Below are 144,179 nucleotides of genomic sequence, written 5' to 3'. Positions count from 1 at the left end.
TAGCGCTCTGAAGGACAGGAATGAAAATCACGGCCTCCCAATCTCCAGCGCTGGAGGAGCCAAGAGCTCTGGGTCACACTCCTTAGCATGACCTCAGAGAAAAGCAGTCAATCCCTCCTGTCTCCCTGGTCTCTGGTTGTGCTCCGAGCTCGCCTGGCCTGTGACCAAGCATTTCCATCTCTGGTGCATGGCCCTGTTTGGAGTCTCCAAACCCAGCAGATTCCTGCAGTGTGCTCCCATGTTGCCTCTCCTGGGGGAGGAAGGGGAGTCTCCCCAGATCTGCTACTTGTGGGGTCCCTGCTCGAAGTCCAGTGGCCCAACTGTGACTCGGATCATGGTTTAAGGGAATCCTGAAAAGAGAATCCACTCTTTGGCTCTGTCTCTGCAGCTGGCTTCCCCACTCTGATACCTGGGAGCTCTGCCACACTCAGACACCCCTAATCCTTCTGTGACCCCGTGAGACCTGAGACCACACTGTCCCTGTGAGGGCTCTGCCGCCACTTAGCCTCTGGAACAATGTCCCTCAGTGGATCAGACTTCTAGAAGTTCTGATTTTGTGCTCCGTTGCTCCACTGCTTGCCAGGAGCCAGCCCCTCCCCCCATGGTCTATCTTCCCATTGCTTTGGATTCACTTCTCTGCACGTCCTACCTTCCAGAAGTGGTCACTTTCTGTTCCTAGAATTGCTGCTCTTCTTCTCTTCTATTTCCTCTTGAGTCTGTAGGTGTTTGGGATTGTTTGATAACTATCTAGCTAAACTCCTGGGACCTGATAATATTTAGGTCTCCTACTCCTCTGCCATTTTTCTCCTCCCCTCCTGTCCAATCTTTCAATCCAGGAACTCTCTATGCCTCTCATTTTCTTTGATTTCTTTCATCATCATTTTGTAATTTTTAGCATACCAGTCTTCTACATGTTTTGTTAGATTTACACTGAGTTATTAGCTTTTTGAGTAATTGTAAGTGGTATTTTATTTTTAATTTGTTAGTTTATACAAATATAATTGATTTTAGTATGATTATCTCGTATCTTACAATCTTTCTGAACTTAGTTATTCTAGGAGTTAAAGTTTTTTTTTTTTGAGGACTTTGGGGATTTTCTGCATAGCCAATTATATCATCTGAGAATAGAAATAGTTTTACTTCTTCTGTCTATATCCCTTTTATTTCCTTGTCTAGTCTTATTATTGGACAGGCTAAAAGGTCCAGGAAGATGTTGAGTAAGAATGGTTAGAACTTACATCTTTGCTTTGATTCTGATTTCATGTATAATGTTAACAGTCTGTTTTTGGTAGATGATCTTTGGCAAGTTGAGAAATCTACTTCTATTTTTATTTTTTTCTCAAAGTTTTATCATGAATGAGTGTTGAATTGTATCAAAAGATTTTGCCCCATTGTTTGATATGGTCATGTGATTTTTCTTCTTTATCCCAACACAATAGACTTTTGAATATTGGACCATTCTTGCATCCCTGGAATAAATTGTACTTGGTCATGGTATATAATTTCTTTTTATATGTACTGAATTATATTTGCTATTTTGTTAAGGATTTTACATCTATATTCATAAGCGATTTTGACCTGTAGTTTTCTTTCTTTCTTTTTTTTTTTTTTTTTTGGTAGTGGCTTTGTTTGGTTTTGGTATCAGGGTAATATTATCTTCATAAAATGAACCGAGAGGTATGCCCTCCTTGTCTATTTTCTGGAAGAGATTATGAAAAGCTGTTGTTAATTCTTCCTTAAGCATTTGGCAGAATTGTCCAATAAAAACATCTGGGGCTAGATATTTGCTTTTGAAGAGTTTCAATGAATTCAGTCTCATTAATAGAATTATAAAGGAAGTAAAAAAATTGGTGGTTGTCAGAGATGTGAGGGAGAGAAAGGGAGGGAAGAATAAGGAGGAGTATGTGGGATTTTAGTGCAGTGAAACTATTCCATAGGAAATCATGGAATAGTTCGTGGGTATATGCCATTATACCCTTACAAAATTCATAGAATGTACAACACAAAAAGTGACCTCTAATGTAAACCACTGACCTTGGGTGATCCTCATGTGTCTGTGTAGGTGCAGCATCAAAACAAATGTACCACTCTGGTGGGAGATGTTGAGGAGAGTGGTGGGGGAGGCTGTGTGTGGCAGGAGCATGTGAGAGTTCTGTACATTCTGCTCAGTCTTGCTGTAAATGTAACCTTGTTCTAAAAAGCAGACTAGTAATTAAAACCCCCCTGCATCTGTGTGGTTGCAAAATGGGTGCTCTATACACCATTGTCCCCATTGCTGTTGTTCCGCTGGGGACTCCCAATGTGTCTGTATTTGGCTGCCCACATGTAGACTCTTCAGAACTTCATTCTGTAAGCAGCTGGTCATTTCCCCTAAGCTTGAGACTGCCCTCCACTCACCCATTTGATCTGCTATCCCTGCCACCCGAGCTTAGTTGGTCTTGTACCCAGGCATCCTTCAGGTTTGAGTGACATCCTCGCTAAGTCCCATGATGTCCTCCGTGTGAAATGGGGAACACCTGAGATTAGATGTAAGGTGCCTAAGCGCTGCTTGGTGCGAGGTAGGATTTCTTCCCTTTCCTTCTTCCTTTCTCCATCCCTTTGCTCACGGCAGTGGCTCACTTTGGAAAGGCAGCCCTTGCAGAGTAAGGAGGAAGAAGCCTGGGTGAAAGAGAGGGAGGAATGGCGACCCTTTGGGACCCGCACAGGGAGGCCGGCCAGCCAGCACCCTTTCCCACGATGGACACACATCTCAAGATTGGTTTGTTTCCTAGGTCTCCCAAGGGTGGGGGTGGGAGCAGGGAGCACATGGGGTTATGGGGGAAGGATGTTTTTCAACAGACAAGAGTGACTCCATTTCCGATTCTCACAGGCGACCTGAATGCCCATCACATCAGGCAGGGAGAGCTGCCCAGATCTGACACTACCCCCTTGTAGAAGTGGCTGGCAGGCCCTGAGGGGCGAGAGGGGATGCCTGCGGGTTGGTGGAGGCTGAATGAATTTAGTGCCTGTGAATGAGGCGGGATTGGCAGCCCTTGAGACAAACTCCCTCCTTGTTCCTGAGCTGTACCTCCCAGACGAGGGCAGTGCCAACTTTCTTCGCTCCATCCTGCCCACATTCTTTGGCCCAAATCAGCTGTGAGGAGAGGCACAGAGGCTCCCATGTTTAAGGCCCTAAAAAGAATCCGTTAATTTGTGCCTCAGAGACCCACAAGCAGCCGGCTGCCTGCATGGCCGGAGTCACTGAGCGGACAGTGGCCAAGACAGCCGTCCCCAAACATTTCTGACTGGAGCCTCCAGGGCGAAATCCATTTTGCATCACAGTCCACAGACACACACACGGATGTTCATGGACCTTCCCACCCAGACTTTAGACATATGAAAAAGGAAATATAAGAGTGCAGTAAAGATGAATATTGTTCTGTGAAACTTGTCCCTGTGTGCGCACGTGTATATGTGTGGTTGTGACATAAATCGTATTTCTGATTGCAGATTATGTTAAGAAAAGATCAAGAGACACTTGTTTAGTTCACTGTTTCCCCAACTATAAGTTACATCATCAGCTGGGAGAGTGACAAAGCACGTTAGCATCTTAGAGACCCTGAAAATTCCTGTGGTAAAGAAATTTGCTGGACTTGACTGATCAAGTGTGTGACCTTGTCTCCTTGTCTCCCTCCTTTCCCCAAAGGCTTATACTACTATCTCCCGGAACAAACATTTCATAGAACATAGGCCTGGAAGGGATTTGAAAAGCCCTCTAAGATTTCCTTAGTGACAGGGTAAGAGGGGTTCTGCCCTAACAAACAGAGCTGCTAAGTCTGTCAAATGGGTGGTTGCCAAATAAGGTTTTGTTGGGGAAAAAAAAAAATCCTTTGGCTAAAAATGCTTAATAGCTACAAGTCTAGTCCAACTCTCTCATGTTAGGATTGGGGAAACAGGCCCAAAGAAGGGAGGTGACTGGCTCAAGCTTACCTGGTGAGGCCATGTTAGACCTAGGACTCACTCTGTTTCGCTGAGTTTTTTTTTTTTTTTTTTTTTTTTGGAGAGAGAGAGGGAGTGTGCAAGTGAGTGGGGGTGGGGAAGGCAGAGGGAAAGCGAGGGCAGAGGGAAAGGGAGAATCTTTTTTTTTTTTTTTTTGAAGATTTTATCTATTTATTTGACAGAGATCACAAGTAGGGGGGAGGGGGCGAAGCAGGCTCCCTGCCGAGCAGAGAGCCCGATATGGGGCTCAATCCCAGGATCCTGAGATCATGACCTGAGCCGAAGGCAGAGGCTTTTAACCCGCTGAGCCACCCAGGCACCCCGAAAGGGAGAATTTTAAACAGGCTTCACACTCAGTACAGAGCCTGGTGTGAGGCTTGATCTCAAGACCCTGAGATCATGACCTGAGCTGAAATCAAGAGCAGGACGCTTAACTGACTGAGCCACTGTTTTGCTGAGTTCTTACCTATAACCCCCTGACTCCACCTCTGGGGCAGGGGTCGGGGGGCAGGAGTTCTGGGGTCAGGGGTGGGGGCGGGCATCAGCGGGCCTGGCGTTCTTCCCCTGCTCTTTTGCTGACCTTTCGAGAATGCTTCCACTTCTCTGTATTTGAGCTGTCTCATTGTTCCATGAGATAACATGTGGGACTTCTTTGAAAAGACAGATACTGTATAATAAATATAAGGAACTTACTTTTTCTAAGCCTCAGAAAGGAGATTCTATAGTTCTAACCAGGAAGTTTGCAACCCTAGGGTACTGTACTTAATGACAACCTTTTCCTATTGTCCAATTCTAAGAAAAGTTGCTCATTACTATGTTAAAAGAAAAAAGACAAGGGTGTTTAGAAATTCTTCTTCTGCCCAACTAAAACTCTATACTGTTTTCCCAGAGGTGACTGCCTAGATTGTATTCAACTTGGCAGAGAATGTCTATTCCTTCCCCATAGCGGTTTAAGGTGAAGTTGTTTTTCATCTGATAGGGTTCTCCATACAGCACTGCATATTCAGTTTCTGTCGGGCAGACACGTGTTGGAATGGTGTGTGATTGCGTATACTTGCTGATCCTCTGTCCCTTGCCACCCTGCTCCTTGTCCCTGGCAACTGACCTTGAGACACTCTCTCAATGGCTTCCCTGCCTTTGGCTGCTGGTTGAAGTCAGCCCAGCAGAAGACGGTGGGAGCTCAGGGGGCAGAGGAAAGTGGGTCTGGGGTATTTTTTCCCTGGGCTGTCTCCTTGTACTGCTACTTTGTGGGGCACATTACCACTTCCTTCTCTGGCTTTGGCTCATGGTAAATGTCCCATAGGCTGCTCCGCTGTTCCTTGTGGCTTCTCAACGTCCTGATTATACTTCTGTAATTCCTTTATTAACTCTCTCCAAGTTACCCAGTTTGAGTGAGCTGGTTTCTGCTGGGACCCCAACTTACACACTGTTTCATATATACTTCTCATTATATTTCCTATTTTCTTGACTTATTCCGTGTAGCGTCACAAAGCCTGGGAAAGTCTAGGAGACTCAAATGTTTCTGTCTTTTGTATCTTGTGTGGTGAGAGGCAGCAGTGAGCGGGACTTCTCACGCTGGGGTGCTGGAAAAATCACTGATGCCTAAGTCTTACCCAGAGATTCTGATCACTGCATGTGCAGGGGAACTGAGGGTTTTATTACCAGAAAACATGCGGGACCCACTGGCATAGGGAAGAAGTCTGGATCTGCAATTTGTCTGTGTTTGTGCACGTGTGTGTGTGTGTGTGTGTGTGTGTGTGTGTGTGTGTTGGCCCTCGGCTCTTGGACTCTGGAACTTTTATACTGCTTTCCCTAATGCTGGTCTGATGGCAGGGTGATGGCAGGGTGAGACCTTTTGTTCAGACCACACTCACCACTGCCCTCTTGTGGACATGGGCACAGCTGTGTTGGTGGCTGAAGTGTCCCTTCCCGGCCCTTGTGGCACGTTCTTGCCACCTACTGTTGGGACGGAATAGAGCTTCAAGAGGCAGTCCAGCCAAGAGTAGGAAAAGGCCGCCCTTAACCTTTCTCAGAAGACAGCCTTTTCCTTCTCTCTTTACAGCTTTTAGTAAAGAAAGAGCTCCTCCTAGTTCGTGTGTTCTTATTTTAAGAGTTTGTTAGTTTGTTTAGAATTAGCTCTGCCTGAGGAGGGGTGGGGGGTTAACTGCTTTGCAGAAAGGCCGAGCATTTAAGAAAAAGTGAAAAGGACTTGGGAGGCAGAGCCAGCAGGGCAGAGTGATGGAGGCTGAGGGACAAGGGAGCACTTCATTGTGTCCAGCCGAGCTGCTGAGAAGGTCCAACCTGCTCCCCTCCCCGGAGCCCTAAGCCGGGGTCCCAAACCTCATCTAACTTGCCACCATCTGGAAATCCCCTCCTCTGGCTTCAGCCTCCTCTTGCCCTATCTCCTGAGCTTTTCAGTTCGTACCTCTGCACACACTCCTGGCCCATTTTCTGCCGCTGAGTCTGTTCCTCTGTCCCCTTCCACCCCACAGACGTCCCTTCACAAGAGAGCTGGCAGCAATCTGGAGCTGTTTTTCATCAAATGATGCATGCAATATATTGTGCATTCATTACTAGAATATTTTATATCATCGTGGTTAGGGGTGATGTAAGAGGAAATGTTCTGTGCATTAATGATGAGTTTTTTGGTATTAAACAATTTTTAGTCATTTCTCTAGGGAAGATCTAAGAAAAAAAAATGATACTTGGGTTCCTAAAAAGACCATTTAAGCTCACGTTCAACAGATTGTTGTGCTGTATTTGGAGGACTTTCAGCAGTGATTTGGGGTGACCCTTGCTCCCCGTGTGCTGTCACGGTGTGGGTTAATGGGAGTCCCGCTCACTCATTCAGGTGTGGTTTTTTGAGTACCTACTCTGTGCCAGGCCCTGTTCCAGGTTCCAGGGAGGCAGAAAGGAACAAAACCATCTCTTTTCTCAGTTTCTGATGGCAGATGAATGTATATATATTTGCTTCAACCGTCCCTTCTCAGCGTTGGGACCTGGGAAGAATCCCTCAAGTTCCTTTCTCCCCCACCATCTCCAACATGTGATCTTTTGGGGGAACATTTTGCTCTTGAATCGGCAACTTCCGGTGACAGAATTCAAAGAACCGTTCACAAGCTAGTAATTTTTCTAGAAGCTGAAATCTCAAAAGGAAGAGAGGAAGGGGTTGGTAGAGCATGGTGACCCACAGCTCATGCCCTGCTGCTACAGAGCGGTTCAAGTTCTGGTTTTGCCACATATCTGCATGGTTTTGGGGAGTTCAAACCTTTCTGAGACCCATTCTCTGCCAGCTCCCAGCCCTACCAACCACAGAGTAAGAAAAGTGATAATAATCACCTAAGTGGCCTGGAGTCATCATTAGGTGAGATCATGTATAAGTGTGTGTGTGTATACATATGTAGCGTTTAGTATAGTGAGTGTCTGGACCGAAACTCGGTATGGTAGCTGCTATTACTAAGTATAATTTAATATTTCTTCCTCCTGACTAGACTTATTGAAGGATGATCGACAATAAAAATTACATATATTTAAGGTATGCGACATGATGTTTTGGTATATGTATATATGGCAAAATGATTACTACCATTAAGCTAATAAACACATCCATAACCTCACATAGTTCCCATTGTGTGTGTGTGTGTGTGTGTGTGTGTGTTAAGAACACTTGGGATCTACTCTCTTGGCAGATTCCAAGTACAGAATTCAGACTTGTTAGCTGTGGTCACTGTGCACGAGGTCTCCAGAATTTATTCATCTTATAACTAGAAGTTTGTACTCTCTGGTCTGCATCTCCCTGTTTTTCCCAGCCCTCAGCCCCTGGTAACTACCATCCTACTCTTTGCTGCTATGAGTCTGACTATTTTAGATTCCACATGTAAGTGAGATGCAGTATTTGTTAGTGTTTCTTAATTTTCACATATTATGGGGACTACTAGATTAATGGTCCTGGAGTCAGAGAACATGTTGCACATAGGTTGACAAGTGCTGAGATCAGGGAAATACGGGTTGTTCCTGGTGGATATAGCAGGGACACCTGCCAGTCTAGGAGGAGGAGTGACTTATAAGCATAAAATTGAAGGATGAGTAGGATACTGGTAGAAAGATGTGTAAGTACGCATATGTGTGTGCTGGGAATGATGGCAGAAGGACCTCAGTCTTACGGGGGAGACCCTTACCTAGACAGGAATAGGTTCAATGTAATGTAGTACCGGTCATGACAGAGGGAAGTCTTGAAGCTTTGGGATCATGGCAAAGTTTCATGGTTCTGTTCGTGAAGTTATGGATATGCAAACCCAAATATGATCAAGCTCATTGTTATCAGCCCTGGGTTTGAATACTCTTGCCTCTGAATAATTTTATTTCCAGCTAGATACTAAAATTCTTGAAGCCTCAGTTCCCTCGTCTGTATAATGGGGATAAAGAAGTCCCTGCCTGGCACGAAGCTACCTGAGATGCAGCAGATACAATCAAGCAATTAGCAAAAGGCAGGCGTCAGGGCTCTGGGGGTGGGAGTAGTTTTAATCTCTGGGTGTGTGTTCCTACAATGTCCCCTGGGGTGTCTGGCCCTCAGAGAAACTCTGAGGTCATGCTGTCACTGCAGAATACCCAGGAGGCCGTGGTGGAGAAGACAGCAATAGCTAGGAACCCGGACCAGAAGGAGCAGGGAACCTAGCACGTCGTGGCAGAGACAGAGCCAGCAAGCTGGTGCAAGCCAAAAAGCCGCGTGCACAGAGCACCTGGCCGGGAAGATGTGGCCCTTCCTCCCAGTTCTGCATAGGCTCATCCAGAGAGCTTGGCCTTCCTGGGTCTCAGTTCCCTTCAATGAAAACGGCAGAGGAAGTTTGCCTTTCAGATTGGATCCCCGTGCTTCCCCCCCTGTGGAAACCTGATTGAGAAGAATACGGAAGCTTGTCTGGATTCAGATCCTTCAGGGATGTCTGCCACAGGGGGCAGGGCACTGTGGCATGTGGGTCATGTATTTTCTATCCCTGGAATGTGCTAGGAACCTCCAGAACTTGCTGTATGTTGATTTTGTTCTGGACACCATACTAAATGTTTTCTGTGGGTTCTATCATGTATCGCTCTTCATACTCTATAAGGCAGGGACTTGGAATAGAACTGCGGAGTCTGGCACAGAGAGGTTAAGTAACTTGCCTTACAGCACACAGTTATTAGTTGTGGAGGGTCTCTCCCAGGTCTCAGAGTCTATCTAGACTGGAAGCTCTTTGAGAGGAAGACCTTTACTGTATTGATTTTTGACCCTCCAGGGCCTCGCCGGCTTTCAGATGGTATTCACTGCTACACTGAACTCAGTGGTTCTAGCTGAACACACAATCACTTGGAGATGTTTACAACTTTTCTCCCATCTGAGCCCAACCTTGTATCACTTGCTTCTGATCTCTGAGGCTGGGGCTGGGCATCGTGCCTGGCAGCTTTGGGGAGCAACCAAGCTGAGAACCGTTAGGCTAAATAAAATTCTTCGTCAAGGAATTTGTCCAAGGAAGCCCTTCTTGTTTCTTCCTGCCTCTTGGCACTTGGGGGTGCTGTTGGATAGCCTAAAAAATAATATTTTCTTCCACCCAGGAAGGGCATTTTTTTTTTTTTTTTTGGTTTCCAAATTTGTTTCGTGTATCTCTTCCCCCCGGGCTGGGTGGAAAGCTTGCCAAGATGGACAGTGGCCTGAACCAGCCTCTCTGTCGTTCTCTTGAAGGTTGACCACTGATGTTTAAGCGGGCAGACGTATAAAGTTTCTGAAGTCTGCAGTTCATCTTGTTTTCAGCCTTCCTTCAGGAACAGTTAGTCTGTGTTCAGGGAGAAGCGGTTTGCAAGGAATCAAGTGAGGTATGGCAAACCAGATGATGCCTCCCCCATCTCGAACTCGTCATGTCCTAAGTCCCAATCCCCAGAACCCGGGGCTGTGTTACCCTACATTGCAAAGTGAGATTTGCAAATGTGATTAAGTTAACGATCTTGAAATGGGGAGGTTATCCTGGTGGACCCCACGTACTCACAAGCGACCTTAAAAGCCAGAAGAGGGAGCAGAAGTTTAGATCAGAAAGAGAGAGGTGAGGTTGGAAGCAAAGGCCAGAGGCAGGGGGAGACTTGAAAACGCTGGGCTGCTGACTCTGGAGATGGAGGAGGGGCCACAAGTCGAGGGCCAAGGGCAGCCTGTAGAGGCTGGAAGTGGGTTTTCCTCTAGAGCTCCCAAAAGGAATTCAGCCCTGCTGACACCTTGACTTTGGTCTCCTAAAACCCATTTTGGACTTCAGACCTCCAGATCTGTGAGATAATAAATTCCTGGTGTTAACCACGAAGTTTGTAGCAATTTGTTACAGTAGCACTTTGAAACTAACACGTGAAGAATACCTGAAATGCTCCCAATGGGAGATACCATTACTTGTCTACCCAATGGCCATTTCTAACGACCCTTTATTCCTTGCCTTCTTCCCAGGTACTAATAATACTCTCAACCTCCTTTGTACACAGGGATGATCATGAGACCCAATGAGTTATAAGGTAAAGATTCTCTCTTTCTAATAAAAGGAGATAAGTACTCAACAAGAACTGTGTCTTACTGGTTTGGCCACCCCCTCAATTGTTTACTCTGGAAACACAGTGTGAGAGTGTGATGTCTAGAGCTGCAGCAGTCACCTTGGGACCATGAGGTGAGAGTCCACGGATCACACCCTGAACTGTCCTCAGGATTTGAAACCACTGTCATGTCAGTCCCACAGTTATACTTAACCTTCCCAAGTATGTCTTTAATTAGTCTCTCAGCAGCCAACAATTTCTTGCAGAGAATCATATAAGAATCAATAGATATTTACTGAATGCCCTAGGCTCTGGACTGGGACAAAAGCATGGAAGAAGCAGGCCTGTTCTGGAGGACTTCACAGATTTCCTTCAGTTTCACATGCCAGAAACCCAGCTTCACAGTGGTGAGGATGGCAAAATGAGGCAGGAGATAAACCTGAGGACCTAGCACGGTGCTTAAGAAATGTCAGTGCGCTACTCTTATTGAGGACTTCAGTTCAGGAAGCTCTTTTACACGTTTGTCATCTCCATTTTCACCTTCACAAAGACCTAAAGGTAAATATAAAATTCTTACTCTCAATGTGAAGATGAGGAAACAGAGCCAGATTTTGTGTGTCTTCCTCTGCGGCACTGAAAGCTCTTGGCAACGAGGTGCCTTGGTCCCACATTTCCTGATTTCCACTTTGGTGTCTTGTTTTTTTTCCCCCCTTATAGATCACACAATGTCAAGATTGGTAAAAATCCTGAGAAATTATCTAGCTTAGGGATGGCAAGCAGGTTTTACTTTCTCATGTGCTGGCTTTGGCCTCCTGGTAACCATGACCTGAGCCCTGGATTGTGTTCTACCTACTGGGGAAGGGTGCTGTGATCGATTAGTAATGTCTGCATGGGCTTTGGTGAGTAAGCATGTGGGGTACTTGCTATTCTTCATCTAATCCAACCTCTCATTTAAACAACAAACGAACAAACCTCAGAGATGGGAACTGACTTACTCAAGGTTACCCAGTGAGCTAGGGGCAGAACTGGGTCTAGTGATTTTTCTCATTGACGGTCCAGTTGCCAAGCCTTGCCAATAAGACTTAACTATTTTCTTCCCGCAACAGGATTTTCATTTTGTAGATAGCTTAGACTATTAGAGGCCATAGGCTCTAACCCCAGCTGTGATGCTGTGTGGAATTCAACAAGTTGACTCATCTTTTTGTGCTTACAGATAAATCTGCTTCCTCTCAACATCTTCCCCTATCTTGAAGAAACTGCAAAGTTTGTGCATTACCAAAGTTTGTGCATTAGACATTGCCTAAGAAATGTCAGCCAAGAAGATTAAAATGAAAGAAACACGACTTAGAATACACAGAGAACTTGACAAACAACTGGAGTTGGTAAATGGGGCTCTCAGTGTGTTTTTCAGGGTTGTAAGCTTAAGAGGAAGGACAAAGGCTAGATTTGCTCTTTGTAAGAAATAAAACCAAAGAAGCAGTTCTTTTCTTTATAGGGTTACAGAACCCTGGCTTAATTGTTTTACACGTGACTGGGGATTCCAAAGAATCCCATTTCCCACGGGCATACGGGCATGTGGCCCTTCGTAGGTGAGGAGGGTTGCCCCCTGGTTTTCACCTAATCATAAGCCCTGGGCCCTTGGGGTTTGGAGGGAGAGCAGTGGCTCCGGCTGATGTGGGGAGCTCTGGCTGGCTCTTCAGGTCCACTGTAGGGTCCTTCGGTGCTGGGATGTATGAGTGGCTGGTAAACCGTGAAGCATCTTCAGAGGAGAAGTAGAACCTTCATTGTCTGAACAACAACATACATTGAACATAAACTATTTCTTCACTTTTCAGAGAGAGGCCTGGGGAAGAACAGGGAGTCCATGGAAATCCTGCTTGTCAGTGACAGTGAACTGGTATGGCTTGGACATTTGAATCGGCACACCGGGGTTTCCAGCAGAAACATGATAGACCATAAATGCACAACTAGGTCACAAAAAATAAGTTTTTGTGGTTAATATTAGTATTGCCCTACAAGTTAATTTTTTTTTTAACACTCTGTGGCAATTCAGAATTACGTAGTCCATCCATCCACATATATCATCGTGCTGGCTTTCCACGGCAAGTGGAAGGGGTCGGTCTCCCTATTTTAGAGAAGAGGGATGGAGTCCAGAGAGGCTGAGTGACTGGGGGAGGTCAGGTGGCAAATCATCGGAGAGGCTGGGATTTGAACTTGGCTTTTTAGGGGCTGAACCTAGCAGTATTTCTTGTGTCACGGTGGTGACATTTCCAAGCTGACTAGTTCCCTGGAGTCCTCATGGAGGAGTGGAGGTCAAGGGGAGAGGGGAGGTCAAAGCCAGGGGAGAGGTCTGTGTGTTTAGAGCAGCTGGAGATGTTGAACTTGGGGTGGGCTTGTATCGATGGAGGCCTGGGCAGGCAGGATTCTGGAAGCAAAGGACATGGCACAGCCAGGAGATTGGTTTGCTATCAACAGCTATTTACGGAGTTTTGTTTGTTTGTTTTCGGGGTGGTGGTCAAGCAATATGTTAAGGGCTTTACATGCATAACCTCATTGAATTTGTGGCAAACACTATTTATCTGGGTGGCGAAACCTGAGTCAGGGAGGCTGAACACCTTGGCCAAAGACATGTGGCTCAGGGAGGGATGGAGCCTGGGTGAGAAGGCTCTGAATGAGGCCTGTGCATCTGACCACCCCATGAGGCCAGGATTGTGAGCCTGCGAGCAAAGCCTAGAGTGGGGAAATGCATGTGTAGAAATTGGCTGGGACCAGTTGGGGAGGTCCTGAGATGCCGGCTGAAAGAGCTCTGGACATTGTCTTCGGGGCCACAGGAAAAGAAGAGCAGAAGTCTGCCCCTCCTTTCCGAGTAAAATGGGCCTGCACACGGGAACGACCTCCGTGCCTGCTTCCACGGGCTCTCCTGCTGCCTCACCCCATCCGAAGAGGATATCACTGTTCCCGCTACCCTCTTCCAATTTCTTTTAAAAATAAAATAAAAATTATTTAAGAGCCTCTTTTGGCCTCGTAAATTCTGTAGCCATTTTTGCCGAGAGTCTGGCAAGGGCCCTTTGAGGAGGAAGAGGGACAGCGTTTGGCTGGGCCGGCCCTCCACTCCCCCTGGCCAGCAGCCTCTGTGAGGCTCCTCCCTGGGGAGCTGCGCTCTCTGGCACCCTCGACTGACTTCCTATGCCCCTAAATAAACCTTGTGGATTTAAACGCTCCCATGGGCCTCTCTGGAGAGAAGCATGTTCCTCTAACAAAAACTCAGATGACGTTCACGTATCTCCAGCTCATCGGTCACGCTGCCGAGGGACTGACTTCCCCACGCCCTCCGAGGCTGTCATCCCTGACGCCGTGGGCCCGGCTGGACTCCTCGCTGGCGGCACACGTCAGACCAGAAGTGGCCATGGGGGATCTGAGAGCTTTCCTTGACCTTTAGTTGAGGAGTGACATGCGTGCTGTGACGGGGCCAGTGGAACTGGCCAAGACTGTCTTTCCCTGGGGTTGTGGCTTTGTATCCATGGCCTTCCTCCCCTGTCCCATAGGGTAGAGCATATCTGTAAAGAGCTTTATATTTTATAAGGACCAAGTGCATTCATGAGCTGGAGCAACTCCAGCTCGTGAATGCAGCTCCATGAACACGGCAACTCCAGGAAATCCATGTTCTTATAAATTTATAGATCAGAGCGCTGAGCTGTAGAGGGGGTCTTCTGGACCATCTCTGGGTACTAGCCTTCTTCTTCCCTGCAAATGTGGGATTGGGTGAAACTGGATTTTACAGACTGTCAAGTTAGGCAGGACAGGGAGCGATCTTTAGGAACGGCCTGGGGTGGGCTGTTGAGCAGAGGGGCCGTATGCTGTGTCCTCTGCCATTTGTCCTCCCAGCCCCGTCCTCTTCTCTCCTTCGCCCTGGGCTCTGGGAAGTAGACCTCAAAGATGGCGTCTTTGGGTTCCATGCCTTTTGGCTTCTGGTTGGATTCAGTCAATGGTTGGCACCGCCCGGAGATGAGGGTGGGTGGAAGGGACATGACAGGGTTTTCTCCCAGCCAGGAGACCATGGCTAAGTTCCAGGGAGCCAGGCTGCTCTGGACCCCAGGGCTCGGCACGACTCCTGGTCAGTCTCCTTGCTCTCGGCTCACATCTTTAAGAAGAGCCCCTTTATTCTCTCCCGACCTCTGCCCTAGATGGGGCCTACTACCCGTGTCTGTTGGCAGCTCATACAATTCACCGTGCGACTGACTCGAAAAGGTTGTCACACACATTCAAGAGAGGATTGAGGGTAAATGCTCTTGATCAGCAGGCTGAGTAAGGATGGGCTGTGGCTCTCCTGGCCCTAACTGGTGGATTTGAATCATCTCCCCTGATAGCCCCTCTCTCTTCCAGTTCCTGCCCTGTCAAGGAATTTTCCACGTGGTAAAATTTCCAGATAGTGAAAGGTCCACTTTAAGTGCTCCGAATCTGGAGAGAGCAGCTTAGGGGGCAAGTTGAATTTCTTCCAGGGCCAATGGTGCCTGCTTTGTGCCTTGTAGCCTGTGGGGCCCTGGAGGTGCCGGTGATGGTTTCTGGGGTCCCGCAGGGGCAGCTGCTGTCCCCTCATCGTGTTGTCCCTGCCGCCACAAAGTCCTGGTTGGCAAGAAGACTTAAGTTAGAGCCCATTCTATTCTGTACGAGTGGTAATGTTTGTGGAAAACTTTGTGAAGTTCATGTGGTGATTATCACGGCAAACCCAAGCCGGGAATGAGAAAATCCATGAGAAGTTCTGGGTCTGATGCAGCTCTGATTTCCTGATGTGCTCCGATTTCCAGATCAGATTGGCATTTTCTCCATTTCTTTAGGAGGGCAGACAATTCCAGAGCTCTGTGCTCTGATCAGAATCCATCACTTGTATCTGCTAGATTGCTAAAAAAAAAAAAAAAAGGTCCCCATTGGATGATTTCTCCTAGGTCCACATCCCTTCTCAATGTGACCTTACTGCTCTTCCCAACAGAGACTGGGGTCCATTTTTCTACCCTCTAGGGTAGAATCTAGATTGGACCATGACTTGCTTTGGCCTATAAAATGCAGCAGAACTAACATTCTGAAATTTAAGAAGCCTTTTAAGAACGCTGCCTTTTAAGAACGCTTTTGCTTTCACTTGGAAGGAAACATACTTCTTGTGTAAAGAAGCCCAGAATATCCATATAGGGAGGCCACGAGGAAGGGGGAAAAAAAAGATACTATGTGGAGCAGAAGGGAGAGGTCCCCAGGGAGCCCTGCCAGAGTTTCTGATCCTCAGGATCGGGAGCAGGTAAAATGATTGCTGTTTCATGCTGCTAAGGGTTGAGGCAGTTTATTATGCAGCAATAGAAAATTGATACGCTCTCATCTTCACTCGCATTTGACACACAGGTGGTGGTGTTGGAACCCATGAATTCACAAGTACTAAACAAATGTTTCAATAAATGTTTGGTGCATTGTCATGCATTGGAAAGAGTCCAGTCTTGGATCTGGGTTTGGATCCTGGCCCTGTGGGTGATCATTCCAACCCGAGTTTCCAAACGGGTGAAACAAGTGTGGAGCATCATGAGTATTCTAGGAGATAATAAATGTGAAGCATATAGGGCATAATGAGCACCCAACCAATGATGGCTATTAGTTTCCTTTTTTTTTTTTTTAAAGATTTAATTTATTTATTTACTTGAGAGAGAGAGAGAGAGAGAAAGCAGAGGGAGAGGGAGAAGCAGACTCCACGCTGAGCAAGGAGCCTGATGTGGGGCTCGATCCCAGGACCCTGGGATCATGACCTGAGCCAAAGGCAGAGGCTTAACCCACTGAGCCACCCAGGCATGCTCCGCCTTTTAAAAAGATTTTTTAGAAATTTTTTATTAGTTTACTTTTATTACTGCAAAGAAGACATGGTTCTTGCTTTCAGTAGGGTTGTAATTTAGTGAAGAGGTATGATCGGTCTCGGAGACGAGGACAATAAATCTAAAGTAACCAGGCAACAGGGTACAGGCAGGGAGAGAGGGGTTCCTTCCAGCGAGCAGCTTCTTCAAGAAGGTGCTGTTTAAACCAGGACTAGCAAAAGAGACAAGAGTTTAGCTAGCCTAGATGACAGGCGGTCTCTTTAACGATAGCAATTCTTGTCACTTGGGGTTTATGTATTGTTGAATTTTATCCTTGTTTGTCTTTATAGCTTTATCCTCTTAAAGTACTGGGCTCGGGACTGAGGCAGCAGAAGAGGGAGGCAGCAAGGGGAAGGCCAAGTGTTTCTGTATGGCCTCCCCAGAGACTGGGCCTGGGGCAAGAAAAGGGCCAGGATGTGTCTGGCCTTTTCCCCAAAGCTCCCCTCCCCAAATACCGTTGCTCTGAGGAGTGTTTCCAGGGATACAGCATCTTGGGCTCCAGAGATGCTGATGAGGGCCGGGCTCTCACCAGATGCACTCGCCATTTTGTTCTTATGGATCCTTCTGGATCAGCAGCCAGGGTCTTGGGTTTTATATGATGTGGCCAAGAGTGGCAGGGGGCGTGGCCTCGGCAGTGGGCCCTTCAGCTGGACTCCTGCCAGGTAGACTGAGTTTCAATCTCGGCTCTGCTATCATAGTTTGCAAATTTGGCTCAACTACTTCGCTTCTCTGTGCCCAGTTTCCTGCTCTGTGAAATGGAGATAATTACACTTCTTAGATGGGCTTTTGTGAGGATTAGATAAAATGAAACGTGGAGGAGTGCTAAACACCGGAACCTTTGCTAAGGCTCTTTCCTCGTGCCCTCCCCTCCTGTTGTCACACATTGGTTTTCCCTTCAGCAGTGCCCAAGCCTTTTGTCTTTCTCAGTAGTGCAGACCCCTCGGCTGGGGCTCCCTACTCGCTCCTTCTGGTGGTGGGAGGAGGCCAGCATCGTGGTATGAGAGAAGACAGCAGGTTCGAAGAAGGATCTGAGTTCAAATCTCAATGCAACCGTTCTCTAGCTGGATGACTTTGGGAAAATTACTTGCGTTTGCTGAACTTCTGTGATTTTATTTGCAAGATGGGCATCAAAATATCACCTTTATACTATCCTTATGAGATTAAATGACTTAATGAACGAAACCTACCCCATCTGGGGGTTACTAAGTGTCTTCTCTTCATGCAGGATTAGGTCATTCCCACCCATGTTCCAATTTGTATTTTGGCCAACAACTCTGGTTTTTACACACCCTTAGCGGGCAATAACCAAGGGGACTGGATTTAGGAACACATCCAGAGTTGTGTCCTCTGGTGACTCATCTGGAAAATAGAGCCAGGTATGGAATGAGTGTTCCATTGGCCTGTCCTTGGGGTCTGGTCATCCTAGCTAACCGGACCCAGTTTTCCCAGAGCAGGTTCTGGAAGGGTGTGGTTCGGAGAAGAGCTAGATTCATGGCCCTTCCGTGCCAGATTCGAGACATTCTGCCTCTGAGTAGCCCAGAGTTAAGGAAAAAAGAGCAACGGATCTAAGTAAAGGGTCTGACCTTATAGCTTGGGCTGCTGACATGGTTCTCCCAGTGGTGTCCTGGAATGTAATTTTCTAACTCCCTCCTGCTCTTCTTTCAAAGAGCTTATACGCTCTCCTCCAGGAACCCAGTGGGACTCCCGGAATACTTAGCAGTGGGTATGTGAGGAGGACGGGTTCTGCTGTGTCTCAGGTCATCACAAGGAACCAGGAGTCAGACCATGCTCTCTAAGGCAGGAGGTCCCACCTCCCATAGGAGATGCTGGTGTTGGGGTGGCAGGGGGCTGCTGGAGGCTTGGAGGGGGCAGTAGGTGTAGTTGCAGCAGCAGTGAAGGGAGTCTGAAGGGGCCTTTCCCGTTTACTTTCCTTGCTGCTACTGATAAGGTTTCTTCTTCCCAAGGTTAAACTAATCAAATGGACAAAATCTGGCTTGGTAAACATTGCCAGGTAAGCAGGAAATGCTAATGTTCACCAACATTCATGTTCTTTCTCTTTCTTTCTTTCTTTCTTTCTTTCTTTCTTTCTTTCTTTCTTTCTTTCTTTCTTTCTTTCTTTTCTTTCTTTTTTCTTTCTTTTCTTCTTTCTGAGCGTGGAGCTCAACTCCACATCCAGACTCCCTTGAAGTTAGGTGTGGCCCGATGACTGGGCTCTGGCCGGGAAAATGCGATCCTTGTTCTCTCTCCCTTCACCCATCTGCTGTATGGAGAGGTCTCCGGGCACCCGTGTGGAAGGGGTCCGGGTTCCTGTGCGACACATAGAGCAGGTCGTCCCCTGCCTCTCCTGCACTGGGCTATGGCACAAGAGAGAAATAAACGTTAGTGTGTTAACCCCGATTTCTCTGGGTTTAGGCACTCAGGAGATTCTCTCTCAAATGACTTGCTGGTTCCCTTTCTAAATAGAATAGAACATGCCTTTTAAATGACCCTTCCCAAGGAGCCAGCTATACAAATGACTAGGGGGACGAATGTGGTGACAGGCACATATAGAGGGCTGTGGGAGCTCAGAGAGGGCTCCTAACTCAAGACTTGGAGGCTCATTTGGGATAGACTCTGCAGAGCAACTCAGAATGGGACGGGGGCAGGGGGAGGCTGAGGATGAGGAGTAAGAAGTAAGCAGGTACTTAAGGGACCTGGGGCAGAGTAAGTAGAAGGCAGTGGAGGTTCCCGGCCAAGGCCCCATTAGGCATCCCAGAAAAAAAGAACAGAAGCTGAAGAGAAACAAGGAGCCCTATGGGACCATGAGTCAAGATCTTGAGTCCCGTGAGAGCCAGCATGGTTGGTGTGGCTTTAGGAAGCACGACTGGGGAAGGGCATCTGCCATTCAACAGGTGAAGCCATCCCATCTCTGAACTACTGTAGATTGGCTGGACCTAGGCCAGTTCTCAGGGAAGCACCACCATGCGTCTGGGGGTACCCTGGGGAGGGGCTGGTGGGGGATGATGGGTTTGGGATCCATTTATGAGACATGGATTTGGTGACTCACGGGATGTGGGGAGCTGAGGGCAACACCCAGGTTTTCAGCTCTGGTGTCTGGGTAGATGGTTGTGCCCGTTGCTCACCGAGGGGATTCTGGGGAAGAGCAGGGTAGCCAGTAGGCAGAAAAGTCAGTCTGGTTGGGGAATCTTGAGTTCAAAAGACTTCTGAGACACCCAGTTAGAGAATTCAAGTGGGCAGTGCGCAGTTTGAGTCTGGGACTCGTGAGCAAGGTTGGAGCTGGGGAGCAGTAACCGAGGAGAGGAGCACGCCGAGATGGACATGTAGGGGACTGATGGATGAAGGAGGGCTGGGGAAGGTCCTGCAGGTGCTCTGGGCTCCAAATTCTTCCTGCCTGCTTAGGACACAACCATGTGAGGCCTGGGTGGTTTCTTTATCATTGTCCATGGACTGACTATTGGCCAAGGCCCAAACATACCTCCTGAGCCAGCCTGAGCTAGGCTGACCCCATCCACCAAGGCAAGCCCCATTCTATACTGGGATCCTGCTCTCCTAAGGCTCCATATCCAAGCTTTGGTTTTCTACCTTCCCTGCCTCAGCCCTGGTGCTGGAATTGGAATCGATGGTGAGACCTCTGGCTGGCTGCAGGATTCATCATTGGCCCCACTCTCCTCCCCGCTGACAGTCTGACTCAGGCGTGAGTTCACACTTTGGGAATTTTAATGAATGCTGAGTGTCTCAGCCAGCCCCGATTTCTCTGTTTCTGTGCCAATAGCTTCCTTAAGGTGATCTCTTCCCATCTGCTGCCCTCCGTACCAGACCTCTTCTGGCCGTTTAATTAAAGTCCCCCCCGCCGCCCAAAAGAAGAAACCATTTGGAAGGTGTGGTGTATGTTTCATTAAGCTAATTGACCAAAATGTCTGAACATTCATGTGTTTCTGTTTACAGAGTCTGACCTGGGTCAGATATCTGCCTTTGCTTCAAGGGGCTCATTTTTTTTTTTCTCCTTCTTGAAACTTCTATGGAAGTTTCTTTCTTTCCTTCCTTCCTTCTCTCTCTCTCTTTCTTTTCTCTCTCTCTCTCTCCTTCCTTCTTCCCTTTCTTTCTTTCTTTTCTCTCCCCTTCTTTCCTTCTTTCTTTCCTCATTCTCTCTCCTTCCTTCCCTCCTTCCCAGATTGATCTGAACCCAAATACTTCCCTAACTTGCTAAGTTGTCACAGATGATTTTCTGGCAACAAAATACTGTAGACCTATCTGATTCAGTGTTACAGGCTGCAGAACGATCAGATTCGGTAAAAACCACTCTAAGTTTCTCACAACCCTCACGAAAGAATTTCTTGGGCACTTCTCTTGATGTTACCAGTTTGGAGAAGCCACAGTGGTCCCTGATGGGCCCTTTATCCACTGGGACTGCCTCCCTCTCTCTGAGTCTGCTTTTCCAGAAGTGAGCAGGTGGACAGTGGTGTCATTTGTTAAGAGGATCTTCCAACCACCCTGGACTCCCTCTTCTTCCTCAAGCTCCACGCTCAGCCAGCGAGAGACCTGGCTGCTTTGTTCAATACTTGTTTACTGAGAGCCTACCACACAACAGGCAGGACGTTCTAGCAGTGGGGGGTACGGGGGTGAGCAAGATAGAAGCAATTCCCCCACATGTCTGGAGACCCTACAAGGAAGACAATTAAGGCAGCAACTCCAGTAGAGGGGCGAAGCCTTCTGTTTGGACTACATCACGATAGGCTTCCGTTCATCTTGGCCTAAACAAAGCTATCCCTGTGAAGTTAGTTTTAGATGGCAGAGGGCTAATACAAACGTTGGTCGTTTGTTCTTAATCTCTGTGGGTTCCGAGAACCGGCTCCCAGAGGACACAAAGGGGAGGGGAGGACAGGCACAGGCCGTGGGTGAATGAGAGACCCAGGAGTCAGTCAAAAGCCAGCAGGAGGAAGCATGGCGCAGGATAACCCATGTTAAGAATGAAGAAGGTTCATTTTTCCAAACTGCAAAGTAACTGGTCTTTGTGGTGAAAGGGAATTTCTGCACTGTTGGATGGGAAGGAGGCCACCGAGGCTGCTTGACCCACTTGCCTTTCCTCTCCTGCTCTGTCTGCTTCCCACCCAGGAGTCTACAGTCGAGGGGACCCGGGTCCAGAGAGGAGAGGGGACCAGCCAAAGTCCCACAGTGAGCCAGTGCCAGGCCTGGGCTGGAGCCTGGGCCTCCTGAGTCTGCTGCAGGCAGTTTTCTCCCTCTGCGTTTTTCTTTGTCTTGGTCAGGGGACATGCTTAATTCAATAAAAACAAAACCCACAATTCCCTTTCTAACCAAAGACATCCCGCTCTGTTTTTGGCTGTAGCATCCCAATTATAAACGGCCCTGCAGCCCAGTGGTGAGTTTGCGCGGGTGGGGTGCGGGCCGGGCCCTGGGCTGGTGCCTGCCTCTCCCGGGCCACATGTGGTCAGGGAAAGGGTCATGACCACAGTTGGGTGGTGGGCACGCAGGGGTCAAGGAGGGGCCTCCCAGCAGGCCCTGCCATGGCCACCAGATCTGGGCATGCCCTGGGCAGCCCATGGATGCCCAGAGCTTGCCCTCCTGGAAGCCTGCATTGTCCTCAGCCGGCGGGAGCTTGTCCATGCTGAGGTCTCTCCTACAGGCTCCACCTCAGAGTCACTGAGGCATTCTGAGCAGGGGCAGGTCTGGCTGCCTGGCCTCAGATATCTCTTCTTAGTGGGTGTGAAGGGGTCTTGCAGCCTGGCATGAGCCTGGGGTTGCCTGCACGGCTTAGCAGGATGGCAGGACCTAATGCTGACTGAGCTTAGGATCTGCCAGACATTACTATAAGTGTTTCACATGTCATGGACTATTCAATCCTCCCGGGAGCCCTAAGAGAAAGGTGCTGTTCTGGATATCTGTATCTCTTACAGATGAGGAAACTGAGACACGAGCCCTCCTTACCCGCCCGCCCCCCACAGCCAAACAATAGCAAACCAGGATTCGAACGCAGTAGGGTTCTCAGTGGTAGGATTGCAGAAGCCACATGCCTCACTGTGAGACATGCTGGGAATTGCTGTCCTTTCCATTGGGTTCCATGTATCCGGCCCCCTTGGATGGAGAGTGGCTGAAGGTGGAGGGGAGGATGGGATGGGATGGGAGGGGAGGACACAGCGGGGACAAGGAGGAGACAAGACTGTCAGGTGGATGAAACTGCCAGGTGCTCCTGACACCCACTCTGGGGACACAACTCCAATGCCCGTGTCCTGAAACCCTAACAACTGTGGGCCCCTTTGGCATCAGAGCCATGTGGCCCAGAGCCCCAAACTGTCAGGGGCCGTCCACCCATTCGCAGAAGGCCCCCATCCCCCAGACTTTGGTTGGGCCACCTTTCCGATAATCCTGCCACGGCCCACGGATCCAAGGGCAAGTTGCAGGGAAAGAGCCTTACCAAGCAGAGCTTGATCTCCATTCCTTTGGACCCTCCTTTCTGGTCTGTCAGATGGGGTGATGCCACATTGCTTTCAGGATTGCTGTAAGGATGAGAGACCCGCATGCCCCACCCAACTTGGGTACCTGGGAACTCCCTCTGGCCATGTCTGCGCAAACTGTCAGGGATTAAGGCTAGTGGCTCTGGAGACTGGGCTTGGGCTTTAGAGTCATCTGTAATGATGGTCCCAAAGTAGCTGGTGGAACCTGGAGGTTGCTGGTGAGCATGATGATAGCTGCTGTGTGTTGGTCTCTGCTCCCCTGGGCTAGGGCGGAGCCCACCATCCAGAAGATGAAGAAACAGCCTGTGCATCATTTAGGAAACAGATGACACATTCAGGTTGGGATCCATCAAGAAGATAATACAGGAGCCCGTCATGGCACCATGATAGGGCATAGGGAGGTGACAAGGGATGTTGAGGGACCCTGGAACAAAGAACACAGAGGCTTCTTTGCCATCCACAGCCCTAAGAGAGCAGAGGAAGGGAAGACTATGTGAAAGTCTCCCCCACCCCGCTAACAGCTGGACCTGCAGGTGAGGCATTCAGTCAGGGGTGACCAGAAAGAGAGGGAACTAGGGGGAATAAATATGCCAGCCTCTAGTTTCTCTTTCTCTAGTCTCCTGGTCATCCTTCCCATTGTCCCCATTGGCCAGAGGGCAAGGATGCCCAGTGATGTGATCCATATAAGTTAGACAGCAAGGACAGAAAGGTGGGGAGTGGTGGAAGGGAAGAGGGGCTCAGTGGACATATTGGCATGTGACCTTGTTGTTTCTGCCTTGAGGTGGTTGGGGATGTGAGCATTATTATTCAGTGTAGACCACTGGTTGTTTCAGACTGAGGGAGGTCTGTGGGTGGGAGAAGAGAGATGAAGCCAAGAAAGACCACATTTTAAAAAGCGAGGCCCACATTAGTGACCAGATTGTGACTTCTGGAGGAGGGTGGTGGCACCCAGAAGTGGGGCATTCATCCAAAAGTGGGGAGTTTTGAGTGGTCTTTAAACATGCAGGTTGCCAGAGTTCAGATTCTAACTGTGCCAGCTGTGCAAGCTGGGGAGAGTTACTTAAACTCTCTATGCCTCAGTTTCTTCATCTGGAAAATGGGCATCAGGCCATTACCAGTTTGATGGGGTAGTGGTGCAGATTAAGTAGGTGAAAACATTCAGAGCACTAGGACAATAATAGTAGCTAACAAGGACTGAGCACTTACTATAGACTAGACTTTGTCTAGTCTATAGCACTAAACATGGAGTCTTCAGACTTCTATACCAGTATTGGCTCTTCTATGACTTGCTTTGTGACCTTGGGCAAGTCACTTTCTCTCTTTGGATCTGGTTTTCTCTTCTCTAAAGTTCAAGTTTCTGAAGACACATTTGAGCTAAAAAGTTCTAGAATCTGCAAGTCCCAAGTCCATCACAGATTTTGCAAAGTTCCCCGCCCCCCAAAGGGGAAATGTATTTCCAAGGCCCCTCTGGCTCCTGCCAAAAGAGAGCTCAGGTTTCTTCCCCTAGCATCAGCTGGAGGAGTTCCCAGTAAGAGGGTCAGTAAGGCTCCTCCCTGCAGGTGTCTCAGGGCAGCGTGCTAATCTGTTTTTGATGGCCTCCACCTGCAGTAGATCTGGAAGCGGCCAGGGGGCGGGACAAGCCCTCAGCTGCTGGTCCTTGGGGCAAATCACTCACTGCTGAAGGTCTGCCCCGAGAGGCCTGAGCCCTGGCTTGGGGAGGGCTGTCACTCTGTCCTTGGCTGGGTAGGATGGCTCTGAAATTCCATCCTGGGGTTTCCAACTGCTAATACGATCTCAAATGGCTTGAACTCAGGAAATTTGCCTTCCAGGTCTCTCTCTCTCCCTGCGTCCTTTTTGTGTTTCTTCTATTTCTTTCTCTCAGTAAAACATGGTCGAGGGTGTTGGCCGAGAGGTTCTCCCAGCTCCCCTCGACGTCGCTGTGCTCTTGCTCTCTGAGCTCCAGCTCCTCTGGGGGCCTTTGTTCCTTGACGACCCATGGATTCTGCACTGCAGGGACTTGGCACCTGGTGCTCCCACACCTGGAACACCTCTCTATCCCTCATTAGCTCGCTCCTACTCATCCTTCGGATCTCAGCCTGAAGCTCACTTCCTCCTTGGAGCCTGTCCTGTCCACGGTTCCCAGTCATTACAGGTTTAGAGCATGCAGACAACGTCTCTATTCCCGACGGGATGGCAAGGGCGGGGCGGATTCTGTGTGGCTCACGCAGGACCCCCTGCTCCTAGGACGGAGTCTGGCTCCCAGTCACTCTTTTTAATTAATGTCTTTCTCCACTCATTGCTTCTCTTTTCTCCCTCTTTTTTTTTTTTCTCTCTTTTCCTTCCCATTTCCTCCTCTAAAATATAAAGCTGGTGGTCAGACCCCTACTAGAGACCGTCTGACTTTCCTACCTTCTTGGATAAAGGTTTGGAGTATAAGGCTCAGCAGGATTGTGCTTCTAGCCATCTTCCCGGCCCTGCGTCCATAAGCCCTTCCCGCTCCAAGTGTACCCACCATGTAGTCCCTCGCCTGCGTCCTGCCCTTCACCATCGCCAGACTTCGCACAGGCCGTTTACTCTGCTGGACCATCCTCACCAGCGGTTCCCTGGTTATCTCCAGTTCTTCTGCTTCACAACTCAAGGCTCCCTTCTCCTGAAGCTCTGCCCATTACCTTCTGGACCAGGATCCTCTTGTCCTGCAATCCCCTGAGCCTCCCTTCCTCGGGTTCCGGCCCTGCTGGGTTGGACCTGTGTCTTTGCTTGTCTGCATTCCTCACTAAAATGGGAAGGGCCTTAAAGGACTGTGTCTTTCATTTCAAAATCCCTGGTACCTTGCATAGATTGCCTTGCACGTAGTAGCTACTCAGCAAAGCTTTACTAAAAAATGTTTTTTTTTTTTGTTTTAATGTTCTCAGTGAGGTCCCTCCTACTTGTATTGAGATGACATATCATTTCCTACCTGGACACAGACATTATTGGGTGGGTATATAATAGTTATTCTACCCTTGCCAGTGACATTCAGCTTTGGAGTATCATGTGCTTAGGGGAGATGGCTCTATCCTCAGCCCCAGGAGGGTGAATCATGAGTGGGTGAAGCCATTCTTGGTGATCTCAAACTCGTTGTTAGTGATTGGTTTGAGCACGGACTATGAATCAGTCATCTGAGAGATGGATCTGAGAGCAACTCACTTGGTTGCTTCGGGAAAAGGATTTCATTGCCGATAAGAGAAAAATGTCCTCTTTTTTGGGATAATGTGTCCTTAAGTGACCCTTGTTGCCACCATCTTGTGGCCATGAGGAGAGAAGACAGCAACTTTGCTGAGAAGGCAAAGCATAAGGCTTGGCCAGTTCCTGTGGCTTCGACAACGTCTTCCTGCCCCTGAACTAATTAAACGGAGAACAGCCCTTCCTTTCTGGTTAATAAGCCCTTCATTGCTTAGGCTGTTTTAAATCAAGTCATCTGTTTACTTTCAGCTGAAAACATTTTAAGTGATTTACTGCCTATGTGTTCCCGAGCCAGTCACTTATTCTTGCTAAGCTTTCGTTTCTTCATCTGTAAAAAAGAGACGCCAGTCTTTCTGCACATCCATATGTTGGTAATCTCATGAAAGAAGTGATTTTACCTGGAATGAGGGTTGATCTACACAAATGGAAGAAGGGGTTGGAATTGGCCCCCATCAGAGGCTGGATGAGATAAAAACATTGAAGATAGCTTGCTCTTTTTCTTCCTCTTCCTCCTTTATTTTTTGACCAGATTTTCACATCAAAAACCATGGAATTAAGCTCCACAAAGCAGGAGGCTGGGTCTTACTAACCTATTCTGTTACACGCTGCAAAATCCAGGAACAGCACGAACCTTAAGCTCTGCCCCATGTCATAATGTCTTTACTGTATTGATCTGGGCACCTACATTATTTTTTTTAATTCTTCAGAAATAAACTTTTTTAAAAAAGATTTTTTAACTTATTTATTTGAGAGAGAGTGAGAGCACACAGAGGAAGAGGGAGAAGCAGGCTCCCCCACTGAGCAGAGAACTGGATCCAGGGCTCAATCCCAGGACCCTGAGATCATGATCTGAGCTGAAGGCAGTTGCTTAACCGATTGAGCCACTCAGGCACCCTCATCAGAAATAAACTCTTAAGGGAATAGAAAAAAAAGTGTAGAATGACATGAGGTGAAAATTTCCCCTCACCTCGTTCTCCCACCTGCTAATTCGTACTGCCCACCAGCACTCCCAACAAGCAACCACTATTACCACTATTGCTCGTGTCTCGTTTTTCCACCTAGAGATAGTTATGTTCATACAAGTATAGAGTACGCAAACATATAGTGCGATTCCCATGTGCCCCCCCTTTTAAAAGATTTTATTTATTTATTTGACAGACAGAGACCAAAAGCAGGCCGAGAGGCAGGCAGAGAGAGAGGGGGAGGCAGGCTCCCTGCTGAGCAGAGAGCCCGATGCGGAGCTCGATCCCAGGACCCTGGGATCATGACCTGAACCAAAGGCAGAGGCTTTAAGCCACTGAACCACCCAGATCCCCCCCCCCTTTCTTTAACTTAAAAAGCACAGTTTACCATGTTCCACACTTTAGTTTTTCATTCGGCAGTATATCTGGAGATTTTTCATTAACAGCTCACAGTAAACTTCTTCGTTTTCTGTTATTTTCTGTTATAGTATTTCCTTGCAGCATTTCATTCATATACTCAGTTCCCCACCGACTGTCCTTTGGTTTGTTTCCAATCTTTTGTAACTATAAACACTGTTGTAATGAATAACTTCACGATTATATCTGGTTTGACTATAGGAAAAAATTTAGGCATGTAACTGCTAGGACAAAGGATAAGTATATTTATAGCATCCTCGAAGGGAGCCCACTTGAATCTTAATTATCAACTCAGGCTCAGAGGAAGACGACTTCAAATGCCCTCTTTTCTCCTCCCTCATGCCACACCTATTCCAAATATCGTTCGGGGCCAATCTGATCCCCTTTCTTTGCCCCACAAACACTCATTGTGGACATGGGACTGGGCATTCTCGAGAGGGGCTCTTTCCTGAATGAAGGAGCTAGGTGAAACCCTGGAGATGATGTAGCAACGAGGACTCGAAGTCCAGAGAGGGAAAGTGGTTTCTGCAAGACCTCACGGCGTGGCTCGAGCTGGGACCCAGGCTTCCAGAGTGCCAGTCCAGGACTCTCTCTTCTGTGCAGTCTGTCCGCTCTGGATTGCATTGCTCTTCTGGAAACCTTCTCAGGAAGACTCCACTGTAAGAGAGTTTACAGCCTGGACAGCATTCCCCATGGACCCCTCGTCGTCAGGTACACACGAGGGTCCTGTCCCACGGAACCACCTACCGTTCACTCAGGCGTCACTCAGGTTCACAGAAAGGGAACATAGCCTCTGGGGTGTCACCAGAGGGGGAGGGGCTGGGTGCAGGCTGGCTATTCCGCCTTGCCCTGGCCCATCCTCACCAGAAGTAGGGAGGCCTGTCTGGTCAGGTCAACTTCTGGAGGATAAGGACAAGCTGGATATCCAGGGGAGGGAACCAGATGGAATACGGTGGAGGGGGTTAAAAATAGGTCTTGTAAAGGCAGGAGGGGGGAGGGAGAAGCGATTGTTTTGCAGAAGAGTTTGGGGAGCTTGAGGTCTGTGTTCAGACAGCAGTCTTTCCTGAGTAGAGGAGCTGAGGGGGGTTTCTGTGCTGCCTCTGAGAGGAGAGACAGAAGCCTTGGGGGTTGTCTAAAGGTAGACATGAACACCGGCCAAGGTCAGACCCCAGGCTGGGCAGCTTTGAGGAGTGAGCCATGTCATTCCTGCCAAAGACCCTTTGGTAGCTTCTGTGACTTTTAGGCTAAAGGCCAAACTCCTTAGCACATCCTACAAGAGCCTGCATGGTTTAGCCCCTTTCCCACACAGTGCTCCTCTCGCCTCTTCTACCCTCCCCCCACTCCTGACCTCCCTTCCTCCACACTCTTCTCTGTTTCAGTGCTCTTGGCCTGTGCTGTTCCCTTGAGGATGGGGCCAGTGACAGTTCCTTCCTCAGTGGTCTTACATGAAATAATGGCAATGATAGGATAATAGTAGCAAACACTCAGGGAGCGTATTGCCAGCAATCTAAGCATTTTACATCATGTAAACTCATTTAATGTGCACAAAAGCCCTACCACGCAGGTGGTGCCTGGTTTGTGGGTGGGAGACTAGCAGGCCGGGTGCTCAGGAAGCCGCCCTGAGATGGAGATGTGTGTGCAGGCTGTTTAGGGCAGGGTGCTCTAGGGGCCAGCATCTGCGGAAGGAGAGACAGGGCAGGAGGGCCTCAGGGGGCAGATGAGCTGGGACAGGGTCTTAACCAAGACCTCCGCTGACCCCTCGGGGCACTCTGGAACATGGGTGATCCACATTGGGGTGAGGGGATGGGGCTTTGTACCCCGGTGTTGATCAGACATTTATCGTGAGCCAGAACTGGGCTGAGGCAGTTTTCTTCCGCTGGGCTGTCCCCAGAGAGGGCTGCCAGCTATGGGTTGTCTGGAGGAGGGAAGCCCCAGCCCCCGGGGGCACTAAGCTCCCCATTCCTTGAAGCGGCGCCTGGGAGCACAGCGCCCGAGTCGACCACCGAGCAGAGCGCAGGTGTAGAGGTCAACAGCAATCAGGGTGTAGTGGAACTCACACTACACCGCCTTCCGGGGAATCCTTGTAAGTGTTTGGAAGCGGACATAGGAAGTGAAGTGCTCCGTGCCCATTACTGCTCTTACTACCTTACAGGCCGGAAAAGTCGATGTTGGTGAGGTTAACTTGCTTTTAGCGAGTAGAGGGGGGGTTTAACATCACTTCATTACCTGGAGAGTTCATTCATATAAGCTTCCCTAGAGCAGGGCATGTTGATCACTGCTACCTGCAGGGCCTAGAATGTCCGGCACCTGGCAGGTCTCAGTGGAGTGGATTACTTAGTTCGCATATTGATGGAGTTTGAGTCCGACTTCCCAGGCCGCTCTGTTCCCTCCACCTGCTATAGAACCTCAGAGACCGTCTGGTCTAAAGATCCTCAGTGTCCAAATGGGGAAACCGAGGATCAAGGGACTTGCCCGGGGTCTAGGAGCCTCTCCGACTTGTGGGCCAGTGCTTTTCCCACTGTGTCAACGTCTCTGCCAGGCACCTGGTGGACTGTTCAAATGTGGATTCTGATTCGGAACGTCCCGTGGGGCCCGAGGTTCTGCGTTTCTAAGGGGCTCCTCTGTGTGCCGAGCCTGCTGATCTAGGGACCACCCTTTGAGGAGCACAGCTGTCAGGAACCACAGACTCTTGAAAGTAGGAGGTCCCTGAGAACCAAGGAGGTTGGTGTCACAATTCGGTGTGGAAAGCCTGGGGCCTGTTCCTCTTCCTGCCACACGTAATCCAGGTGCTGTCAACAGGCCCCGGGAACACCTGGTTGCGGGGTCACAAATTCACTCAGGCGCCGGCTGTTCCTGACGAGGCGCCCCACTAAATCAGTCATCTGACATGACTGGCTTGGACTGCCTGAGTGGGGGCCGTGGAGCAGTTGGACCCCAACGAGGCCGTCTGCAAGCCTGGCTGCTCGGGTGGGCAGGAGGCAGGCCGAGGTTTGTGGCTGAGATCTGCTGCTTTACTCACCAGGAGGCCTGGGGGGGAGCCGTTTGTCCACACTGGGCCTCAGTTTCCTCACTGGTGAAACAAGATAGTATTTGCCTCCTCACAGGCTGTGGGGAAGCTTGTGACAGGATGAGCAGGAAGTCCTTAGGTGGCATGAAGCAAATGCCTGACAGATGTTCGCTTCCTTATTTCCATTTTTGTGGGTATCCCGTCTTCTAGAGAATTTCTTGGCAATGAGGGAAGGAAGAGGGAAGAGTGGAGTCTTTCTCAACTTCCTACATGTGGGCCTGACAGGCTGGGGTATCTGGGGAAGGGTTCCTATGCCTGACATCACTTGTGCGCTGGTGCAGATATCTGGGTGTCGTCTTGGCATCTGTTCTTTGTCTTAACCCCCATATCCAATCAATCACCAATTTCTCTTCTTCCTAATTTCCGAGTGTCTTCCAGGGCGGTCCGCATCTCTGTATCTCAGGAAATGGTCGTGCTTGGTGATTTACCCGTAATTTACTTAACGTTCCCGAGATTCACAAGAGAGATGTCTTACAGATGGAAAGATCTGGGCTCACCATGGTCAAGTGGCTTCCCCAGCTTTGTTAGGGGCAAAGCTGGGATGAAGAACCCCAGCCTACTGGATATGGGAGACTGTGACTTAGCTGTGAAATGAGGGATTTTGCTAAGCATTCTTTACAGTTCTGTGCATCTTTCCCTTGCTCTTGCCTCTGCTGGATGCTGCTCGCCCATCAATGGGCCACTTCCCTTCCCTCCCAGTTCCAAGCCTCCAGCATCACAGCTCAGGGGCAAGGCCTAGCCACTTGCCCAGGGTCTCCTTAGTCAAGCACATCTTTGCATCCAAAGTGACAGAGATTCATCCTGAGGTCCTGAGTTTCCTCTGGAGAAATGATAGATGATGAACCTTTCACCATAGATGACTGCTGAGCTCTTTGAAATCCTTTGTACAGGTCCCCTCCCCCATCCCCATTGTCCCTGATCCACCATCATCTCTTGGATTTCTTTTTTTGTTGTTGTTAAGATTATTATTTATTTATTTGACAGACAGAGATCACAAGTAGGCAGAGAGGCAGGCAGAGAGAGAGGGGGAAGCAGACTCCCTGCAGAGCAGAGAGCCCGATGTGGGGCTCGATCCCAGGACCCTGACATCAAGACCTGAGCCGAAGGCAGAGGCTGTAAACCACTGAACCACCCAGGCATCCCTCTTGGATTTCTTCGTAAGCTCTAGAATTGGTGCCTCACTTTTCTATCTCCGCTCCATACTACAACCAGACTCTTTTTAAATAAATGCAAATCTGGTTATTATTCCCCTAGATGAAACCCAGCAAAGGTTCTCTTTTCTCCTTGGAATAAAGTCCAGAATCCTCCCCTTGACCTACGCAGGCCCTGTGATCCCGTTCCTTCTGCCACCCACTTCTCACATCCACTTCTCTTGTGCCGCAGCTGTGCTGGAGGTCTCTCTGTTTGCACACCGGGTTTCTGTCTGAAGGCTTCCCTATGGCTTCCCTGCAAGCCTTCTCGGGCTGTCTCAGCCCACACAGCTGGGCTTTGATCCTCTGCTCTGTCCTTCCCTAGAACCCTGTGCCTCTCCTATTAGAAATGGGCCTGTGCTTTTATAATTAGAGCCTTGAACAGGTAGATCTCGGTGGGCTACAAGCACGAGACAGTTGTTTTCCTCTACTCATTGCCTTTAGACAGGTTTGATGCAGTGTCCCTTTATGGCAGATCTGAGTGTTTTCTGGCCAGTTAGTCCTTTTCAACCTCAATGTCATTTCCAATTTAGAATTCATTTTCTCCCTGGTTTAGGCCAGCCTTTGGCCTGAGGGCCCTGCAGTGGGGAAGGGATGTGCCTGCCTTTTAACCCCTCCTTTACTTCTCGGGTTCCTGCTTCTGGATCTTCTAGGGTTAGGATGTCTCGAGGCAGGATGCGGTAGCAGCACTTAGTAAGCCCTGGGTGCTGTGTTTGAAAGGAATGAATAAATGAAGGGCACGGACTTGGGAATTAGTCTCAGCTTTGGGATTAGTGTTCATTCTTACTCAGCACCTCATTTTCTTTATCTCTAATACGGGGTTGATAATCTCTACTTGGCTGGTTGGGGTGAAGAATAAGTGGGAGGGGAGATGATAATTAATTATAAGTGTGTTAGTGTAGCACCCAGTGCATAACTGCTTCTCGGTAAACGCTAATTCCCCTTCCTTATCTGGGCCTGGGGCCGGGCTGGTAATCCAGCCTACGGGGCTGCACTCACAACCATATCTGACAACTTGGGCATGAGGGTCTGAACAATCATCATTTCATTCCATAAGTATCCCCAAATGGTCTTCACTAATGCCTCTCGCTTTACGAGGTGACCTCGAAATCTCTAAGAGACACAGACCGAGAGGACTTTTGGTCTCCACCACATTCGAGGCTCTGTCCACAGGAGGCACGCATATCAGAGGGACTCCATCCCTGACCATGGGGAGCTCAGAGTCTCACCAAGAACAAAGATGCTCCCAATTTAATTTTTGGATAGCGTAATGTGTACTTCTCCAGGATATGAAAGAGAAGTGGGAGCAATTTTTCTCTTGCCTGAAATCTATGCCAAAGCTGCCATAGGCTTTTAGAGCTTGAAGAAAGTTTAATAGGACCCAAGCTACCCCTATATTGTATGAGTGGAAAAGCAGAGGCTCAGACTGGGAAGGAAGTACCTGAGGTCACAGGACTATATATCTGTTGAGACAGAAGCACAGTGCACATCTCAGATACCCCTCTCCTTTGGCTCATTCTTACTCCTACTCTCCTTTAAATGACATTTCCTTAGAAATGTTTTTCCTCTGGGGCGCCTGGCGGACTCGATTGGAAGAACATGTGACTCTTGATCTCAGTGTCATGAGTTCAAGCCTCATGCTGGGTGCAGAGATTACAAATAAACTTAAAAAAAGAGAAATGTCTTTTCTATCCCCTCCCCTTCGTGCCACCCATACACACCCACACACATCCCCACACACACCCACACACACATGCACACACACGGACACACGGGTAAGCCCTCGCTTATCAAGGTGCTTGCTCTCTAAACCTCCTGTTTGGTACTACTCATCACATCCGCAGTCACTGACTGCATCTCTTTCTCTCTCACATTAGATTGAAAGCCCCATGAGGGCAGGAGCCTGGTCGAGGTTGTTCACGGCCTCTTCTCCAGCACAGAAGGTGCTCAGTAGCTATTTGTCAAAGGACGAAATGGTGCATGACCCTGCCTCTTGTCCTCTGAGTGCACGAGAACTTCCTGCCTCCTCAGCATTACCAGAAAGAACCCCGTGGGAAACGAGGAACAAGGGTGTAGGAAGTGGTGCCATTCAGAGTCTGCTTTGTGCCTGGCACTAAGTGAGTTGATTGTCACAGAGGACCTCTCTGGACTTTCTAGCAGCCCCAGTGCCTGACGGGGCTGTGGAAGGAGACAGAGTGGGAAACAGGTTTTTAAGTTTAATTTTTGATTATTATTATTAATTTTTTTCCCTTAGTAGCCAGGAGGCAGGATAATGGGTGATCATGACACTTAGAGGGACCCAGAACTTTCCAGGAGGAGCAAGGAATTCCGAGTTCCATAGGTCTCATGTCACCAAGACCCAGTGTGGGGAGGGCATAGTTGGGTAGTGGTGGCAGTGAGGTCCATCCACTGGTTGCATGGCAAGGCTTCACGGAACCAGCCCAGGAGGCAGTGGCTGTTACTGGGGTCTCCTGCACATTCATTTACTTCCCAGTATACCCAACCCTACTGGAGCCTGGGCTGTGCCCTTCCTCTCCTGTCAGCTGCATGATCTTGGCTAAGGACAGCCCCAGTCCGGGCTTCACACACTTCCCCTGTAATATGGGGATAAAAGAATACTTTATGGGCATTCTGTGCATTCTGTGAGGGTGAAGTGCCTCAAAATACGCAAGTGCTTAGATAATGACGTCAATAACTAACGTTGATGGAGGACCACGTGCCAGTCCCCGAACAGCGCCTGGCTTTGAGTGGCCAACAGTGTGTACCTGCTGGGGCTGCTGTCACCCCGTGCCACAGATGGGTGGGCTTCCTCAAGAGGAAGTTGTCCTTCCCACAGTCCTGGTGGCTGGAAGCCCAAGGTCAGGATGTTGGTCCCTTCCAAGGCCTATCTCCTTGGCTCCTAGATGGCCCTCTTCTCCCTGTGTCTTCACGTGGTCTTCCCTTTGTACGTGCCTGGGTCTAAATTTCCTCTTCTGAGAAAGACACCAGTCATGTTAATTAGGGCGCACCCTAATGGTCTTGTTGTAATGTAATTATCCCCACAAAGAGCCCATCTCCAAATACAGTCACATTCTGTGGGATAGGGGTTAGGATTTCAGTACATGAATTTTGGGGTGGGGGATGCAGTTCTGCCCATAACAGTAATGAAGAGAGGGTTCCTGAATAACTGAATAATGGGGTGTGGGAAGGCAAGGTAATTCAAAGTGCAAGCTCTGGAGTTAGGTTTGGGCAGGAGGCATGGTTTTGCCCTTTCGAACTATGGGAGCTTTCCCAAATCACTCAGACCAGGGGTTGACACTTTTTTTTTTGAAGACCCAGATAGTAAATGTTTGAGGCATTTTGGATTCTGTATTCCCTGTTATAACTGCTCATCTCTGCTGTTATGGCGCAAAACTAGCCGTGCACACCATGTAATGCGATGAGCATGGCTGTGTTCCAATAAAACTTTATTTACAAAGGCAGGCTGTGGGCCAGGTCACTGACCCCTGAACCTCAGGTTCCTCATTCAGAAACAAAGATACAAATACTTTCCTCTCTGGGTTGTTGTAGGAGTACATATCATAGTTAACAGCCCTCAAAGTTTCTTATTCTTATTTTGTTGTAGCCATATAAGAGAAGCTTTCTGGTATGATAGCCCTGAATTAGGAATCAGGAGATTTAAGCCTATGGAAGCATTTCTCAACATTGACATGGTTGGGGCAAGTGTTTTCCCTTCTCTAAATGTAGTAGCTCTGTCCGTAAGACAGGGAACAGATACCTGGCTCCAAGGCGAGAGTGTGGAAGGGAACCTGCATTGCCTGCTCTCAATGGCCCCAGAACCACAGGGAAGGGAAAGGAAGCTGCCCACCCTGCTGAAGTTTGGTGAGCGTGGGAAGGCCTGCACTCCGGCTGCCAATGGTTCCTGGCTGATTGGCCTGCTGACGCCCCCTTTTATCGGACACCTTGAACCCTCTTCCTGACTCCCTTCCCTACTTGGTCTCTCACTGAGCACAAGGGCTGTGGAACCCAGCCTCTCCCACAGATTAGAAAGGAAACTTGCCTAGGAAGTGCTTTAACTGGCCAAAGTGGAAACCTTTCACAGGGTTGTCCAACCTGGACAGGGTCCAGGGCCGTGAGGAAGAGTTTCCTTTCTGGGGGCTGGGATGGCGACTGGATGGGGGAAGAGGGGACAATGTGAAGATACCACATAGCAAAGCTGCCCATAGCCCTGGATGTGAGATAGAAGGCAGAGCTGCTTTGGTTTTAGACAAGTATTCTTTCTAGAGCCATAATTCATCTATTGCCTTGCAGAACCAAGACTGTTTCAGACCTGACCCTCTGTTCTGTGCGTGCGTGCGTGCGTGTGTGTGCGTGTGCATACACAGAGGTGGGGGGTGCTGCTGGAGGGATTCCCCTGTGGCTGGGAGGCCAGAGCTTGCCAGGAGAGTGTGAAGGGGGCAGCTAACACACCTGCCATCCAACACATCTGTGCGCCATGCACTGCCCTGGGAGGTTTGTATACATTATTTATTTAATTTAAAAAAAAAAAAGAGATTATTTATTTATTTGAGAGAGAGTGCACATGGGTGAATGGGGGGTGGGGCAAAGGGCAAAAGGAGAGAGAGAATCTTAGACTCCGCACTGAATGCAGAACCCGACCCGGGGCTCCATCTCACAACCCTGATATCAGGACCTGAAACGGAACCAAGAGTTGGATGCTCAATGGACTGGACTACCCAGATGCCCCCATTATTTCTTTTAATAATGAGATAGCATTAGGTCTTCACAATTTGAAGACAGGGAAACTAAAGCTCAGAGAAGCCGGGTTCCTCCCCAAGGCCACAGAGCTGGGTACGGGGTGGAGGGGGACATGACCCCAGAGTGCCTGAGTGAGAGAGAGAGTAGAGAAACTTGGCTATGTCCTTCCTACTGGTCAGCTTCAGGTCCTGGTTAGGCTTAGGCTCCTGGAGTCCCCTCTTCCCAGCTGGAAAGGTGGGAGCTAGAAAGAGCCATAGTTAACTTCCATCTCAGGTGTTTGTACCCTCTGCCACCCTCAGATGAGGGCCTCCATACTGCTCAAACTCCAGCAGTGTGGGAATGACCACCCCTGGCTCTGCCACTGGGTCCTGCCCGTCTGTCCAATGTGCTCCCTCTGCACATGCTCTGTTTCAGTGCTACCATGGTTGTTCCCACCTACAGGGCTAGACACTACTCTACACCAGGCACCGGGCTAAGTGACTTTCACCCTGGTTTAACCCTCCCCTACGTTTATGAGGTAGGACTCGCCATCTCCTTGTCACGGATGACAAACTTCAGATGTAGAACACTGAAATAACAAGCTGTACCACTAGGAGGCTACAGATCTGTGCACTAACACTCCAGGCTCATCCATGTTCAAAGTCTTTTCTCAGAACTGCTCTGCTTTCTTGCCCCCCTGATCTCCCCCCCATGGCCCCCCCCCCCCCGGTATCACTTGGTATGATGTGTGTTCATTTACAGATCTAGTCCTCGCTGGGGCATGAGATCTCCAAGGGCAGGACCCTTGGAGTGGTGGGGAGACACTGGATTGGCAGCCACAGAAAAGTGGTTTGAACCACAGCGTCGATGTTTCCTAGCTGTGTGTACTTGGCACTTCATTTTTCTCAAGCTTAGTTTTCTCATTTGAAAAATGGACATAACCATGCCCTGGGTATATGATTGCAGCCCTAGGATGATGATATCAAAATGCCCGCCACCTGTGTGATCAACGTTCGAGGAGTGGATGAATTCAGTTCGAGCCCTCCCGGGAGCCCGGATGCTGGCATTCTGAATGTCTCCCTCTACCCTGAACTTCTAGGTGGGTGAGCAGAGATTTGGCGTTCACATTCTTACACCAGCAAAAGCTTCTGGGGGAGACGCTTGCCTGGTACTGTAGTGGGTGGCAAGTGTCCAAAATATTCTTCCCCACAAAGAAATACAACGCTATTAGGTTTCATAGGACACTCTCACACTTCCCTCTTCCTTTTCCTCTCCTTGACGAAAATAAACCTTGCACATCAAAACTCACACAGCATCAAATTCCTCCTTTGGGACCCTTGGACTCTTGAAATCCAAAGGCTTCCTCTCTCCCTAGGGAGAGGGGCTATTTTGAATTTCTTAAGATACCCATTCCAGAAACGTGCCCCCCTCCCTTGGCACACTTCCCATAGCCACAGGGATATTTTCCTACGAAAATTAGGACATCAGAGAGCTGGAAGCCTGTGCTATCCCGGACTGGCCTGAGGTTTCCTGCTCCCCCCTCCCACCTCCCATCCCTGCTCCTGAAAATTGAATGGGGGCAAGAGGAGACACTCTCAGATAGAGACCTCAGGATGGCTGGGAGATGTGAGCTGGGATGTACACGGGGCTTTGAGGGGTGCTCTTGGTTGGCAACCAGGCTTGCAAGTCAACCTCACCTTCAGACCACATGGCCGTGGGGTCTTCCCAAAATCTCTCTGTGCCTGTTTTGCATCTGTTGGTTGGGAATAGTGTTACGTGACTTGCAGGTGGGGGTTAAATGACACGTTATCTGTCAGCTATCTAGCCCATGTCTGGCGCTTCAAAATGACAGCCATTATCAGACACTTATTGCTGTACATGGATCTAGCTGAGCCCAGTGGAACCTTCCAGGGTGCACAGGCCAGCTGAACTGCTCGCCACTGCTATCCTGGCTGTGAGTGTGGGGAACGGCAGCTGCTGAGGAGGAAGTATTGTTCACAGATCTCTGGAGTCCGAGATGAGCCAGGAGAGAAAAAAGGTGTGAGAGGGAGAAGGTGACCAAACCACACCACTATTCCCATTTCCTCATCCAAATCCAAGGTCTGGGTCCTAGTCTTCCGAACAGAGGGGTCCAGCCTCTAAGGGCTTGTTTTTTCCAAAGCTCTTTGTGAGATTTGGGTTCCAGTCAGGTCTGCTTTGGGTCCCAGAGAATATTTCTAGGGCGACTGGTGGTTCAGGTGGTTAAGCATCTGCCTCTGGCTCAGGTCATGATCCCAGGGTCCTGGGATTGAGTCCTGCATCAGGGTCCCTGCTTGGTGGAGAGTCTGCTCCCCTCTCTCCCTCTGCCCCTCCCCTCTGCTGGTGCTCTTTCTCTTTCTCTCTCAAATCAATAAATAAAATCTTTAAAAAAATAAAGAATATTTCTAATTGAGAAAGGAATATATGCATATTATAAACATTCAAACAGTATAAAAGATAGAGAGTGAAAACCACATCTCCATCTGACCCCAGAAACTTCTCCAGTCCTTCTCCCTCAGGAGATTGTTTCCTGAAGTAGTTTGTGCACCTGCAGTGTATGAATATATGTGTTCATGTGTGTGTGTGTGTGCCCAATATACATATTATTATGTACTCCAAATAAATTCTACTGAGCCAATATCTACTGAGTTCTTATGCTTTACCAGGAACAGTGCGGGTCCCTTCACATGAGCGATATCTCACTTAGTCCTGGGACAACCTGGTGTGGTGTCCCTCACTTTGACAGTGATGCAGAGGAGGGAAAGGGGGCTTGGTGACAGAAGCGATGCCATTTGCCCCACAGACATGGACCTGAAGACTGGAGGAGCTAGGAATTGAAATCGGGTCTGACTGACACCAAGGGGGTACAGTACCACAATTTCTTGCTGCCTCCTTACTGCATACTGGGAAAATGCTTTCTGTGGATCTCCTAATCGACTTCAGAAGGTCTAAAGTAGTCTTTCAATGTTAAAAGTCATGATTAGAGACTCCAGAGCAAATCTAGGGCAGATTTTTCTTCCTTGGGGCTCATGGCTCATTCAAGTGTCTGGTGTTCACTTACGGATTTTCACCTGCAGATGTTACGCTGGTCCCCACGGTATGAGGCTGGGGCTTGCGCTTAGGTCCAACCAAACTAGGTTTCACGTATGTGTGCATGTGTGTGACATGTGAGCCAGAGACATAAGAAGCATTGTTGTTGTAGGTTTGTCCTTGGTAAAGACCGAAGGGGACAATGGAATAAACCTTTGCCTGACCCCTCACCCCTGCGCCAGAGACAGGAGTCACCTCTGATTTTGGAAGAGCTTTAATGCAGGATGATCGTGTTTACTTCGCTCTGTCATTGCAAAGACTGGAGATAAGAGTACGGGTTTGTGCTTTTCCAAAGGAATGACTGTGTCTCTGATGACACAGTCACACATGTCCGGGCCTGGAGGAGGCACAGCGCGGCTATGATGGTCTCAACGAGCGGTGCACAGGAAAACAGAAGATGTAATTGATTCTTTAATTTAAAGAGAGCGTGAAGACATTCATGGTGGAAGGTTAAGGGCACGGTCTCCGGTTCCAGAGCGTCCGGCTCTGGCGCCACCTCAGGCAACTGACTTAACTTCTTTGTCCCTCAGTTTTCTCACCTACAGAACCGAGGTAACTGTAGCTCCAGCTTCCGAGGAACGCCATAAAGATCGAAGAATTAATACATGTAAAAAGCTTAAAACAACACCTCTTTTAAGTGCTCTGGACATGTTAGCTTACGACTATGTGGCACAGAGGATAAAAATCACATTTCTTTAAAAGTTAAAAAACCAGGGGACGTCATTGAATTTTAGCACTTTTGGCCTCGGGCTGTGATTTTGCAACTGGCGGGGTTCTCATATTCGTTCTGTGCATGTAGGGGTGCTTTTCTGGAGAATTTTGCGAGGCACTGTGTCTGTATGGTTGGTACAAAACACATGATAGCTGTCAAAATATTGTCCAAAAGGGGTTCTTTGTCTGCTGACTTTGAGAAGTGGGTCACTAATTTTAACGAGCTGATTTTGTTGCAAGGAGGTACTTGGGGCATCTTCTGGTTGAGCAAGGTCTTCAGAGGTTATTTGTAGGAACTAGGAGAACACTGGGCCTAGTTCTTTTTTAAGATTTGGGGGTTAAAAATGAGGTTTGACCATTCTCTCTGTTCATCACCAGCTTATTCACGAGGTGGCTATGAGCAGCATTGGGTGGCTTCTTAAAAATCAAATCTATTTTGAAAAGTCTATCACACACAGAAATAAATTATGTCTGGGAAAAGTTCTCCCTGTACGCATCACTCAGCTTCAAAAGCCATCGGCGTTTTGCCGTATTTGATCCCTCTATCACCTAACCTCCCACCTTTACTTTTGCTACAGTATTTTATTTATTTGCCCATTCATTCATTCATTCATTCATTCATTCATTATTTTAGGTCAGAATTCATGTGATCTATGGGCTGCAGATGCCCCCTGCTGTAGCATTTTTTTTTTTTAAAGATTTTATTTATTTCTCTGACAAAGGTCACAAGTAGACAGAGAGGCAGGCAGAGAGAGAGAGAGAGAGAGGGGGAAGCAGGCTCCCCGCTGAGCAGAGAACCTGATGCGATGCGGGGCTTGATCCGAGGACCCTGAGACCATGACCTGAGCTGAGGGCAGAGGCTTAACCCACTGAGCCACCCAGGCACCCCCTGCTGTAGCATTTTAATCAGAGACATCCCGTTACTATGCCCCAGAGATTTAAGTCTACACTGACAAGGGAAGATTTTTTTTTTTTAAATATTTTATTTATTTGACAGAGAGAAATCACAACTAGGCAGAGAGGCAGGCAGAGAGAGAGAGGAGGAAGCAGGCTCCCCACGGAGCAGAGAGCCTGATGCGGGGCTCTATCCCAGGACCCCGAGATCACGAACCGAGCCCAAGGCAGAGGCTTCAACTCACTGAGCCACCCAGGCGCCCCCAAGGGAAGATTTTTTTGACGTAACCATAATGACATTATCATACCAACAAAATGAACAACAACAACAAATGAACAATAAATAACAAAATGAACAACAAAATGGTATATCACCGAATACCAGGGTTTACTTTATTTTCCTATAAAGTACCTTTGTATAGTCACTTTGTTTGAATCGGAATTCCAACAGAGCCCTCACATTCACACCAATTCTCAGGCATAATAGAGAGTTGAGAACCTCTAAGCCAAATCCGAGAAAGAAAGGAAAGGATACTTATAATTACCTCTAATCATAATGGCTGGATGGAAGTAATGTTTTGAGGACTATTAATGTGCTTTTCTATTTCGCTTCCTTCCTTTCACTCTGGCTTGAAGCATCCATCCTCCTGGGGAAGACCATGATTTATAACAGAAGAGAGGGGAAAAGAAGGAACAAGTTGTTGTTCCTCCTCTGATGCGTGAAACAATTATTCAGCAAGAGAGTCTCTCTGCGAGCCAGGTGTTAGTTTGAAAGAGGATTTCTAAGTTCCTTTAATCTCTCCTTTAGCTTTCAACAGCGCAGCCTGATTGATCTGGCTTATGGAGTTCCCCCAGTGTGTACCCAAAATACCCCTGTGCTCCACTAAAGCCTCTCTAGGAGGTGGGAGTGAGAGGTGGAGGGCACAATGTCTGCATCGGACATTATCGGAATTCTCGCCTTTGGGGGTCCCATAAGCTGATGAGAAAGACATAGAAGGAGAAAGGAGGCATGAGGAAGCGAGAGACTGATTTAGATCGTGTTCTCCCAGCTTTGGCCCAGAGAGTGGAAGGCACATAGGACAAGTGGGACAGTCACCAAGGACAGAGGTGGTGCTTGTCCTTGAACTTGAAACTCTGCTGAATGGAGTGTCACCTTGGGGCATGACAGCATCCACATGGCAGGATGGTGGGGCCAGGCAAAGGGAGGCCTCAAGGCTTAGTCTTTGTGAGCCATCCTTGTTTCCACTGCGGCAGAGACAGAGCCAGAACGTGGTGGGCATTTGGCTAGGGAGCCCTGGCGATGGGAACCATTGTGACTGGGCAGGTTCAGGGTGTCCCAGAGGGAGGGTTTCAGGGTAGATCACCTGGGTCAGGCCAAATTGGAGGCATAGCAAATGGGAGGGAGTCCAAAGCCAACAGGGGAGTCTAAATTGTTAGGGAGAGCTGGTGTGGGGCGGAGCCAGCCAGGTGGAGCCCTGGGCTCTGACCAGCTGAGGAAAGCCTGGGTTCTAAGTTACTGTACTACAAACACAAACTTCGGCTGTCCAGCAGGTAGATCAGGGGCACCTACCCAGCTCTGGCCAGAGGAGCCAGAGCTGAGCCAGATGAATATGACTCTTCACCTTCCATGACATCATTTAAACCTCACCTCTCCCCACTTACACCCAGATGTCATCTTGGAGAGAAGCCAAAAGACTAATAAGTCTGAGAGACTAAACCTTTATTTCCCCTTGGGGAGTAAACATTCTTTGAAGGGACTATTTAAATTATTGTGTTTTACTAAGGTTCAAATCCGATTAGACATGGGAGTAATCAGGTCATCCTTTTAAATGGCTTTTGGGTGTTTCCAATAATCAGATCCACTCTCCGAGGACAAAGATTAGCCATCATGGAAAGGCTTCTAAAAATATTCTAACTGATAAAGATATAAGACAAAAAAGTTAACCTCACTAATTATCTGCCCAAATGTAAACTAAGACAACCATTCCTTACTTTTTTTTTTCCTTAAAGATTTTATTTATTTATTTGACAGAGAGAGAGATCACAAGCAGGCAGAGAGGCAGGCAGAGAGAGAGGAGGAAGCAGGCTCCCTGTGGAGCAGAGAGCCCGATGCGGGGCTCCATCCCAGGACCCTGAGATCATGACCCGAACCGAAGGCAGCAGCTCAATCCACTGAGCCACCCAGGCGCCCCACCTTACTTTTTTCTTTGAAATTAGTGAACATTGGAAAACGTACAAAAGAAATCTATTACTCCAAAGGAAAAAAAGTGATAGACAAAACAAAGGAGTCACATGTTCTTGGTCAATCTGAGTTTTGACAGAGTTCACTGTTGTCCCCCAGTGCAACACTAATATTTACCAAACACTTTCTCTGTGCCTGGTGCCATTTTAAGAAATTTAGGGGTGTCATTTCACTAAGACTTCACAATAACCCTAAAAAATATTTGTATTCCTATTGTTCCATTTTGTGGATGGGGAAACTGAGCCACAGATAGGTTCCATACCTTGCTACGGTTGCAGGCAGAAAACAGCAGACCCTGGATTGAATCCAGAAAGTCAGACGTGAGGTCCCTTTACCCGAACCTCTGCCTACACAGTTTTGGGCACTCAGGCCTTTCTGCCTGTGTGATGACTGGGAGATCTTTAGCACTGACTAGGGCCAGGTGGAGAATTCCAAAGCATTTCTTCTCCTTTCTGGACTGTTTTAGCCTCGAGCCACTATCACTTTAATGTGTGTGGCTAGATTTGTTTGTTGCAAGGATTGGTATGATATGTTCCTGAGAACATCTAGCATGGCCTTAGCCTGCATGAATACCCAATCCCTGTTGCTTCTGGAATCCACGTCTTGTTTAATGAACTCATTCACACACACTGTTTCTTGTAAATGTCTGGAGAAGAACTTGACCACTTGCTTTCTATCATTCTACCTTTGCAAGGTGGAATTCTTTTTTTTTTTTAATTTTAATTTTATTTTTTAATTTTTTAAGATTATTTATTTATTTGACAGAGATCACAAGTAGGCAGAGAGGCAGGCAGAGAGAAAGGAAGAAGCAGGCTCCCCGATGAGCAGAGAGCCCGATGAGGGGCTCGATCCCAGGACCCTGGGATCATGACCTGAGCCGAAGGCAGAGGCTTAACCCATTGATCCACCCAGGAGCCCCGCAAGGTGGAATTCTTGTTGCGACTTCCCTGAATAGTATCATTCTCATGCCCTGGATTGTTCATCTCACTTTATGAACTCTCCTGAATAACCACTGCCCTTTTAGCCTGGGTTCTAGAAAAAATACACGTGGAGCTGACCTGACCCAACTGCAGTCTGGCCAACCTCAGCTGCCTGGTTAGGCTGAAATAGAGCTTCCCAGCCCCGGCCAGCCTCGATCGGCTGAACCAGAGTTTGTAATGGTGAGAATAGATGTTTGCTGTTGAAAGTTATTGAGTTTCAAGATCATTGTTATGGGGCATATAAGGGCGGTATTTTCTATAGTCCACATGCACATTAAATATGTGGATGATGTGACCTACTCCCTGTTGCTTCTGAGAAGGGAAATGAGTATAACTTTAGGAAAACCATATGGACCTATATCTGTAGCTATAAAAGAGCTTTATTTTCTACCTTAGGAAATAACCAGGAATATGGACAAAATTTCATTACGGTATCATTCCTAGTGATGAAGATTGGAAACAGTTTTAAAGAACAACATTGGAATCATAATCAGATAAATTGTGGGTTAGCCATAGGATGGATTATGATACAGTTGTTTGGGACTAGGTTCTATTAAGAAACACATAAAATAGTAAATTAAGTCAGATTGAGCCTGATTCTTTCAATAAATGAAGACCAGAAGAAGGCAGTCCAAAAATTGGTTTGATGGCCCAATAAGCACAGCTGCTGTCCAGCTTCTTGCTTCACCACTATTCGAATAAGACCCCATCTTCACAGTCCAAGATCAGTGCTGCTGCACCAGCCATCACATCCACATTCTAAGAAACAAGAGAGAAGACATAGCAAGACATGTATACATGCTTACTTTAAGGAGTCTTCTTGACTTCCTCATACCACACTTTGTCTACATCTCAACAGTAAGAATTTAACCCCAACAATGTGTCCAGCTAAAAATTTGGACATTGTAATGGTGGAAGAAAAGGAGAATAAATATTGAGAGAGACACATAGTTATTAAATCATTAAAATTATGAACATGAAGACTAGTAGTGTGTCCTGTCCTAAAATTTACTTTGGTGTCTGCAATCTACTGACTTCATGCTTCAGAGAAAAGATACCTATGTTCCTAAAGTGTGCCAGGGCAAATGATCTAAGAGCTTTTCCTGTGGACCATGGTGAAGCAACTGGTGGGTGACTGCCCAGAGTGGGAAACAGAATCAGTGGTAAAAGGCAAGTGGGGAATTTCTGGATTCCTGGGTGCTGCAGAAGCTGGAAATGACAAGCAGGATGAGGGTGCCCTGTTATTGTCAAGGGAGCTTTGGGAATCTGAGAAGCTGTTCCAAGAATGACTTCCAAATGCTGTGGCTGCAGGAGGAGAGATAAAGCGACCCTATGACAGGATCAGTCCATGAAGAACTTCCCTGCCATTCTTATCTTGCCTTCCTTCCCTCTCTCTTCCACTGGGCAGGGACCAGGAAGCAAGGTCGTCCAGAAGAGGGAGGCGATGTGGGAGCATGACATGGAGGAGGGCAGAAGCTGGACCCTGTCTTTCCTCCCCCTTTCCCCACCACTCAAGCTGGCTTCTTGTTCACAGTAAGCCTGCCACCATGGGGACCGGGGAGGAATGGACCCTTTGAATCAAGTCTGGAGCTTTGATTATTCCCTGAAACTTTTAATGATCAAATTGAGATGAAATCTGTTATTTACAAAGATTTTAGGGCATTAGAACAATCACATACAGGTGTGAACGGAAGATTCACGAGAACTCTTGTGTATTTCATTCAGAGGCTGGAGAGGCATTTTCCCCAGTGAGTAAGTTTAGGGCTTAGAGGAGACAAAAAAAAGGCACTACCCCCTCTAATTTCTCTCTGTTTATCATACCAGTTACACATAGGACAATTCCTATGTAATCACATTAACTGAAAAGGCAATATTCAGATTTATATATACTATGACCCAACCATGTGAAAACCCATACAAAGAGAGACAGAGAGGATAAGAAATAGAAAATGTTCCAAGTTCTTTCCTCTGCTTCAGTGTCTGTGTTCCTCTTTCCCTCTGAGCTCCGCAGTCATCCTTCCTCCATACCTGTCCATGCTTTCTTGGCGTCCAACTCATATCACTACATATATTGTGATCCTGTGTCTCTAGACTGTAAATGACCACGTCTTTATGTAGCCACCTCCCCCAGGACCCAAGACAGAGCCTGGACCACAATCGGCATAGAATAAAAGTAAACATGTATTAGAGAACAGAGGCATGCCTGGGTGACTCAGTCGGTTGAGCGTCTGGCTTCCGCTCAGGTCCTGGGAGCCTGCAAGGGGCTCCCTGCTCATCGGGAAGTCTGCTTCTCTCTGCCCTCCCCCCACCATTGGTGCTCTCTTTCTCAAATGAATAAATAAAATCTTAAAAAAAAAAAAAGGGAGAAAGGAATCCCAAGCTTAATGCTTCGTCTCAGTGCCCCAACCTGTGGCAATCCCTCTCTCCTCTCTTCTCCACAATGGATTCTTGCCTCCTCAAAATGGCCCAGCCTTATGTTAGTAACCTGTGTGCTTGTATTAGGTATTTGTGAACAATCTGAGGATTGGACCCATACACTCATAACAATAATATCGACTATTTATTGAGCCTGGAAGCCAGGTGGGGCCCAGAGCAGTGTGGTACACCCCCCCCCCCCCCCACTGCCGGGGATCCCGTTAACAAGCAGATTCTGCTTCTACAGGTCTCGGGTGGGTCCCAGTCATTGTATTTCTAAGAGGTGATGTGATGCCTGTGCTGCTGGTCTAAGGACATGTTTGGACTCATTGTATTCTTACATTCATTCTTTGAGCAGGTACTATTATTATTCACTTCGTTTTGCAATTAAACAAACAAGGTGGGGGGTGCCTGGGTGGCTTGGTGGGTTAAAGCCTCTGCCTTTGGCTCAGGTCATGATCTCAGGGTCCTGGAATCGAGCCCCACATCCGGCTCTCTGCTCGGCAGGGAGCCTGCTTCCCTCTCTCTCTGCCTGTCTCTCTGCCTACTTGTGATCTCTGTCAAATAAATAAATAAAATCTTTTTTTTTTTTTAAACAAGGTCAGACAGGGGGGTGAGGAGCAGGCAGTCATTAGTGGTGACAGCATTTAGACTCAGCACTTTTTTCCTTTAAGGTATGCGATCTTTCCAAAGTGTCCCATGCTCAGCTTGCCATGTGGGCTCCGTGGCCTGCGATGGGAGGGAGTCAGCTCCAGATGGTGGACGGGGGTTGGGGGGAGGCCCGACCATTCCTGTCTGCTCAGCTGGATAGCCTGGAATGGGAGCATTGGCCCTACTGGGAAAGGGGGAAATGAGACCATCCCTGCGAGTTCATCTGCTCATCTTGACAACCGTCCTGGGAGGTAGGAGCTGTCATTGCCCCTCTTTGAAGGGGGCCAAATTGGGAAGAAACAGACCTGCTGGGTTCCCTTAGGTCCAGATCTTGCCATGGAAGTGCTGTGTGGCTGTGAGAGACTCGCTGGACCTCTCCGAGACCCTGAGTCCTTCTCTCTAGAGCGGGGTAATAATTATCTGTGTCGAGTCGATCCTCATTGTTCACGGATTCCGTATTTGTAAATTTGCCCACTCACTAAAATTTATGTGTGAGCCCCCAAATCAACACTCAACGGGGCTTCTGCCGTCATCTGTAGACACTACCGAGTGTGAAGCAGGTGCTCAGGGTCTCATAGGAAGAGCCCACAATCGTGCAGGTAAGTATGCTGCCTACTCTTCCCCGCTGCCTCTGACCATGGCTTCACCCTCTTGTTCCCACGTCTATAAAGGGGTGTCTGTAGAAGGTAACGATGTGCTTCCTACATTATGACTTATTGTGAGGATGAAATGAGTTGAAATATACAGGGTTTAGAATGGAGCCAGGCGCCAGGACTGGGGGGAGGGTCTTGGGAGCAAAATTTAGGGAAGCACTCACTCTGTGCTTGCTTGCCTCTTTAAATTTCATACCCTCGGTGTCTTTCTCATTTCAGCCTTGTCCCAGCCCTGCCGACAAATGAATATTGGGGACAGTTATTAACATAAGGTCCCTGTTCCTGCTGTCCTGTCTGTCCCCTGGAGAGGCCACCCAGGTTCCTTCAAAACCTGGCCACCTGTTGGCCTGGGTCTCACCATGGGCATGGCGTGCTCCCTCCTGGGCATCATTCTTTCATCTGTCACTTGGAGATGACATCACCCTGGATATCCTTGACCTCATCACCCACCTCTGAGGGTGGCTGTGAGCCTCAAACAGAGAATGCATGGGCAAGTTGCTGCCAAAATTGTGGGACAAACGGGAGGCATTATTGCTCATTCCAAAGCCCCCTTCTGGCTCTGTCATCCTTCAAGAGATCTCAACTGAGTTTGGACCGGCTCATGGCTTCAGTCTGCACCCCCTGGGAGAAATGAGTTTCATATGACTAAACCTTAGGGTAGGAAGGAACACATTATTTTTTATTTTTCCTAAAAACTACATCCGAAAAAGCCTCACTCCTGGCCTTCTCCATATCTAGGCTTGGGCTGTTACCTCATGGGTTCATTTTTGGTCTTTGAAGAACCTACCATAATTTTACAGGAAAGAAGAGATGAGACAGTACAGAACATCTTCCCCGGGCTAGGGGCTTTGTGCTAAGTGTTTTAGATAAACCCCTTGTAATCCTTACAACTCTGTAAAACAGATCCCTCTTGACACCCTCATAGCACCGGTGTGGAACGGAGGCCAGGAGAGATGAAGAAGCCTGCCTGGCATCACACAGCCAATGGAGGGGCTAAGGTTCATACCTGGCTCTAGGCAAGTCCCAAAGTGAGGGAGGGGGAGGTGGTGGAGCCTGGGGGTTAATCTCATGGGCTTGGGAATGTCGCACAGCTTGTACACCAGCTCCTTCCTGACTTATTGGGTGACTGTGGGGAAGTTACTTTAAACTCTTAGTTAATTAAAAAAAATAATCTCTAATTAAATTAATTAATCTTATTTTATCCTCCGTTTTTCTCTTCAGAAAAAAAGTGGTGATAATGCTATTTACTTTGTGAGATTCCCAGGCTTCTCATAGCCCCTAGCTCAGAGTAAGGACTCAGCACTGTTGGTTACTAGGTTAGGAAGAAGGTGGCTAAGTAAATACTCCCTTACTGTAGGGGATAAGTAGATTTTGTGAGGGGTACAGAGATGATTCCCTGATAACTGTCCCTAGCCTCTCCACTGTGCGGGAGGAAGAGAAGGCTGCTTCTGCTGACTTGGCTTCTCCCACACCTTCCTCCCTCAGAGCATTTCGTCAGCTGCTCAAGCCCAAGGCCTGGCCAGCATTCTTCTCATATTCTGTCACCTGAGAACATCATTCAGTGCTTAGAAAACACTGTTGTCTTCGTTCATTGGACTGTAGTACACCTGAGGCCTTGGTACTAGAGGGAGAGCCCAGGGGGCTGGTTTTGTGTGTGTGTGTGTGTGCGTGTGTGAGAAAGAGAGAGAGAGAGAGAGAGAGAGAGAGAGCGTGTGCATGAATGTGAGCCAGAGGACTGAGGGTTGTGTCAGGACTTGTGTGTGTCAGAAGACAGGAAGTGACTGGATGTGAGGCAGTGAGTTTGAGTGTGTGTGAGAGAGTGTGTGTCTGGAGAGAACAAGCAGCTGTGTAGCCCACGTGTCGCTGCCAGTTCGTGTCGCATCTGAGTAGGGACGCCTGTGCAGGATGTCTTTCATCTCCTGTGGATCTGGTGGGGAGTGTCTCAGCTGCTGGGACAGAGAACAGAGCAGTGGGGGAAGGAGGAAGTCCTCTTTATATCGGGACAGGAAGTCTCTTTACAGATAGACTGGGTAGCTATGGGCACCAGGACATGGGTGATGGCCTGACCTCATGGCCCCTTTCCCATTGTGAGAACAAGGAAGGGAAAACAGATGCAGTGTTTGCACGAGAGATACTGGGATCCAAGCGGCTCTGGGATTATAGAGCAAAGTGGCTCTGGGGATTATGGAACCAAGTGGCTACGGAATTCCCAAACCGGGAAGGTCCTGAGCAATGATCTAGAGAGGACCTTCTTCATCCATGTAGGAGGCAGATCTGAAGTCCAGACAGGGAAAGTCATTCACCTCTGATCACATAGCTTTGACCTTGAGCCCTACAGGGTTCTCAGGGGCTTAGACTAGGTAAAAGAGAGAAAGCCACAGCTGGTAAGGATTGAGTGGCTGAGTGAGTGGAACGGATTGAGGGGAGCGGTAAGGCAATGGGTCAGTGCATAGATGTGGACGCCCGTCCCGCATCTGCCGTGCTGGGCTTAGGGGTGGTATGTGGTCTGGGAGGAGCAGACCGGCACTTACCCATTAGTGGCTGGGGTTGTGCATCAGTGTCCAGCCTTCTGCAGCATCTGGGAGGAGTTGGGGAGATGCTTGTGGCAAGGAACAGAGGCAGACAGGAAATCAGAGTGGCAGCCCAGGAGAGCAAATTAGGCCGATGTGGCAGAAGAAGTTCCATCTAGGGCTTCACCCAAGGGGCACTGGGCAGTAAACTGCCCTCCAGAGCAACCTGGGAGCTGAAGCTTGAGCGGTGGGGTGCAGTGACTGATCACCAACCCAGCTCCCCTCTATGTCAGGCTGACCTCATCCCTGTGACAGTCCCCAGACCCCACAGTGGTCCTGTGTACGCCTGAAACAATCTTTTGGAAACCCATGCTCTTGCATTTGAGCTCAGCCTGCTTGTTCCAGATCCTGAGTTCCCGATTCCTTGCCTCAGTTGGGACATACCTCTGCCACTCCTGGATTGGGTGCTTGTTCAGATCTGCGGATTTCTCCCACCCTGATCTCTGTCGTTGTTTAGGGTAGGGATTTCTGTGAAGGAGCCTCAGATGGGGTCTTAGTGGGCGCATTCTGGCACCAAAGGAAGGAAGCTCAATGGATCCTGTGTTATGGATGTCTGGTCCTGCCCAAAGTGGGGGATACAGGCTTGGGGGAGCTGTCTTTGAGCAGCTCACTTGTGGGAGAGACTCTAGGATTAAGTCTCAGGGGCCATGCCCAGCCTGTTTCAGGTACTAAGGGAGGAGGATTTCAGTGGCAGGAAGTGGAGTGGGCTGGAGGCTGGGAGGGAGATGGTGGCGTACGCATGCATGTGTCAGATTAGGGGTGGGGTGTGGTAAGCACGAGAGAAGCAGAGAGAACGGGGTGAGGTCTGAGAGGGTAGAACAGTAGCTGAGGCTCCAGGATACAAACGCTGGTCCTCCCATGTAGCTCCTTTGCAGCAGGAAGTGAAGAACAGGAGTCTTACTTGCTCATCTGTGAACTCATCTCCAGCTAAGAAGAAGTGTTAGTTCAGATCCTTTGAGAAGCAGATGCCAAGTGCAAAAGATTTATCAGAGAAAAGTTTGTGAAGGATACAGGGGAGAGGGCAGAGTAGGCACCATGAGCCTGCAGACCTGGCTCAGTCTGTCACGTGGGAAATCAGGACGAAGAAGGAGTGGGCAAAGGTTCAGACCACAAGTCACTTCTAAGAAAGTTTTGGCACAAGTCCCCCCGTGGGAGGAGCCTTACGTCTGTGGTGGGCGGGCACTAGCACCCTGCAACGTCCACTCATTGGTTGCAGCTGCTAGAGGTGGGCAGGCACCAGCACCCTGCAACACCCACTCATTGGCTGCAGCTGGTAGGGGTGGGCGGGCTCTAGCATGCTGCAATGCCCACTCATTGGCTGCATATGGTAAAAGTGGGAGGGTGCTGGCACCTCTGCTGTGCCCCCTTGGACAATTTATTCAAGCCTTGGATAAATTAATTAAAAAACAAAAACAAACAAACCATTGGTCACTTGTACTAACACCTTCTAACTTGTGTGTATTACACCAGCTCTAATTTTTCCTGATGACAAGTTAGTAAGAGAGGTATTATTGTTGTTTTTATTTCCATTTTACGTAAGACAGAATTGAAACTCAGAGAGGCTGAGTAACTTTCTTGAAGCATATCAGCCAGAACCCAGTCAGAAGATAGAAGCCACACAGTACTTTGAATAGGGGAAAGTCTTACATGAAGAATTGCAAAGTGACAGGAAATATTCACTACTAAGGGGGAAAAGCTAACACTAAAGAATGTGGAAACAGAGGATTTATGGAGGAGTCTTGACCTCTACGCTTGAGGCAGGGTACCTGTGAAATAATGAGAACTATATACACTGCTCTCTGCCCCTGGATCCTGACTCCCAGCTCCTAAAACCCTTGTAATTTCCTGAGGAATGGGGGTGATGGGAGCCGCTGACATACAAGCACTAAATCCCTTGGAATTTTCTGGGCGATAGGAGTGTGTTTTGTTCTAATGATGCAGTTCTTGGTGGGCTCCTGCCTGGGACCTGGTCACCAGAAAGAGCAAGCATGATAAGAAACTTGGAATTTTCAGCCCCATCCCCTGTCCTCCCAGGAGGGTGGAAAGGGTTGGAGATTGGATAATGGTTAATCATGCCTATGTGATGAAGCCTCCCTAAAAATCCCTCAACTATAGGGTTTGGCGAACTTCTGGTTGGTGAACTCATCCACATGCAAGAGGGTGGCTTGTCCCCAACTCCACGGGGACAAAAGATCTTGTACTTGGGACCCTTCCAGATCTCCCCTTATGTAACTCTTCATCTGGCTATTCATCCCATAATAAACCAGAAGATATAAATAAGGGTTCCCTGAGCTATGTGAGTCCTTATAGCACATGATCAAATCTGCAGAAGGGGTGGTGGGAGTCCCCAGTTTATAGCCAGTTAGAAGTATGGGTGACAACTTGGGACTTATGATTGTCATCTGAAGTCACAGGCAGTCTTGTTGAATGGTTGGTGTGGGAAAGACCCCACACGCTTGGTGTCACAAGTGTGAGTAGGTGAAAAAAAGGGGTTTATCTTTCAGTATGCAAGGAAGGAACAGATTTGGGACAGGACCCCGGTCCCCAGGGCTGACATTCAGACCTCTCTGGAGAGGGCGTGGCTGGAGAGGTTTGCTGCGGCACCTCAAATGAAACCAGCCCCTGGGGTGTGGACAGCACTGTCCCGGGATCTGTCTCTTAGGGAGTGCCTAAGATCCCTGGGAGCTGCTCACAGGAGTGTTACTCTTTGCTGAGGAGCTGCCTTTTGGGGTGCCAGAGAAACTCGCTGAGGTGTGAGCACTGTTGGGACTGGGTGTTCCTTCCATGCTGTTTGCTCTTCACCACAGGAGCAAGAAGAAAGCAAGGGGATGGAACCAGGAAGACAAGACCCTTCCCCCCCGGGTGTACCTCTAGCGCCCTCTACTGACAAGGCCTAACACTCCCCCAGGGGGCTGAGCAGAAATGTTCACAGGGTCCAGCCAGCTCTGTCTTCATGAAGCCAGGCAATGAGGGGAGAGTACACTGATCACTGGAGCAGCAAGTATTAAAATCCATTAAAACCCAGGTTTATTTGATACCGAAGCCCAAATTCTTTCCGCTAAAACATTGGCCTTTTTTGGCCTGAACTCTTCCATCTCTGAACGGACACCAAGAATGCTTGTCTCTAAGGGATGTTGTGTGTCTCATTTAATATGAGACAAGGGACAAATGGGTCTGGGACATCAGAGACATTCACTGAGACTTAGTTGCCTACTAGCCTGCCTGCTTATAGAATTGCACGATCTTAACATGGTTCAGAGACTTTAGACATAACTGGACCCTTCCCCCCCCTAATTTTGCAGATGACAAACCTGAGGTCTTGAGGGAAATAACTTATCTCCTGTCTCAACACCTGTCAATGGCAGAGCAATAATTAGGTCTCCTAATTGGGCCTCCTGGTGCCTATTTTATTTCTCTTCTTACTCGACTCTGTCACCTTACATTTGATGTATTATTTTAGTGCCCAAGTGGGGGGTGGTGGTTCCGTGTGATTGTTTATCATTGGCTGGCCGTGTATTCAGTTGCATAATCGGAGAACTTTCCTCTGTTTACAATGGAGAAAAGGTTATTTTGACCAATTCAAGTTTTTCCTTAAAGATCAAGTTTTACTGAGTTGGCAACAGGTAACAAGCCAAGCTGATGAATAACATTAACCTTCCGACATGGAGAGGGCACAGACATAATATTCCATTGCTGTAACAGTGTCCCCTTGGACTTCTCACTTCCATCGGCGGTCTCCTCCCTTCTTTGCTTGGAGATCTGGTAACAATATGCTGGCTGAGTCATTTGGGTAGGCTGCAGCCTTTCTCAGCTCCTCTAGGAGTTTCCGCTTGTGGGTTTCTCTTCTCATTTACGTGTTCTCTTTGGGGGGTTGTCCACGTAAACATGGTTTCAGCCGTAACCTCCAAATGAATAGTTCTCGAGTCCTTGTCTTCAGGTCATACTTGAATGTCATACCTCTCGTCCCACTTTCGGACCTCTCTATCTAATGCCTTTTGGGCATGTCCCCATGCCAGGCTCCAGGTAGCTAAACTGTCCCTCTCACAGCGATCTCACCACCTCCTTCCAGATCTCCTGCTCCTGCTGCCCCATCCCCTGGAGGGGTGCCATGATCCGCCAACCCCTCCAGGCAGAATATCTACTTGATACTCTTTTTGTCACTTCCCAGGACCCTTTGGATTTTTATTCTAACTCCCTAACATGGACAACAGGCCCTGACTGAGCTGGCCCCTGCTGACCCCTGTCACTCGTATTGTCCCATTCTTCCTTTTACTCATTTCCTCCCCCTTTCCAGTGCATCGAAGTCTTTCCTGCCCCCAGGCCTTAGTACAAGCTGTTTCCTCTGTCTCATGTACTCATCCCCAGAGCGTTGGAGCCCGGAGCCCAGCAAGGACTGGATTCAGTGTAGAGTTGGTTATTGTTTGTCTGACTATATAAAAGAAATCCTCATGTTTAAAATCAGTCACATAAAATGAGTAAACTTAAACATAAGGACTATGGGTTCATAGTGAATAGTAAAAAAAGGCAAAGGTTTTGTTGGAAGTTATTTTGAAAAATGAACAAAAATTATCACGTCTATTTTGCTTTACATTTAACAAGATTTAGATTGCATTGCAATTACATGCAAGTGGCTTACGGTGAATCAAGAATGAATCAAATGTTGGTTTCTTTGGTACAGCTTTCCTGATAACATTGTACGCTAGCACAAAATACATTGTTTACTTTTGACCTTTGCAATATGATCAAAAGGGTGATTTGTGTAAATGTAATAAAAGACTCATTTTTTTTCCTTGAGCTTCACTTATGTTGAAAACACTCTCCTTTGAGACACTGGTTTATATTTATTCTTTCCTTGTCTTCGATGGCTGACTTACCTAACCAGCAGGTTATTATTTATCATTGACCCTGCTTGAGATTCATGGAGCTCCTTCGTGCTACTTTTCCTGGTTTCATGCTGTCTGACCTCTTTTGTAAATTTCAGTATTAGTTTGAGGGCCGTTTGTATCACATATTCCTTGCATTATTAGATGTGGCCCCTTTGACCATAAAGAAGAATCATTCTGCCCATTCCAGCCATTGCATTGTGGGTCATAGTTCTTAGTGTCAAAGAGTGTGTGAGTGTGTGTGTGATGCTCTATGAATGTATGAAAATGAGAGTCCTTTCATAGGTGGTGAGTACATTAGTGAATGTTTTCCTTTTTTAAAGATTTCTTCTTCTCTTCCTCCTCCTCCTCCTTCTTCTCCTGAGAGAGAGAGAGAGAGAGAGAGAGAGAGGAGTGGAGTGGGAAGGGAGAGAAAGAGAGAGAGAGAGAAAGAGAGAAAGAGAGAGAGAATCTTAAGCAGATTCTGCAATGAGCTTGGAGTCCGATACAGGGCTCATTCCTGTAATCCTGAGATCATGACCTGAGCTAAAGCCAAGAGTCAGACGCTTAGCCGACTGACCCACCCAGGTACCCCTAATGAATGTGTTCATGTCCAATCTTTGCTTCCCTACCGACCTCATAACTGTAGGAATTCTGGTAATTGATACCCAGACACTGCAGATGTCCAGTAGAAGGCTGTTTCTCAGAACTCTGACCTTCCCCATGTTTACTGCCCAACATTCCTAATACCAGAACCCAGGGACCCTTATGGACCCTCTTTGTCTCTGGGATCTAATAAATGTCCTTTGTGCCAAAGGTTGGCCAAGGGCCTTTTGACATTTCACAAGGGAACCCTGGCCTCTTGGGATAGCCCTCGCCATCCCATCTGGGGAGTGGTTTTGTGGGACAAAGAATACATCTCTTTTGTTCCTTTGCATCTATGGGCCACACTTTGCATAGCACTCTAGAATGTGACAACTGGGATAGACAATGTATCGTGCTCCAACCAACATTTATTAAGCATCTACCCTGTGCCAGGAATTTTTTCACATGTTCTGATATTTGACCTTCACAGCTTTCCTGTGAAGTTGCTCTGAATTTCATTCATTTCATTTCAGAGATGGGGCTCACAGAAAGTAAGCCACTTGTTTCTGGTCTCACGGCTGAAGAATGGAGCCAGGGTAGGGGCTGTTGCATTCTACACTGGCTCCAGGCTCTTTCTCCCAAATTACAAATGAGGAAACTAAGGCTCAGGGGTGGGAAAGGACTTCAGTAGAGAGGCACGTCACTGGGCTATGGTGAGACCCACCCAGGCATTCCAGTGCCCTGTCCATCTTCTTCTACTTTATGGTGCTGCTCGTGCTGTTATTGTCCAGCTTTTGTTTTCAGAAAGGAAAATCAATTTCATATGAAATTACTTAAAAACTTCCAGGCTCTTCCTTCATTGCACAACCAAATGTTCCATTTTATTTACAAGCGTATTTTTATAGCCTTTTTAGACTCCCAGTGATACATTTATTTCATTACGAATTGGCAACATGTGATAACTCAAAATTCATATGATTTATCAAACTTTCAACACCTTTTGACATGGGGACTCTGTTGTACTGAGATTTCATGTCCTAAAATAGCCACAAACATCGATATGTGATCAGAGAGAAGTGTCTCTCTAGAAGCCAGGTTTTCTGGTTCCAAATCCAGGACCTAGACGCATACTCTTTATTTATTTATTTAAAGATTTTATTTATTTATTTCACACACACACACACACACACACACACACACACACACAGAGGGAACACAAGCAAGGGGAATGTGAGAGGGAGAAGCAGGCTTCCTGCTGAGCAAGGAACCCGATGTGGGGCTCGATCCCAGGACCCCGGGATCATGACTTGAGCTGAAGGCAGATGCTTAACAGCTGAGCCACCCAACACCCCAACTCACACTCTTTATTAAAGAAAGTTACACTTTTTCCTGATTACGACCATAGCTATTATTAGTACTTGCTATGTGCCTGGCACTTTTCACTTTGCTCTATGTGTATTAACATGTTTAGTCCTTAGCACAAACCCATGTCAGACATTACTACTCCTGTTCTAGAACAGGCATTCACAAGGGGCTGTATTGGTAATATTAAACATTCACTTATCTATTGCCAGTTTCTCTAAAGGTTTGTTTTCTATGTTTAACCCCTGACTCACCTTCTCCCCTTGTGGTTCTCTCAATGTCCCATGACACTGTTCTGTTGTGGGTTAGTAATGCACGAGGCACTGGTTAAGATACGCTGAGTGCAAGTCATGGAACACCAGACTAACAGTGGTTTGAGAACTAGGTGGTTCAGGGCTGGTTCAGTGGCAAACAACCAGCCCAAACCACAAAACAAAGCAAAACAAAACAAGACAAAACACCCCCCCCCCGCCAAAGCCAAAAACTAGAACCAGCCTCTTTGTACCCTTCTGTTTCTCTTTCTCAGGACACTGGCTTTTGTCCTGAGGCTTGTTGCCTCATGATTTAAATAGGGCCCCCACACCATTAGTCCTCAGATAGCTATTTTCAAAGACAGGGTGTCAAGGGGTAGCCAGAGAGGATAGAGCAGCCCCACTCTACCAGGAGAGAAACATCATTCCCCAGAAACCCTCCAGCAAATTTCTCCATATATTTCATTTTGCTGTACTAAGTCACATGGCCATTCCTAGTTGCATGGAAGGCTGGGAAAACAGGAGCCTCTGTGTGTGTGTGTGTGTGTGTATAGATGTCACCAAGAAAAAGATGGGAAGAAGTGGCACGTGGGGGGTTCCATCGGTTGAGTATCCAACTCTTGGTTTCAGCTCAGGTCATGGTCTTGGGGTCATGGGATCGAGCCCTGTGCTGGACTCAGTGTGGAGTCTGCTTGGGATTCTCCCTCTTCCTCTGCATCACCACCCCCCCTAAAATAAATAAATAAAACCTTAAAAAAAAAGCTGGGAAGGAAATTTCAAATGATAGTTTCTATCATACATGATAGTGGATGACTATCTTTTAGGGTGGTCTCCAGTTGGTAATATGAGATCTTTCAGTTTTTTAATTATTGTAACAAACTTAGGCAGGGGTTGAGTTATGTGGTAGAAGTTCAAGATCGAAATATGGCTACTTTGAACTTTGAGATGTCATAATTCTAAGGTCTGAAAATGCATGGTAGATGAGGGTGTTTCCTGCTATATGCAACAACCACCCACCCAGTGAGTGATTTCAAGTGGGTAGAAGCACCACTTCTTGCCCTGTCCTTGTCCTACAGTTGATTTCCATGAAAGAGTGTAGGTAGAATAAATGGGCCACTGTGATACTCCCAAGAATCCTGAGGCTGAAATGGATACAATGTTATTTTATAACATTAGATCAGTGATGAGATGAACCACCTCCGAGACAGGACTTGTCCCAGACCCAAAGAAGGAAAAGCAGGTGTGTTAAGAGGATCTTAATATTATCTTTGAGGCGAGGGTGCCTGGGAGACATCTCTGGGAACTTGGCCCTCCCTTCATGGGAGAATGCATCACACATTGTTGGCTTCTCCTGGGAGCCCTTGTAGAGGGAGCTCTCTCTCCTCTCTCTCCGTGGGCTCATCCTCAGACACTGCCAAGCAGATGTGTGCTTCGGGGAGGTAGACGGTTTCCCTTTGGTCTTATTTTCAAAGATTAGTAGAAAGAACTGTATGATCTTGCCTGCCGGATTCATAGAGGCCCATTAGCTGGTAGGGCCCCATGGCCACAGGCTCATGGTTACCCCATCTGCTTCTCTGATGGGAAAAGGTGTTTCTTTTGGGGAGATCTTGCGGAGGGGGGAGGGTCACTGCTGCCCTTCTAGAGTTTAGCTCTCCCTCTACGTGGCAGAGATAGCAAAATGTGGCCCAGTTGCCAGTAACAACCACCTTCTCATGCCTGGAAAGAAAGCCAAGTGTAGCAATTGGAACAGAATTGTGTGGGACAGGGAGTTGGGCTTCTAACGTTGACCCATCTGGCAGGCATACTTGTCCTGAGTGCCTGCTCAGTGCCAAGTACAGGGCTAGTGGTCAGCCTAGAAGTCAGGCTTCCCACCTCCACGTTTAGTGCCCTTTGCTCCATTCATGGGGAAACAAGAGAGCTGATTAAGAAGGAGTGCCACATGCCAGGCATTGTGGTAGTGATCTATTTTATTGGTGAAGAAAAGGAAGATCAAAAATATAAGGTCCATTGCATGGCTATGCTGGTGGCGTTAGAGAAATCCAAAGGAGGCAGTGGATTTAGGACAAAAGTGGTAAGGGGGAGATGGGATCATAAGACAGAGGACATGGAAATCACAGGACTCTGGGGACTGATTGGACATGGCAGTGTGAGAGGGAGGAAGGTGCCAGGTGTCAACCAATGATTAGTGTTTTGAATAATAGCCCTTATAATCAACCCAGCTCTTTATTCAGATTATACTTCCTGCAGATTGCATTGGCTTTTGCCAGACACTGAATGTTTATGTCTCCCTGCCATTCAGACACTGAAATCTAAACCCCAAGGAGATGGTGTGTGGAGGTGGGGCCTTTGGGAGGGGATTAGGTCATGAAGGCAGGGTCTTCATAAATGGGATTGGTGCCCTTATAAAAGAGACTCCTTGGGTTATTGGGTTATTGGGTTATTGGGTTATCCTTGGGGATATTGGGGAGGGTATGTGCTATGGTGAGTGCTGTGAAGTGTGCAAGTCTGACGATTCACAGACTTGTACCCTGGGGCTAATAATACATTATATGTTAATAAAAAATTAAAAGAGACCCCAGAGAGATTATCTCCTCCTGCCTACCATGGGAGAACACAGTGAAGAACCACGTATGAACCAAGGAATGGGCTCTCACCAGACACCAAATCTGTCAGTGCCTTGATCTTGGACTTCCCAGCCTCTGGAACTCTAAGAGATGAATTTCTGTTATTTATAAACAATTCCATGTACGGCATTTTGTTACAGCAAGAGTGCTTCTGCACATGTGAGCTTGGTCTGGCATCCTGACTGGGGACACTTGTGTTGTGTGGACCTTGTTGAGGCTGGCCCCTGTTAGCTCTACATCATTGTCACCTTCAGGGCCCTGGATGGCCACTCTCACCACCTGCTCCCAGCTTCACTCTATTGGTTAGGATGATACATTCTTCTGTGATGACAACCATAGCAGCCCCCCCCCCCCCCACAAACTTCAGCAGCTTAAGGTAATCTGTTTCCTTCTCCCTCACCTAAGAGTTTAATGCAGGTGTGCTTCGTTGGTAGGTGGCTTTCCACCAGGTGGTGAATCGGGGCTGAGTTCCCTTCCATCTTGTGCACCTGCCAATCTCTGGGACCACGGAGTCCTGTTTATTCAGCCAGCAGATGGGCAAGGAGGGGACGGAGAAGACACAGCTCACTCTTACCTGCCTTCGCTTGGCAGTGACATGCATCGCTTGTGCTCACACTGCATAGCGGACACCGCTCCCCTCCTCCCCACCCCCGATGCCCCCTGGATGTACAGGGACTGTCAAGGTCTCTAGTTAGGCAGCTGCTTCACATGGTGACTCCATAGTATGGAAGGACAGGCACACATTTTGGTAGAGAGTAGCCCTGTGTTGCTGCTCTACACCGGGACTACTTCCAGCTCTAATAGCGAGCACATGAGAGTACATCAAGTACGCTTCAAGGAGTTCAGGGTCTATTAGCCATATCACATTATGAAATCGGAAAAAGGAATCACAAAACACTTGAAAAAAAACCCTATTGTATATATTAGATTAAGCCATATGGAAATGCTGTCTTGTAGATAAAAAACAGCCGTATGTTGGCAATTTCATATGATTCAACCAAATATATTGGGGAAGTGTTTCCAAAACAATTTTTCTTAGAACTCTAGCTCATAATTTTGGGAAAATACTGCATACTTTATACTCTGCTGGGAGACTCCGGTACACTTTAGTGAGTTAAACACTTTTGAAAAACCCCTGTACTTAAGAAAATCCTGCATTGTTCCGTTTCTTTAATCAGTGATTTCCTAAGTGAGTGTTGTCTAATCAGTGATTTCCAGGCTAATTTATGTGTAGAATTTCCCAAATGCCTACGAAGCCCTCACAGAATTCGTCTCTTAAACATCGTGCACTTGGGGAAACTCTGCATAGAACCTGCCGGAGACTCCATTAGTGAATCCTTTTATAAAGCATACAAGGAAGGGTTTTCCTGACAAAGCCCCACCCTGACTGAGCACGTTGGTGGACATGATACGCATTTGTGGAGGGAATGAGAGCCTTTGAACTCTTCTCATCTCTCTGAGCCTTCGGATTTCCATCTGCGAAGTGAAGATGACAAAAGAAACGAGAAGAGCCATTTGAAGAGCACGGGAAGGGGTGCAGATGTGTTCACTTCTTCCTGCCGTTCCCATCCACGAGACTGAGGAAGGCAGCCGCTTGCCACGTAGAGGACACCCCGTTTCAGCAGCCACATGTGGGATGCAAACACGTTTAAGCCCAGCTTCTGGAGAGCTCACGTGGACAGCTGGGTCTGGCAGAGCCCTTTTTATGGGTTCAAGAGAGAAGAAAAGAAAGAGCAACACCCTCGTGTTGACACGCAATGACCTCCCTGTGATTTGGGGCAGGAGGTGGGGGCTGGGGGAGGGGGCTGAGGAAGCGACCATGCTGCGGAGTCCACATGGAACCACTTTTCCATGGTCTAATCTGGGAACCGGAACGCTCTGAGCTTGGAATAGAGTTATGGCTCTGGTTAGAGAATTGATTCACTGGGGCCAGCGTGGCCTCTGGCAGGGCCTTGGACACATCTGTCCTTCCCCTGTCCTGACCTCCCTCTGGCAGCCTCATCTCCAGGCCTGGCAGAACCCCCAGAACAGATCTTTCTCCTGGCCCCCAGCAAGGCTCTTCATGGACTTCCAAACACATGTGACTGGTTTGGCCATCATAGTCTGAGGCCCCTCTGCAAGGGGGGGCTCCCCGGGATGGGTGTTTATACCCCCTGCAAACTGACAATGGCTTCCAGCGGAGTCCATGTGCCTGTTCCTCTTTCAGGACCTCCGTCCCCAAGGCTCTTTCAAACAGGAAGAGGATGAAACTAAGGATCCTTTTGCTGTGCCTGCTTCTCAGGATGCTGTGGGGCTGGTGCGTTGTAGACATCCTCCTGCCTGCAGCCATGTGTGGCCCCCAGAGCCAGAAAGAGCAGCTGTGAATCTCGGCATGGCCGCTAGTGAGCCACATAACCTTGGACAGGTCCTCTAATCTCCGCATCTCAGTTTCTTGATCTGTGTAATGTGGATGGTTACGGTTGCTTCATTTGTCCTTCAATGATCACACACTCACTGAGGGGCATCGCCCTGCATTCCAGGCACTGGACATGCGAAGATGGAATACAGTTGGTCTCTGCCTCAAGCAGGTGGTGTTCTCCAGATAAAAAAGGACGTGAAAGTAAATGCCAAGCCTTTGGGTGGCAGCCACAACATGGCGAAGTGGAAGTAACTGGGGCTTTAATGCGGACATCCATTGGCTCGAGTTCCAGTTCTGATGTCAGGTTGCTCTGTGACCTTGGGGACAATGTGCTTTCTGGTCCTCAGCTTCCTCAGCTGTACAATGAGGAGGTTTCGCTAGATGGTCTTTTATACCTGATGCTCTCTGGATGCATATATTCACCAACCTAGAACTCAAAAGGAAAACTAAATTAGTTGAGTTGATGCCATGTATCTAAGCCTAGTACGTGCTGTGGCACTTAGCATTCTATCCTAGACATCCTGAAGCCACTTCAGGGAGTCCTGTGTGTTCTTGGGGAAGAGCCTGAGCTCCAGCAGCCAACAGACTTAGAATCTAATCTTACTCCTGCCACTTATTGTCTAAGGGACTTTTTAAAAAAGACTCTTTCTTTCTAGAGAGGGTGTGTGAGCCAGGGGAGGGGCAGATGGAGAGGGAGAGAATCTCAAGCACACTCTGCATTGAGCGGGTTGGGGGGGAGGTCCAATCCCACGACCCTGAGATTATGACCTGAGCCAAAACCAAGAGCCAGACCCTCAACTTACTGAGCCACCTGGGCGCCCCTGGCGGAGGGACCTTGAATGAATTCATCAGTGTCTCCAAGCCTCCATTGCCCATCATAAAATTTGCGGCAGACTTAGACTTTGCAGTGCTCTTGTTGTAAGAATTAGAGATTGCTTAGGTGAAGTGCCTGGCACAGTAAAGCCTCACTCCACAGCCCTGTGATTTAGCACACAGAGTCCCTGGACAGCAGACCCTGCCCCTGGCCCTCCGGTCTCTGAAGGGCTCCACACAGGACGGGGTCGGAGAAGATTCTCAGTCAATGTTTACTGAATGAAGGAGTATGTTTTATGCACTATGATTTTTTAAAAGATAGATAGATTAATTAATTTACTTTATTTAAGAGAGGGAGAGAGCATGCGTGCACCTGTGTGTGCGAGCAAGGTGGGGAGGGGTAGAGGGAGAGGAAGAGAAGCTGACTTAGTGCTGAGCATGGAGTCTGACATGGGGCTACCTCACGACACTGAGATCATGACTTGAGCCGACACTGAGAGTTGGATGCTTAACAGACTGAGCCACGCAGGCACCCTGTGCTGTGCTTTTGCAACCTGGGCCTCAAGCAAACCTAGTTTCCTCTGTAGCAGGTGGTGAGTAACGGGGAAGCAGAAAGAACTTTAGACCCAGATGCAGGCCTGAGATATAGCATATCTAGCACAGACTTTTCCCATTTTAAATGGAAGTCCCTGGGCAAGTTGCGGCATGTCCTGCTACCTGGGCACCGGAGTTACCTCATACCTCATATGCAAGTTATCTTGCCCACCTTGCTGGGTGCCAAGGTGCTCCATAGAATTTGCAGCTGGGAAAATACTCTGTAAACTCTGAATGCCACATGTAACGATCCACATTTGTTGCCAGCTGCGCGCCTACAGAGGGCCCCGAAGTGTTGACAGGTGCCATCTGGCCTTGGAGGGTCAGCTGGTCCAGCACTTAGGCATGTGAACTTCCAGGATTTCACACACAGGGACCATCATCAGGCAACAGCAGTTGGCACCCCCTGTTCCGGGGAAGCAAACGTGCTTGGCTCACTGTCCCTATGGATATTAATGGAACATTTATACAACACAAGCAAGTCTTCTGGAACATCCTAAGGCGATGTTAATTTTTGTCCCATGCTAGAGATTTCCATAGCATCTTTACACCTGTTATCTCCTTCTTGAAATCTCCCTAGTGACTCTGGGAAATTGACACTGTTCCTATTTTATAGGTAAGGAAACTAAAGCCCACAGAAGTGTAGAATAGTGCAAAAAGACAAAGGGTGGTTAGGGGCAGAACAGCCCAGGCTTTCTGACTCTAGGCCTGACAACCTTCCCATCCCTCTACTTTCCATGAGAGAAAAGATCTTGAAATTGCCCGGCAAACAGGAAGTCTATTCCTGATTTATCTTGCTATTGTCCAAGAACTTAGCCTTAGCTGGGAGGATAACAGATTTTCAGTATTAGAATTGTGGCATCAAAGAACATGGCTTCTTGAATCAGGCAGAACTATATTCAAATCCTGTAGAGCCACTGATTAGTTATTTGAACTTGGACAGGTAGTTCAATTCCACGGTCTTCACATTTGACGGTGGTGAGAGTGGGCATCCTGGCTGCGGCTGCTGCGTCAGGGAGCAAGCGTACCGAAGGCACTGACTACCGACCCTGACACCTATTAGGTATCTAAGGAATGCAGGGCTTCCTAATTAACAAGAGTTTAAGAAAGCGGCCTTTAAACTCTTTCATTTCAGTGGAACGCATGGAGGATGATCTTGGGAACTCACTTCTCTTTAACTGTTCCCCTCTCTCTGGCATGCATTTATTTTAAAATCCATGCATGCCAATAAGGTGATGGGACCCATGTGCCTCTGATTCCTTCACCCGGGACTGTGGTTGGAGGTCTTCGCCCGGCTTCCTCCTCCATGGCCTCAGAGATAGAGGTCTCTTTCGCATCTAATCCAGATGAGCTCCCACACAGAGTCCAAAACAGGGAACCTGTGTCCTGAACTTGCCCGGACACAGGAAGGTTAAACCTCTCTCCTCATTAGTAGAGCAAAGCACACTGTACCTTGGGTCTCTCTCATCTGGTTTCACAAAGGAATGATGAAGACACCCATTTTACAGATGGGAAAACAGGCCCAGAGAGCATTTCTCGAGCTTAGGTCACATGCCAGATACCGTGCGAGCTGTTCTGTTTGCCTTCTCTTTAATTTTTATGAGGGATTTGGGAATGTAGAAATGGAGACTCAGGGATGTCTGGTGATTTGGTCGAGGTGACTAAGAGTTAAATGCCACCGCTGAAACCAGGGTGCCCCAGAGGTGTGCAGATGGAGTGGGGCGGCACGCCGCTCTGGTCGGGAGGTAGCTCCGACACCAGAGCACCTTCTCATTTTGCTGATGGAGTGTCGCCTTATTCCCTCTGTTGAAGCTGTTTCACCTCCCTGTATGTGCTCTGGTCCACGGGAAGGGAGAAAAAGAGGCAGTGGAAGGTGAGTGATTTCCAATTGCAATTATTGGTGAGAACATAGCCACCCTGGTTGCAAGAGAGTGTGGGAAATGTAGGCACTAGCCAGGTGACCATTTGTCCATCCCAAACTCAGAGTGGGCCATCTCGATCCACCGAGTCAGACACCTCTCAACATTAGTATAGTAACCGGGCATTTACTGTGGGCCAATACATGGTGTTTTCACACATTTTAGATTAGTCTTTAGACTGAAAGCCTGTGTGTAGAGATTTGGATAAAGGGTCAGTTGAACTGAAAAGCTCAGTACCCTGGGTGTGAGGATGTGGCATTTCAACTTCCCACTTTTTTCCTGTACAGTTCGGTGCTTAAGAGATTGGGGTCCAGGGCGCCTGGGTGGCTCAGTGAGTTAAGCCTCTGCCTTCGGCTCAGGTCATGATCTCAGGGTCCTGGGATCGAGTCCCCGCATCAGGCTCTCTGCTTGGCAGGGAGGCTGCTTCCTCCTCTCTCTCTCTCTGCCTGCCTCTCTGCCTACTTGTGATCTCTCTCTGTCAAATAAATAAAATCTTTTAAAAAATTAAAAAAAAGAGATTAAGGTCCATATATGTCCTTTGAGATAAATGTTGGTATTTTCCAATGATGAACAATTGTCCAGCCATTACAAAGAACAAGGCAGATATTTATATACTGACCTAGAAGGACTGCCTAGCGATATTAGTAGAGTGGAAATCAAAAGGGCTAGAACACTGTCTACAGTGTGCTACAGATGGGGAAGCCTAACCCATTTGCCTCTGATAGAGGAAAAGAACTTTTGAAAACTTGAAACAAATGATAACAGAACACGATGCAGAAAGACAAGAACAAGAGAAACATATCTATTCTGTACATACTTTTGTACCTGCTGAATTAGGTGTCATGTGAAAGGAGTTCCTATTTTTTTTTTATCAAAGTAAAAATAAAAATGAAAATCAGACCTTGGGGTGTAGAGATAGCTGATGACCCTGGGGACATCCCTCAACCTCTTGGAGCTCCCATTTCCTGATTGGTGACTTGGGGAATAAGAATCACAGTGCAGGGGCGCCTGGGTGGCTCAGTGGTTTAAGCTGCTGCCTTCGGCTCAGGTCATGATCTCAGGGTCCTGGGATCGAGTCCCACATTGGGCTCTCTGCTCGGCGGGGAGCCTGCTTCCCTCTCACTCTCTCTGCCTGCCTCTCTGCCTACTTGTGATCTCTCTGTGTCACATAAATAAATAAAATCTTTAAAAAAAAAAAAAAAAGAATCACAGTGCAGATTGGCCTCACACCAGAATCAAAGGTGGTAATGGCCGTAAAGGGCCCACACAAAGCAGGACAAATAATTTGTGCACAGTTAAGTGTGCCCTATCACTATTAGAGTTCCTTCTTGGAAGGACAGAGAGTAGAGGTTCTGTTTGTCTCAAGGACCCTCAATCAGGCTTGGAATTCTCTTTGGCCTTAGGAGGGCTTTCAGTGAGGTTGAAGGAACCTCCCAAGGAGAGCATGCAGGCCTTCATTCCAGCTGTTTTTGGGAAATTCTCTCTCAGACGCAAACATAAGGAAGTTGGCGAGGCACCCAAATGCTGATCTTCCTGGTTCAGGAAAACTAGGACCTGGGAAAGGATGGTCTATCCCTGGATGGCACAAACTCTGCAGCATCTGGATGCCTGGTAGCCTGTGACTCCTTGTGACCTTTGGAGATACCAAATGATGGGAGTAGAAGATCTCTCGAGGTCATTAATTACAGTGCCATCTTAGATGTGCTGGGTGAGAGGGCCCAGAGGAGCCCACGTTTGCACAGCAGATTAGTGACAGTGTTGGGCCTGGAGCCCTGGTTTTTCTCTAAACTTCCTAGGGATGCTGTCAGGTCAAGTCTACTGCTCTAATCAATATTGAGCCATGTGCTTTATAGGAATTTGTACTTATTAATGCACTCTACAGACAGATCCTGAGCATGGCCAGGGCAGGAAGCCAGGGGTAGGGACAGGAAGATGGTTAGACTCATCCCCTCTCTGAGAGACAAGCCAGAGGGTGAGGGTTCGAGGGGGAGTGGTAACAAGTTCCACTCGAGAGAGAAGAACAAAGACCTGGAGCTCACAGTGGGGAGAGTTCACATGAGGACAGGAGGATCTGGGGGCGTTGTATGTTCATCCATTGTCCTTCATTCTTTCATTCATTCCAGAAACCTTCTCTGGAGGAAGAACGATATAAACGCATATCGGTTACTCTTTGCTAGACATAATGTCTCCAGCTTTCACGTATTATCGGATATAAAATAATGAAGACATAACGTAGTAGAAAGATCATAAACTAGATTGTCAGACAAATCTGGGTTGAAATCCTGGTACCACCACCTCTTCAGCTGTGGAACTTGAGAAAAAAATCAGTTAACTGCTCTTAGCCTGCTTCCTTATCTGTCACATGGGGTTAATAATCAGAGAAGTGTCATGAAGGTTGAAAGAAATGATGTTTGTAAATTATTCCACATATGGCTTGGCACAGAGGAGATGCTAAATAAAAATACTGGCTCTCTTCCCTTCCTGTATCTTAGAGAACTTTTTTTAGAAATGAATTATTACCATTCATGGCTTCTAGAATTAGGCTGTATTCTCTGAAAAGTGAGCATTAATCTAGCATAACACTCTTGACTCTTTGTTTACCTAATCTTTCAGGATGGGATGGCCGCTTTCCCTTCCATTTTATCAAAGACTTCACACCGTGGCTGGACTCATTTCATAAGGCTGCTTTAAAGAAAAGTCTCCACCTGCACACCTCCAGAGCTGGTTTCAGCGGCGGCATTTAACTCTTAGTCACCTCGACCAAATCACCAGACATCCCTGAGTCTCCATTTCTACATTCCCAAATCCCTCATAAAAATTAAAGAGAAGGCAAACAGAACAGCTCCCATGGTATCTGGCATGTGACCTAAGCTCGAGAAATGCTCTCTGGGCCTGTTTTCCCATCTGTAAAATGGGTGTCTTCATCATTCCTTTGTGAAACCAGATGAGAGAGACCCAAGGTACAGTGTGCTTTGCTCTACTAATGAGGAGAGAGGTTTAACCTTCCTGTGTCCGGGCAAGTTCAGGACACAGGTTCCCTGTTTTGGACTCTGTGTGGGAGCTCATCTGGATTAGATGCGAAAGAGACCTCTATCTCTGAGGCCATGGAGGAGGAAGCCGGGCGAAGGCCTCCAACCGCACAGGGCAGGCTGCCCTGGGAAAAGAAAAAAAAAGTGGCTGCCCTCTCTGGGGATCTGGATTTTGTTTTCTCTGGAGTTGGAAGGCCAAAGCTCCAGGGCCAGGGAAGACCATGCCGGATTGGTCTTGGGTCCCACAGGACTGCCTTTCTTAGAGTTCCCATCTGGGGGTATTGCTGTGGGTTGAATTGCGCCCCTCAGGAGGATGACTTGAAGTCCTAACCCTGAGTACCTCAGAATGTGATCTTATTTAGAAACAGGGTCAGTGCAGATGTCGTTAGTTAAGAGCAGGCCATACTGGAGTAGGGTGGGCTTTTCATATAATGTGACTGGTGTCCTCATAAGAAGACGATGTGAAGAGGACACCACAGGACAAGAGAGGCAGAGATGGGAGTGCTATGATTGCAAGTCTAGGAAGACCGTGGAGGGACAGCCACCACCAGAAGCTAGGAAGAGGCACGGAAGGATTCTACAGGTTTTGGAGGGAGAGTGGAGCTGTAGGTGTCTAATCGTGGACTTCTAACCCACAGAACTGTGAGACAATACATTCCTGTGTTCCAAGTGACCCAGTGTGTGCTTCATCATGGTGGCCCATGGGAAACTAATAAGGTACAAAATGAGTAAATACTTAACCCGTATCTTCAAAGTTCAGAAATTGAACCCCCAGACTTCCTCATGTCTCCGGAACCAACAATTTAGCACAGGACGGGCTGAGGCAGTGAGTCTATCTCGGGAGTGGGAGGATGGATGGTTGTGGCTGGGAGCAGGACCCCGCAGCTGCTCGAGGCTGTCTGCCCTTGACCCTGGGTCTGGATGCCCTGCCCACTGCTCGCTCCATCAGGACAGTGACGACAGGTACGAGTGAGCTCCCTGGTTGTGAGCCTGGGCTTTGGGGTCTCCCCGCCTCCATTTCCTTGCTTGTGGTTTTTTGCCTAGTGTAGTAAATAGGCACTCACTTAACGTCAGCTGTGACCGTCACGATTATTGTTGTCCTATTCTGATGTTCCATGGTAAGACGTTCTCATGCGTTACTTCATTTAACTCTCAGGCTAGGCCTTCAGGTAAACATTATTATTCCAGTTTGCCAATGAGGAGGTTTCCCCAAATTACACTTGGAGGAAAATGGCGGCACTGGCCCACAAACCAGCCATGCGGCCTCCTGTTGCCACCTTGGTTCCTCTCCAGCTACTTCCATTCAGAGTCAGCTTTCTGGGCCTCAGAATTAGCCGCTCACTCCAGCATAGGCTCAGGTCTTCCATTTTCCAACTCCGTTGTACTGTCTGGCTCTGCTTGGAAATGTCAGCTTTCCTGATTGATTTTTTTCCAAGATTTTATTTATTTATTTGACAGAGAGAGAGATCACAAGTAGGCAGAGAGACAGGCAGAGAGAGAGAGAGGGAGAAGCAGGCTCCCTACTGAGCAGAGAGCTGGATGCAGGGCTCAATCCCAGGACCCCGGGATCATGACGTGAACTAAAGGTAGAAGCTTTAACCCACTGAGCCACCCAGGCACCACTTGATTAATTTTTTATTCTTTGAAAATATCTCTCTTGCTAAAAGATAATTTTCATCATGATGAAATCACCACTTCCCTACAAGTATAACAGGAATATGTGTGAAAGATATTATTTTAACTTACTGATTAAGGATGAAATGAATGAGAGATTAAATGAGAATTTGGCTTCTGGAAATTTATATTCCCTCTCAGACAAAATCCATTTTGATTGCTAGGACCAGAGATGATTTGCATCGCCAGGGACAGGAAACATTGACACTACTATTAGTTTTCTAGAAGTCAAGTTTTATCCCCCAGATAAAAGTTGTAAAGTTGCTAAGTCAATCAAAAGTTATCAAAGATGTATAGAATCTAATAGTTCTTGGATCATTAGACAATGCTCAAATTCCACTGAAAGAACAGCTTCTTCCCATTGCTGGTCTTGGACAAAATTTCCCGATGTTCTTTTTACTGCATGTAGTGCAAAAGGGTCTTTATCCATGCATTATATAGAACTCCTATAAATTACTAAAAGACAATGGATCCCAAAGAAGAATGGGCAATTTGCAAAAGAGCCAATAAAAATGAAAACATGCTCAACCTCATTTGTAATCAAAGAAATGCAAACTAAAACTATAATGAGATACCATTTCACACCCACCCAGATAAAATTGGTAAAAATGTCGAAGTCAAGCATTAGTAAGAATAGAGTCCCAGAAATTCTCACACACCGGTGGTAGCATTTTCCCTTGGTAAAATCATCTTGGGAAAAGAATTTGGCACTATAGCTAGTAAAACTGAAGGTGTGTCTGCCCTATGAGAAGAGAAGACTCATAGTACATTTCCCAGAGAAACTTACAAACTCTTGCATGCATGCATAGACAGACACGCACATAGACAGACTTGTGCATAGACAAACGCAGGCATAGAGAGACATGTGCACAGACAGAATTTGCAAGAATGGTCATGGCAGCCTTATGTCTAATAGCAAGTCATTGGAAATAACCTAAATGTCCATCTTCAGGAGAAGGGATAAAATAACTTGTGGTGTGTTTCTGTATTCATACCATGAAATACTACACAGCATTAAAATGAATAAAGTTGAATTATAGGCAACCCTAAAGATAAATCTTGAAAACTATGTCAAGTGCAAGAGGCAGGTTGTAGAAAAACCAGTATAACTTGTGAAAGCTTTGAAACATACAAAACCAATATTCATGTTTTGCAAGTACCTGTGTGATACACTGGAGTTTCAGGACAGTGGTTTCCTCTGGGATGCAGGGAAAGGAATGAGATTAGGAAGGGTGATACCAGCTGCAACTATAATACTCTCATTCTTTTTTTTTTCTCTTTGAATTGGTGTTTTTTTAAATTCTTTTTTTAAAATTTTTTATTTCTTTTCAGCATAACAGTGTTCATTGTTTTGCACCACACCCAGTGCTCCATGCAACATGTGCCCTCCCTATTACCCACCACCCCCAATCTCCCACCCCCCACCCCTTCTAGACCCTCAGGTTGTTTTTCAGAGTCCATAGTCTCTCATGGTTCACCTCCCCTTCCAATTTCCCTCAACTCCCTTCTCCTCTCCATCTCCCCATGTCCTCCATGTTATTTGTTATGCTCCACAAATAAGGGAAACCATATGATACTTGACTCGCTCTGCTTGGCTTATTTCACTCAGCATAATCTCTTCCAGTCCCGTCCACGTTGCTACAAAAGTTGGGTATTCATCTTTTCTGATAGAGGCATAATACTCCATAGTGTATATGGACCACATCTTCCTTATCCATTCATCCATTGAAGGGCATCTTGGTTCTTTCCACAGTTTGGTGACCGTGGCCACTGCTGTTATAAACATTGGGGTACAGATGGCCCTTCTTTTCACTACATCTGTATCTTTGGGGTAAATACCCAGTAGCTCAATTGCAGGATCATAGAGAAGTTCTATTTTTAATTTCTTGAGGAATCCCCACATTGTTCTCCAAAGTGGCTGCACCAACTTGCATTCCCACCAACAGTGTAAGAGGGTTCCCCTTTCTCTACATCCTCTCCAACACATGTTGTTTCCTGTCTTGCTAATTTTGGCCATTCTAACTGATGTCAGGTGGTATCTCAATGTGGTTTTAATTTGAATCTCCCTGATGGCTAGTGATGATGAACATTTTTTCATGTGTCTGATAGCCATTTGTATGTCTTCATTGGAAAAGTGTTTGTTCATATCTTCTGCCCATTTTTTGATATGACTATCTGTTTTGTGTGTGTTGAGTTTGAGGAGTTCTTTATAGATCCTGGATATCAACCTTTTGTCTGTGCTGTCATTTGCAAATATCTTCTCTCATTCTGTGGGCTGCCTCTTTGTTTTATTGACTGTTTCCTTTGCTGTGCAGAAGCTCTTGATCTTGATGAAGTCCCAAAAGTTTATTTTCGCTTTTGTTTCCTTTGCTTTTGGAGACATACCTTGGAAGAAGTTGCTGTGGCTGATATCGAAGAGGTTACTGCCTATGTTCTCCTCTAGTATTCTGATGGATTCCTGCCTCAAGTTGAGGTCTTTTATCCATTTCATGTTTATCTTTTTGTATGGTGTAAGAGAATGGTCGAGTTTCATTCTTCTACATATCACTGTCCAGTTTCCCCAGCACCATTTATTGAAGAGACTGTCTTTTTTCCATTGTATATTTTTTCCTGTTTTGTCGAAGATTATTTGACCATAGAGTTGAGGGTCCATATCTGGGCTTATACTCTGTTCCACTGGTCTATGTGTCTATTTTTATGCCAGTACCACGGGGTCTTGGTGATCACAGCTTTGTAGTAAAGCTTGAAATCAGGTAACGTGATGCCGCCAGTTTTATTTTTGTTTTTCAACATTTCCTTAGCAATTCGAGGTTTCTTCTGATTCCATACAAATTTTAGTATTATTTGCTCCAGCTCTTTGAAAAATACCGGTGGAATTTTGATCGGAATGGCATTAAAAGTATAGATTGCCCTAGGCAGTATAGACATTTTAACAATGTTTATTCTCCCGATCCAAGAGCATGGAATGGTCTTCCATCTTTTTGTGTCTTCTTCAATTTCTTTCATGAGTGTTCTGTAGTTCATTGAGTACAGATCCTTTACCTCTTTGGTTAGGTTTATTCCCAGGTATCTTATGGTTCTTGGTGCTATAGTAAACGGAATCGATTCTCTAATTTCCCTTTCTGTATTTTTATTGTTAGTGTATAAGAAAGCCACTGGTTTCTGTACATTGACTTTGTATCCTGCCACATTACTGAATTGCTGTATGAGTTCTAGTAGTTTGGGGTGGAGTCTTTGGGGTTTTTGATATAAAGAATCATGTCATCTGCGAGGAGAGAGAGTTTGACTTCTTCATTGCCAATTTGGATACCTTTTATTTCTCTTTGTTGTCTGATTGCCATTGCTAGGACTTCTAATACTATGTTGAACAAGAGTGGTGAGAGTGGGCATCCCTGTCGTGTTCCTGATCTCAAAGGGAAGGCTGCAAGCTTTTTCCCTTTGAGGATGATATTTGCTGTGGGTCTTTCATAGATAGATTTTATGAAGTTCAGGAATGTTCCCTCTATCCCTATACTTTGAAGGGTTTTAATCAGGAATGGATGCTGGATTTTGTCAAATGCTTTTTCTGCATCAATTGAGAGGACCATGTGGTTTTTCTCTCTTCTCTTATTGATTTGTTCTATCACATTGATTGATTTGGGAATGTTGAACAATCCTTGTAACCCAGGGATGAATCCCACCTGGTCATGGTGGATAATCTTTTTAATGTACTGTTGGATCCTGTTTGCTAGGATCTTGTTGAGAATCTTAGCATCCATATTCATCAGTGATATTGGTCTGAAATTCTCCTTTTTGGTAGGGTCTTCACCTGGTTTGGGGATCAGGGTAATGCTGGCTTCATAAAAAGAGTCTGGAAATTTTCCTTCTGCTTCAATTTTTTGAAACAGCTTCAGGAGAATAGGTGTTAATTCTTCTTTGAAAGTTTGATAGAATTCCCCAGGGAATCTGTCAGGTCCTGGGCTCTTGTTTTTTGGGAGGTGTTTGATCAGTGCTTCAATCTTGTTACTAGATATTGGTCTATTCAGGCCGTCAATTTCTTTCTAGTTTAATTTTGGGAGTTTATAGTTTTCCAGGAATGCATCCATTTCATCTAGGTTGCTTAGCTTATTGGCATATAACTGTTGATAATAACTTCTGATGATTGTTTCTACTTCCTTGGTGTTCGTTGTGATCTCTCCCTTTTCATTCATAATTTTATTAATTTGGGCTTTCTCTCTTTTCTTTTGGATTAGTGTGGCCAATGGCTTATTGATCTTATTGATTCTTTCAAAAAAGCAGCTTCTAGTTTCATTGATATGTTCTACTGTATCTCTGGTTTCTACCTCATTGATCTCTGCTCTAATCTTAATTATTTCCCTTCTTATGTGTGGAGTTGGTTTGATTTGTTTTTGGTTCTCCAGTTCTTTAAGGTGTAGAGACAGCTGGTGTATTCTGGATTTTTTTTTTTTTTTTGAGGGCAGCTTGGATGGCTATGTATTTCCCCCTTAGTACCACCTTTGCTGTATCCCATAGGTTTTGGACTGAAGTGTCTTCATTTCGTTGGTTTCCATGAATTGCTTAAGTTCTTCTTTGATCTCCTGGTTGATCCAAGCATTCTTAAGCAAGGTGGTCTTTAGCCTCCAGGTGTTTGAGTTCCTTCCGAACTTTTCCTTGTGATTGAGCTCCAGCTTCAAAGCATTGTGATCTGAGAATATGCAGGGAATAATATCAGTCTTTTGGTAATACTCTCATTGTTAATACAAGTGAGGGATATGCACATGTTTGTTACACTGTATTTGATACTTTTTATAGACCTGAAATAACAATGATTAATAGTAATAAACTAGTATTTAATTTCCCTATGGTATGAAAGTCCAGAAAATACAGCTTCCCATCCCACCCCTTCCCACCAGCAGAAAAAGTTGTACTTCTTTAAAGAACCTCTGAAAACCTGATTAAAAAAACCAGATGCAATGTGTTGGCCCTTTTGGAGAGTTGGTTATGTGTATGCCTTAGTCACTGGAAACTGGATGCTAATTTAGATACAGAGGAAGCCATCGAAAGTCTGTGAGCTGTGGATTACTCCCATTCTTGACCAGCAAGGACTTGGGGCACTTGTCCCCTGCCGCCTTTCCCATCCTCATCTGCCTGTCCCAGCTTCAGCTTTCTTCTAAAAACTTCACTCTTCTGGTAGGTTCCCAGTGACAGCAGGCTACATCACCCTGAGTGCAACTGCTCATGGTTTTCTATGCCGGGACTACTTTCGCCCATTTTCTTTCTGGCTGACCCATGTACTTCCTCCCAGAGCCCGCTAAGGCAATGCTCTCAAAAACTTTTCCTTGTTCTGTAGGGATGAGTTAGGTTTGTCTCAGAACTCCCCGATTCCTTTGATATTTGTGTCATAATCATATTTAATCCTTGTCTTTCCAGCCCCCAGCAGAGTGTCCATGAGCTGGTGTTCAGGGAAGGGCCATGCTGTTTGAGCGAGAGGGTATAAACTGGGTGTTTGCTCAAGCCCCTCCCAGCACTACTGGTGTCCAATAATAGCTCACAAGGTCATACAGCACTGTTTCAGTGGGAATTAGAGCCACTGGAAGACTTGGCTGGGAACTCAGGAAAAGGGTAGGATGGGGGGGGGGAGGAGCTAGCTAGGAAGGAGACAGTGGCAATGGGTGCAGTCTGAGAACCTTCCCCATCAGCACTCAGCAAGTCAGAGGCTGGGTGGATGAGAACCCATCTCTTCATTCTAGGCCAGCACTCTCGCCTTTGTTCCACTTTCTGTGGCTTGAGAAAACAGCTGCTCCAGATCATCTTATTAAAAACCCACTATGCGAAGCAGGAAATGACTCTCTGATGCTGGGGTAGTGAAACTAGGTCAGCTCCAGCAGGTGGCTTGGAAGAATCCAAGATTAGAGGCCCCGGAGAAGGGACAGGCCTCGGGAAAGCGACATTAAACTTGAACAGGGTCTAAGAAAGGATTTTGTAGTTGAATCAAGCTAAAGCAAGTTTGGTTCCAAAGGTCTGGTGACCCTTCTCAGTGTCCTCAGACATCTGGATATTGGACGGCAGCCTGGTGGGGCCATCCTGGGGCTCACTTGTGCACAAAAGAAGGGAATGATGAATTATCACATAGATGCTGCTGGCCAGGTGTTCATCTTTGAAGATGGAGTAAGACAGAGACTATAAACAAAATGCAGATTCCCTGGCTTCCAGAGAGATGTGTATGGTTTTGTTTAATTATCTTTGAATCTCAAGGTCGGCCCAAGACCTGGAACATGGCAGGTTTTCACCAAGATTCGCTGAATGATTGGATGAGCTCAGGAGAAATCCCAGGCCTGGAAAAAGCCTCACCAGTCATAGCTCATGTATCTGGCTTGAAAGAATGTTGGTGGCTAAGTAAAAAATAAGATTTCCTGCAAGAGGTTTTGACATCAAGCTGACCAGAAACATGCCCGATCCACATCACCAGCTGGTTCAAAACCAAGGAAAGTCTCGGCAGCATTATTAATGGTTAAGAATTAGGGGTTTGGGGGTTTTGATGGTGGCTTTCCAATACCGCCTGATCTAACCACCTCCCTTCCCATGGAAATACTCCCAAATACACAATAAGACACGATGTTGCCACAGTCTGGAAGGAATGACTTCCGTGAATAAAGCACAGGTCTCTGGGAGAGATTTTTCTCTGACCGCAGCCTTGGTGGGATGAGATTGAGAAATCACTCACTTTGACCTCAAAAACAGAACCACAGAGCTAGGCCGGGATGTCCACCTGTGGTCTAGAATGTCTGGCTTCCCATTGCTTGGAAACAACCTTATAAATAAAGCAGGCAGGCTCCCTTCCCACTGTTCCCACCATCCATTTGTGGTTCCATTTCTCCAGTCATTTGATAATGATTATTCCCAATCACGCGCCATCCCGAGAAGCCAAGTTGGCAGTGGGAAGGGCACAGGAGGAAGGGCTTTAGGAGCACAACGCTCTGGGGAGAAATGTTTAATTGAGGTTAGACATTTGAATTTTTACAGATTTTCCTCTTTGCATTATTTTCATTTACTCCTGAAAGAGCTAATAGTATTTAACCTTTGTATCTAACTGCAGAAGAGAGGGAGATGGGTATCTGCGGATCATATTGATAACTAATATTTTTACAGCCTCTAGAGCTGGAAAAAGAGTGCCTCTGACTATTTCAACCCCCACCCTACCTTTGCCACTACCATTTCCACATCAACAAACCCACATTTACAGAGGAGATCGCATTCCCTCCTCTCCCAACCCTGTGGCACCCGCAGGCTCTTAATCACCCTGTGGGAGAAGGGACTCTGCAGATCCCTGCTTTGCAAGTGAGGGAAGTGGGACTTAGGGGTTGTTATGGGCTTAGTGGTGTCCCCCTGCCCCAATTCATACCCTGGAGCCTTAACCACACCCTCCCTCCCCCTCACTCCTCTATCCCTGCTGCGTACTGGAGGAAGGGCCTTTGGAAGGTAATTAGATTTCTATAAAGTCCTAAGGGTGGGGCCCTGGGATGGGAATAGCATCTTTCTAGGAAGAGACATCAGGGATCTCTCTTGCTCTCCACCTCACGAGGACACAGAGAACAGCCATCGTCAGCAAGCCAGGAAGAACACCTTCGTGAGACCCAAAGTGCCGGCACTTTGATCTCAGACTTAGCCTGCAGAGGGGCGAGAAAGAAGGGTTTGCTATTTAAGCCACTCAGACTATGGTTTTTTGTTAGAGCAGCCTGAACTAAGACAATGCTCAAATCACAAAGCCATGCGAGTGGAAAGAACTAGGCTGTGGAAACTCTTGCATGTAAAGCCTTTAGGTAACAGGAGCTTCAGAAGCAAAGGAGAGATGTGGCCCCCTTTCATGTTCTGAGGTTTGCAGGCTATGAAAAGTGAAGAAATACCAAAGCAGGGAGACCAAAAGGACTTCTGTTCTGAGGGCTTCTGTTTAAAAGGTTAACGCCGTTAACACCCCACCTACATTTCGTTCATTTTTGTTTCTCAGCCTGCAGGAAGTATAACAATCGAAATATTTTTGGCCTGTGTGAAATCTTAGGTATCATGGTGCAAAATAATGCCATTTAAAATTTTGAAGGAGACAGTGTTATGCCAGATAAAACAGAATTATATGAATGGATTGTGAGGGATGCGTAGCTATGGTTCTGCAATGGGGCATTTTGAAGACATTTAGCAGATTTATAGAAAGAATACTATCTCATGATATGCTACAGGGGATATGGACTGACAGGGAGACACAAATTTAAGAAGCGTGGAAAGCAACGTCAGCCATGCTATCAATGTGTCTCTGTTGCTGATGCCAGGACTGGGGCAAAGGGCTCTCCAGATTGGCCCTAACTGGCTTTGTGGCTTTCTGACCACGTAATGACCTCTCTGACCCTGTTCTTCATCAGTCACATGGAAGGCTGAGTGTTGGCCACCTGCATCCATCATGTCATTGCTCACCGGAGGTATTTCCCGACTTTGGCCATCTGGGCTAGTGACGACGTACGTCCTCATCGGCAAATACGATGTTCTGGATGGGATAAGCTGCAGTGAGTGTTCTGCCAGATCCGAGAGCTCATGGACTCTTCTAGGCAACGTAGAGAATTGGAACAGAAGCAGGCTAGTCCCCTGTGCTGCGTGCTGCCGCCGCCGCCACCACCACCACCACCACCGTGTGGTGATGTGTGTCCACCGGACATGAAGCTGCTCAGCCCACAAAAGCTGCCTGGCCTTGCTGAGGGTAGCACACCCACCAGTGAGCTGCCCTCTGAGGGCTCAGCTTACAGCCTCCAAACCGAAATCATAACCTTAGCCCCAGCTCTATCTAAACCATTAGGAAATAGTTTCTCTGGCGTTAGACACAGAAATGGTGGCATTTCCTCCCCTGAAGATCGCAGGGAGGCTCCCAAACTTTGCTGAAGAGGTGCCCACAAAGACTTGGAAAATAAGAGAAGGAGGGTTTTCTCCTGAGGGTTTGGCCATCAGTCAGAACATGGTGGACCCAGCTATGCAAAAGCCACCTTTGAAAAGTAGAGTCATTCTAAGACCAGAATCTTAGTGGTATAAAGGAACGTGTAAGCTGCAAGAGGGTTGGCATCAAAGAACAGATATAATAATTAGGCACTGAGGCAGGACACACTCAAACTCTGTGCAGGAGAGGCATCCAAATGTATACAACACATCGCTGGCCCGACACGGTAAGGCAACAGCACCCGTTTTCTGAGCTCTTGTTCCCTGCTGGGAAGAGTGTTAAGTGCCTTTCATACCATGTTTCATTTAATATTTGCAGTAGCCTTGGGAGTGGGTATCACGGCTGCCATTTGACAGGTAAGGAAATGGAACTGAGGATCAGAAAGGATACACAACCCCCCAAGGTCACAGAATGGTTCAGTCCTAGAGTCGGACCCAGATGAGCTTCTGGTCCTTGCTGCTCTGAATGAACACTGTTGGTCCAGCCACAGGACCATGCACTTTCTTCTTTGGGCCAATCTCCTGAAAAGATAGAACCAGATGGCTTCTTGGGGAATAGTAGATGCTAGGGGTTGGAATGTTTGCCCAGTTTCATAGTGGAAACCCCCAGTGTGATGGTATCAGGAGGTGGGGTCTTTGGGAAGTAATAGGGTTAGATAAGGTCATGAAGGTGGGGCCCCATGATGGGATTAGTAGCCTTGTAAGAAGAGACACCTCTGTCTCTGCCATGTGAGGCCACAAGAAGATGGCCACCTGCAAGTCACGAAGAGAACCCTCATTGGGGAACTGAATCAGCCAAGCACCTTGATCTTGGACTTCCTGGCTTCCAGAACTGTGAAAAATAAATTCCTGTTGTGGAAGCCACCCAGTCTGTGGTATTTTTTGATGGTAGCTTGAACAGACCAAGACAGTAGGAAACCAACTGTTCAAGGGCATGGCCTGTTTGGTCTTTGAGGGGACAATGTCTCTAGAGGGAAGACTGATGACAGAAGACATTTGAATTATACAACTGCTGTTTCCTGTGGTACTGACCCTCTGCTCATCAAGCATCCTTTGGAGTTAGGCCAAAGGGAGAAAACAGGGCTTTTTAGCTGCTCAGCAATTCCAATTCCACTCTCAAGAACTTTATACATCAGTCTCATGGGTTTGGTTAGCCTAGGTCTTTCCCACTATTGGCACATTCAACAAGGGAATGGAAGCTATTGTGTGAGACCTTCTTGGCTGGTTAGACTTCCTTCCCTGTTAGTATCCTTAAAAAAAAAAAAAGTAAGAGAGGCATAGTGTGCTCACTCCTTCAGTTACTGTTCCTGTCCTCTAGACTTTTCTCTAGCTATGCCCCAAAGGTAGACACACTCCAGTCAGTGATAACCATGTCAGCAATGACGATGAAAGGCAGGTTTTATGGAGTCCTTCATGTCTGGAAGTTCTTTATTTATTTTATTATTTTAAAAAAGATTTTGTTTTACTAATTTTTTAAATATTTTATTTTATTTGAGAGAAAGAGAGAGGGAGAGCACAAGCTGGGGTTGGAGCAGAGGGAAAGGGAGAAGAAGAAGGCTCCCTGCTGGGAAGGGACCCTGACATGGGGCTCAATTCCCGGAACCCCAGGATCATGATGTGAGTTGCAGGAAGACCCTTAAGCAGCTTAACCACCCAGGGGTACCAGATTTTATTTTTAAGTAATCTCTACACCCAGTGTGGAATTCGAACTCACAACCCCAAGATCAAGAGTCACACACTCTATCAACTGAGCCAGCCAGGCACCTCAATTTTATTATTTTAAACAAACAGACTTAACACTAACAGACTTAGAGACTCTGTAGTAGATGGTATGTAACTACATTTGGAAGAACGGAGGAGAAAAAGAGAAATAATTCCAGGCTGAGAGAACAGCACAGGCAAAGGTTTGGAAGATGGACTTGGCAAAGTGGATTCTGGAATTCAGTTTGGCATAGCAGAGGTGAAAGGGAGCACCAGCTCTGGTGAGAGGAGGGCGCAGACAGTTCTTTTGGAGGGGAAGGTAAAGGGAGAGGCGGTCAGGGAGGGAGCCAGCAGGGCACGGGAGCAGGAGGGAGGGAACCAGAAGCATCTTCCACATCCCTCAGTTTCGCCAGACCCTCTCCCAGCACCGACCCTCCTGCTGACTGGTTGTAATGTGATTTTTGCATGGGACCAGGAAAGGGGTGAGCCTAATGGAACTGCCCTTTGATTAAAGCAAGAAATTCCTACTTTGGACCCTGGTGTAAAAGGGACCTTGTGCTGTCCAAATTGTAGGAAATGAAGGTGGGAGGTGGTATGGTGGAAAGAGTAAAGGTCAGAAGAGTAGGATTTGTTGAGTGCTGATCTGAGCCGAGCTCCTTGGTAGATCCGTTGGGTACATGATGTTGTTTGATTCTTGGAACCTGGACCCTCTGAACACTTATTTATATTTAAAATGGTTCAGAGAAGTTAAGTGGCTTCCTGTCTAAGGAAGGAAGTGGCAACAACGGGATTTGAACCAGGATTGTTCTCACCCAATTGTCTCAGGCTGTTTGACTCTGCAGGAGGTCTTCACAGACACTCTTGTTTGGTAAATACTGTGCTGTGTGGATGCAGGTTGAGTCACTCTTTCGGGGCCTCAGTTCCTGGATCTATAAATCTATTTCCATGGAAGGGGTACCCATTCACTGCTATTATTCTCTTTGGATTCTTAGAGAAATCTAATTTTCCTGATCGATGACAATCCTTTAAAAACATGAAAATGGTGTGCTTCCCCTAAATATTCTCCTTTTCAGGCTTAAAATTCTTCTTTCAGTTGCATCTCCCCCACCCCTTGTTTTTTCATTCTTGGCAGTCAATCATGTGATTGCCCCAAAAGCTAATGATGTCTTACGTTACATTAAGAGAAATATAGTGCTTAAATTGAAGGAGGGGACATTTTTCTTCTGGTGAGAGATCCCCTGGAATCATAGATTCAGCTCTGAGACCACGAAGTGTGAGGGAACCAGATGAGTGAGTGTTAGGAAAGTACCTTCCACAGAACTGGTCTTGTTGACAGAGGAAAGACAAATAAAAAGGACCTCTCTTTATTCCTTTAATGCCAACACTGGAAGCTTTCTCCACAGTCCCCTTCAAAACTGTTTCCTGAGAGGGCCCATGAAATCTCACACTGAAATCCTGGGTAGTTTCCAGGATGTGTAGGGTTACAGATGAGAGGCTATGGGGTGTGGGGTACCAAGGGTCCAAGTCCCCACCACAGATCCAGAACTTTCCATGAGCTCTCATTCAACTTTTGGCCACAGGCCTTTTTAGCAGAAAACAGGTTGGCCAAGGAAAGCCAAGGGCAACAGGGGCATGAACCACGTTCTATTATTAGCTGGGCACGACCTTGAGCAAATCGTTTTTCTCCTCTGGCCTTCTGTCTCCTTATCTGCCAAATAAAGCATCCGAGTAGACTCTGAGAAGGCCAATCGGTTTCATCACACAGACAAGTCAACGACATGAAACATCACGTTGAGAAGTATGAGGCTACATGGAGGCTCAACAATACAGAGTTTTGTGATTGATCAGTGATAGATTAGCCAGGACAGCAAGTGACAGAAATCTCAATGGAGCTACTATACATAAAAAGAAAATATATTCGTTCATTAACAGGGTGCCCACAGGAAGAACTGCCTTTAGGCGGAGCAAGACCCAAGGTGCAAGTTCCAGGAAAACAAACTTTCCATTTAACTCTGGGAGACACGCGGTGGCTTCTGATTGGCTAGGTTCGGACTGTTGGTCCAGATCCAGACCGATGGGTGTGGCTAGGAGGGGTGTATTTTGATTGGCTAGCCCCGGGTCACATGCACTCAGTCTTGTGGCCAGGGAGGGAGGAACCGTGATTAACAGCCCTACTTAGACCTCGTGGAGATGGGGAGGCGCATTCTTTCTTCGAAAAGAAGGCCCAGGAGTGATTCTAGGCACAAGGGGTTTGGGAGAGCCATTGGGGCAGAATAAAGCCCGCAGCTAAGCACTCCCACCACCTCTACGCGTGGGAGGCAGACTGGTGTTACACAGGCACACGTTCTCCAACACGGGATTAGGTAAGGCCCTTGCAGCTCTTAAATTCTATTCTCCTGAGTAAATAGTTCAGAATAAAGGATCCTGCCTTGAAATTCAAGAGGCTGCCTTGAACATTCCAGCCATGAGTTATACCCATCAGATGAAAGGCAAGACTGGCCAGCCCTCTTCTCCATTCTTGGCCGGGGCTTACTCTTTTTTTTTTTTTTTTTTTTTTTTGGTAAGTGAAGGGGTTGATCTTGTCACCAGATGTCCTCTCAAAGTGGCCTTCTTCTCTGACATCCATCTCTTCCAGCAAGAACCTCCTGTAATTTTAATCCCTGCAGAACCTACCCCCAGCGTGGGTGGGCCAGTAGGACTCAGCATCCTATCCCCATTCAGGGAGCACAGACTCTGAGTCGCCTTGCTGCCTTAGGGCCAGTACGTGTCTGGAATGAGCTGCTTGAACCCCAGTCTGCTCCTGTCCATGTCATGTTGGCCCCATCTGTTAGTTGAATGCCAGCCCCGTTTTTCTCTGTCTTCACCAAAAGAAAAATTCATCACATAGCTCTGAACAGATAGCATGCTTTCAGTATCTACTGGACCTGGAGTTAATGAAGTCCTGCCCCCCTCCCCATTAAACTTGTGGGCAAATCCCCCTGCATGTCCACCCCAAAGAAGCACAGTTATTTGCAAATGGCACCTGGAGAAGGGATCTTCCGGAATCCAGCCCTGCTCAGGCTGATTTCTGTGTTGTAAGCTCTGCCCTCTCCCTTCATCCCATTATTTGATCAGATTTTTTTCACCCACTGCCACCATCCCCCAGTTGCTGCTGGGTGATTTACTGAGTGACATCTGTGTCTTGGCTCCTCATTCCTCTAAAGAATGCAGTTTTGATGAGTAAATGACAATTGCAGCTTGTTTTTCGGCAGTCCTGTGGGACTTGGGGTTATTTGAGTTTAGAGGTACACAAAGACTTTATAAACACCCTGAATTTAGAGCCACGATCCACTGGGCTTGCTTTGTTTGCTCACAGCACTTGCCAGGCGTCACAGTCTGATGGGGGATGGGGCCCAGGAGCCTGAGCCACCCTGCCCCGGACACCTGTATAAGACAGAGCTCAGCGAGAGGGGGATGGGGTTCCTTATCCTCCTGGCTCAGGGATCCGTGACTTCACTGCTGAGAAATCAGCCCCGGGGCTCTGACCCAGGCGAGGGGCACAAGAACAATCGACATTTCAGTCTTTGCTGAAGCTGCTGGCAAAACCAGAAAGGGATCCGCACCCTATTTGACAAGAAGGAAACTGAAGCCAGAGGAGTGAAGTGCTGGTGTGAAGACATACAGCAGGGGGACTCAGAGCCCCACCTGCCCCTGGTCATTTCCCAGGGCTGCACCAAGACCTCAGGGCACCGGGCTGAATGAGCAGACCAGGCAGACCGTCCAGCCGGTCTGAAGCCACTGCTCACTCTGAAGACTGTCACTCCAGTTCTTGGATTCTAGTTATTGGTCTGCAAGCTGGAGTCATTCGGCATCCCCAGAATCTGGCTGGGCAGGAGGTCGGGTGGGGGATGCTGAAGGGCAAGGGGCCTGGGAGGGGAGGCTGCCCTGGTTGCTTGGTGGCCTGGCCCACTGTAGGAAAGGGGCTGGTTTCTTCTGCAAAGGAGAGGTCAGGCCTGTTCTTTCCTCTTTACACCAACAGGAGGCAGTAGAGAGCAGCAACCATCTACTCTTTCTGGCCTGGGAAAGTCCACTTCTTGGTTTGGGTCAAGTTCATTCACTTCTCTAGGCCTTAGTTTCCTCACCTAATTGGGGGTGATAATCCCCACACCACAGAAATTCCTCACATGGCTTTTGAGAAGAAGATAATGAGTTTGTGGGTTTAAATCACTTTGTCAGTCAAAGGTGGGGGCCCTTGAGTTTTCATGTGTTAGGTCTATTGTTTTTTCTGTAAATTTCCTTTAAATACTCTCTAGAAGTAGGTGGGCTATGAAATAGCAAATATGTAAAAGAGATGATTGTTATAAAATATTTCCTGACAGTGGTTATGAGAAACATTTTCTTTTTCATCTTGGAATTATCCAATTTTGGAACCATCAATGGACTGTGAGTGATAGTCACTTCTATGTAAAGTTACTGTGGACACAACCCCTGCCATCCTGGAACTTACATTCAGTGGGGAATGTGGGCCTTGACCACTTGAGTTTAACCCATGTGCACGAGTGCACCATTAAATTATTTAATTTTAATTACCATATATGCTAAAGAGAACTGAATGCACGAAGAACATAGGAGAGGCAAACCTAACCCAGGTTTTGGAGGGTTATAGGAATTGATGTTTGAAATGAAATCTGAAAGACATGTGGGGAGAAGGCAGGCCAAGGGGTAGAGGAGAAACAATTCCATGCATTGGGATTAGCAGATGCAAAGGCCCTGAGGTGTGAGGGTAATAAGGAAAGGTCAGGGTACCTGGAATGCCAGGAGCACTCCTCACCTAAACATAAACTCCTGACTTTTCTATGTAGGAGGAAATATAGTCACTGAGATATTGAGTAGATTAAAAGTATATATTTTTCTTTTTTAGTACTTACTATGGACCAAAATCAACATGGTCAGTTTAGGATTATAAAAATGCATTTGGTGTAATTTTCTATGCTCCTATGATGATAATATTCAGCATAAGGATAATGAGATAGTGGGGAAAAATCACTTTCAGGATAATTATTTAAGGACTATACCGTCAAAACTGGGTTTTCCTCTTTAGTCTTCTATCCTGCCTCTCCTGACCTTAATATCATCTATGGCCTTGCCTGGTTTCATGACCTGGCCCCAGGGTCATTTTCTAGACTTGTTTCTCCTGCTACTCTCTCTCTCACCATTCAATGTTCTACATAATCAAATTCCTCCCAATTCCCCTCCAAATTCTGCACCTCCCCACTCCCACACTTTGGCTCTGATCATTCTCTTAGCTGACTTGTCTTTCTCCTCCCTTCTGAATAAAACCTCAGCCATCCTTCAGCCCTCCTGAGACACTGCCTCCTCCTGGAGTGACTGCCCCACCATGGTCTCCCCAAGCACAGGGTCTTTGGTTATGTTATTACAATGAACGCAGGTTCTGCCTTCCATCCAGGTCATTTCTCTCCATGCCTGTCTCTCAATAGATGTGAGCTCGTTCATGACTCAGAGGGCAATAACTTCATCTTGCCATCTCCTGTCTTGACAGTACAGCACAGAGCCCCCTGTGAGGCATGTCCCATTAAGTCAATGCTTCATCCCAACTGATTTTAATAGATGTATAGGAGAATGTCCTCTAAAGTTCTAGGGTTGATAAGGAATTTCTGTTCATGAACGTTTTTCACTTGAGTCAGATTTCTTGATTTTAGTTGTAATAGAAAATGTTGGTCATAACCTAGATATCTATTATAGGGGCTTGTTTATGTGAATTAAGCTAAACATATATAATGCGATACTATGCAATCATTCAGCACCATGTAGAAACACACTTATTGATAAAGATGGTGACAATATATTGACAGGTGAAAAAAATTTGATTATATGTATGTTATATCTCTTTTAACCTGTGACACAGCATTGAGGGAGTCTGGTGACAGGTGAATGAATGTAGTGACTTCATCCCTTCCCCTCTTTCAGGTAAGGTGAGGCACATGACTTCTCTGGTGAAGGAAGCCAGGGGTGGGGCAATGAGTGAAAGGTCACAGAGGAGATGACAACATCCCCAGGAGGTGCTCTGTCATGGGGGAAAGGACCTTAGCGTCATTCTCAGATACGGAGCAGAGTAATGGTTCCAGACATAAGATAGGTCTCTTACTTGTGCCTGACGCAGCCACTGGAAGATTCCTTCACTGTGAGGGTGGAAAGGACTGTGTCATCAAATCCAGGGGGACCCCACTGGAAAAGCAGAGATGAGGAAGGCATTTCTCCTACAAGGAGGCGTCCATGTAGCTCAGGGAAGTGGAGTGGTTGGCTCAGGGGAGACAAAGCAGAATTGCCCCATGGTAGTTGGGGCGGGGGGTCCAAGGCAAGAGAGCTCAGAGCTAATGGGTGGCCCCTTAGCTAGGAGGCCCACTGGGTGGGGCAGCATGGGCAGCGTGGGGCAGTGGTCCGAGAGGAGCCACAGGGGAGCAACAGGGTCACTTGGAGGTGAGCAGCGACAGAGGCACACGCAAAGACTTGAATTGGCTTGGGAGCATATGTGGGGGGGACCCCTAAGGATGTCCAGTGATACTGCAGGGAGGGACCTTGGACCAGGGCCAGGGAACCTGGGGACAGGCAGGCAGAAGCCATCAGCCATCGGTGTCACCACTCATCATTCTTCAGTGGAGTCCCCCTGCCTGGTGAAGCCTGGAGGATATTTGGATGACCCGAGTTTAATAAATTATATGTGCACAGGGAAAAGCCTTGAAAACTAGACATCAAAGTCTGAACAATGGCTGTCTCTGGGTAGATGGATGAATGCTTTTTATTTTCTTCTTTTCTGGTATCTCTCTATTTTCTGATGTTCTTGAAAGGAACATATGTTGCTCTTATAAGAGAAAAAAAACAATAAAAGTTGTTTTTAAAAAATCAAATTACAGAACACATGTTGCCCGGGGACATGATTAGGAGCGCAGCCATTTTAAACTAAGCAGTCGCCAAAGTGCAAACTGTTACAGCCAATCCACCCTGGGGACTCCCTCCTCTCACTCCCCATGGTCAGGAGAATTCACCTGTGAGTGTGGTGAAGCCCCCAGCAGGGCGCTTGCATGGAGGGCGACTGCATGCGCGCAGCTGTCATGACCCCGACGTGCTCGCCGCCCGCAGTCCTGCCCGCATTCCGCCACACGAGCTCCTTCCAGAAGGAGTCACTGCTGCTCCCCCCTCTTTCTGGGTCAGCCCTGTCCGTTTCCTGAACTTTGCCTGACCAGGGTGGGGAGGACGGGGAGGTTGGGGGGGCCAGTGTAAGTTGGGGGGGGACGTGGCCCCAATTTCTGGTGTACAGTGGTATAGTCTGGGTAGCTAGAGGCTTGACAAGTCACTGTTTTCCCATCACTCTGAGCACATTGTCACCCCTCCCTGCTTCTTCACAGCTATCCCTCCATTTCCTGTGGGAGTTCCAGCTTGTTCAGCAAGAAGTCCCAATGGGACAGCCTGCCATGCTCTCGTGCAACCCTGTCCATCCTGAATCATCTCCCGATACCCGCTGACCACGAGGTATAATCCTAAGGTAAAGGACCACAGAGTCTGGCAGTTGCTGCTACTGTGGGGTCTGACTCAAGTGTCCCTGTGCCTGGGTTTTTTTTCTATTGTACTTGGAACTCTGAAGTGGACCCCACATGTCCTGACACCTGCTGGATTCTCATTTGGTTTTGCCACACCATAGACAGGGTCTGGTGGGAAGGACGCTCCTAATGTGGGCCCAGAAAGCCCTAATCACTGGTCCCCCATTCACTGAGCTTACCGGGAACCACTTTCCCTCTTATCTCCTGTGACCTTGGCTTTCTTTCTGTTTCTGGAAACTGTTAAACTTGTTTCTACCCCAGGGCCTTTGCATTCACTTGCTATTCTCTCTGCCTGGGTCTCTTCACTTAGTGGTTCTTTTCCATCATTAGGCTTCAGTTCAAAGGCACCACCACAGAGAAGCCTTCCCTGACCACTGCCAAGGATGCCCTTCCAGAGTATTTTTCGATCAGGGGTCGACAAATTTACGTAAGACTGGACAGTAAATGTTTTAGGCTTTGTGACACGCACTCTGTCACTGTTGTAGATTTTCCTTTGTCTTCTCTATCACCCTGTAAAAACGTAAAAACCCCTCTTAGCTTGTGGTTCCAGCAAAGACAGACGGTGGGTGAGACATGCATTTTGGGATGCCTTGCCATGACTCCCGCTCTAGATCACTGCCCTGTTTTATTTGCTTCATACTTTATCACCATCCGGAATTATCTTATCTATTCATGAACTTGGTGTTGTTGGCCTCTCCCACTACAGGGTAGAATGTGGGTCTGGCTCCCATCTCAGGTGTCTGATACAGCGTCTGGTGTACATGGGGCCCTCGATGCATTTTCGTGGGGTGAGAAGACAAATGAATGAATAGGTTTCAGAGGGGATGGGTTTGGATCTGAATCCATGTCTGTCTTCTAGCAACTCTGTAAATTTAGGCAAATCATTTAACTATTATAACTCTCGGTTTTGTCCTTGGTTAAAGGATGGTAAAAAAATCTCCGTTGTGGCATTGTAATATTGAGACAGGTGACATATTGAGAGGATGTGTATGGAGCACCCAGCCAGGAGAAATGAGTCATTAAACATTCATTTCCTTCTGCTTGGCTCCTTTGGCAGGGATGGGCAGCATCTCCAACCTGTTTTGTCTTCTAGTCTCCAGCCCGTGGCATCCCTACTCCCTCATCCTTCTTCACCCTCCTCAAGGTTTCAGTGTGCTTCATGGCAGAGCTTCTCCAAGTGTGACAAACGTCTTGAAGTGGCAATCAGAGTGTTTACAGCACAAAGAGCCACATGACGCTGGGATGAGGGCTGCTAGGGTGACTGACAGCAGCCAAGAGGATGACCCTATCCCCGTGGATGGGCAGGTCCCCTTGCATTTAGAGGGTGGCATCACCCTTCCCCACCCCTGGCCGAGTCTGGTACCAGCTCTGTGACTCCCACCTTAGGAGAGGGGTGGGAGGGAACAGCGCAGTGCTCCTCGCCCCGCCGCTCCAAGGAAGTGGACTGATCCCTGCAGCCGCCTGGGGGACATTGGAGGAATCCCCCAATCCTGGAATGTCAGAGCTGAAGGGGGCTGGTCTCTGCAGCCGTGAGGGACCTCAGTGACTTCTCTGCTGCCACCAGAGTTCCCTCTAAGTCTGATGAGGCCAGTGCCTGCCCTTATGACAAAGCCTATCTTTCAATGGGTCCCCACTGCCCTGATGAAGTCTAAATTCTCATTCCTGTCTGTGGTGCTGCCCACGATCTGGGATTTGCTTACCTTTCCAACCTCCCTGCACTCACCTCCCTACACTGTCCCAGCCCTCTCCCTGGGTTCCTGTCTTCAGCCTTTGCATCTGGCTGGATCAAATGCCAGTTCTCCTGTAAGACTGTCCTTAACCTTGGCTCTTCCCCTCCCTCATGATGGTGCAGCCTTGGCGCCAGGCCCCCATAGTGGCTCTGTTGACACGCGGCTCTGACGCACTAATAGTGAACACCCACCAGCTGCTGGCCAGGTGCTGGAGCTTGCACTACCCCAGTGCTTGAGGGATTAACTCCGTCACTCACAACCACCCTGCAAGGAGAGATTATGAGTCTGGTGTCTAGATAAGGCAATTTGAGGGAGGGACTGCCACGCCAAGGAACTTTCCTACAGCCCCACCATTAGTGCATGGGGAGTTCAACTCCCACCCAGAGGCCAAGTGCAGAGGTCTGGCCTGATGCACAGTGGCTGTGAAGCTGCACGGGACACAGTCCTCCTGCAAGAAACTGGTCCACGAAAGCAAAGGCAAGACAGGTGTGCAGTGTTGTAGTTTGCCCACAGCCTGTGAGGAGCAGGGCTCAGCGCCGGCTTACTCACATCATGAACAAATGAGCAAATTCGACTCGTGTCCCCACTGTCTGGCTTACCCACGATAGAAGCAGGTCCTGGGGGAAGCACGCAGCTCCCCGCATAGTCATTTCCAGGTCCATGTTTCTTTTCCCCTTTATCTTAGAGAAATCTGTTCCAGGGCTCCAAAGGGACCCTGCTTCTGAGACAGGGGCAGGAGGCAGCTCCCTAATTCTGACTGCTCGGTCCCTTCAGCCTCCGCTGGTGGCAGTTGTGGGGAAGATGTTGGCTTTTCACAGTCCCGACATGGGTGGTTGGCAGTGTCTGCTCATTGGGTTGGTCTCCAGGGTCCCGTCTGGAAGCTAAAGCCTGCAAGGTATCTGGTATCAGAAATGTATTTATTGGCTAGAGGTTCCATGTCTGTGTCCTTTGTAATGGATCGTACCTGGATCTCCAAAGTGCAAACCTGATAAGCAAGTCCTCTCTCTCAGTGGCTCTGCGTATCTCCGGAACTGAGCTCAAACTCCTTATCTGGACGGTCAAGACCTTTTCCAACCTGATTGCCACTTATCTTTCTACCATACTCACAAACCTCCTTGACATCACTGAGTCAACTGGGACTACTTGCTAGGGGAAGTAGTAGGTAAGGTGTAAGGGACACAGACCTTGAGACTCCATAGCTGCAGCCGGTGTCCATGTAACCTGCCTACCTTCCCGACCTTGAACCCATTGTCCCCAAACCCAAGCTATTTGCAGGACAACATCCCGCCACTCGGATCTCCTCTAGTCCCTCCCAAGTAGTAGAAGGATAGGAAGGGGGCTGCAGTCTGCTGGGGGATGGAGAAACTTGCCCAGGGCTAGGATATATTAGGGTCTTTGAAAATTTTCTCCTCTTCACTCTTCTTTCCTCCCACCGTGTTTTGAGTTCTGGTAAATGAATTCTGTCTAGGTGACTTACAAGTGCTGGTTAAGTGAGATCTGGGGGCAGTTAGGTGGATCTGAGTTCTGCTCTGGAGGGTCCCAAGCTCCATTTCAGTGGTTCCTAGGGATGCCCATGTCAGAGGACACCCTCTGTCCTTCTGATCAGCTCAGGGTGCCCAGCGTCTCGTCAGGGTAAGGGGGGATGGGGTCCATGGAGAATCCCATCAGGGTACAAGCTGTAGCCGCTGCTGACAGGAAGGCTCGAAGGGGGAGGGTGTGGGCTCCTGGCAGGTATGCTGCGGTCTCTTAGCAAATATAATTTTCACTGGACAGATGTTTTCTGCCCGTGGAAGAAGAAATAATAACTGTGTTGGGACCCCACACTTCCAAGGCTGGAGGGGTGTCAGCACTAAATCAACAGCTCTCTTCTGAGTGCATACACATATTCTTCCAGCCCGGGGTCCATGCCGAAGTGTGTTAGTGTGAGTGTGTGTGTCTGTGTGTGTGTGTGAGCGATGGGATGGAACGGCCAACCCTGACTGGCTTATGGCCCAATTGAAAAAGTGTCTCTCTGCCTCCAGGAAGCTTTCCCAGAGCTCCTTAGATTGGAAATAATGATACTCATTTGGGCCCTATGGCTTCCCACCCAGGAAGGCTCTGGTGGCCTTCGCACCTCCTCGGGGCAGGAGCAAGACCATAGAAGTGGTAGTGGAGAATCGTATGTGCTCAACTAAGGGTAGGGATCAAGAAAGACCCGGTGTCATAATACAAGAGTCACAGACGTGGCTGTGTCAATCAATACAGACATCACAGAATGACAGAGCAAAGATTTGCAGAGCACCTGGGCGCTGCGTCGAGAAGGGTTGTGACCTGTTTAAAGACACGCACCGCGTAATGGCCAGGCTGGGGTTTGAACAGAGGCCCCCTGACTTTTAGATCATGACCGGACACGCTTCCCATTTTCGTATTTATATTTCTGCCTAGGCCAGGCTCTGGGTGTATGAGGCCCAGCCCTTCAGAAGCTCTCTGCCTCAGGAATGACACCTTCAGGGGCCCCTTCCCACTTGGTGCCCCGAGACTGATGTGTGGGTGGAAAGGTGCACGGCTTACTTTCTCCCCTCCATTTCCCCTGTGACGAAAGAATAAAGAATTCTTTGGTGCCTGGCAGCCCACACCTACCCAACTCCCCCACGAACATGAAAGAGTGCAGGCAGCCGCTTTCACTTCTAATTTGTCTCCCGTGGAATAATCCAGAAGGTGGATTTCAGGGGTTTCCTGGAGACAGAAATGCTGCCTGCCCTGTGGCCTGGGCCTGAAGGGGGAACTTTCATGAAATACGGCCCAGGTATTTGATGTTGCCTGGACAGAATAATGAAACACTTTTTACAGGCAATTTATGAGTCTGAAAAACAGGCAGCTGACTTTCAAAGGCAGACGCCAAAGTGTCAGCAGGCTTCTCTGAAGGTCAAGGCTGAGATGAAAACCTGCCCGAGGCTAAATGAGGGAGGTTTGCATTTGGGCCTGCGTGTGATGGATTTCATTCCAAGCTGTTGGCACCTTTGCCACACCCCTCCCCTGCTTTATTAGGGAAGGACCACTGGACTTGAAATCACAGGCCCGGGTCTGAATCCTGATTCAACCACTTACCTGCCATGTGACTTTGGGCAGTCACTGAACCTCTCTGAGCATCACTGTTCTTGGGATTAAAATGAAAACAACACCCTCATTTCCTATAACCAATATGCAGAGTTAATATGAAAAGTGCCAGGCACATAATAGGGAAAAATTTTATTTTAACTATAAATGTTACAAGTAAGGGATTGGGGGCCTAGCAATGGCCCCATCAAAAACTTTCCAGGGGTGCGTGGGTGACTTAGTTGGTTCAATGTCTGACTGTTGATTTCGGTGCAGGGTCATGAGATCAAGTCCTGCGTCAGGCTTGGTGCTCATGGAGTCTGCTTCAGACTCTCTCTCCCTCTCCCTCTGCCCCTCCCCCTGCTCACACAAGTGCACTATCTCCCTCCTCTCTAAAAAAACAGAACAAAAAGAATCTCAGTTTCTGATGCCTTTGATCAAGTCATTTTTTTTCTTTCTATGTGTTATTTTTCATATTTAGTAATAAAAAAAAATCACCCTTTATTGAAGGTTTACTCTGTGCTAGGAACAGTGAAAAGTGCTTTATGTTTCCCTCCCTCTTTTCTCTCCCCCTTCCTTCCCTAATCCATCCATCCATCCATCCATCCATCCATCCATCCATCCATCCATCCATCCATCCCTCCGTCCCTCCCTCCCTTCCTTCCTTCCTTCTTTCCCTTTCTTTATCTTCCTCCCATCCTCTCTTTCTCTCCTTTCTTCCTCTTCCTCCCCTCCCTCCATCCCTCCCTCCCTTCCTTCCATCCTTCCTTCTACAAATATACATCAAGCACCAATTATGTGCTAGGACTGTTCTAGGCACCAGGTTATGGCAGTGACAGAATCAACAAAATCTGATGCCTGGCAATTTCTTCTAGCAGTGGAGCCAGGGAATCAACAAGCTCAATAAATAACAGGTATAGCGCATCAGAAGATGCTGAGTGCTAGAGAGACAAAAAAAAAAGCTTGGGTGGGGACAAGCCTGTGTGTGTGGTTTTCCGTGGTGGTCAGGTGAGACCTTCCGATAGGGGAACACGAAGCACAGATGTGAGAGAGGCAGGGGAGCAAGTGCCTCCATGCAGGAAGAGGAGCACGTACAAAGGTCCTGCTGTGGGAATGTGCCTCAGGGCTTTAGGGCCCGGCCAGAAGCCTGTGTCTGTGCACGGCAGGGTGAGGAGAGGATCACAGCCATCGTGGCCACATGGCATCTGGTTGGTTGGTTCACGAGATGGCTCTGAGATGGGGGCATGTCCGTGAAATGGCTTTTAGTTTTTCTTTTAACACAATAAAGATTTTTATTTTTTTTAATTAATTTTTTTTAAAGATTTATTTATTCGACAGATAGAGATCACAAGTAGGCAGAGAGGCAGGCAGAGAGAGAGAGAGAGAGGAGGAAGCAGGCTCCCAGCCAAGCAGAGAGTCCGATGCGGGGCTCGATCCCGAGACCCTGGGATCATGACCTGAGCTGAAGGCAGAAGCTTTAACCCACTGAGCCACCCAGGTGCCCCAACACAATAAAGATTTTTAAAAAGATTTTACTTATTTGACACAGAGAGAGAGAGCACAAGCAAGGGGAGAGGCAGAGGGCAAGAGAGAAGCAGGATCCGCATTGAGCAGGGAGCCTGATGTGGGGCTCGATCCAAAGACCTCGGGATCATGACCTGTGCCGGAGGCAGATGCTTCACCGACGGAGCCACCCAGGCGCCCTCACAGTAAAGATTTTTATTTCACAGAAATCTTCTTTCTCAGGAAGCTCTGACTGAAACCTTGTCCCAGATCCCAGCCCTCGCCCCAGCGCATCCTCCTCTCCCACCTCTACGCATCTGTCTCTCCTTCCATTTGAGGGTTTCGAGCAGACAAGCAAAGAGATCGTTTCTTACATTTTCAAAGAATCACTCTATTATGTCACACAACTTTCCCGCCACTCTGGGGAATGGGTTTTATAATCCCGGATTAAGTAGTTTTTTTTTTTTTTTTTTTGGTCTTTTCTACATAAGGACAAAAATGGTCAAAATAAAGCTGACAATTGCTCCCAGGTCAAAAGGGCTCCCCAGGGCAGCGGTGTTCCTTCACTGGAATCCCTCTGTCCTTGGGCTGCAAAGACATGTTCCTTCCTGCTTGTGATGGCTCTCCAGGGACACCCCGTGTCTGGCACAGCACATCTCCACAGTTCCTAATTGGGCCTGTTCTTTAAGATCCAGGGTAGAAGTCCCCTCCCCCGAGAAGCCTGTGCCCACCCCTCCCAGGTTCTGAATTCCTTTATTTGATCTGAATGTCCATCATGCAGTTTGCTTCTGGAAAGCAGAAAGTGCTGTGTACTAGAGGAAAAGTGTCCTGGACTTGGAAAAAAGAGATTTCTACCATCATCATCATCCTTGTCATCATTGCCATCATTGTCAATATTACTATGAGGCTTTTCCAAATTATTAAACCCAGATAACATCTGGAGTCTCGAACATCCTCAGGCAGGAGCTCAAACCATGATTTCATGGCCTGTGGACATCGACTGTCCTTAAGGTTCTGCAGATTTTCGAGGGGGCAGAGGTTCTCTGTTTTAGGTTTTCTGTACTAGCATATGCTTTCTCCGCAGTGTCTAGACCCAGGCATGAGACTCAAGCCCTCTCCTGATGTCCGTAAAGAAGCCAACCTGCACAATGTAGATTTCACAAAGGGCTTAGCTCTCACTCAGTGGGATTGCTCAGCAGGAACAGCTAACGACTTTGTATCAGTGTAGCCACAAGACCTGTATTCTTTATATAGTGTATTCATCAGCTCCTGCTGCTGGAACGCAGTACCACAGACTGGGTGGCTTCCGCAGCAGAAATGAATTTTTCTTATAGTTCTGGAGGCTGGAAATCGAAGATCAAAGTTGCTGTCAAGTGTCTCTGTTCCGTTCTCTAGCCTGGGGCAGCTGGTCCCCTGCAAAGCTGTCCTGTGTCGTCGAGCCCACAGCCAAGGACTCTATAGGACACCCTACTCAAGCTTCTGGAGAGCCAATCTGTGCAGTTCGCCCCTCTCTGATGCCCCACCTCACAATGTCATCTCAGCTTCTCTAAACTCTGGTTTCTATCTTCCCAGCTCCCTAGAACTGTCCTGCACTGCTCAGCTCTACCTCGGCTCTGCTGGGGGAAATTATTCCCAGACAGAGAGCCAGGGCAACTCTGGGGCTTACCTCATGAGCTCCCCTTCTTCGGGGGGACCCAGGCTTGTGCTGCCTGTTGTCCAATCACTGCCAGAAAACTGGTGCTTTGTGTATCTAGTCCAGTTTACGTTTATTTTGTTTTGACGATGGGAGGGCAACTTCATCCCAGTGAATCCATCCCAGGATTCCATCCTGAAGTGGAAGCCACATTAGCGAGCAACTTACAATCATAAATTATGTACTTCTGTTTTTTTTTTTTTTAAAGAACTCTTTTGCTCCTGCATTTTTCTCACCAAAAATTCAGTAGCTGCCAGCTCAGCAACTACCATCACATTGTCTTTTTGGTTCCTTTTTCCTTTATTCTTATTTTTATCCATTAAGATTTCCTGTGAACATCCAGATCCTTTCTATCATTCAGAGAATTCAGGTCTCCATTACTCTTGTCCTCAAAGCTATTTGACCAAAGTCATAGAAATTCTCAGTGGATAAAAATTCATCTCTTAGGGGCACCTGGGTGACTCAGTTGGTTGGGTGGCTGCCTTTGGGTGGCTGTGATTTCTGGGTCCTGGGATGGAGCCCCATGTCAGGCTCCCTGCTCAGCGAGGAGTCTGCTCTTCCCTCTCCCTTTGCCCCTCCTACCCTGCATCTGCGTGTGTATGCGTGCTCTCTCTCTAATAAATAAATTAGTTCATAAAATCTTCATTTTCCTCTTCCATTTAATGGGATCGACCCTCTTTAAAAGCGGTTATAGTTATAGGAAACAGAGCAATTTTTTTTCCGTTCTGATTTTTATTGTACTTATTGTATTTTTAGCTAACTTATTTCCGTGCTTCTCATCCTGACTTCCCTCAAATTTATTCTCTACCAATTGGTCAGAAGGATCTTTCTACAAATTTGATCGTGTCATTTCCCTAATGGCTTTCCCTAGCATGGAAGATCCCATGTCCTCAACTGCCATAGGAGTCCCTTCATGCACGGTTTCTTTCCACATCCCCAGCTTCATCTCTTGTTATCCTGTGTGCAGGCCCAGCATGTGCTTGTGTACACAAGCCCCTCTCCCATACACACGCGCGTGCCCTGCAAAACTAGAGTGTTGGGACACCTGGGTGGCTCAGTCCGTTAAGCCTCTGCCTTTGGCTCTGGTCATGATCCCAGGGTCCTGGGATCGAGTCCCACACTGGGATCCTTGCTTTGCAGGGAGCCTGCTTCTCTCTCTCCCTGTTCCTACCACTCTGCCTGCTTGTGGCCCCTCTCTCTCTGTCAAATACATAAAATCTTTTTTTTTTAAAGATTTTATTTATTTGACAGACAGAGATCACAACTAGGCAGATCGGCAGGCAGAGGGAGAGAGAGGAGGAAGCAGGTTTCCCACTGAGCAGAGAACCCCATGAGGGGCTCGATCCCAGGACCCTGGTATCAGGATCCGAGCCCAAGGCAGAGGCTTTAACACACTGAGCCACCCAGATGCCCCTAAACAAATAAAATCTTAAAAAAATAAAACAAAACGAGAGTGTCTATGTGTCTCAGAACATACCAAGATGATTCTTTCCTCTATTCCTTTTCTCACACAGTTAGTTCCCTCTGGAATGCCCCCCTCACTCCCAACTTCCCCCATTCCCCCATTTTTACCTGGTTCCTCTAACTCATTTTTAGAGACTAGGTGAAGAAACATTTCCTTCTGAAGGGATTCACTGGCTCTGACCTCCTGTAGCTGGGTCCCCTACCTCCTCAGGGCTCCTGCTGAGCTCCCTTTGTCTACCGGCCCACACACACTGAGAGTGGGACTCTGTCCATTTGGTCTCACCAATGTCAGCATAGAACGTGGCACATGGTTTGTGTGAACTGGTGCCTCCGTTTATCTACCCAATAAATGTTTATTGAGTACCTAGTATGTGCAGGGCACTGTTCCAAAATCTCTACCCTTTGGGAGTTTGTATTCTCCTGAGAAAATCTGGAAATGTACAGATACATAATATAATTTAGGGAGTAAAAGTCCGTGGAGAAAAATAAAGCAAAGTAAGGAGTACCAAGCAGTGGGGCTGCCATTTTGGTCACAGTGTCTCTCTGATGAGATGACATTTGAGCAGAGGGAGGGGCTGTGCAGATACCTAGGGAAACCCTGTTCCGGGGAGGGCATGAAGAGTCGGAAGTGGGAGCTTTCTAGGGGTGCTCAAGGAATGGCAGACAGACTGGTGTGGCTGGTGCAGAGCCAGTGAGGACGGAGTGAGACAGATGAAGTGCTGGGTCAGAGGAACTTCTAGGCCAGTGTAAGAGCTTTAGATCCTCCTCACCCCCTGCCAAGTGTAGGAGACCCATCAGGTTTTGTACAGGAAAGTGACTTGGTCGACTGATGTTTTGAAAGACTCGTGTTGGCCGCTTTCCTGAGGATAGGCTGAGCAGGGGCAAGGAGGGACCTGGGAAACCAGCTAGGAGGTCAGTGCAATGGCCAAGGCAAGAGGACACGGGGCTCCCGTCCGTGTATGAACACTGCAGTCGGAGAGAACTGTTTACTGTGCATTCGTGGGATACTGATTGCATCACATTTCTTTCTTTCTTCTCTTTTTAAAAAATTTTTAAGTTACCTCTGCACCCACTGTGGGGCTTGAACTCACAACTCTGGGATCAAGAATGGTATGCTGTATGGACAGAGCCAGCCAGGTGCCCAAATCCATTCCATTTCTTTACATCTAACTCCCTGGTGAGCCTGTAAGCTTTTGGAAGGCAAGAACCATGTCTGATTTATCTGTCTATCTTGAGTATTAAGAACAAGGTCTAGGTGGGGCGCCTGGGTGGCTCAGTGGGTTAAGCCACTGCCTTTGGCTCAGGTCATGATCTCAGGGTCCTGGGATCGAGTCCCACATCGGGCTCTCTGCTCAGCAGGGGGCCTGCTTCCCTCTCCCTCTCTGCCTGTCTCTCTGCCTACTTGTGATCTCTTTCTGTCAAGTAAATAAATAAAATCTTAAAAAAAAAGAACAAGGTCTAGGTAAATAATACAAGTGCAATATTATTTTAACATATTTGTCTTTCTTTTTTAAAAATATGTGAGCTGCTAAACAAGGCGTGAATGGAGCAAAGGCTGAAATATGAGAACTCATGGTTACTCCCATTTTCCAGATAAGGAGACTGAGGTTCAGAGAGGTGAAATCTCCTGATTAAGGTCTCACAAGCCACAAATTGATGAAGACAGTCTTTAATCAAAGTCTGCTTGATCCCATAGACTTTTTCCATTCCATGAGCTAGGCTAGTATGGGGGCAGTGCTGGGGAGGCACGGGAGAGAGAGGCTGAATGTTGGCCCCAGTCATGAGGAGTGAACCCCACCTGTGATGACAGACAAGGCGTCTTTTGAGAACAGAGTCACAAGATACTTCCTGGTTAGAAATGATATATTTTTGGTAAAAGCCTCCTTTTCCACCCAGTCAACCTGTACCTGTGTGGCTGGTCTGCCTGATTCACACATGGGGATTGCATTTTATTTTTCTATTTTTTTGAAAATAAAAAGAGAATGTAAAGGAAAAAAAAGGTGAAATCCCAGTTGCCAAGTCTGTTAACGACACGCATAATGGTGTGTTAACATGGGGGATTATCGAGCTGGACAGCACCCAGCTTTCTGCCAAAACAAACCTTTCTGCTCAGCGGACCTGGGAATGCCTCTGTCAGAATGGGACAGAGCAAGGAGGTGGACCGCAGGCTTCTGTGGTCAGGAAACCATTAAATGCCACGGCCATTGGTGCTGCTGACCTCCCCATGGGCTCTGGAGCCCAGGTCTCTTATGAACTGTCCATAGGACCCCAGCTAAGTCTCCACCTGTTTCTGGATCTCAGTTTCTCCTCGAATGGGTTGGAGTCATGATGCTGAAGGTCCATTGGTTTTAACATCCTGTGGCTGTGGGCAGCCTTCAAGGAGCCAGGGGACTAACCGGGCTCCGGGCTCCTCACATGGGCAGGAAGGAGGGGCCCCTTTGTCCGTCATAGCCAGCTTGGCGCCACCAACTCCAGACCGCTCAGCCTGGTATGAGGCCTTGGGTATCCCCTAAGTCTCTCTTTTCTCACCTGTAAAATGGTAAACGGGCTTTCCTTAAAGGGCAGTTTGAGGATTACATAAACTACAAGATGTAAGGTACTTTGTGTAGTGCCTGGCACGTAGGAAGTCAGGAACACATTAGCTTCCTACCTTCCCTGCCTTCTTTCTTCCCTTCTCCCCACTCCATTCTTTCTCTCTTTTTCCTTCTTTTTTTTTTTCCCTTCCTTTATTCCCTCCCTACTTTTTCCTCTTCCCTTCCAGAAGAAAAATCTGTATTGTATTAGAATGCTGTGAAACAGTTTATCTGCTTCATTCGATTGCAATTATGTGACCATGGGGACCATGCGTGGGTCATATTCTTATCCTATCTGCTCGAATGGGGTCTGTGCTCAGCAGTTGTTTGGGGAATCACTGATTGACTGGAAGGCGTCAAGGCAAGCCTGCCCTCACCAGTTTCTTGGCCTTCTCATCCCTCCTTCTTCTGATGGAAGCAAGAAAAGCACACAAGCTCACACTCTCGCTGGCTTGCCTGCATCTCCCTCCCTTCCCCAGGCTATAAAAAAAATTCTATTCTGAAATGAAACAAAGGTAATGGAAACCAGAAAGCCATGTTTTGTGTGAGATCAAAAACATATGTTAAAAAGCAAGGATTTGAAATGATGAGTCTGCACAAGGCTATTGGCAGGGATCCCTTCCCTGCCTTTCTGCTCTGGTTGGAAGCAGGAGCGAGCAGAGCTGCAGCAGCCCCTGACGTGGGACGGCCTCGGTTCTCAGGGCGCCAAGCCTAGCCCAGCCTGAGGCCCTGTCTTTCCCTTCAAGCATCTCCTGGCTTAGGGCACTAGATGATACCGGGGAGAGGATGGCACAGTACTTTCCCGGCCTTTGGAAACGTGGGGACAGGATCTCTTCTGGCTTCTGAAACAAGAGACCCTCCCTCAGTAATCTTTGCCTTTAAGACAAGAATGGTCGCTATCACGTGTTGATTTCTTCCCGTTAAAAGATAAGCTTCGGGGCACCTGGGTGGCTCAGTGGGTTAAGCCTCTGCCTTTCGCTCAGCGTCCTGGAATCGAGCCCCGCATCGGGCTCTCTGCTTGGCAGGGAGCCTGCTTCCTCCTCTCTCTCTCTCTCTGCCTGCCTCTCTCCCTACTTGTGATCTCTATCTGTCAAATAAATAAATAAAATCTTTAAAAAAAAAGATAAGCTTAGACATAGTAAACATTTTAAGAGTTTATTTAAGCCAAAATAGATTTGAATCGGGCAGCATCTGCTCCACACGTGGAAAGAAGCTCCGAGGAGCTGTACGCAAGGAAAGGCTTTGTAGGCAGAAAGGAGCAGGAGCCAGGAGGTTACGCTGGGCAAAAGGCGGACTGGTTGTTACCGGGGGCTTTCCTACAGGGGCCGGCTGGGATCCTGCAGGAGGGTTGCCTAATGAGCTGCCGACCAGGTGATTCCTGATTGGCTGGCTTCTGGTTGCATTTCTGGGAGAGTGAAAACTGTAATTAAGTCTGAGTTTGGTGCCACAGGGCTTAGCACACGTAACTTCATTTTGGGCCTGTTGTCTTGTTTGTAACACTACTCCAAGACCAGGATTTTATAGACTTTAGGTCAATAGCTATTTTGCAGGGTCATTTGGGGTATTTATTTTTCCCATTTTATGGATAAGGCAACTGAGTCACATAGCTGGTAACTAGTGGACTGAGAATATGGTATGAGTAATACCCATCCAACACTAATTTCCCATTTATTTATTTGCTTATTTGTATATCCATGCAGTAGATGCTTACTGAGCATCTGCTGTGCCTCAGACAGTGTGGGGGAGCTGGGGATATGGCATTGAACCAGAGAGATGAGTCCTGAGAGTTGGCTGGCAAAGATGTCGTCATCTACTCAATGTTCAAGTTCACCGAGTATGATACAGGAGAAATTCCGGGTTCCGTAAGCCTTTGTGATACAAGGGATTTGGGTCTGCATCTGGAAATCGCTTCTGGGGAGTGACTTCAGGGGAAACCCTGGAAGATGAGTAGGAGCTATCCAGGCAAGTTGGGGTAGGACTTTCCTCTAAGGGAAGACATATAGAAGGCAGAAAGGAGCATAGTGTGAGCAAGGGAGTAGGGAGTAAAAGAGGCTCGAAAGATGAAAGATGATCTCATGTCATCCCCTCAACAACCATAAGGAGATATGAGTATTGACTTCTTTTAATGGATCAGGAAGGTTAGGTTAAGTGGCTTGTCCAAGATCAGAAATGAATTGCATGGAGCACTGGGTGTGATGCCAAAACAATGAACACTGTTATGCTGTAAATAAACAAATAAAAAAAAAAAGAAATGAATTGGAACCCATTGGATGGACTGCCCTGCCTATGTTGATGCTAAGACACACGCTCTATTTGATAAAGCCTCTGTGGTCTAGCCTTTTGAAAAAGCTCTAAAAATGGGAGCTGTGACCAAGAAAAGAGGTCTTTGAATCCTGAGCTGTGGGACCTCAGCAGCACCAGCAGGGACAGCAGTCACCCAGGCAACTGGAGAATTTCTGGCCATGGGCCTCTCCTGCCTAGGGCAATGGCAGGTTCTGGGAGGTTATAGATGACAGCGTCTCCTCCCTGCTCCTGACACTGCCCTGGGGATTCTCTTGACACCCCGGGGGTCTAGTCTGGATCTGAAATTGCCTAAGGTCCTGTGCTTGTACATGCTTAAAACTCAGCTTAGGTACTACCTCTGCTAGGAAGCCTTCCTGAAACATTCTGAGCCGGGTTCCATGTCCTTTCCTTTGTCCTCACACATTTACCCATCCTTGTCTGCTTCCTGCTCTGGAAGTTCTTCTTTTTCACCCTGAACCATATTGTATTATGCATCTGCGCTCGCTGGTCTGCCAACCAGGCTTGGGCTCCTTGAGGGTAAAGCTCAGGCCTGATTCCTCTCTGTTCTCAGCCCAGCCCGGGGCTCCCTGATGTTGGATGCTGATGAATGAACGCTCCATTTTCCGTCTCTGTTGGAGAGAAGGTTGTCTCTGGGAACTCCTAAGCTAAATGGCTACATGAGCCCAGTGGTAGTCAATGCTGGAAACTGGATCAGCGGTGGGAGACATCCGAAGAGCTCAGAGAACATGCCTTGGTTTCTAGGAAAGAAAATACCACACCTGCTTTAAGGTGGGCATTATGGTCAGTGTGGAGACTCTCAGCCTCCGACAAGACACTAGGGAGGTGGAACCTAGGCAGGAGAGGGTTGAAGCTGGGGATGAAGAGTTGTATTTCCCAAATGGTTTCCATCTGCTCCATGAGTCCATGCTCTGGGACAGCAATCACTTTTAACTCCTTCCTGCCCACGTATCCATGCCAGGAACCGTCCTGAGTACCTACTACATGCTAGTTACTCTGCTCCAAGCTGGGCAAATAGAAGCCAAGTAATGAGTCTATCTGGGGGAGATAGGAATGGAAACAGATGCGAGGCAAAGTGCTTTATGTGAGAAGGAAGATCTTCAGAAACCCAGAGTTGGGGCTGAGCCCCTTTGGGAGCACAGGGGTGGGGTGGGGATTTGTAGAAGGGATAACATTGAAGCTAAGCCTTCATGGGTAAGTAGGGGCCCAAAGATGAAGAAAGGCACTCCCTGCAGAGGAAGGGGCATGAGGAAAGGCTCAGAGGGATGCCTCTGGGTGAGTCCCATCTAGGGAACAGGGCCCAGTTGGCTGGTGTGGCAAGAACACGGGGCACTCTCGGGGGTGGGGGTAGAAGGAAGGAGGCCACAGCGACAGGTGAGCCAGCACCTGGACCTGGCCTCTAGAGTCACGCAGTGTCTTAAGCAGCAGGGACATACTCACCACTCTGGGGGTGGGGGTGCTGGGGTGGGTGGAGGGGGGTGATAGGCAGGTTTTCTACTTCTTCCATGGTTAGTCCGTCAGCCAGGCACAGGCAGCCCAGGGTTTAGGGAGGGGAAGAAGCTGGAGAGGTGTGAGTATGAACCATGGAGGCAGGGCGCTGAGGAGCCCACAGGACTGTGTCCTATCTGGGGTGGAGGGGCTGGCTGGCATGTGATCCAATTAGAATGAGAGCCAAGAGCCATGTCTCCCCTCGATGTTGCTCCTCCTTCCTGCAAGTGAGAAGTGGTAAACCGTGCTCTCGGGAGGGTAGACAAGAGAAAGGGGGAGCAGGGAGGTGAGGGCAGGGAGAAGGGCACCAAAGGGGTGGGAGGCTCTAGGTGCCTGCAGTCCATTGTCTTGGCTCCAGGAGAATTGGCAAGGGTCGGGCAGAGGGGGTCAGAGCTGAGCCTCGCAACCTTGCCTCTCTGAGGGGCCCGGCAGGCAACACCCAGGCTGCAGAAACAGTGTCCCTGCTCACATCTGGCACTTGTTCCCAACCAAGTGTCCCCCTTCCCTTTCAAATCCTCTCCCCCAAGTTGCGTGCCTGGAGGACAGGTCTCTTTGGACTTCGAGCTCAGGCAGTTTACTTCTTTATTACCCCACATGCATCTGGCCCCATGTTTGGAAGCCTGAGGTTGCTGTGTGTCCTCAGTGATGTGAGCACGCTGGGGATCCAGACGGGGGCTTATATACATGTGCGTGTTTGTATTATTAACATCTTGATGGATGTGGCAAGTTTGTTACAATTGATAAACCAGTGACGGTGCCTGAATTTTAACCAAACTTTTAACCGAAGTCCATGGCTTACCTCAGAGCGCACACCTTGTGTTCTATGGCTCTATGGCTTTTGTGAGTTTTGACAAACGTCATGTCCCCACCATTATAATATCAGAATGACTTTACTGTCCTGAAAATGCCTGGTGCGTCTCCAGTTCATCCTTCCCTTCCTCCCCCTCGACCCCTGGCAATCATGGATCTGTTTGCTGTCTCTATACTGTGGCCTTTTCCAGAACGTCTTATAGCTGGGATCACACAGTATGAAGCCTTTTCAGTCTGGCTTCTCTTGCTTAGCAATATGCAGTTGAGATTCCTTGTGGGCATTCAATAAGACAATGCATGTAGAGCCCTTAGCCTAATCTGGGTGGATAGAAGCGTCTCATGGCATCTTACTTATCATTATTATGAGGAAGAGAGTCAGACATGCAGGGGCACGCAGCTGGCATGGGATTAGGAGGCAGGCTGATTGAGGGTGGGGCGTCCCCCAAGTGAAGGGATAGCTTCTAAAGCCTGGGATGCAGCTGAATCTTTCACGGTCCTACCAGGGCTCCAGCAGCGTGCAAAGGGCAGGAGGCAAGAAGAGCGTCTCAGTCAGAGAGGAAGGGCAGCTTGCCCTAAATCTCACAGTGACTCAGTGTCTGACTTAAGACTTAGGCTCCCTCCTCCTTGCCTTTGTCCCAGCAGCAACTTCTCCTCGAAATGAGTAACTCCCTGGTACTTTGTTCTGTCCTGGTGACCAGCGACCCACCACTCAGGAATCAGCTCCTGGGAGTAACCTGCTGGCCAGGAACAGGGCTTTGGAGCCTGTCTGATCTGGGAGCCAAGCAAGCTTTTCATCTGGTTGGCTCTGTGACCTGTGCTGAGCTGTGGGCCTTTTTCAGCCTCTGTTTCCTCATACATAACATAGGGCTAATGACAGCACCTATCTCCTTGGGCTGTTGTAAGAATCACATCATATCATGTATCATGTATGGAAGGGGCTGAAACAGGGGGTGCTGGGTTAATTGTTTCCCCCCAAAATTAGTTTCAAGTCCTCATCTCCCAGTACTGTGAGTTTCCATGGATTTTGGAATAGGACCTTGACATGTAGGGTGTGTCCTAAATCCAATGGCTGCTACACTTATTGGAAGGAGAGGCACACGGCAACAGATGAGGGGGCCATGTGAAGACAGAGCCAGAGACTGGAGGGATACAACTCCCAGGACAGGAACGATGTGGATTGCTGGGAGCCACCAGAAGCAAGGAGAGGGGCATGGAACAGATTCGTGCTTGGAGCCTGCAGACAGAATGCCCACTTTGGTTTCTAGCACCCTGAACTGTGAGAGAATACATTTCTGTTGTGCTGAGCTACTCGGTTTGTGGCAATTTGTTAAGGCGGCCCTGTAAAACTAATAAGCACAGCAAGAACTCGGTAAATGGGGCCCATGGGCATTATTACTACCCGTGGAGCCTTTCTTTATGCTCTGGGCAGAACTGACCTCCTCTTTCTTGATGCCCCAGTATACCCTGTACATCCCTAACACACTTTAGGGGAATTCGTTGCTTATCTATTTATCTCTGGCATTGAACTTTGAATCCTGCCCAGCACAGGGCCCAGCACAGAGAAGGTACTTAGTAAAGATGGGACAAGAATCCGGGTTTTCTGGTTCCCTGTTGGCACTCAGTCCCTGTCACCTCTCGTCTTGTTGGGATGCTCCATGATCAAATGCAGGGTATCTGGTACCCCTCCCCCTGCCTTCCCTCACATCTGGCTGAATTAGGTGTGAATGAATCAAAAACATAAGGATCCCATTTGCTTCCCCCCTGCTTCTTTTTAAGCCTCATGCATTTAGAATTAATCAGCCAAGCATGACTGAGAGGTTTGACAAACCCAAAACATTAGGGAAAGCGTTCAAGATGTTTTAATGGTCCTCAGTGCAGAGGTGGTAAGGACATTGGCTCAACCACTTGTTCTGTTTGAGGCCAGTGCAGTTTTGACTAACAGCAGCCGGTGTCCATCTTCTAGGTGAAGGCTGGAGATGCATCTAGGGGGCTCTGATGGCCCAGCCCTCCCAGAGACTCTTGGCCCCGGGATGCATGCTGTCCAGGCAGCAGCTGGGCCAGATGTTCCAGAAAGAGCACGGTGAGGCTGTCTCGTGTCAGATTGCACACTTGGCTCAGCACAGGGTCCTAAATGCTGCAGCCGTGGGCTGGTCTGACACCACTCTCTGCTCGTCGGGCTTTAGGTCTCAGTTCTGGAAGTCCATGGTGACAGGTGGGATGCAGAGACCGTTGCACAGCTAGACCCTGCTGGAAGTGACAGTCAAGAGGTCAGAGCTACAGCCTTTTCTCTCCTCACACAAACTAAGGAGTCGCTTTTCTTCTTGTTGCAAAAACAGTAACCGTGTGCGTGCGTGTGTGTGTGTGTGTGTGTATGCGAAGAATCATAGAACTATTTCTACGGGGAAAAAACTGCTAACTCCATCTTGCAGAGACACCCATCCTTAACCCTTTTTTATATACGCTTCCAGACATTTTCCCATTTACCTGTGTGTACATATTGCATGTAAACGATCACGTTGTGCCCTGTCCAGTTTCTGGAATATAAGATGTGTTCCAAACTGAGTAGGGGGATAGTCCAATCATATATGTAAGTACCTAACTTCGAAAATAAAACTGGAACAAAAATGGGACTGTGATGTCATGCATTTCCCATTCTGACAGTTTGGCTGTTTTCCTGCAGATTTTGAGCTTCGGTGTCATTTCCTTGGAAGTTTTCTTAACTGGTCTAGGGCAGAGTCCCTACTCCACGTTATCGTAGTACCCTGTATTCCTCTCGTGATGTACATGATGCGATTAGACATTAAACATGTCCGCATACAATTTCTGTCTCCCCCGGCAGACTGTAATGTAGCCGAGGGTGAAGCGATGACTGTCTTGAGCCACGACACTTCCCATCATTCCTCTCCAATCCTACCGCTGGCTCAGGCTGCAGTCACTGAATTCCTGGGTAGAGGGAAGGCATGGACCCCTTGAAAATGGACCTTGCTCCACACATCCCATAGCGTCCTGTGAATATCTTGGTCTATGCCAAAGGAATCTGCCGCCATTTCAACCTAGCAGTTGTACCTCAAGGAAAGACAAGCGGTGAACCTCTTGGTATTGTATTTGGTACTGGCTTCTAGCTAGTACTAGGAATGCTGAACGGCACCGTGTTCCTTCCTGTTTAAAACAAGAAGCAATGGGGAGCTTGGGGGAAGGACTTCTGTAGGTCAGATAATAGAGACCTCACTCAAGTATCCTTCATAGAAGGACAATGGGGCACTAAACTCCTTGTCATTATTACTCCAGTCTGGATGCCTGGCTGGGATGGATAATTTCAGTAACTGATGGAAATTGCACCCAGCTTCCTGACCCATGGTAAGGCCAACGATGGGAGAAAGGATCACACAGAAGCCATTAACATTCACCACTTATACAAAAACACACAAGCAAAAAAATCAAAAGGAATACTACATTTCTGAGGAGAGCTGCAGACACTTTTGCAACAATCAAAGACTTGAAAAGGACAGGCAGGTGCTTCCTAGCTCGTCCCCACTTAATTTTTTCATTTGCCAGAGTAAAGTTAGCTATGGGGGCTCCCTGGCCACTCTGGACACCTACAACCATGAGGTAAACAAAGGGACAATGTTTGGCTTAGGTGCCTGATTTCCACCATGGAGGGGAAAGTGTTCTGGCTCCATGGTGAGGACAGTGAGGACTACGAAGCAGATTCCTTGGTCTTGTCACAGGACTATGTTCCAGTGGAAAGGTTTACAAAACACTGTTAGACCCTTCAGGAACAGGACCACGAAGGACTGAGATGCACTGGAACATGAAATTTTGGGTCATCTCGCTGGAGAAGATCCCTGGTTAGTCGTGGTCCTGGTGGAAGACCAGAACTATGAATTGTGCTGTGGATGGGTGACCTCATTGCATTAGCTCTGGATTTGTGCCCACTTGCATAAGAGGAACTGTGTCCTTTACTCACATTTTCTTGCCCCGTGTGGAAGGAGGCTCTCTGGTATTGAGTAGGGTGGAGGTAGGAGTGAAGCCTTTATCCTGTTGTTCCTTTGTCTTTTTCTGATGAAAACCTTGAGTGGGTCTCCACCTCCATACTCCCAGGAGGGTTACCCATGTCCATATGTTGAAAGACATAAGGGCAACTGCTGAGTATTCATTCCACTGAAAGAATTGGGAAAAATAACTTAAAAAAAAAGTGAGGCCAAAATTATATTATGAAGGAGAATGTAAAATGCACATGATTTTTTTTTAAGCAGAAAAGATGACATTTCAGATAAATCTTATGTTTATAGGAGCCTGCTTTGGACTTTGGTTCTTCTCTTGGCTTCCTGGTAAGTCCATCCATCTATAAGCCTGCCTATCATTTGGAAAACTTCCATGGAAAAGGTCGCACAGTCATGATGTACGATACTGTTGCATGGCCCGTCTTCCAAGAATTGGCCCTTGCTTTCCTCTACAGGCTTCTCCCCTGATACTTTCCATCACATTTCCTGAGCTAAGTCATGCAATGGCCCCTCTTCCCCAAATATGCCCCTGACTTTCACATTGCTCTGTTTCCTACTCTCTCCTTTTTTTTTCTTCTTGTAGGCAGAATGGGTAATATTTGGGACTAGCTTTGTGCCCTGTTCTCCAAAGCTTTGTCTCCTACCACCCCCTCCCCCAAAGTCAAGGTACTAGTCAAGTGAACAGTTTTTTTAAAAAATACCTCATTTATAATACTTAACACCCAATCCATCCTTGTTTCCAGATGATTGCTTGTGACTGTTGGTCTGTATGTTATTGTTTATGTGACCGTTTCCCGTGAGGTTGTTAGAGATGAAGATGAATCTCAGTCCATGGCTATTTCCTAGCACCAAGCACACTGCCTGGCAAAGAGTCTTAAGCTCATCTAAAGATACTTTGGCTAAATAACTGAATGAGTGGATCGGGGAATGCATCACGGGGACCCAGCACGGCGTGGAACGCCAAGCCTCCAGAGTTTCAAATCTCTGCACTGGTTCTGGTGCTGGGCTTTCTGGTCCCATAAACAGCTGCCCCGTTTAAATTATTTGCTCTGTATTTTATTTCTAAACCCCAAAGACCTCTGCGGCACAATAACCTCTTCTCCTGCATGAGATTTGCAAGTCATCAATTCCTGACCATGGGCCATTTCCTTTGTCAAGGGGAGAAAGTGATTCCCTGCAGTCTTCTGAATTTACAAAGAAAAGTTGTCCAGATGTGTCTGGCCTACCTCTCCCTCACAGCCCCCCTAATTTCTCCTCCAAATGAAATTCATTCCTGGGGAGGGGAGAGAGGAAGGGTTAGGGAGTCCACAGGCAGCTTCTTTTAAGCTCTGGGGGAGGGCAGATGGTTCCTGTCAGTGTTTTCTTTACATGCAGATCTTGTTCTTTATGGCAAAAATTCAGGCTGGGGATAACCAGGCTGGCTTTGCCTCCAGCCCTGGCAGGGGCAATGGTCCTCCCAGGTGGTGTCAGTGCAGGGGAGGGACAGACCTGGCTCTTGCTGGCTTCAGAGTCAAGAAGTGTTTCTAGGGTAGAAGAATTGTGGCCAGCCCCATGTCTGGGCTGAGTTCTTCCTTTTTTTTTTCTTTAAATATTTTATTTATTTATTTGACAGACAGAGATCACAAGTAGGCAGAGAGGCAGGAAGGGGGTGGGGGGAAGCAGGCTCCCTGCTGAGCAGAGAGCCCGATGCAGGGCTTGATCCCAGGACCCTGAGATCATGACCAGAGCTGAAGGCAGAGACTTAACCCACTGAGCCACCAAGGCACCCTGAGTTCTTCCTTCTTAGACGGAGTCATCTTTTGCAGTAACTCTGAAAGCTCAGGGAGCCCTGGAATAGCCAGCTAGGGGACTGTAGAAGAGGGAGGATTTAAGTTTTGCTTTTAAAAATGGAGGTGGTTTGTTGGGAAAGTGAGGACAGAGGTGAACATTCTAGGCAGGCAAAATAGCATGTGTATAATTTGGTGGCGGTGACCCTTTGGTAAATTAATTTCAATGCAATAAATATTTGTTGAGTACTCAGTGTTAAAAAACAAATAAAGATGACAATTTAGATGATACAAACTCAATTTAATGCTTCATGAATCCAACCAGCTCCATTTGGAGAACTGCAAGATGGGACAGAAGGTAGAAAGCTCTTATAGGGTCAAGAAGAAAGAACAAAGAGGAGAAAAGTAGGATATACTGATTGGCTGGGTCTACATAGTCAACCTGGTTTGGGGTGAGAAGGAACAAGGAGGTAAGTACAGAGACCAGAGCTGGCTGAGTGGATACACCATGTTTCTGTTTCTGGTCCAGCTGAGCATTTACGGGGATATGAAAGGCATCTACATTTCGGTTTGTTGACGTGGCACCCTTGGCAGGAGCAGCTCCTTCTTGGGACTAGGAAGTTATTTCAACACTAGTCTGTGCCAGATATGTGTGTTTATGGATCTGTCCCCCATGAGGCAGTAAGACACTTGTGGATGGGCTGGCGGGAGGGATGTTCTGCTTTGCAGCTAGATCATACAGATTCAGGGAGAGTGGTGGTTTCAAGATGAATCAACCTTCTGCTCCAGGCCCAGTGCTAGATGTCAGTGATCAGAGTTGAATATGTTTCTGAGGTCAGTTTCCTAGTCTCGCAGTTACAGTGTTGTAGGAGCGTGGGTACAAAGCTCAGGATAGCACAGAAAAGGCGTGATGGGCCATTCAGCCCAGCAGGGTCAAGGATATCCTTGGAGAATATGAGTCAGATCAGAACTGAGTTTTGAAAGAAAAGTAGGATTTCTTTGGCTGGATGGGGAAGGGAGTTTTAGGCTGAGGAGCAGCATGTGCGAAGCCTCAGATGTATGAAAGAGCAGATCCATCCGGGGGGAGCTAAGAGTACTGTAGTTTGTATTTTCAGAGTATTCATAAAGCAGATATGTATGAAGTACCTACTATGTGGCAGGAACTGTTCCAGGTGCTGATTTATGGGAGTAACCAAGGCGGGATATATTTCTTTCTTGCTTGCTTTCTAGTTTGCTAGTGCTGCCATCACCAAGTACACAGACTGGATTCTACCCAGTGGGGAAAATCGCTTCCATCTTGGGTCCCAGAGATGAAATTCTTTGATCACCAAAGGGAGTGGAACAAAACAATCTTTGATGATGGCAGCCCAGGCACAATGCGCTGTGTCCTGACCCCCTGTGACCCTGAGGCCAGGGAGACACAGAGGCACAGATCAGGGAAGACTGGCCAAATGCCAGCTAGACTCATTCATCATTAGCCGGAGGCCTTGACTGTGGGCACCATGGTGGATGGAGCCTTATACTTTAGAACAAGTTCTGAAGCAGAGATTGAGAACACAGGCCCCCTAGAAAGTGACCGTGTCAGCCCCGACCAGGCGGATGTGGGCAGGAAGGGGCTCTCTGAAGGGGAACCGCAGAAGCTGGGCAGAGCAGGGGAGAAATTCATATGGGTCAAACTGAGAGTGGCAGGAAACTCTCACTGGTGCCTCCAGGAGAAGCCAAGCCTCTGTTGATTGCTCAGGGAGATGGCTCTCAAAGTTTCATGTGCCTGAGAATTTCCTGGAGAGACTGTTCTGCATGCAGGTGATGGGGCCTCACTTGGTGGGGAGTCTGCGATGGGACCCTGGAGCCAGCATTTTGAACAGCAACCCCCTCCGCCCCCCTATTTTTAGGCTGAAGGTAGGTGGATCACAGATCACACACTTTGAGGAAATCTGCATTGCTAATTTGAGAATAGGACTTAAATGAACTGGATGACAACTCCTGTGTAGTCTTCTGTTCTCCATCATTTTAGTTGCTTTTGACTAATTCTTTGGGTCACAAAAGTCTCCAGTTTGAGCAGCTGTGTAGACATTGATAGAGATACATCTGGACCAGTTGGGCCCTGCCTGAGTAGCTCCACCCCCCTTGGCTGCCTGGAGTAGGCAAAACCAGTTCAGACTGCTGACTTATGTGGTGCCTGGGGGGCAGGCTGAGGGTTTCATGACGACTTTGCTCAAGTGCCCAGCTCACCTGGGATCAAGGGGTCTGTCCCCAGTGAATCCAGATGCACTGGTCACTCAATTTGGGAGTCAGCGCAGTGTGTAATCCCTACAGTTATCCTAACTAGGAGTGAGGAAGCTGGGTTCTTTATCCACCAACCCACCATCTGATTGGTGAGAAATGATGCAGTTTCTAGATTCCCCAACCTGGACATGAAGTTTCAGCTTGTAGCTGGCGAGAAGTCCTGAGAGCTGAGTAAACCAGCCTGTCTCTGAGCAGGTACAAGCATTGGTGAGCTTCTCACGACATCTCCCCCACCTCCCTCCTTGCCCTTCTCCTCACTCTCACTGCCTGCCTGGGCTTGCACCTTCCAAGTGAAACATCAATGCCGTAATCCCTGCCTCAAGCTCTGCATTCTGGAGGCATTGGCCTGATCTGGCTGGAATTTAGGAGACCTGAGTTCAAGTCTCAGTTCTCTGGCTGACTTGCTGTGTCACTTTGGAGAAGTCATTGTCCTGTCCCTGGCCTCAGTTTTCCCACCTCCAAATGAGGAGGTGAAAGTATAGCATCTCTTAGTTCCTCTGACCTGGTGAGATTCCTGTGAAACAACTTTGGGAGTTCCCTGCTAAGCAGTAAGTCAGAAACTCCTTTCAGCTCAGTTCTGTTTTTTTCTTTTCCTCCATCATTCTTAACTTAATGAATCTTGTTTTCCTGGGCCATTGTTATTTAAAAGGGAAAAGGAGAACAGGAGAAAGCAAGTTAGGAAACTCAAGGCCTCTATGCCCCAAAGAAATTTTCCTAAAACAATCTCTCTTATTTGGGGGAGGGGGGAATGGCAGGGGGAGACTTACTTTGCAAGGAAATTTAGTTGTTCTAAAATGGCCTTTGAAACCAAAGACTATGGAAAAGTTTAAGGAAAAGCACAAAGTGATTGGGGATAAATAGTTCCATATGAGTTACTAGGTATAATATTCCTCCTTGTACTACTCAACGCTCGGTGAAAGCAGACGCTGCATGCTTGGTGTGTGCTAACAGATGTGTGTTTAGGTTTAATGGGATTTTAGAAGGGTCAAGAATTCCCCCAAAGAGTACTTACTCCAATCTGCTCTCTGAAGGTCACAAGAAGCCACTCAAAATCCCACCTTTTTTTTTGTTGTTGTTGCTGGGCCTGACAAGTTTTGTTCCCTTCTCTCTATGGTAAATAATTTGGAAGGGTTGAATGGCAAATAACAATAATAAAGATAGTAATATTAACAATAACCTAAATAATCCCGTGTATCAAATGTGTGGTGCATTCACTCACTTGGGGTTCACTCACTTGGGTTTCAAAAGAAGTTCAGTAACTTGTCCAAAGTCACACGGCAATGGAGGCAAAACTGAACTTGAATTTGGTAGGCCCCCAAATCTGCACTTTGATAACTGTATGAAATAGGAAAAGGGGCTGGGAAATGGACAGAAGTCTTTTAGGTAGCTTCCGATATAACTGATGAATGCTGGCTTCTTTGGGTGGTAGACAATTAAACAGCTAATATGGGACAGGCCTTGCAGTTGCAAAGCGGAATCAAGTCTAGCTCCTGCTTTGTGGGAGCTGATGCTCTTACACGAAAGGTAAGGTACATTATGGATGGGTCATGGTATACTTTAGACACGGATAATTGCCATCCAGCAGACAGGGGTGAATAGAAGGCCAGGGACAATTACAAGCAATATTGAGGGGCAGGCTCATGCATTAGCAAAGGCCTTGACTTTGGGGTTAAATCATAGTTAGAAATCTGACTGTACTATTTCCTAGCTGTGTGAACTCAGTCAAGTTACTTAACCTCTCTGAGTCTCAGGTACAAGGAAGGTAGATCATTTAAAGAGGACCTTTAAAGGGTGCCCGAATGGCTCAATGGGTTAAGCCTCTGCCTTCGGCTCAGGTCATGATCTCAGGTTCCTGGGATCGAGCCCTGCATCAGGCTCTCTGCTCAGCAGGGAGTCTGCTTCCTCCTCTCTCTCTCTGCCTACTTGTGATCTCTGTCTGTCAAATAAATAAACAAAATCTTAAAAAAAAATAAAAAGATAAAAAGGACCTTCAAGGCGGTACAAGATTCGAATATATGGAAATGGAGAAGAAAGAAACACATTAAAATTGATACAGGATTATGGGGGATTTCTTTAAATATTTTTTTTCTATGTGAGGGGACAAAACATCCACAAAATAACAGGAAGTATTTATGAGTTTTAGGGTTGACCGTGAAATTGATTTTTTTTTTTAAGGGAGATTTCTTTATTGCTTAGGAAAAACACTTAAATAGGACTTTGGTTATGGGGAGGCATAGCCAGAAGCTGTTCTCAGGAGGAGGCTGAAGCAAAGGGAGTAGGTGATAAATTGTTCTGCCTGATCAACCAGGACATGTTATCTCCCTGGGTACAGAGCAAGGCATGTTAGAGGCCATGACTCTTTGTTTGATGAATCTGCTTCCTTGTGCTCATGGGTACAAGCTATCTTAGACTTCTCGGACCTTCTTGCCAGGAGGCATAGCCGTGCATTCTAGCCATTGGACCAGGTAGAAATTTCACATGTCACTTGTAGGCATGGCCCACAAAAACCTTTCACATAGGATTCCCTCTCTTCCCCCTATGGGCAGACTGGATGTTGAAATCTGATTTTAGAAATATTTTATGTGAAAACAACGTGCCTCTGGGACTTTAAGAAAGTATTCCAGTTAGTGATCTGTTCCTGGGGATTGTGGCCACTCATCCTCCTGGGATAGAGAAAGTGTTGGTCGTTCTGGTCTGGATGGTCGTTCTGGAACAGTGAATGTAATGAGACTCCTTGTGCTCGATCAGATGATGACCTTCCTTCCTTCACTCCGAGTAAACAGTTTACTGACCATCAGTTCTTAAGTTTTCCAGCTGAACAGCCTGCACAGTTTTCTGTAAAAAACCTTGGTCCTGCTTCAGGCTCTGGGTCCTTACTGCCCCCTCCCATGCTCCTGTCCCACAGGAGGCAGGATCTGGGCTGGCAGAGCAAATGATGATGTTCCCTGGAAAACAGAGGTCATGTCCGGTTCCGACTGTCATAGAGTGTGCATCGGGATCCTAGCAAAACCGGCACGAGTTCAGCTGAAATGTGGGTGGCATTTATTGTTCTATTTCATCCGCAGCAACTCTGTGGCCGGTTCTGTGAGGATTCCCGTGTCACACAGATGGAAACCGACAGCTATGGCCCCTGGGCAGGAGGTGTCTTAGCTGGGGACAGATCCTGGTCATTCTAGTTCTGGAGCCTGTGCTCTTGACCATGGCACCAGCAGGGATGCTGGCAGTGACTGGAGGTGTTTAGCTTGGGGATGAGAAAGGAAAGGCTCAGAGGGTTGTAATTGCTGTCTTCAAACCCCTGGGAGGCAGGCAGAAGGTTGACCTGAAAACACTATAGGGCCAGAGAGACTAGTAGCGTCTACAAAGGCACACAGCTTGTAAACGGTGGGGCCAGAACTGTGACTAGGGGCTTCCAACATTTATTTCTGCATCCGTGAAAAGGAAAACAACCACTTCACAGTGCTGTCGGGAGGATTAGATGAAGCCACGCTTGGAAGCCAGGTAGGCCTGATGCTTAGTTAAGTGCTCAATAAATATTTAATTTCCACCCTCCCTGTTCTTTTCCCCCAAAGAGCTGATGTGTGGAAGAAGAACTTTGTTGCATAGTCCTCAACGGACTAAAAAGGACAGGTTTCAGAGTGGCAAATTTTGGTTCATATCAGGGTGCACTTTCAATTCTATTCAACAGATTGAATTAGACACCTACTGGATGCCAGCCAGAGTTGGGCACAAATAAGATGAGGACCCTGTCCTCCAGGAGCGTCCACCCCATGCTGCAGGCTGGTAAGATGGGAAGGGCCATCATGGGCTTTGTAGAATGTACCTCATTGTGTTCGCGGATCTCAGTGAGGCAGCTGGGGGAGGATGTTTTCTGGGTCCTGGAGGGGGTTCTGCAGGTGGCTGGATAGCCAGACGGCTCTCAGGGATCCTAAATAAGGCAAGTGTCGCAGGTATCTGGGAGTCCTGCCACCAAATACTGCAGCCTACCTACACCCCACCCCCCGCCCCCAAACGCACCACAGTATGCACTGAGGATTGTCTAAAGTTTCCCCCAGAAGACAATCTGTCTAAAGCATCCCGAGGCAGGGAGACTGGGTCTGTGAATAATTCGAGTGCCAACCTCGCTCTAGAGTAGATCCCCGAGGGGGCTGGGGTATGAAGGCCCACGTGTGGGGGATGGGAAGGTAACCGCAAGTGTGCGGGCGAGGACAGCTCTCAGCTCTCCACTTAGACGCTAAACCACTCGCCGTCTCACTTCATTCAAGTGAGCTCAAGTGTCACCTCCTCAGAGAAGCCTTCCCTGATTACCCCCTTGCCACTCTCTTGCCCCATTTCCCGCATACGTCTCCTTCTCTGTGCTCACTCGGGTCTCGTTAAGGAATTGCCTGATGGATGGATTGGTTTTTCCGTCGTGACTAGAGGTGTCAGTTCCATAGGGAGGGCGCTTATTCGTTTAGTGCCCCTGGTCCATCTGTAAAAACTGGGAAATCAGAACCCGCTTCCAAGCTTTGTTGGGAGGATTACGTGAGGTCACATTTGGAAAACTTATGGCTCCTGAAATGTGGTAGATGCTCAAAAAATGTTCCTTCATTCCTTTTCTTCATCTCCTCAGAAGACTATCCTGCTGCTTGCGTAGGTTTCCTATTAGTATTTACCCAGTGAAGAAAAAGGTGTGCCTCAGTTTTCTTTTTGTTTTCTTTTTTTTTTTTTTAAAGATTTTATTTATTTATTTGACAGACAGAGATCACAAGTAGGCAGAGGGGCAGGCAGAGAGAGAGAGGAGGAAGCAGGCTCCCCGCAGAGCAGAGAGCCCGATGTGGGGCTCGATCCCAGGACCCTGGGATCATGACCTGAGCTGAAGGCAGAGGCTTTAACCCACTGAGCCACCCAGGCACCCCGTGCCTCAGTTTTCTTATCCATAAAATGGGCTGACAGTAACTTCTACCTCATGGCTGTGCAGAAGATGGACTAAGATAAACAGTGGAAGGCCCTCAGTGCAGGACACCATGCCTCGTACGTGGCAAGTCCTCAGCTGAAGTGAGCAAGGGGAAGGATGGCGTTGGTGAGGAAAGCGGCAAGAAGCCACCAAACTCTGCTTCCAGGGAAGGAGGGAGCTGAGAAAAACTCGAGACCGGGGTTGGTGACCAATACTTGCCTTGTCAGTTGCCTTGTCCCCAGCATCAGCATGGGCCTTGAAAGCACCCTAGGTGCATGACTATGCACATGAAGGAATGGACTAACATTCAGAAGCAAATTGTAATTCCCACCCAGGGCTCTGGGCAGATTCTGAGTTCTATAATTTTAGTATATGTGCTGCCGAAGCGAGCACCTGAGTTCTATAATTTTAATAGTTGCTTTCCACAGGTTCATGAGCACTGACGGGGACCCAGGACCGGCCGCCCTGCCCTTCCCCCCACTTCCCAGACGCAGAGGTTCTGTCCACTCAGCTACAGACGCAGAAATGTCGACCTGGAGACTGAGTACGCTGACGAAGGTGACTGCGGAAGCAGAGGACAGTTGCAGGTCCCCGCTGACTCGGAGCCCGCGGTCAGAGCGGCAGGACCACATGCCCGCTTTCCTGGGAGTGGGCTGTCTAAGTTTGGGACCCCTCCAGGGAGAGAGTGAAAGATCGATGACCCAGGGACAGGAAGACAGAGGGCACGGGTACCGGCTGATCAGGCGATGCTCCTTCTCCCCATCCTCAGTGCCCTGGACCTCTGAATGGCTGGGAGAGAAGGGCTTGCTTGTCCTTCCCCACAGGGGGCCCCCGGCCTCGACCTTGAGGCTGGACTATTTGGCTCCTTGCCTCTCTCCTTCCAGTCTGTGAGCTCTCTGGGGAGAGGGGCTGCATCCCCCTCTGGGGTCCCTGTCATCCTGTAATATCTGCCACGGGGGGTGTAGACTGATTCTCTTTCTGGGTACATCCCTCACTGCTGCCCATTGGATATCTATCTATCTATCTATCTATCTATCTATCTATCTATCTATCTATTTGACAGAGAGAGAGTGAGAGCGCACAAGTAGGGGAGTGGCAGGCAGAGGGAGAAGGAGAAGCAGGCTCTCTGCTGAGTAGAGCCCAGGACCCTGGGATCATGACCTGAGTCAAAGGCAGATGCTCAATTGATTGAGCCCCTGAGGCGCCCCCTTTGATTACTTCTTATGGCAGCTGCCCAGATAACCCTTGTGTCTCAGGCTGCAGTCCATCTGTCTATTCCCCTGTCCAGCACTGGCTGCTAGAAGGAGCCAGAAAGGCCCCTGACTAAGCCTGTCCAGGAATCCTGTGGAAAACTGGGAGGCTCCCCTGCAGGGCTGTAACACAATTAGCAATGCTGCATCTAGATCAACTGAATTCAGTATTCAGTGAGTCTTCGTGATTATTTAATATCAATTCTTACTTAAAACAACAGTAAATCGGGGCACCTGCGTGGCTCAGTAGGTTAAAGCCTCTGCCTTCGGCTCTGGTCATGATCCCAGGGTCTTGGGATCAGCCCTGCATGAGCAGGGAGCCTCTTTCCTCCTCTCTCTCTCTGCCTGCCTCTCTGCCTACTTGTGATCGCTGTCAAATAAATGCATAAAATCTTTAAAAAACAAGAACAACGGTAAGTCCCTCAGCATAATAAGCACAGCATTCGACTCCAAAAACACATGGCGGTCTCAGCACAATGGCCAATCTAAAGAAGGCTTTCGGAAGTCCGAGATGTCAGCACCCACTCCCAGAGCGGGCAGTACGCAGCCTGCACAGCTGGGAGATGAGAGCCAACCCATGGGACTGAGCCACAGGCTGGCATGTTGGCAGCTGGCCCTGCTTCTGGGAGCTCCTTCTAGAGGCCTGGGCTCTGACGCGGGGGGTTAGGGATGCCCGGGCACACAGTCTCAAACCTCCAGAGGGGAAGGTGGGGATCAGTTCAGTCCTCTCGTTTCAGTCCTTGGGGAAACCAGGGGAGCCCTGATAGATGACAAGCAAGACGTCCTCGTCCCCTTTGGCCACCGCTCCACCCCGAGGTTCACTGGGGGGGCTGTTATTCTGAGCACTGCTTTCTCCAATGTGTTTGTTCAGTCTGTGCTCCTGGATGGGACCGGAGGACTTCTTGTCCTATCAGGCGTCCGTGTGTCTGCTCCATTAATGCTATCAGAGTAAAATTAATTAGCTGAGAGGCTGTGACTTCTGACTATTTCCTCACCCACGTAGGGTGTTCAGGTTTGGGGGGACACCAGGAATTCCCAGACATGAGCCCCTTGGCCATGGTAGCTGTGCGGGCCATGGAAGAGAATGGAGCAGTGGGTGTGGGCAGTGGCACTGGGTTGGGCTGAAGCATGACTGCTAGAAATCTGCTGCTGGGAACTGTCACCAACAACCGTTGGGAACCAGAAAATCCCCCTGGGCTCCTTTGAGCTCCACTGATTAAAATTAAAATGCTAAGGTTTAGCATCTGACAAACGTTAAAACCTATACCAGGAATTGACTGTTGTAGGCTCTTCTTGTTCTATGCCTTTCCCCACGTGATCTCCTTGGACTTGGACTTGACGTCCTACTCCTCCTTTAAGATCCAGACCAGAAGCCACCTCCTCTCGGCAGATGGAGGGGCCCTTCCATGCTCTTGTTGAGTGTGAGAGCATCTGTATCACTTGTATTTCCTTCAAACGGGGGTCTAGTACTAGGCCTGGTATGTAGGGATTCACCCCCCCCCCCACCTGGAGAGTTCTCTTTCCTTCAAGGCAATCCCCTTTCACTTAATTAATGCCTCTGTAGTCTGCAGGGCTCAGCCAACCATCACTTAATCCAGGAGGCCCTTCTTGAGCCCACAGATGGGATGGGACCACCCTCTACTGTGCTTCCATAACTCTCTGTGCCTCCCTCATCCCAGCACTGCTCATCCTCAACTGTATGTTTAATGTCCACAACTGTATGTTTAATGGTCTCTCCTTCCCTCTGGAGTGTCAGTTTTGGGGAGACAGAAAACCTGCTTTTTTTTTTTTCTGCTGTATTCTTGGTAATCTTCCCCCACTCAGCCCATGGGATGTGCCCCATAAATACTGAATGAATGAATGCACGCATGGACGCATGAATGACAAAGCCTGGGGTCGGGTCCCAGGGCAGCCCCTTAGCTATGTGATCTCTCAGAAAAGTCAGTCTTGTACCTTGAACCACAGTTTCTCCATCACTGAAGGGATAGATCAGCACACAAATCCCTTCCAGCTCTGACGCTCTGCTGTCTCGTGACCTATTTAATCAGCTATCTATAGCTCACGTTCCGGCTCATCCGGCATGAATCATGCTGCAAGAACTTTAAGCTCTTACTCACTTGAAGGATTTTCACATTCTTCAGAGAACCTTTCACTCTTTAAATATTATCTTTCTGATGTGATCTTTGGCAGCTCCTGCAGGTCCGATCACTCCATGGGCGCAGACGCCTTACCTACTCTCTTGGTTCCTGGCAACCCTGGCCTGGTGCATTCCCGGCAGGGGCCCCAGAAGAAGGTAGGGTCCACCAGTCCCGTGAGGGAGCATGCTGTGATTCTCACGCAGCCTGAGAGGAGCGGAGCTGTGACTCAGTGCTTGGGAAACGTTGGCTTGCGGGTGAGTAAGGGCAGACTGAGCTTCTGTGGCTGGGAAAGTGGTGAGTCCAGTTAATGGGAATTGAAGTCAGAAGGCCAAGATCATTTCCTGCCATTGCCACTCCCACTTCCTAACTGTGTCCTCATTAACAGGTAATCTATCCTTTTCCATCTGTAAAATGGCGACAGGAGCACACGGCCTAGCCACTGCCATCGTGGTTGGGATGTGCGGAGGGAACACATTTCCACGGTCACTGAGTATCTACCACGTGATACACACTTTGCCTCTGTTACGTAATCCAATTCTTGGGACAATGCCATGTGGTCACGAGGTGAAATGGTATTCTGCTTTCCAATCTGGATTCTATACAGCAACCTGAATCCCCTGGCCTCTCTTCCACCTGGAACAGTTTTCTCCCTGAGGTGAGTAGATAATGGCTCAGTGGTCAAAAACTTTTGTTTGCTCCGTAGTCCCCCCATCAAGCAGGACTGTCCAGAGCATTTTCTTTTTTTTCTTTTTTTTTTTTTAAGATTTTATTTATTTATTTGACAGAGAGAGATCACAAGTAGGCAGAGAGGCAGGCAGAGAGAGTGAGAGGGAAGCAGGCTCCCTGCCGAGCAGAGAGCCCGACGCGGGACTCGATCCCAAGACCCCGAGATCATGACCTGAGCCGAAGGCAGCGGCCCAAACCACTGAGCCACCCAGGCGCCCTCCAGAGCATTTTCTAATGGCAACAGACACCCCTGGGGACTCACTGGTGCAAAGTAACCAGGATTGAAAGGGGAAGACTCTAGCCACCCCAGAACTCCAGATCTTATGCTCGGCAGCCTGGAATCGGGCTCTGTGATGTTAGAATTATTAATGCAGCATCTCCCCAGACAGGATGTCCCAAGGCAGCCATGCTCAATGACCCCACTAAGGAAATTTTATTTCTCATCTCTGCACCTCTGGGTCCTGCTCATGTTTGGCAGGAAACTCAACTGCCACCTGGTTATTCTCAGGCTCCTTCTTCACCTTGATGAAGAGGCCAAAAGAGAGGTCTTTGTGCTTTCACTGATGATTAATCCTAATGACCAAGGGGGAAATAGGGTTTGTGATAATAAAATTGAACAGGGAGGAACATATCTAGAATTAAGAAATTTAGGGCACCTGGGTGACTCAGTAGTTAAACGTCTGCCTTCAGCTCAGGTCATGATCCCAAGGTTTTGGGATCAAGCCCCACATCGGGCTCCCTGCTCAGCTGAGAGCTGACTACTCCCTCTCTCAGCCTGCTGCTCTGTTTCTATCTCTCTGTCAAATAAATAAATTTGACAGTGCTCTCTCTCTTTATCTCTGTCAAATAAATAAATAAAATCTTAAAAAAAAAGAAATTCGTCTGTGGAAGTCTACGTTTTTTCCTTTTTTTTAATGTTCAGTAATTTAAAAAATTCTACATTATTTTCTTTTTTCTTTTCTTTTTTTTTTTTAATGTTCAGGAATTTAAAAAAAAAAAAAAAGGACATGAAGTCTCCAAACTGGTCAGATCACGGATGGCTCAAATCCATCAGGAGTAAAGATTGGGTGTCTGGTTTGGGTCATCCCATTTAGTCAAGATTTCTGAGCAGCTGAGATGCTGGCTGAGAGCAGAACGAACATAATATTTAAGTCTCTCTTTCCAACTACTCTTTCATGATGTGTTCCCCCTTCTTCTCTCATTCCCTTGTGTGACTTGTGTGCGGTGGTGGTGGCAGCCTTTATGGTGTTGTCCCAGTCCAAGTCCAAGAGACTTGGAATAGAACCGGAGGAGAAGCAAGCAGCACCCAGACAGGACTGCTTGCCCAGCAGGGCACCGAAATCTTAGGGCTGACCACTTTATGCAGAGGTCACACACACTCCCATGAGTGGAGAGCTTCTTGTTTTAGATTCCTGTTGTTGTGTTGTTGGTGGTGTTTAAAGAGGAGACTGACTGTGCAGGACGTTGTTATGTTTTCTGCCCAGTTTTCAGCATTTTTTTGAACTCAGTTTGGAGACTTTCAGCCTAAAGAGTCTGGCTCCTTAAGGGTTCACAGGTCAGATCCACTTAAAGGAACAGCGTGAGGAAGCACAGCCCGCTCAGAAACATGGGGTGCCCAACTCTGCAGAAGCCACACTGTTCAGGTGACTATAGGGGGGTGGTTGCCACTTGTGCTCAGCGGAGCTGCGGCTGCTCTAGCAGGTTTCTCCTGATGCCAGGCTTCCAGGAGTCGATCTGGAACTTGAACTTGTCCTTTAGCTTCCCAGTATCTTTGAAATAAACTGCTCTGCTTCTTAATCAGCCAGAGCCAACTTCTAATTCTTGCAGGAGGAAAGTCTGACAAATAGAAATTAAAATAATAACAGTAGCACTACTACTACTACCACTACTACTACTACAAGAAAACCTTTATTGAGCACCTGCTGTGTGCCAGGCACCATATTATATGCTAGATATGCATGATTTCATTTCTTCCTTCGAATAATCCTGCAAGTTTGGTATAGTTTCACTTCTTGTTTTGTTTTTTTCAGTAGGAAGTTAGCTAAGGCTTATAGAAATTTCGAAATGTGTCCAAGGTCACAAATTAGGAATTTATATCCATGAAGCTTTAAGGGCAATAGAACATAAATCAGATAAGACTTGTGTGCCTGAAGAGTCAAGACTACAAAATAATGTCCTAGATTTCTGGTATGGGGAATTTTAAAACATACAACATGCAAAGAAAGAGAAATAGTCTAACAAAACTCTGTGTACCCGTCCATCCAGTTTCAGCAAATCATCAATATTCGGGTAGTATAATATGCTTGGTACTACTGGTTTAAATATATAGAAGGTATCTCTACTGAGTTTTCTTGAATGTTGTGAGGTTTAAGAGTGTGGAGTTGAATTGGTTGTTCATATAAGAGCAGATCTGATTATGTTATATTAAATTTTCAAACCACATAAAATTTAAAACTTGCATGTCAAAATATTAAAAATTAAAAGGCAAACAATACACTCTGAAATTTATTTGCCACTCCTGTGACATTCAAAAAGTATCTCTATTATATAAAAAACTCATACATGGTGATAAAATCAGCAAATATAGCAGAAAATGGGGTCAAGGGTGTGAACATATAGTTACTAGAAAAAAAAATCCAACAATAGTCATCAAGCTTACTATTAATCAAAACAATATAGATGGGAAAATGTTTTTACCTATGAATTGAAAAAATAATTAAATATAGGTATTTGTTCACCTTTGACTGAAGGCAGGATGATTTAGTGGAACCCTACTGGAAATGAACTTGACAAAATGTATTAGAGACTTAAAGGAGTTTGTACCCTTTGATCCAAAAATTCTGGCAAGAGAATCTTCTCCAAAAGAAATTAGGAGAGGTGCGGAAAAGATTTCTGCAAAGAATTTTGTTATAGCATGAATTGTAAGAGCAAAAATATTGGGGGAAATTCCAAAGCCTAACAACAAAAGAATAGTTGTGTAAGTTATGGTGTGCACACAGATGGAATATTATCAAACCATTTTCTGTGGAAAATGGTCATATACGTAAAGTATGATTTCATGTCCATACGCTTTATCTTTCTGTCTTCACACACACACACACACACACACACACACACACACACACGGGGGGGGGGGACATTGGGAGAAATACACCAATGTGTTCACAGTGTAGTTATCTGTGGGTTGTGAGATTGTGGATTTACAAATTTTATTCTTATATGTGATATAATGAGCACTGGGTGTTATACTCAACTAATGAATCACTGAACTTTATATAACATATATAAGACTAATGATGTACTATCTCTTGGCTAACTGATTTTAAATAAGAAAGTAAAACTCTGAAAAAGATTTTGTGAACCAGTGAGCAGTGTAAGTGATTGTTTATTATCAAACACTACTAACGATTGAGTTTTTACTGTCTGTAATAATACTGATAATAGCAATTATCGAGTACTTACTATATGGAAGGCATTTAAAGATTTGGAATCTTAATATCAAAGGTTACCAGCCACATAGACTTATGGGATTCTAATCACTCCCATTACACAGATGAGACAACTGAGACTCATAACAGGTAAGAGGCCTGCTGTAAGTCAGTTTCACTGGTGAAGCCAGGGCTTGAAGTGAGTTTGTTTGACACCAGGGCGCTGTCCTTCCCTGCTAGAAGTCCACTGGTCAGTACACTTCCCTCTTGAACAGCCTGAACTATCTCACAGGACAGCCCCTCGAAAGTGAGCCTGCATTGGAAGGCAATGTGATCCGAGCCTGGGGCGGGCCCGGAGTTGAGTTCCTGTCTGGTTCCAGTGCTGGAGTCCACTGGTTGTCGGAGAACTGATTTTTTTTTTTTTTAAGATTTTTTTTTAAATTTATTTGACAGAGATCACAAGTAGGCAGAGAGGCAGGCAGAGAGAGAGAGGAAGGGAAGCAGGCTCCCCGCTGAGCAGAGAATCTGACATGGGGCTCGATCCCAGGACCCTGGGATTATGACCTGAGCCGAAGGCAGCGGCTTAACCCACTGAGCCACCCAGGCGCCCCCGGAGAACTGATTTGAAGAGAGAATTCAATTTTCCCTGAGGTTGAGGAAAATAGGCTTTTCTTCCTATTTAGTTCACTAAAACCAGGGAGAAAGTCTGCAAGAGTGCTGAGGTCCTCCCAGCTGACTTCTTTCTAAACAGAGCCTCAGTTACCCATTTTCTCTGCCTTGCACGGCTGACTTAAACCCTGTGCACTGACACTATATTTTCCTTCAGAAACAACGGTATCGTGGGTGCGTTACAATCCAGGCCTCCGGGTCTGGAAGCCTTTTCTACCTCCTTCTATGACTGTTCACATCTCTGTGATGCTCCTTGAGCTGTTCATAGTTAACTGGCACCGGGCAACCTTCTTCTCTTTATTATTCCAGTTCATAAAAGTGTTTGGCTGGACCACTTTGGTCTCTGAGACCTACTCACACCTTGTAGGGTTGAGGGAGGTCTTTCCACCTGCTGTTCTGTAGACTCCAGGAAGAAAGGATTATGGCAACCTTGTCCTCGTGTGTCTCTGTCAGCCCTGGTGCCCTGCGTGAAGCAGGTGTCCAGCGATCCTGGACAAGCTGCAGCATGAGCGAGTGACCACGGTGTGGGGCGCGCCGGCTGGAAGAAGTCACTTCTTCCAGACCCCTAGCCAACACACGGCTGCCCTGCTCTCTCTGGTCCGGAGTCTGTGCATCTCTATTACCAAGGGCTTGCACAAGGTGGTCTCAGGGACCCCTCCAGTTTTGACATCTGTGCCTTCGTCCCCATACGCCTTAAGTACGCTGCGGCTCAGGGAGGAAAGCCGAGCTTCTCATCAGGGACACAGAGGATCTGATGTGTCCTCCATGTGAGCCAAAGAGACTGTGTCCCTTCCACAGGCTCACTCCACCCCCTCCAGTCCTCCATCTGGGCCTCTTTCGCGTGGCAGGGAGCAACATCTGTCTCAGGCACTCCGTGCCGGGATGACTCGTGCCTCAAGTATGTCCTCAGAAAGCCCTGGAGATGGGGAGCCTGCTGGGAGTTTATGTAACTCGAGTGGCCAGAAGAATGTATGCAAAGGGCTCTGATTCTGGGTTGGGTCAGCCTTCCATGGCCGCGTGGGGTCACTCAGCTGCCGCTTGCTCTGTGCAGACTGTGTGGGATGGAGAACCCCTTGGGGGAGGGGACAGGAGATGCCTCCTCTACTGCATGTTCTCTTTCGATGGTGACTGCCCTTTTTAACCTGAAAAGGAAGAGTTTGAGACAGCTAACCCAAGCATAAAGAGTCTGAAAAATAAATGGATCAGGATGAAGGGAAAATTGAGTTTTCTCCTGCTTGAACCCTTCTCCATCCTGCTCTCTGCCCTGGGGCGAGGACCTGTGTGGCCTGCATCTAGATCCCTGGTGGGTGGGGCTATGGGGGAGGTCACTGTCAGGAGGTCGACAGAGGAGAGGGAGGTGACATGATGAGGTCACTCTGGCCAGGCTGTGTCCTTCCAGAGAGGAGATCATCTCTTCTCAAGGTGACCTCAACAAGGCTCTCCCTTTTTTAGATACGTGACTGTTCCATCCCTTGGGACTCAGGGCTGATAAACTCCACTGGGACTAGTCCCTAGTCACCTTGTGCTTCCCCTACCTACAGCCCATACCTCTTTAAGTGTCCCATTGTAAATAAAGTCTTCTTGAATTACCCTAATTTGAGTGTTCCATCTGTTTCCTGTTAGGAACTCCGACCAAGAGAGAAGGATTAAAAAAAAAATGAGAAGCAGGTAGAAATACTGCTTATAAATGAAATTCAAACTGTAATGCTCTGTACATGTGCATCCCTCCACCGCCCCCCCCCAAAAAAAAGATGGACCAGTGTATCCATTGCACTTTGGACCCTGAGCTTCCTGGTGACCACAGCAAGAAAACCACAGGAAGGGATCTCTGGTCTCATCTCTTCTTCCCGTCACAGCCTGGAAGACCTTCATAACTAAAACTTGCACCAACTCTCTCATTACCTTGTATCATGGGTTGACTTGTGTGGCCCCAAAAGGTATGTTCAAGTTCTAACCCCTAGTACCTGTGAATATGACCTTATTTGGCAAGCGGGTCTTTGCAGATACAATCATGTTAAAATGAGGTCATACTGGAGTAGTGTGGGCCCTAATGCCATGACTGGTGCCCTTAGAAGAGGGCGATTTGAACACAGACACACACATAGGAAGGACACCAAGTGAAGGTGGAGGCACAGGGAGGGGTGACTCCTTCCTGAAAGAGGGTAATGGAGCTCATTCTCCCTCAGAGCCTCCTGAAGGGACCAACCCTGCTGACACCTTGATTGCAGACTTTGAGCCTCCAGAGCTGTGATAAAATAGATTTCTGTTCTCTTCAGCCACCGAGTTCATGTTAATTTTTTGTGGCAGCCCTAGGAACACAAACACACCTTGACATGGCACCAAGGCACTTTATGGTCCAGCCCACCTCCCTTTTTAGCTTTATCTCCCTCCCCCACCTCAAGCTCACCCTTGCAGCTCAGGTTTTCACCTGTGCCATGCTATTTCACATACCTAAGCCTTTGGCTATGTTCTTACTGCTGCCTGGAATGCCTTTTCCTGGAATGAGGATGTGGCTGAGTCGTTTTGTCCCCTTACAGATTCAGTTCAGGCATCACCTCCACCAGGAGGCCTTCCTTGAATCTCCTGGCTGTGTTGATTGGGTCCATCTCCTTCAGATGTCCATGTCATCCATAGTAGGTAGCTGCCACCTTGGTTTCTCTCCCTAGATGGTAACCTCCTCATGAGCGAGCAAGGTCCTGTTCATGTCTGCATCTCCAGGGACTGCAACAGAGCCTGGCACATAGTAGAGGTCCATTGATGTTTCTAGAACTGGATGGTTCCTTATCATGGCATTTATACAACACCTGCTATAGGTCAGGCACTTTGCCAAGCCCCTCGTCTGGATGGCCTGTGTGGATGAGGGGACAGGCTTGAAGAGCGGGAGAGGTAATTTGAGGTGTACACCTGGCTAGGCTCCAAATCCATTTGTTCAGTCTACCATCAGTCTAGATATAATAATGGTATTTTTATTTTTATTTTTATTATTTTTTTTTGAGGGTGTAATTTTTTTTCCATTTTATTTCTTTTTTCAGCGTAACAGTATTCATTCTTTTTGCACAACACCCAGTGCTCCATGCAAAACGTGCCCTCCCCATTACCCACCACCTGTTCCCCCAACCTCCCACCCCTGACCCTTCAAAACCCTCAGGTTGTTTTTCAGAGTCCATAGTCTCTTATGGTTCGCCTCCCCTCCCCAATGTCCATAGCCTGCTCCCCCTCTCCCAATCCCACCTCCCCCCAGCAACCCCCAGTTTGTTTTGTGAGATTAAGAGTCATTTATGGTTTGTCTCCCTCCCAATCCCATCTTGTTTCATTTATTCTTCTCCTATCCCCCTACCCCCCCATGTTGCTTCTCCATGTCCTCATATCAGGGAGATCATATGATAGTTGTCTTTCTCCGATTGACTTATTTCACTAAGCAGGATAAAGAAGATGTGGTATATATACACAATGGAATACTATGCAGCCATCAAAAGAAATGAAATCTTGCCATTTGCGACGACGTGGATGGAGGGTGTAATTTTTTTAAAATTAAATTTATTTATTTATTTTTTCAGCGTAACAGTATTCATTGTTTTTGCACAACACCCAGTGCTCCATGCAATACGTGCCCTCCCTATTACCCACCACCTGGTTCCCCCAACCTCCCACCCCCGCCCCTTCAAAACCCTCAGGTTGTCTTTCAGAGTCCATAGTCTCTTATGGTTCGCCTCCCCTTCCAATTTCCCTCAACTTCCTTCTCCTCTCCATCTCCCAATGTCTTCAATAATGGTATTTTTAGATGTGAGTCGACTTTGATAAAGCAAATTGTTTTCATAAAATGGTGGGCCTTGTGCAATCAGTTGAAAGCTAGATGAGAAAAAACTGGTGTCCCCTAAGGAAGAAGAAATCCTGCCTCCAGAATGCCTTTAGACTCAGCTGCAACATCAAATCTTAGCTGAACTTCCAGTCTGCTGGCCAGCCCTGTAGGTTTCAGACTTGTCTGCCTCTACAGTCATGGGGCCAAGGCTTAAGATATATATCTGTGTACTTTCTCCGCATATACTCTATTGGTTCAGTGCCTCTGAAGAGCCCTGAGTAATATAGAGGGGATATTTTCTGAGGTCATGTGCCTGCATAGTTGAACCGGGATTGACATTAGGTCTGAGGTTCTTCCATTCCAATCTGCTGCCTCTTCCCTCTGGACAGAGAGAGGGGATCCTGGCTAGGGAAGATCTGAGTGCTGTTTTTTGCCCATAACAAATCTGTCTTGAGCAATCAGCATGGAGCTTTGTGTGAACTATGTTGATCAAATGAGTTGTGTATTTACTGAATCTCATTTTGCTTTTGCTCAGCAAACAGAAATGTTTATTCCTTTGAAAAACACAAATGCTAAGTGGGGTAATGTGAATGGAACACTCAGTCCTTTCAAGAGGCTGAGATTTTCGTTGGCAGAACATTAAAAATGAGAGATGTTGGTTTTAGGTCTTAAGAGCAATGCCATGTTTCATCTCTGTGTCATACTGTGTCTCTGCAGCCCAGCAAGAGTGGCACCACCCAAACAACCACTCCCCTGTGTATTACACTCTGCCTTCCAGAAAACTCCATCCCAGGAGTGGACCTGTGTGATGGTGAACCACCAAGACAGGCAGGCAGGGGAACAGTCATTTACAGGAAAATTAACAATTCTTTCTTTTCTTTTCTTTTCTTTCTTTCTTTTTTTTTTTTTTTTAAAGATTGTGTTTTATTTATTTGAGAGAGAGAATGAGAAAGAGAGAGCATGAGAGGGGGTAGAGTCAGAGGGAAAAGCAGACTCCCTGCTGAGAGGGGAACCCGATGCAGGACTCAATCCTGGGACTCCAGGATCATGACCTGAGCTGAAGGCAGTCCCTTAACCAACTGAGCCACCCACGCTAACAATAATTCTTTCTTACCTTCAGCCTTAGCAGCCCTTAGGCAGGCTTAGTCCATTTTGTAAATGAGTAAGCGGAGCCCAGAAGGGAGCAGCAGTTTGCTTTGACCAAGAAACATATTCAAGAGATATTTGTGAGCATTGACTGTTTGCCAGGCGCTGGGCTGAATGTGGAGGATTCTATGGGGGAACAGGAATGGCAGGCATCTGTCCTTGTCATGCTGACACCTGAATGAGGCAGCAAGGCTGAAGCAGATGAAAATCACACACATCCAAGTGGTGTGATTCTGTTACTAATAGCAGAGCTGAGACTCGAATCCGCACGGAAGGCTTCAAATCCCAGAATCATTCTGTGCCTCTTCTCTTTGCTGTGGTGAATTCCCTGTTTCATAATGCTCATTATGCTAGTACCTCCTTAGGCTATTGTCATGGAAAAATTCCCGTTGAATCCAGCATGTCTTGGTAAGATAATTTTCTTTTCTTTTCTTTAAGGTCATAGAAGATTTTGAGAGGGTGAAGTGCTGGAGTCCTAGCTCCAATTCTTACTAACTGTGCAACTTTGGACAAATCCCATGACCCCCCAAAATCTCATTGTCCTCATCTGTAATAGGAAGTTGATAATGAGGCTCAGCTGAGAGGCTGAGTGGGACTGTGTTTCGTAAACATTAAGAAGTTCTCCAAATGCTGGAGATTATTAAAAAACAAACAATCAGGGGCGCCTGGGTGGCTCAGTGGGTTAAGCCGCTGCCTTCGGCTCAGGTCATGATCTCGGGGGCCTGGGATCAAGTCCCACATGGGGCTCTCTGCTAAGAAGGGAGCCTGCTTCCCCCTCTCTCTCTCTCTGTCTGCCTCTCTATCTACTTGTGATCTGTCTCTGTCAAATAAATGTTTAAAAACAAACAAACAAACAAACAAACAATCATCTGCTTAACCTTCTCAATGAATAGCTGGGAATTATTCTAAATAGTATGTGAGTCAGAGCTAGGGTAAGGATTTTCTTTGTATAAAAGATGCAACAGAGGCTGTAAACAAATTAATAACCAAATCAGACTAGAAGAAATAAAAGTAAGGATTTGCAGTCTATATAAAACGTAACTTCGTTTTCTAGTATTTCAAACCTCACTTAGCTATAGGAAGCATTTCCTTAAAATATGTTAAATACAATGGTGCTTCATTTACCAAGTAAGGGAAAAGAGAGCAAACATGAGGTATCTCTCCCACTAGGCTGAAAGCAGGGAACTCAGTATTTTAAATTCTCTCTAGAAACTTCTCTTTCCTCTTCTTTTAGGTGAGGGAGTTGTTGCTTATAAACCTTTGCACCTGGACCACAGCTCCATTGTGAAAAATCTATCCTGTGTAGTTAGCGATGAATGCAAACGCCTAGAATCTTTCTTTTCTACAACTGATACGCTTTATTTCCTGAGTTGTTTGGGCATCCTTATCCAACAGTCTACAATGTAGTCACTACCTTCAAAAAATTCAGCTAAACTGTCTTCTTCCTCTGCCCCCTGAGGTGTCTAGATCATAGTGCCTGGCTGAGAGTAACTGTTCAATAAATGATAGCTATTGTTAACATAGTAATAATACTATTGTTATTTTTACCACTATTATTATATCATCATGTACATATTTTTGGAGTGAGTATGTGGCAATTGGGATGTAAGTCAAAAAAGATCTGTGAATGGAAAACAAATTTAGAAAATTTGTGTCCTTTTAGGCTCTCATGTGACAGAGAGTTCTAATATGCTTAGCATTTAGGTTATACACAGAAGATTAGAAATAGCAGAAGTTTTCTATAATAAAGGAAGACATGTGCCTGTTTCTACCTGCCTGATACTAAAATTGATTTTACTAGCAGAGTGAGACTTAGGGCAGCATGTCACTAGCCTCTTTTATTTAAAAATAAAATAAAATAAAATAAAATAGGGCACCTGGGTGACTCAGTTGGTTAAGCATCCAACTCTGGATTTTGGCTCAGGTCATGATCTCAGGGTTGTGGGATGGAGCCCCAAGGTGGGGTCTGTGCTCAGTGTGGAGTCTGCTTGAGGTTCTCTTTCTCCTCCCTCTGCTCCTTCCCCTACTCTCTCTTTATCTCTCTCTCAAACAAATAAATAAAATCTTTTAAAAAATAAAAGAACTTAAAAATTAAATTATTTATATAAAAACGATATCACCAATCTTACAGTGATAATAACATCCACTCTGTAGAGTTATTAGTGGGGAAAGTGGCTGGTATTTGTACAACAGTGTCTGTTTTGCACATAGTTCCCTCACTACTTGCTGATGGTCAATCTCCTATGAACACTAAGTGATCTGTATTTGTACCCCAACTTGGCCAGTGAGCAAGGGCAGGTCTGGGAGCAAAGGGATGCCTCTCTGGCTACTCCATTAGTTAATGAGACAGCTGGGATCCAGCCCAGCTTCTCTTCCTTCTCTCTTCTTTGTTGCTCTTAAGTGTAATATTATGACCATCAAATATGGTAGAATACGGCTTTAAAGAGGGGATTTCCATCTTCCATATCCCGACACTCTTCCATTTTCATGATACATTTTTGTTAACAGGCTTCTTCAGTGCCAAATGTTTCAGGCCCATGAGTAGGTGGGATGGTGAGTATGGAAGAGGGACAGTAATGGCAGGTTCGTGCCAGCCTGCAAAGTCCTTATATCCAGGTGGTGCATGAGGGCATTCACAGGAGAAAGAAATGTTTTTAAAAATCCAAATGGTTTTCATAATGTAGAATTATAACAGAGTAAATAAGCATGGATAAGACTCACTTATGTCCCAAGGCTTAGTTATACAAAATTAAGTTATTTTGTTATTTTGTTTTTGGAACTAAACACAAGGCCCTAGTCTGGTGGGCTGGGTAGATTTTTCTTTTGAAGAGAAAAATTGATTCATCGTCAGTCATTCTGGGAATTGTTAATTCTGGGACAGAACATGAGTGAAATTTTGAACTGGGTCAGGAAGGTTTTGGATCCAGACTCTGAGTTGCTGATGGGAACAAGGATGGAGGGTACAGAATGATGAAAAATGGCCCCTGAAGATAGCAGGTCTTAATTTCTGGAACGCAAGAATGTTATTTGGAAAGAATTTTTGCTGCTGTGATTAAGTTAAAGCTGTTGAGATGGGGAGATTGTCTTTGATTATCAGCATGAAGCTTACATTCAAAAAACATCTTTAAAGAGGCAGGCCAAGGGAGGTCTGATGACACATGAAAAAGGAGGAGGCCATGTGTTCAAGAGGTGGAGATCGGAGAGATGCAGCCCTACGTCAAGGAATACCAACACCCGTGAGAAATGGGAAGAAGCAAGGAACACATTTTCCCCTAAAGCCGGTGGAAGGAACATGGTCCTGCCTACAGCTTGAGCGTGGTCCAGTGAGAATCACTGCAGATCTCTGGCTTCCAGAACTGTAGGAAATCCATTGCTTTGTTTTTAAAACCATCCAGTTTGTGGTAATTTGCTACAGCAGCCACAGGGATCTAGTACAGAGAATTGTCCATAACCCTTGTCAGGCAGAGTACAGCAGTGTGAACCTCCAAATTCACTGGGGACAATAATGGTGGTTGAACACGGGATGCAAGCAGTCCCAAGAGGTGAGCTGGTTCTGGAGAAGCTGATATCTATGGCACCATCAAGGGGGTGAAACTGAATCCCAGTGCCACTAGCAAGGGATAGAGGAACTCAGATTCCTTTGGGACCATGAGGAGAGCCAGCTCTTGAAGTGTGGGGCGTCAGTGTCAGCTGTAGGTAGAGACAGCGAACCCGGCAGGGTGGAGACTTTGTGGGGCTGTTTGCCCTGAAGGCAGAAGAATGTCTAATGGCAAGTGCAGGCCCATCCCTAACACATGCAGGGCTTGGAGCTTGGGTTGAAATGGAACCTGTATGCCAAATGTCTAAATATTTAAAACTTATCAGTCAACTCAATCAACGATTAGACATTTTGGTAAAATTTTAAAAATGTTAAAATGTAGTTTTTAAATGTAGTCTGAAAACACACTTAAAATGTAGTTTTTATTTTGATATATTTATTTTTTTTATTTAATTTTTTTCAGTGTTCCAAGATCATTGTTTATGCACGACACCCAGTGCTCCGTGCAGTATGTGCCCTCCTTAATACCCACCACCAGGCTCACCCAACCCCCTTCACCCCTTCCCTTCAAAACCCTTAGTTTGTTTCTCAGAGTCCACAGTCTCTCATGGTTTGTCTCCCCCTCTGATTTTCCCCAGTTCACTTTTCCTTTCCTTCTCCTAATGTCCTCCATGTTATTCCTTATGCTCCACAAGTAAGTGAAACCATATAATAATTGACTTTCTCTGCTTGACTTATTTCACTCAGCATCATCTCCTCCAGTCCCGTCCATGTTGGTACAAAAGTCAGATATTCATCCTTTCTGATGGAGACATAATATTCCATTGTATATATGGACCATACCTTCTTTATACATTTGTCAGTTGAAGGGCATCTTGGCTCTTTACACAATTTGGTGATTGTGGCTATTGCTGCTCCTAGAGGAGAACATAGGCAGTAATCTCTTCAACATCAGCCGCAACAATTTCTTTCAACGCATGTCTTCAAAGGCAAAGGAAACAAAAACGAAAATGAACTTTTGGGACTTCATCAAAATCGAAAGCTTCTGCATAGCAAAGGAAACAGTCAACAAAACAAAGTGGCAACTCACAGAATGGGAGAAGATATTCGCAAATGACATTACAGGCAAAGGGCTGACATCCAAGATTTATAAAGAATTCCTCAAACTCAACACTCAAAAAACAGATAATCTGTCAAAAAATGGGCAGAAGACATGATCAGACACTTCTCCAAAGAAGACATACAAATGGCTAACAGACACATGGAAAAATGTTCATCATCATTAGCCTTCAGGGAGATTCAAATCAAAACCACATTGAGTTACCACCTTACACCGGTTAGAATGGCCAAAATTAACAAGACAGTAAACAACAAGTGTTGGAAAGGATGTGGAGAAAGCGGAACCCTTTACACTGTTGGTGGGAATGCAAGTTGGTGCAGCCACTTTGGAAAACAGTGTGGAGATTCCTTAAGAAATTAAAAATAGAGCTACCCTAAAGTGTAGTTTTTAAATGAATGAAAGTTGACAGAGCATAAAAGATGACTGAATTTAATTATTAGTGAGTATATCTGAGGGTTCTGTTGGTGAACTAATGCTTGGATGAGTGAAAAAACTAAGTCATACATAATTCATAATTTTTATGTCATTATTCCATTAAATTAATTTTTCTTATCTCCATTTCTATAAAGTTAGCAGTTAGCAGTTATGTTGTTATGTCTTTTTGAAGAATTGGCTCCTTTATCATTATATAATGCCCTTCTTTGTCTGTGTTAACTTTCCTTGCCTTGAAAACTGCTCTGTCTGAAATTAACATAGCTATTTGTACTTTCTTTTGATAACATGGCATAAATATGGACAAAATATATGAAAAAGATGTTGGAGAAGGAAAACAAATGAGATGAGACCAATGATCATTTTGTTTTCTGCCTGAAGGTACTTTTTGGGCTGTGAAATAGAGATGAGCATGCCAGACAGGGCATGGCAGTCTCACTGAATTGAGGAGTCAGAGATCAGAGTTCAGGGAGTTGGATTTTGCTGGAATTTGCAGAACAGAGCACCAATAACGGGGAAAGTACACAGAGAAAAGCTTCAGATATCTGCATAGGGTTCGTCTTGGGTCTGCTTCTGAATATCAAGCTGTGCACGCATAGAGAAAAACTCTATGAAGCCAAAAAAAGGAGGACTAGAGAAATTATAAGTAGGACAATTTCCAAAGCTGGTAGTGCCCAGATATTTGTAACCAGAGTAGAGAGATCTCAGTGAAGACCCAAGATATTCAGTAAACACCAGAAGGGTCATCCATTATTAGAAGTTCTTAACTAACCCTAAATTAAAGGTGACTCTCTTAAGCTTGAAAGCATTCTTGAAAGGATTCACAAGTAACTTAGGTGTCTACCAGAACAAAGTCTAGCACTCTTTAGAGGAAGACAACAAAACCCAGCACACAACAATGCCTAGGATCCAATTAGACATGTTAAGAATGAGGAAATTGAATTGAAAAAAAGAGAAAAAGCCAATAGAAACATATCCAGAGGGGTGTCTAAGTGGCTCAGATGGTAAAGCGTCTGCCTTTGGTTTGGATCATGCTCTCAGGGTTCTGGGATCGAGTCCTGCATAAGGCTCCCCACTCAGGGGGAGTCTGCTTCTCCATCTCCCTTTTCCTGCCACTCCCACTGCTTGTGCTCGCTCTCTCTCTCAAATGAATAAAAATCTTCTAAAAATACCCAGAAATATTGAAGTAAAAGATATGGAAAAAAAAACCCCTGTGAAATAGAACTTTTATAGATAAAAAATATAATTTTCAATTAAAAAATGTCATATCCTATTGGGATTAACACAGAATAGACATTATAGAAGATAACATTCCTCATTTATTTATTTATTTTTACAGAAGATAACGTTCTTAAAGTAGTAAATTGTCTGCATTGGTTTACTTGGGCCCCTGTAACAAAATACCACAGACTGGGCAGCTTCAATGATGGAAGTTTATTTTGTCACAGTTCTGGAGGCTAAAGTCCAAGGTCCCTTCAGGCTTGGTTTCTAGTGAGACCTCCTCTCCTGGCTTATAGATGGCTGCTTTCTCATTGTGTCCTCACATGTCTTCTTCTCTGTGTTCCCATGAAGATCTCTGGGGTTTCTTCCTCTTCTTACAAGAACACCAGTCTCATTGGAATAGGGCTTCACCTTAGGACCTCATTTAACCTTCATTACCCCTCGAAGTCCCCATCTCCAAATACAGTCACGTTGGGGGTTAGGATTTCACCATATAAATTTAAAGGGGACAAATTCAGTCTATAACACTATCCAAACTAAGGTAAAGAGAGAAAAAAATATTTAAAGGGGAACATAGAACCTCAGTGACCCCCAAGATAAAACAAACAGGCTATGATTACCAGTATAATAGAAGTCCCAGAAAAGGGAGATGGAAAGAACACAAAGGATATTTGAAGAAATAATGCCTAAAAAGTGTTCCAGATAGGATAAGAAATATAAGCTCACAGATTCAAGAAACTCAATGAACTCCAAGCAGGACACACTCACACTCCACTAAGACATCATTATTTTTTTAAGATTTTACTTATTTATTTGACAGAGAGAGAGATTACTAGCAGGCAGAGAGGCAGACAGAGAGAGAGGGGGAAGCAGGGACTGATCCCAAGACCCCGAGATCATGACCTGAGCTGAAGTTAGAGGCTTAACCCACTAAGCCACCCAGATGCCCCTCCGCTAAGACATTATAATCAAATTGCTAAAATCCAGTGATCCAGAGATAAAGAGAAAATCTTAAAAACAGAAAAAGAAAAAAAAGACATTTTGTAAAGAGAGTAATACTCTTGTGGGTTAGATGAATTGTTTTAAATTAGTTTTATTAAACTTAAGAAGTTTAAGGAGCTAGAGTCTCAAAGTATCATGCTCCAAATAAATATTAATTTAAAGGAAACAATAGAAACTTTATGGTAGAGAAACATGGAAGACCCCACCTCAGCCAAGAAATAAAGGTTAACATCTCCTATAAGGCATATTTGACATCATGTACTCCCTGAGACGATGTACCAAGAAGGGCATCTCACTTCTGAGGTATTCTTACCAATAGGGCATAACTTCAATTTATTCATGAAATGACTTACACAAACTGGAACTGAGGACATTTCTATAAAATAATGGGCTAGCACTTTCTAAGGTCTCAAGGTCATCTGTCTTAACCAGCTCAGATTGCTATAATAAATTACCATAGATCAATCAGGTAGCTGAAACAACAAACATTCAACGCTTACTGTTCTGGAGACTGGGGAAGTCCAAGATCAATGCCCCAGCAGATCTGATGTCTGGTGAAAACCTGCTTCCTGGTTTGCAAAAGATGGTCTTCTCTGTGTATCCTTGCATGGGGGAGAGAGAAGAAGCAAGCTCTCTGGTGTCTGGGCACTAATCTCATCACAAGAATCCTACCCTCACCACCTAATTACCTGCCAGGAGACCCACCTCGTAATTCATCCCATTGGGCATTAGGGTTTCAACACAGGCATTTTGGGGGTAGACAAATGTCACAATCGTAACATCATGATTCATGAGAGGCAAGGAGGGGCTGAGGATCCGTCGCAGATTAGAAAAGACTAAGGAGGCATTGCAGCTAAAGGTGACTTGGCAGCCAAGAGTAGATTCAGGAATGTAAAAAGGACACTAGTGAATAATACCAGTGAGTCCAAGTAAGATCTGCAATCTAATTAATATTCCTATACCAGTGTTATTTTTAAAAAGTTTTTGGATAATTATGCCATGGCTATGTGAGATATTAATCTTAGGAGATGCTGGGTGAGGGATCTATGGGAACTTTCCGGACTATTTTTTGTGATTGTTCGGTAAGTCTAAAATTATCTCAAAATAAAAAGTTAAAAATAATTGTCCCCACTGAGCAAAACATCTCAATGCCCAGATGGATTCCTTGGTGAATTATACCAAACATTTAAGAAGGAAATAATACAAATTTTACATAAATTCTTTTTAGAGGAAGAGGGAATACTTTCCAACCCATTTTATGAGCCTGATACTAAACCAGACATAGCTATTACAAGAAAAGAAAATTTAAGATTAGTTTTCCTCTAAAGTATAGATACAAAAATATTGGCAAATCATGTCCAACAATATCCTGTGTTTATTACAGGAACACAAGTTTTGTTTAACATCTGAAATTCAGTTAATGGAATACATGACATTAACAGAATAAAGGAGAAAACAAAACGATCATCTCAGTAGACACAGAGAAAGCATTTGACAATATTGAACACTGATTCATGATACAATTCCTTTGTAAACTAGGAATATAAGGGAACTTTCCTAAACTGAAAGAGGTCATTTATTTATTTTTATTTTTTTTAGCTTTTTAAAAAAAATTTTATTTTTTAAAAATTATTATTATTTTTTATTTATTTTCAGCATAACAGTGTTCATTGTTTTTGTAAAACACCCAGTGCTCCATGCAGTACGTGCCCTCCCTATTACCCACCACCTGGTTCCTCAACCTCCCACCCCCCACCCCTTCAAAACCCTCTGGTTGTTTTTCAGAGTCCATAGTCTCTCATGGTTCATCTCCCCTTCCAGTTTCCCTCAACTCCCTATCCTCTCCATCTCCCCATGTCCTCCATGTTCTTTGTTATGCTGCACAAATAAGTGAGACCATATGATACTTGACTCTCTCTGCTTGACTTATTTCGCTCAGCATAATCTCTTCCAGTCCCATCCACGTTGCTACAAAAGTTGGGTATTCATCCTTTCTGATGGAGGCATAATACTCCATCGTGTATATGGACCACATCTTCCTTATCCATTCATCCATTGAAGGGCATCTTGATTCTTTCCACAGTTTGGCGACCGTGGCCATTGCTGCAATAAACATTGGGGTACAGATGGCTCTTCTTTTCACTACATCTGTATCTTTGGGGTAAATACCCAGCAGTGCAATTGCAGGGTCATAGGGAAGCTCTATCCTTAATTTCTTGAGGAATCTCCACACTGTTCTCCAAAGTGGCTGTACCAACTTGCATTCCCACCAACAGTATAAGAGGGTTCCCCTTTCTCCACATCCTCTCCAACACACGTTGCTCCCTGTCTTGCTAATTTTGGCCATTCTAACTGGTGTGAGGTGGTATCTCAATGTGGTTTTAATTTGAATCTCCCTGATGGCTAGTGATGATGAACATTTTTTCATGTGTCTGGTAGCCATTTGTATGTCTTCGTTGGAGAAGTGTCTGTTCATATCTTCTGCCCATTTTTTGATATGATTATCTGTTTTGTGTGTGTTGAGTTTGAGGAGTTCTTTATAGATCCTGGATATCAACCTTTTGTCTCTACTGTCATTTGCAAATATCTTCTCCCATTCCGTGGGTTGCCTGTTTGTTTTGTTGACTGTTACCTTTGCTGTGCAGAAGCTCTTGATCTTGATGAAGTCCCAAAAGTTCATTTTCACTTTTGTTTCCTTTGCCTTTGGAGACATATCTTGAAAGAAGTTGCTGTGGCTGATATCGAAGAGGTTACTGCCTATGTTCTCCTCTAGTATTCTGATGGATTTCTGTCTCAAGTTGAGGTCTTTTATCCATTTCGAGTTTATCTTTGTGTACAGTGTAAGAGAATGGTCAAGTTTCATTCTTCTACATATCGCTGTCCAGTTTTCCCAGCACCATTTATTGAAGAGACTGTCTTTTTTCCATTGTATATTTTTTCCTGTTTTGTCGAAGATTATTTGACCATAGAGTTGAGGGTCCATATCTGGGCTCTCCACTCTGTTCCATTGGTCAATGTGTCTGTTTTTATGCCAGTACCACGCTGTCTTGGTGATCACAGCTTTGTAGTAAAGCTTGAAATCGGGTAACTTGATGCCGCCAGTTTCAAAAACAAAACTGATAGAGGTCATTTAAATAAAACCTACAACTGACATCATGCTTGATGTTGAGAATGAATACTTCCCCCCACCCTCCAGTCAACTGTGTCTATTCTCACCAATTGTATTCAATATTGTAGTAGAGGTCCTGGACAGTCAATAAAGCAGGATGGAAAAAAATATTTATATGGGAAAGGAAGAAGGAAAACTGTCTTTATTTGCAGATGACATAATCATATATGTAGAAGTCTCCAAGAAAACTACCAAAAAGCTACCAGAACTAAATGAATTTAGCAAGGTCATTTGATACAAGTTCCATATGCCCAAATCAATTATACTTCCATATAGGTAAAAAACAATTAGAAAATGAAATTCTAGGGATGCCTGGGTGGCTCAGTGGGTTAAGCCTCTGCCTTCAGCTCAGGTCATGATCTCAGGGTCCTGGGATTGAGCCCCGCATCAGGCTCTCTGCTCAGCAGGGAGCCTGCTTTCCCCTGCCCCCCTCTGCCTGCCTCTGCCTGCTTGTGATCTCTATCTCTCTGTCAAATAAATAAATAAAATCTTTAAAAATATGAAATTCTAGAACACAATATAATTTAAAATAGTATCAAAAACATGAAATAGGGTAAGTTTTTAAAGATGTGTGAAAATTGTAAAAAACTGGTGAGAGAAGTTAAGTAAGATCTAAACTCAGGCGCCTGGGTGGCTCAGTGGGTTAAACCACTGCCTTCAGCTCAGGTCAGGGTCCTGGGATCAAGTCCCGCATCGGGCTCTCTGCTCAGTGGGGAGCCTGCTTCCCTCTCTTTCTCTCTGCCTACTTGTGATCTCCTGTCTCTCGCTGTCAAATAAAAAAAAAAAAAAAATCTTAAAAAAAAAAAAAGAATCAGAAACTCAATATTTTTAAGGTGTGATTTTCTCCCAAATTGAACTATAGATGCAACAAAATTCCAGTAAAAATTCCAGAAGTCTTTTTGTAGAAATTGACAAGATGACACTAAAATTTAGGAAATGCAAAGGACATAAAATAGCCAAAGCAGTTTTGAAAACGAAGAGTTACATACCCTTGTATCAAGATTTATTGTAAAACTACAGTAATTCAGACAGGGTGGTATTGGTGTAAAGATAGACATACGGATTAATGAAATTTAGTAAAGGCGAGAAAGAGACCTAGAGGTAAAGGATTGATTGCTTTTTGACCAAGGTGCCAAGATAACTCAATGGGGGAAAAATAGTTTATACAACAAATGGTGCTAGAACCAGACATCCATTTGGAAAAATAAGAACCATGACCCTTACCTCATACCACATACAAAAACTTGTTAGCAACTGACCATAGATGCAAATGTGAAAACCAAACCTTTAAAAAAATAAAAACAAAAACAAAAACAAAATGTTGATCTTGAGAACAGGACCAATTTCTTAGGACATAAAATCATAAATCAAAGAAAAAGATAATTGATACATTTTGCTTCATCAAAAGTAAATATTTCTATTCTCTAAAGTAAAATATTAGGAAAATGAAAACTGAAGTCACAGGCTAGAAGAAACTCTTTACAATAGTTATATTTATAAAGACTAGTACCAAGAATATATAGGGAACTTGTGCAATCAACAATAAGATGAAAATCAGGCAAAAGATTTGAGCAGACAATGCACTAATGAAAATAAATGAATGGCCAATAACCACATGAAAATTTGTTTGACATCATTAATCAGTAGGAAGTTAGAAATTAAGATTATAATATGATTCCACTGTACACTCACTGGAAGGCTACAATGAAAAGAGTGACCATATTAGGAATTGGGAAAATAAGGCGTAATTGGAAGTCTTATAGACTGCTTGTGAGACTGTACACTGGTACAGCTTGACAATTTCCTAAAAGTCAATCATACACTAACCATGGAACACAGCTATTCTACTCTTAGACATTTATCCATGAGGAATGAATACATACATACATAT

The sequence above is a fragment of the Meles meles genome, chromosome 1, assembly GCF_922984935.1.
Source record: "Meles meles chromosome 1, mMelMel3.1 paternal haplotype, whole genome shotgun sequence".
NCBI classification, from domain to species: Eukaryota; Metazoa; Chordata; class Mammalia; order Carnivora; family Mustelidae; genus Meles; species Meles meles.
Note: the sequence above shows the minus strand (reverse complement) of the source record.